Source organism: Ovis canadensis, chromosome 4, assembly GCF_042477335.2.
Source record: "Ovis canadensis isolate MfBH-ARS-UI-01 breed Bighorn chromosome 4, ARS-UI_OviCan_v2, whole genome shotgun sequence".
Classification (NCBI taxonomy): domain Eukaryota; kingdom Metazoa; phylum Chordata; class Mammalia; order Artiodactyla; family Bovidae; genus Ovis; species Ovis canadensis.
The window spans coordinates 4,247,600-4,387,587 of record NC_091248.1 but is presented as its reverse complement, the minus strand read 5'-3'; positions in this window follow the sequence as shown (position 1 = coordinate 4,387,587).

Below are 139,988 nucleotides of genomic sequence, written 5' to 3'. Positions count from 1 at the left end.
TTGGAAGTTCCAGTGGTTAGACGTGATTAGCCTCGAGAATCCTAAGCGGAAATGGGCCTCATCTCGCCTGGAGGGCAAAACCGCCTGGATTTTCTCGAGTTGCGGCAGGTGCTCTCGACTTACGACGGGGACCTCAGGGACCCGCTCTGGTGGCCTCAGGAAAGGCCAGTCCCCATGCGAGTTCCTCGGGGGCCTCTCGGGATTCCTCTCCCGTCGATGCCGGGGCCTAAGACCTTGTGTGGACTCGGGGCCGGAACCTGAGGATTCCTCTCCAGTGCTGACATGGATCTTGGGGTACTTCTGGAGTCTCCCCAGGGGAGTCAGTCCTCGTCTCGTATGCGGGCATGCACTTGTGCTTTCCTCCAGAGCGGTAGCAGCAGTGTCACGCAGTCCGCCGCGTGGATCAAAGGATCTATGATTTTCCCTCGAGTCTTTCCCACGAGGCTTTCCCACGAGGCTTTCCCACAGGGCTGTCCCACGTGCACACGTGGTGGGAGTCGATCCTCGGCTTGAACGTCAAGGCAGTTCAGGGAAAACAGGTTCCTCTGGAATGGACTGACACATCTGGGGGACTCTTGGAATAGTGGCATGACCCTGGAGTTCCTCTCGCCTTTCCTGTAGAGAGCGGCTCCTCTTGAGATGCGACGGGAACGCCGGGAATTCTTTCCCTACGAAACAGGGAAAGGATCCCTCATCTCGAGCTAGGAGGCGGAAACGGGGCTCCCCTGGATGTGTGCGGGACACCACGTGCTTCCTCTCGAGTGCAGACGTGTATGTCGGGGAAGTTCTTAAGTTGCAGCAAGGGTGTGAAGGACCCTTTGGAAGTTCCAGTGGTTAGATGTGATTGGCCTCGAGAAGCCTCAGCGGAAATGGGCCTCATCTCGCCTGGAGGGCAAAACCTCCTGGATTTTCTCGAGTTGCGGCAGGTGCTCTCGACTTACGACTGGGACCTCAGGGACCCGCTCTGGTGGCCTCAGGAAAGGCCAGTCCCCATGCGAGTTCTTCGGGGGCCTCTCGGGATTCCTCTCCCGTCGATGCCGGGGCCTAAGACCTTGTGTGGAGTCGGGGCCGGAACCTGAGGATTCCTCTCCATTGCTGACATGGATCTTGGGGTACTTCTGGAGTCTCCCCAGGGGAGTCAGTCCTCGTCTCGAATGCGGGCATGCACTTGCGCTTTCCTCCAGAGCGGTAGCAGCAGTGTCACGCAGTCCGCCGCGTGGATCAAAGGATCTATGGTTTTCCCTCGAGTCTTTCCCACGAGGCTTTCCCACGAGGCTTTCCCACAGGGCTGTCCCACGTGCACACGTGGTGGGAGTCGATCCTCGGCTTGAACGTCAAGGCAGTGCTGGGAAAACAGGTTCCTCTGGAATGGACTGACACATCTGGGGGACTCTTGGAATGGTGGCACGACCCTTCAGTTCCTCTCGCCTTTCCTGTGGAGAGCGCCTCCTCTTGAGTTGCGACGGGAACGCCGGGAATTCTTTCCCTAAGAAACAGGGAAAGGATCCCTCATCTCGAGCTAGGAGGCGGAAACGGGGCTCCCCTGAATGTGTGCGGGACCCACGTGCTTCCTCTCGAGTGGAGACGGGTATGTCGGGGAACTTCTTGAGTTGCAGCAAGGGTGTGAAGGACCCTTTGGAAGTTCCAGTGGTTAGACGTGATTAGCCTCGAGAAGCCTCAGCGGAAATGGGCCTCATCTCGCCTGGAGGGCAAAACCGCCTGGATTTTCTCGAGTTGCGGCAGGTGCTCTCGACTTACGACGGGGACCTCAGGGACCCGCTCTGGTGGCCTCAGGAAAGGCCAGTCCCCATGCGAGTTCTTCGGGGGCCTCTGGGGATTCCTCTCCCGTCGATGCCGGGGCCTAAGTCCTTGTGTGGAGTCGGGGTCGGAACCTGAGGATTCCTCTCCAGTGCTGACATGGATCTTGGGGTACTTCTGGAGTCTCCCCAGGGGAGTCAGTCTTCGTCTCGAATGCGGGCATGCACTTGCGCTTTCCTCCAGAGCGGTAGCAGCAGTGTCACGCAGTCCGCCGCGTGGATCAAAGGATCTATGGTTTTCCCTCGAGTCTTTTCCCCGAGGCTTTCCCACGAGGCTTTCCCACAGGGCTGTCCCACGTGCACACGTGGTGAGAGTCGATCCTTGGCTTGAACGTCAAGGCAGTGTAGGGGAAACAGGTTCCTCTGGAATGGACTGACACATCTGGGGGACTCTTGGAATGGTGGCACGACCCTTCAGTTCCTCTCGCCTTTCCTGTGGAGAGCGCCTCCTCTTGAGATGCGACGGGAACGCCGGGAATTCTTTCCCTACGAAACAGGGAAAGGATCCCTCATCTCGAGCTAGGAGTCGGAAACGGAGCTCCCCTGGATGTGGGCGGGACATCACGTGCTTCCTATCGAGTGGAGACGGGTATGTCGGGGAACTTCTTGAGTTGCAGCAATGGTGTGAAGGACCCTTTGGAAGTTCCAGTGGTTAGACGTGATTAGCCTCGAGAAGCCTCAGCGGAAATGGGCCTCATCTCGCCTGGAGGAAAAAACCTCCTGGATTTTCTCGAGTTGCGGCAGGTGCTCTCGACTTACGACGGGGACCTCAGGGACCCGCTCTGGTGGCCTCAGGAAAGGCCAGTCCCCATGCGAGTTCCTCGGGAGCGTCTCGGGATTCCTCTCCCTTCGATGCCGGGGCCTAAGACCTTGTGTGGAGTCGGGGCCGGAACCTGAGGATTCCTCTCCAGTGCTGACATGGATCTTGGGGTACTTCTGGAGTCTCCCCAGGGGAGTCAGTCGTTGTCTCGAATGCGGGCATGCACTTGCGCTTTCCTCCAGAGCGGTAGCAGCAGTGTCACGCAGTCCGCCGCGTGGATCAAAGGATCTTTGGTTTTCCCTCGAGTCTTTCCCACGAGGCTTTCCCACGAGGCTTTCCCACAGGGCTGTCCCACGTGCACACGTGGTGGGAGTGGATCCTCGGCTTGAACGTCAAGGCAGTGCAGGGAAAACAGGTTCCTCTGGAATGGACTGACACATCTGGGGGACTCTTGGAATGGTGGCATGACCCTGGAGTTCCTCTCGCCTTTCCTGTGGAGAGCGCCTCCTCTTGAGATGCGACGGGAACGCCGGGAATTCTTTCCCTACGAAACAGGGAAAGGATCCCTCATCTCGAGCTAGGAGGCGGAAACGGGGCTCCCCTGGATGTGTGCGGGACACCACGTGCTTCCTCTCGAGTGCAGACGGGTATGTCGGGGAAGTTCTTAAGTTGCAGCAAGGGTGTGAAGGACCCTTTGGATGTTCCAGTGGTTAGATGTCATTGGCCTCGAGAAGCCTCAGCGGAAATTGGCCTCATCTCGCCTGGAGGGCAAAACCTCCTGGATTTTCTCGAGTTGTGGCAGGTGCTCTCGACTTACGACGGGGACCTCAGGGACCCGCTCTGGTGGCCTCAGGAAAGGCCATTCCCCATGTGAGTTCCTCGGGGGCCACTCGGGATTCCTCTCCCGTCGATGCCGGGGCCTAAGACCTTGTGTGGAGTCGGGGCCGGAACCTGAGGATTCCTCTCCAGTGCTGACATGGATCTTGGGGTACTTCTGGAGTCTCCCCAGGGGAGTCAGTCCTCGTCTCGAATGCGGGCATGCACTTGCGCTTTCCTCCAGAGCGGTAGCAGCAGTGTCACGCAGTCCGCCGCGTGGATCAAAGGATCTATGGTTTTCCCTCGAGTCTTTCCCATGACGCTTTCCCACGAGGCTTTCCCACAGGGCTGTCCCACGTGCACACGTGGTGGGAGTCGATCCTCGGCTTGAACGTCAAGGCAGTGCAGGGAAAACAGGTTCCTCTGGAATGGACTGACACATCTGGGGGACTCTTGGAATGGTGTCACGACCCTGGAGTTTCTCTCGCCTTTCCTGTGGAGAGCGGCTCCTCTTGAGATGCGACGGGAACGCCGGGAATTCTTTCCCTACGAAACAGGGAAAGGATCCCTCATCTCGAGCTAGGAGGCGGAAACGGGGCTCCCCTGGATGTGTGCGGGACCCACGTTCTTCCTCTCGAGTGAAGACGAGAATGTCGGGGAACCTCTTGAGTTGCAGCAAGGGTGTGAAAGACCCTTTGGAAGTTCCAGTGGTTAGACGTGATTAGCCTCGAGAAGCCTCAGCGGAAATGGGCCTCATCTCGCCTGGAGGGCAAAACCTCCTGGATTTTCTCGAGTTGCGGCAGGTGCTCTCGACTTACGACGGGGACCTCAGGGACCCGCTCTGGTGGCGTCAGGAAAGGCCAGTCCCCATGCGAGTTCCTCGGGGGCCTCTGGGGATTCATCTCCCGTCGATGCCGGGGCCTAAGTCCTTGTGTGGAGTCGGGGTCGGAACCTGAGGATTCCTCTCCAGTGCTGACATGGATCTTGGGGTACTTCTGGAGTCTCCCCAGGGGAGTCAGTCTTCGTCTCGAATGCGGGCCTGCACTTGCGCTTTCCTCCAGAGCGGTAGCAGCAGTGTCACGCAGTCCGCCGCGTGGACCAAAGGATCTATGGTTTTCCCTCGAGTCTTTTCCCCGAGGCTTTCCCACGAGGCTTTCCCACAGGGCTGTCCCACGTGCACACGTGGTGGGAGTCGATCCTTGGCTTGAAAGTCAAGGCAGTGCAGGGAAACAGGTTCCTCTGGAATGGACTGACACATCTGGGGGACTCTTGGAATGGTGGCACGACCCTGGAGTTCCTCTCGCCTTTCCTGTGGAGAGCGCCTCCTCTTGAGATGCGACGGGAACGCCGGGAATTCGTTCCCTACGAAACAGGGAAAGGATCCCTCATCTCGAGCTAGGAGACGGAAACGGAGCTCCCCTGGATGTGGGCGGGACACCACGTGCTTCCTCTCGAGTGGAGACGGGTATGTCGGGGAACTTCTTAAGTTGCAGCAATGGTGTGTAGGACCCTTTGGAAGTTCCAGTGTTTAGACGTAATTAGCCTCGAGAAACCTCAGCAGAGATGGGCCTCATCTCGCCTGGAGGGCAAAACCTCCTGGATTTTCTCGAGTTGCGGCAGGTGCTCTCGACTTACGACGGGGATCTCAGGAACCCGCTCTGATGGCCTCAGGAAAGGCCAGTCCCCATGCGAGTTCCTCGGGGGCCTCTCGGGATTCCTCTCCCTTCGATACCAGGGCCTAAGACCTTGTGTGGAGTCGGGGCCGGAACCTGAGGATTCCTCTCCAGTGCTGACATGGATCTTGGGGTACTTCTGGAGTCTCCCCAGGGGAGTCAGTCCTCGTCTCGAATGCGGGCATGCACTTGCGCTTTCCTCCAGAGCGGTAGCAGCAGTGTCACGCAGTCCGCCGCGTGTATCAAAGGATCTATGGTTTTCCCTCGAGTATTTCCCACGAGGCTTTCCCACGAGGCTTTCCCACAGGGCTGTCCCACGTGCACACGTGGTGGGAGTCGATCCTCGGCTTGAACGTCAAGGCAGTGCAGGGAAAACAGGTTCCTCTGGAATGGACTGACACATCTGGGGGACTCTTGGAATGGTGGCACGACCCTTCAGTTCCTCTCGCCTTTCCTGTGGAGAGCGCCTCCTCTTGAGATGCGACGGGAACGCCGGGAATTCTTTCCCTACGAAACAGGGAAAGGATCCCTCATCTCGAGCTAGGAGGCGGAAACGGGGCTCCCCTGGATGTGTGCGGGACCCACGTGCTTCCTCTCGAGTGGAGACGGGTATGTCGGGGAACTTCTTAAGTTGCAGCAATGGTGTGTAGGACCCTTTGGAAGTTCCAGTGTTTAGACGTAATTAGCCTCGAGAAACCTCAGCAGAGATGGGCCTCATCTCGCCTGGAGGGCAAAACCTCCTGGATTTTCTCGAGTTGCGGCAGGTGCTCTCGACTTACGACGGGGATCTCAGGAACCCGCTCTGGTGGCCTCAGGAAAGGCCAGTCCCCATGCGAGTTCCTCGGGGGCCTCTCGGGATTCCTCTCCCTTCGATACCAGGGCCTAAGACCTTGTGTGGAGTCGGGGCCGGAACCTGAGGATTCCTCTCCAGTGCTGACATGGATCTTGGGGTACTTCTGGAGTCTCCCCAGGGGAGTCAGTCCTCGTCTCGAATGCGGGCATGCACTTGCGCTTTCCTCCAGAGCGGTAGCAGCAGTGTCACGCAGTCCGCCGCGTGTATCAAAGGATCTATGGTTTTCCCTCGAGTATTTCCCACGAGGCTTTCCCACGAGGCTTTCCCACAGGGCTGTCCCACGTGCACACGTGGTGGGAGTCGATCCTCGGCTTGAACGTCAAGGCAGTGCAGGGAAAACAGGTTCCTCTGGAATGAACTGACACATCTGGGGGACTCTTGGAATGGTGGCACGACCCTTCAGTTCCTCTCGCCTTTCCTGTGGAGAGCGCCTCCTCTTGAGATGCGACGGGAACGCCGGGAATTCTTTCCCTACGAAACAGGGAAAGGATCCCTCATCTCGAGCTAGGAGGCGGAAACGGGGCTCCCCTGGATGTGTGCGGGACCCACGTGCTTCCTCTCGAGTGGAGACGGGTATGTCGGGGAACTTCTTGAGTTGCAGCAAGGGTGTGAAGGACCCTTTGGAAGTTCCAGTGGTTAGACGTGATTAGCCTCGAGAAGCCTCAGCGGAAATGGGCCTCATCTCGCCTGGAGGGCAAAACCGCCTGGATTTTCTCGAGTTGCGGCAGGTGCTCTCGACTTACGACGGGAACCTCAGGGACCCGCTCTGGTGGCCTCAGGAAAGGCCATTCCCCATGCGAGTTCCTCGGGGGCCTCTCGGGATTCCTCTCCCGTCGATGCCGGGTCCTAAGACCTTGTGTGGAGTCGGGGCCGGAACCTGAGGATTCCTCTCCAGTGCTGACATGGATATTGGGGTACTTCTGGAGTCTCCCCAGGGGAGTCAGTCCTCGTCTCGAATGCGGGCATGCACTTGCGCTTTCCTCCAGAGCGGTAGCAGCAGTGTCACGCAGTCCGCCGCGTGGATCAAAGGATCTATGGTTTTCCCTCGAGTCTTTCCCACGAGGCTTTCCCACGAGGCTTTCCCACAGGGCTGTCCCACGTGCACACGTGGTGGGAGTCGATCCTCGGCTTGAACGTCAAGGCAGTGCAGGGAAAACAGGTTCCTCTGGAATGGACTGACACATCTGGGGGACTCATGGAATGGTGGCATGACCCTGGAGTTCCTCTCGCCTTTCCTGTGGAGAGCGCCTCCTCTTGAGATGCGACGGGAACGCCGGGAATTCTTTCCCTACGAAACAGGGAAAGGATCCATCATCTCGAGCTAGGAGGCGGAAACGGGGCTCCCCTGGATGTGTGCGGGACACCACGTGCTTCCTCTCGAGTGGAGACGGGTATGTCGGGGAACTTCTTGAGTTGCAGCAAGGGTGTGAAGGACCCTTTGGAAGTTAGAGTGGTTAGATGTGATTGGCCTCGAGAAGCCTCAGCGGAAATGGGCCTCATCTCGCCTGGAGGGCAAAACCTCCTGGATTTTCTCGAGTTGCGGCAGGTGCTCTCGATTTACGACGGGGACCTCAGGGACCCGATCTGGTGGCCTCAGGAAAGGCCAGTCCCCATGCGAGTTCCTCGGGGGCCTCTCGGGATTCCTCTCCCGTCGATGCCGGGGCCTAAGACCTTGTGTGGAGTCGGGGCCAGAACCTGAGGATTCCTCTCCAGTGCTGACATGGATCTTGGGGTACTTCTGGAGTCTCCCCAGGGGAGTCAGTCCTCGTCGCGAATGCGGGCATGCACTTGTGCTTTCCTCCAGAGCGGTAGCAGCAGTGTCACGCAGTCCGCCGCGTGGATCAAAGGATCTATAGTTTTCCCTCGAGTCTTTCCCACGAGGCTTTCCCACGAGGCTTTCCCACAGTGCTGTCCCACGTGCACACGTGGTGGGAGTAGATCCTCGGCTTGAACGTCAAGGCAGTGCAGGGAAAACAGGTTCCTCTGGAATGGACTGACACATCTGGGGGACTCTTGGAATGGTGTCACGACCCTGGAGTTCCTCTCGCCTTTCCTGTGGAGAGCGCCTCCTCTTGAGATGCGACTGGAACGCCGGGAATTCTTTCCCTACGAAAAAGGGAAGGATCCCTCATCTCGAGCTATTAGGCTGAAACGGGGCTCCCCTGGATGTGTGAGGGACCCCACGTGCTTCCTCTCGAGTGGAGACGGGTATGTCGGGGACCTTCTTGAGTTGCAGCAAGGGTGTGAAGGACCCTTTGGAAGTTCCAGTGGTTAGACGTGATTAGCCTCGAGAAGCCTCAGCGGAAATGGGCCTCATCTCGCCTGGAGGGCAAAACCGCCTGGATTTTCTCGAGTTGCGGCAGATGCTCTCGACTTACGACGGGGACCTCAGGGACCCGCTCTGGTGGCCTCAGGAAAGGCCAGTTCCCATGCGAGTTCCTCGGGGGCGTCTCGGGATTCCTCTCCCGTCGATGCCGGGGCCTAAGACCTTGTGTGGAGTCGGGGCCGGAACCTGAGGATTCCTCTCCAGTGCTGACATGGATCTTGGGGTACTTCTGGAGTCTCCCCAGGGGAGTCAGTCCTCGTCTCGAATGCGGGCATGCACTTTCGCTTTCCTCCAGAGCGGTAGCAGCAATGTCACGCAGTCCGCCGCGTGGATCAAAGGATCTATGGTTTTCCCTCGAGTCTTTCCCAAGATGCTTTCCCACGAGGCTTTCCCACAGGGCTGTCCCACGTGCACACGTGGTGGCAGTCGATCCTCGGCTTGAACGTCAAGGTAGTGCAGGGAAAACAGGTTCCTCTGGAATGGACTGACACATCTGGGGGACTCTTGGAATGGTGTCTCGACCCTGGAGTTCCTCTCGCCTTTCCTGTGGAGAGCGCCTCCTCTTGAGATGCGACGGGAACGCCGGGAATTCTTTCCCTACGAAACAGGGAAAGGATCCCTCATCTCGAGCTAGGAGGCGGAAAAGGGGCTCCCCTGGATGTGTGTGGGACCCCACGTGCTTCCTCTCGAGTGGAGACGGGTATGTCGGGGAACTTCTTGAGTTGCAGCAAGGGTGTGAAGGACCCTTTGGTAGTTCCAGTGCTTAGATGTGATTGGCCTCGAGAAGCCTCAGCGGAAATGGGCCTCATCTCGCCTGGAGGGCAAAGCCGCCTGGATTTTCTCGAGTTGCGGCAGGTGCTCTCGACTTACGACGAGAACCTCAGGGACCCGCTCTGTTGGCCTCAGGAAAGGCCAGTCCCCATGCGAGTTCCTCGGGGGCCTCTCGGGATTCCTCTCCCGTCGATGCCGGGGCCTAAGTCCTTGTTTGAAGTCGGGGCCGGAACCTGAGGATTCCTCTCCAGTGCTGACATGGATCTTGGGGTAATTCTGGAGTCTCCCCAGGGGAGTCAGTCTTCGTCTCGAATGCGGGCATGCACTTGCGCTTTCCTTCAGAGCGGTAGCAGCAGTGTCACGCAGTCCGCCTCGTGGATCAAAGGATCTATGGTTTTCCCTCGAGTCTTTCCCACGAGGCTTTCCCACGAGGCTTTCCCACAGGGCTGTCCCACGTGCACACGTGGTGGGAGTCGATCCTCGGCTTGAACGTCAAGGCAGTGCAGGGAAAACAGGTTCCTCTGGAATGGACTGACACATCTGGGGGACTCTTGGAATGGTGGCACGACCCTGGAGTTCCTCTCGCCTTTCCTGTGGAGAGCGCCTCCTCTTGAGATGCAATGGGAACGCCGGGAATTCATTCCCTACCAAACAGGGAAAGGATCCCTCATCTCGAGCTAGGAGGCGGAAACGGTGCTCCCCTGGATGTGTGCGGGACCCCACGTGCTTCCTCTGGAGTGGAGACGGGTATGTTGGGGAACTTCTTTAGTCGCAGCATGGGTGTGAAGGACCCGTTGGAAGTTCCAGTATTTAGACGTGATTAGCCTCGAGAAGCCTCAGCGGAAATGGGCCTCATCTCGCCTGGAGGGCAAAACCTCCTGGATTTTCTCGAGTTGCGGCAGGTGCTCTCGACTTACGACGGGGACCTCAGGGACCCGCTCTGGTGGCCTCAGGAAAGGCCAGTCCCCATGCGAGTTCCTCGGGGGCTTCTCGGGATTCCTCTCCCATCGATGTCGGTGCCTAAGACCTTGAGTGGAGTCGGGGCCGGAACCTGAGGATTCCTCTCCAGTGCTGACATGGATCTTGGGGTACTTCTGGAGTCTCCCCAGGGGAGTCAGTCCTCGTCTCGAATGCGGGCATGCACTTGCGCTTTCCTCCAGAGCGGTAGCAGCAGTGTCACGCAGTCTACCGCGTGGATCAAAGGATCTATGGTTTTCCCTCGAGTCTTTCCCACGAGGCTTTCCCACGAGGCTTTCCCACAGGGCTGTCCCACGTTCACACGTGGTGGGAGTCGATCCTCGCCTTGAACGTCAAGGCAGTGCAGGGAAAACAGGTTCCTCTGGAATGGACTGACACATCTGGGGGACTATTGGAATGGTGTCACGACCCTGGAGTTCCTCTCGCCTCTCCTGTGGAGAGCGCCTCCTCTTGAGATGCGACGGGAACGCTGGGAATTCTTTCCCTACGAAACAGGGAAAGGATCCCTCATCTCGAGCTAGTAGGCGGAAACGGGGCTCCCCTGGATGTGTGCGGGACCCCACGTGCTTCCTCTCGAGTGGAGACGGGTATGTCGGGGAACAACTGGAGTTGCAGCAAGGGTGTGAAGGACCCTTTGGAAGTTCCAGTGGTTAGACGTGATTAGCCTCGAGAAGCCTCAGCAGAAATGGGCCTCATCTGGCCTGGAGGGCAAAACCTCCTGGATTTTCTCGAGTTGCGGCAGGTGCTCTCGACTTACGACGGGGACCTCAGGGACCCGCTCTGGTGGCCTCAGGAAAGGCCAGTCCCCATGCGAGTTCCTCGGGGGCCTCTCGGGATTCCTCTCCCGTCGATGCCGGGGCCTAAGACCTTGAGTGGAGTCGGGGCCGGAACCTGAGGATTCCTCTCCAGTGCTGACATGGATCTTGGGGTACTTCTGGAGTCTCCCCAGGGGAGTCAGTCCTCGTCTCGAATGCGGGCATGCACTTGCGCTTTCCTAAAGAGCGGTAGCAGAAGTGTCACGCAGTCCGCCGCGTGGATCAAATGATCTATGATTTTCCCTCGAGTCTTTTCCACGAGGCTTTCCCACGAGGCTTTCTCACAGGGCTGTCCCACGTGCACACGTGGTGGGAGTCGATCCTCGGCTTGAACGTTAAGGCAGTGCAGGGAAAACATCTTCCTCTGTTGGACTGACATATCTGGGGCCTCTTGGAATGGTGGCACGACCCTGGAGTTCCTCTCGCCTTTCCTGTGGAGAGCGCCTCCTCTTGAGATGCGACGGAAACGCCGGGAATACTTTCCCTAAGAAACAGGGAAAGGATCACTCATCTCGAGCTAGGAGGCGGAAACGGGGCTCCCCTGGATGTGTGCGGGACCCTCGTGCTTCCTCTAGAGTGGAGACGGGTATGTCGGGGAACTTCTTGAGTTGCAGCAATGGTGAGAAGGACCCTTTGGATGTTCCAGTGGTTAGATGTGTTTAGCCTCGAGAAGCCTCAGCGGAAATGGGCCTCATCTCGCCTGGAGGGCAAAACCTCCTGGATTTTCTCGAGTTGCGGCAGGTGCTCTCGACTTACGACAGGGACCTCAGGGACCCGCTCTGGTGGCCTCAGGAAAGGCCAGTCCCCATGCGAGTTCCTCGGGGGGCTCTCGGGATTCCTTTCCCGTCGATGCCGGGGCCTAAGACCTTGTGTGGAGTTGGGGCCGGAACCTGAGGATTCCTCTCCAGTGCTGACATGGATCTTGGGGTACTTCTGGAGTCTCCCCAGGGGAGTCAGTCCTCGTCTCGAATGCGGGCATGCACTTGCGCTTTCCTCCAGAACGGTAGCAGCAGTGTCACGCAATCCGCCGCGTGGATCAAAGGATCTATGGTTTTCCCTCGAGTCTTTCCCACGAGGCTTTCCCACGAGGCTTTCCCACAGGGCTGTCCCACGTGCACACGTGGTGGGAGTCGATCCTCTGCTTGAACGTCAAGGCAGTGCAGGGAAAACAGGTTCGTCTGGAATGGACTGACACATCTGGGGGACTCTTGGAATGGTGGCACGACCCTGGAGTTCCTCTCGCCTTTCCTGTGGAGAGCGCCTCCTCTTGAGATGCGACGGGAACGCCGGGAATTCTTTCCCTACGAAACAGGGAAAGGATCCCTCATCTCGAGCTAGGAGGCGGAAACGGGGCTCCCCTGGATGTGTGCGGGACCCACGTGCTTCCTCTCGAGTGGAGACGGGTATGTCGGGGAACTTCTTGAGTTGCAGCAAGGGTGTGAAGGACCCTTTGGAAGTTCCAGTGGTTAGACGTGATTAGCCTCGAGAAGCCTCAGCGGAAATGGGCCTCATCTCGCCTGGAGGGCAAAACCGCCTGGATTTTCTCGAGTTGCGGCAGGTGCTCTCGACTTACGACGGGAACCTCAGGGACCCGCTCTGGTGGCCTCAGGAAAGGCCATTCCCCATGCGAGTTCCTCGGGGGCCTCTCGGGATTCCTCTCCCGTCGATGCCGGGTCCTAAGACCTTGTGTGGAGTCGGGGCCGGAACCTGAGGATTCCTCTCCAGTGCTGACATGGATATTGGGGTACTTCTGGAGTCTCCCCAGGGGAGTCAGTCCTCGTCTCGAATGCGGGCATGCACTTGCGCTTTCCTCCAGAGCGGTAGCAGCAGTGTCACGCAGTCCGCCGCGTGGATCAAAGGATCTATGGTTTTCCCTCGAGTCTTTCCCACGAGGCTTTCCCACGAGGCTTTCCCACAGGGCTGTCCCACGTGCACACGTGGTGGGAGTCGATCCTCGGCTTGAACGTCAAGGCAGTGCAGGGAAAACAGGTTCCTCTGGAATGGACTGACACATCTGGGGGACTCATGGAATGGTGGCATGACCCTGGAGTTCCTCTCGCCTTTCCTGTGGAGAGCGCCTCCTCTTGAGATGCGACGGGAACGCCGGGAATTCTTTCCCTACGAAACAGGGAAAGGATCCATCATCTCGAGCTAGGAGGCGGAAACGGGGCTCCCCTGGATGTGTGCGGGACACCACGTGCTTCCTCTCGAGTGGAGACGGGTATGTCGGGGAACTTCTTGAGTTGCAGCAAGGGTGTGAAGGACCCTTTGGAAGTTAGAGTGGTTAGATGTGATTGGCCTCGAGAAGCCTCAGCGGAAATGGGCCTCATCTCGCCTGGAGGGCAAAACCTCCTGGATTTTCTCGAGTTGCGGCAGGTGCTCTCGATTTACGACGGGGACCTCAGGGACCCGATCTGGTGGCCTCAGGAAAGGCCAGTCCCCATGCGAGTTCCTCGGGGGCCTCTCGGGATTCCTCTCCCGTCGATGCCGGGGCCTAAGACCTTGTGTGGAGTCGGGGCCAGAACCTGAGGATTCCTCTCCAGTGCTGACATGGATCTTGGGGTACTTCTGGAGTCTCCCCAGGGGAGTCAGTCCTCGTCGCGAATGCGGGCATGCACTTGTGCTTTCCTCCAGAGCGGTAGCAGCAGTGTCACGCAGTCCGCCGCGTGGATCAAAGGATCTATAGTTTTCCCTCGAGTCTTTCCCACGAGGCTTTCCCACGAGGCTTTCCCACAGTGCTGTCCCACGTGCACACGTGGTGGGAGTAGATCCTCGGCTTGAACGTCAAGGCAGTGCAGGGAAAACAGGTTCCTCTGGAATGGACTGACACATCTGGGGGACTCTTGGAATGGTGTCACGACCCTGGAGTTCCTCTCGCCTTTCCTGTGGAGAGCGCCTCCTCTTGAGATGCGACTGGAACGCCGGGAATTCTTTCCCTACGAAAAAGGGAAGGATCCCTCATCTCGAGCTATTAGGCTGAAACGGGGCTCCCCTGGATGTGTGAGGGACCCCACGTGCTTCCTCTCGAGTGGAGACGGGTATGTCGGGGACCTTCTTGAGTTGCAGCAAGGGTGTGAAGGACCCTTTGGAAGTTCCAGTGGTTAGACGTGATTAGCCTCGAGAAGCCTCAGCGGAAATGGGCCTCATCTCGCCTGGAGGGCAAAACCGCCTGGATTTTCTCGAGTTGCGGCAGATGCTCTCGACTTACGACGGGGACCTCAGGGACCCGCTCTGGTGGCCTCAGGAAAGGCCAGTTCCCATGCGAGTTCCTCGGGGGCGTCTCGGGATTCCTCTCCCGTCGATGCCGGGGCCTAAGACCTTGTGTGGAGTCGGGGCCGGAACCTGAGGATTCCTCTCCAGTGCTGACATGGATCTTGGGGTACTTCTGGAGTCTCCCCAGGGGAGTCAGTCCTCGTCTCGAATGCGGGCATGCACTTTCGCTTTCCTCCAGAGCGGTAGCAGCAATGTCACGCAGTCCGCCGCGTGGATCAAAGGATCTATGGTTTTCCCTCGAGTCTTTCCCAAGATGCTTTCCCACGAGGCTTTCCCACAGGGCTGTCCCACGTGCACACGTGGTGGCAGTCGATCCTCGGCTTGAACGTCAAGGTAGTGCAGGGAAAACAGGTTCCTCTGGAATGGACTGACACATCTGGGGGACTCTTGGAATGGTGTCTCGACCCTGGAGTTCCTCTCGCCTTTCCTGTGGAGAGCGCCTCCTCTTGAGATGCGACGGGAACGCCGGGAATTCTTTCCCTACGAAACAGGGAAAGGATCCCTCATCTCGAGCTAGGAGGCGGAAAAGGGGCTCCCCTGGATGTGTGTGGGACCCCACGTGCTTCCTCTCGAGTGGAGACGGGTATGTCGGGGAACTTCTTGAGTTGCAGCAAGGGTGTGAAGGACCCTTTGGTAGTTCCAGTGCTTAGATGTGATTGGCCTCGAGAAGCCTCAGCGGAAATGGGCCTCATCTCGCCTGGAGGGCAAAACCTCCTGGATTTTCTCGAGTTGCGGCAGGTGCTCTCGACTTACGACGAGAACCTCAGGGACCCGCTCTGTTGGCCTCAGGAAAGGCCAGTCCCCATGCGAGTTCCTCGGGGGCCTCTCGGGATTCCTCTCCCGTCGATGCCGGGGCCTAAGTCCTTGTTTGAAGTCGGGGCCGGAACCTGAGGATTCCTCTCCAGTGCTGACATGGATCTTGGGGTAATTCTGGAGTCTCCCCAGGGGAGTCAGTCTTCGTCTCGAATGCGGGCATGCACTTGCGCTTTCCTCCAGAGCGGTAGCAGCAGTGTCACGCAGTCCGCCTCGTGGATCAAAGGATCTATGGTTTTCCCTCGAGTCTTTCCCACGAGGCTTTCCCACGAGGCTTTCCCACAGGGCTGTCCCACGTGCACACGTGGTGGGAGTCGATCCTCGGCTTGAACGTCAAGGCAGTGCAGGGAAAACAGGTTCCTCTGGAATGGACTGACACATCTGGGGGACTCTTGGAATGGTGGCACGACCCTGGAGTTCCTCTCGCCTTTCCTGTGGAGAGCGCCTCCTCTTGAGATGCAATGGGAACGCCGGGAATTCATTCCCTACCAAACAGGGAAAGGATCCCTCATCTCGAGCTAGGAGGCGGAAACGGTGCTCCCCTGGATGTGTGCGGGACCCCACGTGCTTCCTCTGGAGTGGAGACGGGTATGTTGGGGAACTTCTTTAGTCGCAGCATGGGTGTGAAGGACCCGTTGGAAGTTCCAGTATTTAGACGTGATTAGCCTCGAGAAGCCTCAGCGGAAATGGGCCTCATCTCGCCTGGAGGGCAAAACCTCCTGGATTTTCTCGAGTTGCGGCAGGTGCTCTCGACTTACGACGGGGACCTCAGGGACCCGCTCTTGTGGCCTCAGGAAAGGCCAGTCCCCATGCGAGTTCCTCGGGGGCTTCTCGGGATTCCTCTCCCATCGATGCCGGTGCCTAAGACCTTGAGTGGAGTCGGGGCCGGAACCTGAGGATTCCTCTCCAGTGCTGACATGGATCTTGGGGTACTTCTGGAGTCTCCCCAGGGGAGTCAGTCCTCGTCTCGAATGCGGGCATGCACGTGCGCTTTCCTCCAGAGCGGTAGCAGCAGTGTCACGCAGTCTACCGCGTGGATCAAAGGATCTATGGTTTTCCCTCGAGTCTTTCCCACGAGGCTTTCCCACGAGGCTTTCCCACAGGGCTGTCCCACGTTCACACGTGGTGGGAGTCGATCCTCGCCTTGAACGTCAAGGCAGTGCAGGGAAAACAGGTTCCTCTGGAATGGACTGACACATCTGGGGGACTATTGGAATGGTGTCACGACCCTGGAGTTCCTCTCGCCTCTCCTGTGGAGAGCGCCTCCTCTTGAGATGCGACGGGAACGCTGGGAATTCTTTCCCTACGAAACAGGGAAAGGATCCCTCATCTCGAGCTAGTAGGCGGAAACGGGGCTCCCCTGGATGTGTGCGGGACCCCACGTGCTTCCTCTCGAGTGGAGACGGGTATGTCGGGGAACAACTGGAGTTGCAGCAAGGGTGTGAAGGACCCTTTGGAAGTTCCAGTGGTTAGACGTGATTAGCCTCGAGAAGCCTCAGCAGAAATGGGCCTCATCTGGCCTGGAGGGCAAAACCTCCTGGATTTTCTCGAGTTGCGGCAGGTGCTCTCGACTTACGACGGGGACCTCAGGGACCCGCTCTGGTGGCCTCAGGAAAGGCCAGTCCCCATGCGAGTTCCTCGGGGGCCTCTCGGGATTCCTCTCCCGTCGATGCCGGGGCCTAAGACCTTGTGTGGAGTCGGGGCCGGAACCTGAGGATTCCTCTCCAGTGCTGACATGGATCTTGGGGTACTTCTGGAGTCTCCCCAGGGGAGTCAGTCCTCGTCTCGAATGCGGGCATGCACTTGCGCTTTCCTCCAGAGCGGTAGCAGCAGTGTCACGCAGTCCGCCGCGTGGATCAAATGATCTATGATTTTCCCTCGAGTCTTTTCCACGAGGCTTTCCCACGAGGCTTTCTCACAGGGCTGTCCAACGTGCACACGTGGTGGGAGTCGATCCTCGGCTTGAACGTTAAGGCAGTGCAGGGAAAACATCTTCCTCTGTTGGACTGACATATCTGGGGCCTCTTGGAATGGTGGCACGACCCTGGAGTTCCTCTCGCCTTTCCTGTGGAGAGCGCCTCCTCTTGAGATGCGACGGAAACGCCGGGAATACTTTCCCTAAGAAACAGGGAAAGGATCACTCATCTCGAGCTAGGAGGCGGAAACGGGGCTCCCCTGGATGTGTGCGGGACCCTCGTGCTTCCTCTAGAGTGGAGACGGGTATGTCGGGGAACTTCTTGAGTTGCAGCAATGGTGAGAAGGACCCTTTGGATGTTCCAGTGGTTAGATGTGTTTAGCCTCGAGAAGCCTCAGCGGAAATGGGCCTCATCTCGCCTGGAGGGCAAAACCTCCTGGATTTTCTCGAGTTGCGGCAGGTGCTCTCGACTTACGACAGGGACCTCAGGGACCCGCTCTGGTGGCCTCAGGAAAGGCCAGTCCCCATGCGAGTTCCTCGGGGGGCTCTCGGGATTCCTTTCCCGTCGATGCCGGGGCCTAAGACCTTGTGTGGAGTCGGGGCCGGAACCTGAGGATTCCTCTCCAGTGCTGACATGGATCTTGGGGTACTTCTGGAGTCTCCCCAGGGGAGTCAGTCCTCGTCTCGAATGCGGGCATGCACTTGCGCTTTCCTCCAGAACGGTAGCAGCAGTGTCACGCAATCCGCCGCGTGGATCAAAGGATCTATGGTTTTCCCTCGAGTCTTTCCCACGAGGCTTTCCCACGAGGCTTTCCCACAGGGCTGTCCCACGTGCACACGTGGTGGGAGTCGATCCTCTGCTTGAACGTCAAGGCAGTGCAGGGAAAACAGGTTCGTCTGGAATGGACTGACACATCTGGGGGACTCTTGGAATGGTGGCACGACCCTGGAGTTCCTCTCGCCTTTCCTGTGGAGAGCGCCTCCTCTTGAGATGCGACGGGAACGCCGGGAATTCTTTCCCTACGAAACAGGGAAAGGATCCCTCATCTCGAGCTAGCAGGCGGAAACGGGGCTCCCCTGGATGTGTGCGGGACCCCACGTGCTTCCTCTCGAGTGGAGACGGGTATGTCGGGGAACTTCTTGAGTTGCAGCAAGGGTGTGAAGGACCCTTTGGAAGTTCCAGTGGTTAGACGTGATTAGCCTCGAGAAGCCTCAGCGGAAATGGGCCTCATCTCGCCTGGAGGGCAAAACCTCCTGGATTTTCTCGAGTTGCGGCAGGTGCTCTCTACTTACGACGGGGACCTCAGGGACCCGCTCTGGTGGCCTCAGGAAAGGCCAGTCCGCATGCGAGTTCCTGGGGGCCTCTCGGGATTCCTCTCCCGTCGATGCCGGGGCCTAAGACCTTGTGTGGAGTCGGGGCCGGAACCTGAGGATTCCTCTCCAGTGCTGACATGGATCTTGGGGTACTTCTGGAGTCTCCCCAGGGGAGTCAGTCCTCGTCTCGAATGCGGGCATGCACTTGCGCTTTCCTCCAGGGCGGTAGCAGCAGTGTCACGCAGTCCGCCGCGTGGATCAAAGGATCTATGGTTTTCCCTCGAGTGTTTCCCACGAGGCTTTCCCACGAGGCTTTCCCACAGGGCTGTCCCACGTGCACACGTGGTGGGAGTCGATCCTCGGCTTGAACGTCAAGGCAGTGCAGGGAAAACAGGTTCCTCTGGAATGGACTGACTCATCTGGGGGACTCTTGGAATGGTGGCACGACCCTGGAGTTCCTCTCGCCTTTCCTGTGGAGAGCGCCTCCTCTTGAGATGCGACGGGAACGCCGGGAATTCTTTCCCTACGAAACAGGGAAAGGATCCCTCATCTCGAGCTAGGAGGCGGAAACGGGGCTCTCCTGGATGTGTGCGGGACCCTCGTGCTTCCTCTCGAGTGGAGACGGGTATGTCGGGGAACTTCCTGAGTTGCAGCAAGGGTGAGAAGGACCCTTTGGATGTTCCAGTGGTTAGATGTGATTAGCCTCGAGAAGCCTCAGCGGAAATGGGCCTCATCTCGCCTGGAGGGCAAAACCTCCTGGATTTTCTCGAGTTGCGGCAGGTGCTCTCGACTTACGACGGGGACCTCAGGGACCCGCTCTGGTGGCCTCAGGAAAGGCCAGTCCCCATGCGAGTTCCTCGGGGGCCTCTCGGGATTCCTCTCCCGTCGATGCCAGGGCCTAAGACCTTGTGTGGAGTCGGGGCCGGAACCTGAGGATTGCTCTCCAGTGCTGACATAGATTTTGGGGTACTTCTGGAGTCTCCCCAGGGGAGTCAGTCCTCGTCTCGAATGCGGGCATGCACTTGCGCTTTCCTCCAGAGCGGTAGCAGCAGTGTCACGCAGTCCGCCGCGTGGATCAAAGGATCTATGGTTTTCCCTCGAGTCTTTCCCACGAGGCTTTCCCACGAGGCTTTCCCACAGGGCTGTCCCACGTGCACACGTGGTGGGAGTCGATCCTCGGCTTGAACGTCAAGGCAGTGCAGGGAAAACAGCTTCCTCTGTAATGAACTGACATATCTGGGGCCTCTTGGAATGGTGTCACGACCCTGGAGTTCCTCTCGCCTTTCCTGTGGAGATCGCCTCCTCTTGAGATGCGACGGGAACGCCGGGAATTCTTTCCCTAGGAAACAGGGAAAGGATCCCTCATCTCGAGCTAGGAGGCGGAAACGGGGCTCCCCTGGATGTGTGCGGGACCCTCGTGCTTCCTCTAGAGTGGAGACGGGTATGTCGGGGAACTTCTTGAGTTGCAGCAATGGTGAGAAGGACCCTTTGGATGTTCCAGTGGTTAGATGTGTTTAGCCTCGAGAAGCCTCAGCGGAAATGGGCCTCATCTCGCCTGGAGGGCAAACCTCCCGGATTTTCTCGAGTTGCGGCAGGTGCTCTCGACTTACGACGGGGACCTCAGGGACCCGCTCTGGTGGCCTCAGGAAAGGCCAGTCCCCATGCGAGTTCCTCGGAGGCCTCTCGGGATTCCTCTCCCGTCGATGCCGGGGCCTAAGACCTTGTGTGGAGTCGGGGCCGGAACCTGAGGATTCCTCTCCAGTGCTGACATGGATCTTGGGGTACTTCTGGAGTCTCCCCAGGGGAGTCAGTCCTCGTCTCGAATGCGGGCATGCACTTGCACTTTCCTCCAGAGCGGTAGCAGCAGTGTCACGCAGTCCGCCGCGTGGATCAAAGGATCTATGGTTTTCCCTCGAGTCTTTCCCACGAGGCTTTCCCACGAGGCTTTCCCACAGGGCTGTCCCACGTGCACACGTGGTGGGAGTCGATCCTCGGCTTGAACGTCAAGGCAGTGCAGGGAAAACAGCTTCCTCTGTAATGGACTGACACATCTGGGGGTCTCTTGGAATGGTGGCTCGACCCTTGAGTTCCTCTCGCCTTTCCTGTGGAGAGCACCTCCTCTTGAGATGCGACGGGAACGCCGGGAATTCTTTCCCTACGAAACAGGGAAAGGATCCCTCATCTCGAGCTAGGAGGCGGAAACGGGGCTCCCCTGGATGTGTGCGGGACCCCACGTGCTTCCTCTCGAGTTCAGACGGGTATGTCGGGGAACTTCTTGAGTTGCAGCAAGGGTGTGAAGGACCCTTTGGAAGTTCCAGTGGTTAGATGTGATTAGCCTCGAGAAGCCTCAGCGGAAATGGGCCTCATCTCTCCTGGAGGGCAAAACCTCCAGGATTTTCACGGTTTGCGGCAGGTGCTCTCGACTTACGACGGGGACCTCAGGGACCCGCTCTGGTGGCCTCAGGAAAGGCCAGTCCCCATGCGAGTTCCTCGGGGGCCTCTCGGGATTCCTCTCCCGTCGATGCCGGGGCCTAAGACCTTGTGTGGAGTCGGGGCCGGAACCTAAGGATTTCTCTCCAGTGCTGACATGGATCTTGGGGTACTTCTGGAGTCTCCCCAGGGGAGTCAGTCCTCGTCTCGAATGCGGGCATGCACTTGCGCTTTCCTCCAGAGCGGTAGCAGCAGTGTCACGCAATCTGCCCCGTGGATCAAGGGATCTATGGTTTTCCCTCGAGTCTTTCCCACGAGGCTTTCCCACGAGGCTTTCCCACAGGGCTGTCCCACGTGCACACGTGGTTGGAGTCGATCCTCAGCTTGAACGTCAAGGCAGTGCAGGGAAAACAGGTTCCTCTGGAATGGACTGACACATCTGGGGGACTCTTGGAATGGTGGCACGAACCTGGAGTTCCTCTCGCCTTTCCTGTGGAGAGCGCCTCCTCTTGAGATGCGACGGGAACGCCGGGAAATCTTTCCCTACGAAACAGGGAAAGGATCCCTCATCTCGAGCTAGGAGGCGGAAACGGGGCTCCCCTGGATGTGTGCCGGACCCTCGTGCTTCCTCTCGAGTGGAGACGGGTATGTCGGGGAACTTCTTGAGTTGCAGCAAGGGTGAGAAGGACCCTTTGGATGTTCCAGTGGTTAGATGTGATTAGCCTCGAGAAGCCTCAGCAGAAATGGGCCTCATGTCGCCTGGAGGGCAAAACCTCCTGGATTTTCTCAAGTTGCGGCAGGTGCTCTCGACTTACGACGGGGACCTCAGGGACCCGCTCTGGTGGCCTCAGGAAAGGCCAGTCCCCATGCGAGTTCCTCGGGGGCCTCTCGGGATTCCTCTCCCGTCGATGCCGGGGCCTAAGACCTTGTGTGGAATCGGGGCCGGAACCTGAGGATTCCTCTCCAGTGCTGACATGGATCTTGGGGTACTTCTGGAGTCTCCACAGGGGAGTCAGTCCTCGTCTCGAATGCGGGCATGCACTTGCGCTTTCCCCCAGGGCGGTAGCAGCAGTGTCACGCAGTCCGCCGCGTGGATCAAAGGATCTATGGTTTTCCCTCGAGTCTTTCCCACGAGGCTTTCCCACGAGGCTTTCCCACAGGGCTGTCCCACGTGCACACGTGGTGGGAGTCGATCCTCGGCTTGAACGTCAAGGCAGTGCAGGGAAAACAGGTTCCTCTGGAATGGACTGACACATCTGGGGGACTCTTGGAGTGGTGGCACGACCCTGGAGTTCCTCTCGCCTTTCCTGTGGAGAGCGCCTCCTCTTGAGATGCGACGGGAACGCCGGGAATTCTTTCCCTACGAAACAGGGAAAGGATCCCTCATCTCGAGCTAGGAGGCGGAAACGGGGCTCCCCTGGATGTGGGCGGGACCCCACGTGCTTCCTCTCGAGTGGAGACGGGTATGTCGGGGAAATTCTTGAGTTGCAGCAAGGGTGTGAAGGACCCTTTGGAAGTTCCAGTGGTTAGACGTGATTAGCCTCGAGAAGCCTCAGCGGAAATGTGCCTCATCTCGCCTGGAGGGCAAAACCTCCTGGATTTTCTCGAGTTGCGGCAGGTGCTCTCGACTTACGACGGGGACCTCAGGGACCCGCTCTGGTGGCCTCAGGAAAGGCCAGTCCCCATGCGAGTTCCTCGGGGGCCTCTCGGGATTCCTCTCCAGTCGATGCCGGGGCCTAAGACCTTGTGTGGAGTCGGGGCCGGAACCTGAGGATTCCTCTCCAGTGCTGACATGGATCTTGGGGTACTTCTGGAGTCTCCCCAGGGGAATCAGTCCTCGTCTCGAATGAGGGCATGCACTTGCGCTTTCCTCCAGAGCAGTAGCAGCAGTGTCACGCAGTCCGCCGCGTGGATCAATGGATCTATGGTTTTCCCTCGAGTCTTTCCCACGAGGCTTTCCCACGAGGCTTTCCCACAGGGCTGTCCCACGTGCACACGTGGTGGGAGTCGATCCTCGGCTTGAACGTCAAGGCAGTGCAGGGAAAACAGGTTCCTCTGGAATGGACTGACACATCTGTGGGACTCTTGGAATGGTGGCACGACCCTGGAGCTCCTCTCTCCTTTCCTGTGGAGAGCGCCTCCTCTTGAGATGCGACGGGAACGCCGGGAATTCTTTCCCTACGAAACAGGGAAAGGATCCCTCATCTCGAGCTAGGAGGCGGAAACGGGGCTCCCCTGGATGTGTGCGGGACCCACGTGCTTCCTTTCGAGTGGAGACGGGTATGTCGGGGAACTTCTTGAGTTGCAGCAAGTGTGTGAAGGACCCTTTGGAAGTTCCAGTGGTTAGACGTGATTAGCCTCGAGAAGCCTCAGCGGAAATGGGCCTCCTCTCGCCTGGAGGGCAAAACCTCCTGGATTTTCTCGAGTTGCGGCAGGTGCTCTCGACTTACGACGGGGACCTCAGGGACCCGCTCTGGTGGCCTCAGGAAAGGCCAGTCCCCATGCGAGTTCCTCGGGGGCCTCTCGGGATTCCTCTCCCGTCGATGCCGGGGCCTAAGACCTTGTGTGGAGTCGGGGCCGGAACCTGAGGATTCCTCGCCAGTGTTGACATGGATCTTGGGGTACTTCTGGAGTCTCCCCAGGGGAGTCAGTCCTAGTCTCGAATGCGGGCCTGCACTTGCGCTTTCCTCCAGAGCGGTAGCAGCAGTGTCACGCAGTCCGCCGCGTGGATCAAATGATCTATGTTTTTCCCTCGAGTCTTTCCCACGAGGCTTTCCCACGAGGCTTTCCCACAGGGCTGTCCCACGTGCACACGTGGTGGGAGTCGATCCTCGGCTTGAACGTCAAGGCAGTGCAGGGAAAACAGGTTCCTCTGGAATGGACTGACACATCTGGTGGACTCTTGGAATGGTGGCATGACCCTGGAGTTCCTCTCTCCTTTCCTGTGGAGAGCGCCTCCTCTTGAGATGCGACGGGAACGCCGGGAATTCTTTCCCTACGAAACAGGGAAAGGATCCCTCATCTCGAGCTAGGAGGCGGAAACGGGGCTCCCCTGGATGTGTGCGGGACACCACGTGCTTCCTCTCGAGTGCAGACGGGTATGTCGGGGAACTTCTTGAGTTGCAGCAAGGGTGTGAAGGACCCTTTGGAAGTTCCAGTGGTTAGATGTGATTGGCCTCGAGAAGCCTCAGCGGAAATGGGCCTCTTCTCGCCTGGATGGCAAAACCTCCTGGATTTTCTCGAGTTGCGGCTGGTGCTCTCGACTTACGACGGGGACCTCAGGGACCCGCTCTGGTGGCCTCAGGAAAGGCCAGTCCCCATGCGAGTTCCTCGGGGGCCTCTCGGGATTCCTCTCCCGTGGATGCCGGGGCCTAAGACCTTGTGTGGAGTCGGGGCCGGAACCTGAGGATTCCTCTCCAGTGCTGACATGGATCTTGGGGTACTTCTGGAGTCTCCCCAGGGGAGTCAGTCCTCGTCTCGAATGCGGGCATGCATTTCGCTTTCCTCCAGAGCGGTAGCAGCAGTGTCACGCAGTCCGCCGCGTGGATCAAAGGATCTTTGGTTTTCCCTCGAGTCTTTCCCACGAGGCTTTCCCACGAGGCTTTCCCACAGGGCTGTCCCACGTGCACACATGGTGGGAGTCGATCCTCGGCTTGATCGTCAAGGCAGTGCAGGGAAAACAGGTTCCTCTGGAATGGACTGACACATCTGGGGGACTCTTGGAATGGTGTCACGACCCTGGAGTTTCTCTCGCCTTTCCTGTGGAGAGCGCCTCCTCTTGAGATGCGACGGGAATGCCGGGAATTCTTTCCCTACGAAACAGGGAAAGGATCCCTCATCTCGAGCTAGGAGGCGGAAACGGGGCTCCCCTGGATGTGTGCGGGACCCACGTTCTTCCTCTCGAGTGAAGACGGGAATGTCGGGGAACCTCTTGTGTTGCAGCAAGGGTGTGAAAGACCCTTTGGAAGTTCCAGTGGTTAGACGTGATTAGCCTCGAGAAGCCTCAGCGGAAATGGGCCTCATCTCGCCTGGAGGGCAAAACCTCCTGGATTTTCTCGAGTTGCGGCAGGTGCTCTCGACTTACGACGGGGACCTCAGGGACCCGCTCTGGTGGCGTCAGGAAAGGCCAGTCCCCATGCGAGTTCCTCGGGGGCCTCTGGGGATTCCTCTCCCGTCGATGCCGGGGCCTAAGTCCTTGTGTGGAGTCGGGGTCGGAACCTGAGGATTCCTCTCCAGTGCTGACATGGATCTTGGGGTACTTCTGGAGTCTCCCCAGGGGAGTCAGTCTTCGTCTCGAATGCGGGCAAGCACTTGTGCTTTCCTCCAGAGCGGTAGCAGCAGTGTCACGCAGTCCGCCGCGTGGATCAAAGGATCTATGGTTTTCCCTCGAGTCTTTTCCCCGAGGCTTTCCCACGAGGCTTTCCCACAGGGCTGTCCCACGTGCACACGTGGTGGGAGTCGATCCTTGGCTTGAAAGTCAAGGCGGTGCAGGGAAAAAGGTTCCTCTGGAATGGACTGACACATCTGGGGGACTCTTGGAATGGTGGCACGACCCTGGAGTTCCTCTCGCCTTTCCTGTGGAGAGCGCCTCCTCTTGAGATGGGACGGGAACGCCGGGAATTCGTTCCCTACGAAACAGGGAAAGGATCCCTCATCTCGAGCTAGGAGACGGAAACGGAGCTCCCCTGGATGTGGGCGGGACACCACGTGCTTCCTCTCGAGTGGAGACGGGTATGTCGGGGAACTTCTTAAGTTGCAGCAATGGTGTGTAGGACCCTTTGGATGTTCCAGTGTTTAGACGTAATTAGCCTCGAGAAGCCTCAGCAGAGATGGGCCTCATCTCGCCTGGAGGGCAAAACCTCCTGGATTTTCTCGAGTTGCGGCAGGTGCTCTCGACTTACGACGGGGATCTCAGGAACCCGCTCTGGTGGCCTCAGGAAAGGCCAGTCCCCATGCGAGTTCCTCGGGGGCCTCTCGGGATTCCTCTCCCTTCAATACCAGGGCCTAAGACCTTGTGTTGAGTCGGGGCCGGAACCTGAGGATTCCTCTCCAGTGCTGACATGGATCTTGGGGTACTTCTGGAGTCTCCCCAGGGGAGTCAGTCCTCGTCTCGAATGCGGGCATGCACTTGCGCTTTCCTCCAGGGCGGTAGCAGCAGTGTCACGCAGTCCGCCGCGTGGATCAAAGGATCTATGGTTTTCCCTCGAGTATTTCCCACGAGGTTTTCCCACGAGGCTTTCCCACAGGGCTGTCCCACGTGCATACGTGGTGGGAGTCGATCCTCGGCTTGAACGTCAAGGCAGTGCAGGGAAAACAGGTTCCTCTGGAATGGACTGACACATCTGGGGGACTCTTGGAATGGTGGCACGACCCTTCAGTTCCTCTCGCCTTTCCTGTGGAGAGCGCCTCCTCTTGAGATGCGAGGGGAACGCCGGGAATTCTTTCCCTACGAAACAGGGAAAGGATCCCTCATCTCGAGCTAGGAGGCGGAAACGGGGCTCCACTGGATGTGTGCGGGACCCACGTGCTTACTCTCGAGTGGAGACGGGTATGTCGGGGAACTTCTTGAGTTGCAGCAAGGGTGTGAAGGACCCTTTGGAAGTTCCAGTGGTTAGACGTGATTAGCCTCGAGAAGCCTCAGCGGAAATGGGCCTCATCTCGCCTGGAGGGCAAAACCTCCTGGATTTTCTCGAGTTGCGGCAGGTGCTCTCGACTTACGACGGGGACCTCAGGGACCCGCTCTGGTGGCCTCAGGAAAGGCCAGTCCCCATGCGAGTTCCTCGGGGGCCTCTCGGGATTCCTCTCCCGTCGATGCCGGGGCCTAAGACCTTGTGTGGAGTCAGGGCCGGAACCTGAGGATTCCTCTCCAGTGCTGACATGGATCTTGGGGTACTTCTGGAGTCTCCCCAGGGGAGTCAGTCCTCGTCTCGAATGCGGGCATGCACTTGCGCTTTCCTCCAGAGCGGTAGCAGCAGTGCCACGCAGTCCGCCGCGTGGATCAAAGGATCTATGGTTTTCCCTCGAGTCTTTCCCACGAGGCTTTCCCACGAGGCTTTCCCACAGGGCTGTCCCACGTGCACACGTGGTGGGAGTCGATCCTCGGCTTGAACGTCAAGGCAGTGCAGGGAAAACAGGTTCCTCTGGAATGGACTGACACATCTGGGGGACTCTTGGAATGGTGTCACGACCCTGGAGTTACTCTCGCCTTTCCTGTGGAGAGCGCCTCCTCTTGAGATGCGACTGGAACGCCGGGAATTCTTTCCCTACGAAAAAGGGAAGGATCCCTCATCTCGAGCTATTAGGCTGAAACGGGGCTCCCCTGTATGTGTGAGGGACCCCACGTGCTTCCTCTCGAGTGGAGACGGGTATGTCGGGGATCTTCTTGAGTTTCAGCAATGGTGTGAAAGACCCTTTGGAAGTTCCAGTGGTTAGATGTGATTGACCTCGAGAAGCCTCAGCGGAAATGGGCCTCATCTCGCCTGGAGGGCAAAACCTCCTGGATTTTCTCGAGTTGCGGCAGGTGCTCTCGACTTACGACGGGGACCTCAGCGAACCGCTCTGGTGGCCTCAGGAAAGGCTAGTCCCCATGCGAGTTCCTCGCGGGCCTCTAGGGATTCCTCTCCCGTCGATGCCGGGGCCTAAGACCTTGTGTGGAGTCGGGGCCGGAACCTGAGGATTCCTCTCCAGTGCTGACATGGATCTTGGGGTACTTCTGGAGTCTCCCCAGGGGAGTCAGTCCTCGTCTCGAATGCGGGCATGCAATTGCGCTTTCCTCCAGAGCGGTAGCAGCAGTGTCACGCAGTCCGCCGCGTGGATCAACGGATCTATGGTTTTCCCTCGAGTCTTTCCCACGAGGCTTTCCCACGAGGCTTTCCCACAGGGCTGTCCCACGTGCACACGTGGTGGGAGTCGATCCTCGGCTTGAACGTCAAGGCAGTGCAGGGAAAACAGGTTCCTCTGGAATGGACTGACACATCTGGGGGACTCTTGGAATGGTGTCACGACCCTGGAGTTCCTCTAGCCTTTCCTGTGGAGAGCGCCTCCTCTTGAGATGCGACGGGAACGCCGGGAATTCTTTCCCTACGAAACAGGGAAAGGATCCCTCATCTCGAGCTAGGAGGCGGAAACGGGGCTCCCCTGGATGTGTGCGGGACCCCACGTGCTTCCTCTCGAGTGGAGACGGGTATGTCGGGGACCTTCTTGAGTTGCAGCAAGGGTGTGAAGGACCCTTTGGAAGTTCCAGTGGTTAGACGTGAGTAGCCTCGAGAAGCCTCAGCGGAAATGGGCCTCATCTCGCCTGGAGGGCAAAACCTCCTGGATTTTCTCGAGTTGCGGCAGGTGCTCTCGACTTACGACGGGAACCTCAGGGACCCGCTCTGGTTGCCTCAGGAAAGGCCAGTTCCCATGCGATTTCCTCGGGGGCGTCTCGGGATTCCTCTCCCGTCGATGCCGGGGCCTAAGACCTTGTGTGGAGTCGGGGCCGGAACCTGAGGATTCCTCTCCAGTGCTGACATGGATCTTGGGGTACTTCTGGAGTCTCCCCAGGGGAGTCAGTCCTCGTCTCGAATGCGGGCATGCACTTGCGCTTTCCTCCAGAGCGGTAGCAGCAATGTCACGCAGTCCGCCGCGTGGATAAAAGGATCTATGGTTTTCCCTCGAGTCTTTCCCACGATGCTTTCCCACGAGGCTTTCCCACAGGGCTGTCCCACGTGCACACGTGGTGGGAGTCGATCCTCGGCTTGAACGTCAAGGTAGTGCAGGGAAAAAAGGTTCCTCTGGAATGGACTGACACATCTGGGGGACTCTTGGAATGGTGTCTCGACCCTGGAGTTCCTCTCGCCTTTCCTGTGGAGAGAGCCTCCTCTTGAGATGCGACGGGAACGCCGGGAATTCTTTCCCTACGAAACAGGGAAAGGATCCCTCATCTCGAGCTAGGAGGCGGAAACGGGGCTCCCCTGGATGTGTGCGGGACCCCACGTGCTTCCTCTCGAGTGGAGATGGGTATGTCGGGGAACTTCTTGAGTTGCAGCAAGGGTGTGAAGGACCCTTTGGAAGTTCCAATGGTTAGATGTGATTGGCCTCGAGAAGCCTCAGCGGAAATGGGCCTCATCTCGCCTGGAGGGCAAAACCGCCTGGATTTTCTAGAGTTGCGGCAGGTGCTCTCGACTTACGACGAGGACCTCAGGGACCCGCTCTGGTGGCCTCAGGAAAGGCCAGTCCCCATGCGAGTTCCTCTGGCGATTCCTCTCCCGTCGATGCCGGGGCTTAAGACCTTGTGTGGAGTCGGGGCCGGAACCTGAGGATTCCTCTCCAGTGCTGACATGGATCTTGGGGTACTTCTGGAGTCTCCCCAGGGGAGTCAGTCCTCGTCTCGAATGCGGACATGCACTTGCGCTTTCCTAAAGAGCGGTAGCAGCAGTGTCACGCAGTCCGCCGCGTGGATCAAATGATCTATGATTTTCCCTCGAGTCTTTTCCACGAGGCTTTCCCACGAGGCTTTCTCACAGGGCTGTCCCACGTGCACACGTGGTGGGAGTCGATCCTCGGCTTGAACGTTAAGGCAGTGCAGGGAAAACAGCTTCCTCTGTAATGGACTGACATATCTGGGGCCTCTTGGAATGGTGGCACGACCCTGGAGTTCCTCTCGCCTTTCCTGTGGAGAGCGCCTCCTCTTGAGATGCGACGGAAACGCCGGGAATACTTTCCCTAAGAAACAGGGAAAGGATCCCTCATCTCGAGCTAGGAGGCGGAAACGGGGCTCCCCTGGATGTGTGCGGAACCCTCGTGCTTCCTCTCGAGTGGAGACGGGTATGTCGGGGAACTTCTTGAGTTGCAGCAAGGGTGAGAAGGACCCTTTGGATGTTCCAGTGGTTAGATGTGATTAGCCTCGAGAAGCCTCAGCGGAAATGGGCCTCATCTCGCCTGGAGGGCAAAACCTCCTGGATTTTCTCGAGTTGCGGCAGGTGCTCTCGACTTACGACGGGGACCTCAGGGACCCGCTCTGGTGGCCTCAGGAAAGGCCAGTCCCCATGCGAGTTCCTCGGGGGCCTCTCGGGATTCCTTTCCCGTCGATGCCGGGGCCTAAGACCTTGTGTGGAGTCGGGGCCGGAACCTGAGGATTCCTCTCCAGTGCTGACATGGATCTTGGGGTACTTCTGGAGTCTCCCCAGGGGAGTCAGTCCTCGTCTCGAATGCGGGCATGCACTTGCGCTTTCCTCCAGGGCGGTAGCAGCAGTGTCACGCAGTCCGCCGCGTGGATCAAAGGATCTATGGCTTTCCCTCGAGTCTTTCCCACGAGGCTTTCCCACGAGGCTTTCCCACAGGGCTGTCCCACGTGCACACGTGGTGGGAGTCGATCCTCGGCTTGAACGTCAAGGCAGTGCAGGGAAAACAGGTTCCTCTGGAATGGACTGACACATCTGGGGGACTCTTGGAATGGTGGCACGACCCTGGAGTTCCTCTCGCCTTTCCTGTGGAGAGCGCCTCCACTTGAGATGCGACGGGAACGCCGGGAATTCTTTCCCTACGAAACAGGGAAAGGATCCCTCATCTCGAGCTAGGAGGCGGAAACGGGGCTCCCCTGGATGTGTGCGGGACTCTCTTGCTTCCTCTCGAGTGGAGACGGGTATGTCGGGGAACTTCTTGAGTTGCAGCAAGGGTGTGAAGGACACTTTGGAAGTTCCAGTGGTTAGATTTGATTAGCCTCGAGAAGCCTCAGCGGAAATGGGCCTCATCTCGCCTGGAGGGCAAAACCTCCTGGATTTTCTCGAGTTGCGGCAGGTGCTCTCGACTTACGACGGGGACCTCAGGGACCCGCTCTGGTGGCCTTAGGAAAGGCCAGTCCCCATGCGAGTTCCACGGGGGCCTCTCGGGATTCCTCTCCCGTCGATGCCGGGGCCTAAGACCTTGTGTGGAGTCGGGGCCGGAACCTGAGGATTTCTCTCCAGTGCTGACATGGATCTTGGGGTACTTCTGGAGTCTCCCCAGGGGAGTCAGTCCTCGTCTCGAATGCGGGCATGCACTTGCGCTTTCCTCCAGAACGGTAGCAGCAGTGTCACGCAATCCGCCGCGTGGATCAAAGGATCTATGGTTTTCCCTCGAGTCTTTCCCACGAGGCTTTCCCACGAGGCTTTCCCACAGGGCTGTCCCACGTGCACACGTGGTGGGAGTCGATCCTCTGCTTGAACGTCAAGGCAGTGCAGGGAAAACAGTTTCGTCTGGAATGGACTGACACATCTGGGGGACTCTTGGAATGGTGGCACGACCCTGGAGTTCCTCTCGCCTTTCCTGTGGAGAGCGCCTCCTCTTGAGATGCGACGGGAACGCCGGGAATTCTTTCCCTACGAAACAGGGAAAGGATCCCTCATCTCGAGCTAGGAGGCGGAAACGGGGCTCCCCTGGATGTGTGCCGGACCCTCGTGCTTCCTCTCGAGTGGAGACGGGTATGTCGGGGAACTTCTTGAGTTGCAGCAAGGGTGAGAAGGACCCTTTGGATGTTCCAGTGGTTAGATGTGATTAGCCTCGAGAAGCCTCAGCAGAAATGGGCCTCATGTCGCCTGGAGGGCAAAACCTCCTGGATTTTCTCAAGTTGCGGCAGGTGCTCTCGACTTACGACGGGGACCTCAGGGACCCGCTCTGGTGGCCTCAGGAAAGGCCAGTCCCCATGCGAGTTCCTCGGGGGCCTCTCGGGATTCCTCTCCCGTCGATGCCGGGGCCTAAGACCTTGTGTGGAATCGGGGCCGGAACCTGAGGATTCCTCTCCAGTGCTGACATGGATCTTGGGGTACTTCTGGAGTCTCCCCAGGGGAGTCAGTCCTCGTCTCGAATGCGGGCATGCACTTGCGCTTTCCCCCAGGGCGGTAGCAGCAGTGTCACGCAGTCCGCCGCGTGGATCAAAGGATCTATGGTTTTCCCTCGAGTCTTTATCACGAGGCTTTCCCACGAGGCTTTCCCACAGGGCTGTCCCACGTGCACACGTGGTGGGAGTCGATCCTCGGCTTGAACGTCAAGGCAGTGCAGGGAAAACAGGTTCCTCTGGAATGGACTGACACATCTGGGGGTCTCTTGGAATGGTGGCACGACCCTGGAGTTCCTCTCGCCTTTCCTGTGGAGAGCGCCTCCTCTTGAGATGCGACGGGAACGCCGGGAATTCTTTCCCTACGAAACAGGGAAAGGATCCCTCATCTCGAGCTAGGAGGCGGAAACGGGGCTCCCCTGGATGTGGGCGGGACCCCACGTGCTTCCTCTCGAGTGGAGACGGGTATGTCGGGGAAATTCTTGTGTTGCAGCAAGGGTGTGAAGGACCCTTTGGAAGTTCCAGTGGTTAGACGTGATTAGCCTCGAGAAGCCTCAGCGGAAATGTGCCTCATCTCGCCTGGAGGGCAAAACCTCCTGGATTTTCTCGAGTTGCGGCAGGTGCTCTCGACTTACGACGGGGACCTCAGGGACCCGCTCTGGTGGCCTCAGGAAAGGCCAGTCCCCATGCGAGTTCCTCGGGGGCCTCTCGGGATTCCTCTCCAGTCGATGCCGGGGCCTAAGACCTTGTGTGGAGTCGGGGCCGGAACCTGAGGATTCCTCTCCAGTGCTGACATGGATCTTGGGGTACTTCTGGAGTCTCCCCAGGGGAGTCAGTCCTCGTCTCGAATGAGGGCATGCACTTGCGCTTTCCTCCAGAGCGGTAGCAGCAGTGTCACGCAGTCCGCCGCGTGGATCAAAGGATCTATGGTTTTCCCTCGAGTCTTTCCCACGAGGCTTTCCCACGAGGCTTTCCCACAGGGCTGTCCCACGTGCACACGTGGTGGGAGTCGATCCTCGGCTTGAACGTCAAGGCAGTGCAGGGAAAACAGGTTCCTCTGGAATGGACTGACACATCTGTGGGACTCTTGGAATGGTGGCACGACCCTGGAGTTCCTCTCTCCTTTCCTGTGGAGAGCGCCTCCTCTTGAGATGCGACGGGAACGCCGGGAATTCTTTCCCTACGAAACAGGGAAAGGATCCCTCATCTCGAGCTAGGAGGCGGAAACGGGGCTCCCCTGGATGTGTGCGGGACCCACGTGCTTCCTCTCGAGTGGAGACGGGTATGTCGGGGAACTTCTTGAGTTGCAGCAAGGGTGTGAAGGACCCTTTGGAAGTTCCAGTGGTTAGACGTGATTAGCCTCGAGAAGCCTCAGCGGAAATGGGCCTCATCTCGCCTGGAGGGCAAAACCTCCTGGATTTTCTCGAGTTGCGGCAGGTGCTCTCGACTTACGACGGGGACCTCAGGGACCCGCTCTGGTGGCCTCAGGAAAGGCCAGTCCCCATGCGAGTTCCTCGGGGGCCTCTCGGGATTCCTCTCCCGTCGATGCCGGGGCCTAAGACCTTGTGTGGAGTCGGGGCCGGAACCTGAGGATTCCTCTCCAGTGCTGACATGGATCTTGGGGTACTTCTGGAGTCTCCCCAGGGGAGTCAGTCCTCGTCTCGAATGCGGGCATGCATTTCGCTTTCCTCCAGAGCGGTAGCAGCAGTGTCACGCAGTCCGCCGCGTGGATCAAAGGATCTATGGTTTTCCCTCGAGTCTTTCCCTCCAGGCTTTCCCACGAGTCTTTCCCACAGGGCTGTCCCACGTGCACACGTGGTGGGAGTCGATCCTCGGCTTGAACGTCAAGGCAGTGCAGGGAAAACAGGTTCCTCTGGAATGGACTGACACATCTTAAGGACTCTTGGAATGGTGGCACGACCCTGGAGTTCCTCTCGCCTTTCCTGTGGAGAGCGCCTCCTCTTGAGATGCGACGGGAACGCCGGGAATTCTTTCCCTACGAAACAGGGAAAGGATCCCTCATCTCGAGCAAGGAGGCGGAAACGGGGCTCCCTTGGATGTGTGCGGGACACCACGTGCTTCCTCTCGAGTGGAGAAGGGTATGTCGGGGAACTTCTTGAGTTGCAGCAAGGGTGTGAAGGACCCCTTGGAAGTTCCAGTGGTTAGATGTGATTGACCTCGAGAAGCCTCAGCGGAAATGGGCCTCATCTCGCCTGGAGGGCAAAACCTCCTGGATTTTCTCGAGTTGCGGCAGGTGCTCTCGACTTACGACGAGGACCTCAGGGACCCGCTCTGGTGGCCTCAGGAAAGGAGAGTCCCCATGCGAGATCCTCGGGGGCCTCTCGGGATTCCTCTCACGTCGATGCCAGGGCCTAAGATCTTGTGTGGAGTCGGGGCCGGAACCTGAGGATTCCTCTCCAGTGCTGACATGGATCTTCGGGTACTTCTGGAGTCTCCCCAGGGGAGTCAGTCCTCGTCTCGAATGCGGGCATGCACTTGCGCTTTCCTCCAGAGCGGTAGCAGCAGTGTCACGCAGTCCGCCGCGTGGATCAAAGGATCTATGGTTTTCCCTCGAGTCTTTCCCACGAGGCTTTCCCACGAGGCTTTCCCACAGGGCTGTCCCACGTGCACACGTCGTGGGAGTCGATCCTCGGCTTGAACGTCAAGGCAGTGCAGGGAAATCAGGTTCCTCTGGAATGGACTGACACATCTGGGGGACTCTTGGAATGGTGTCACGACCCTGGAGTTCCTCTCGCCTTTCCTGTTTAGAGCGCCTCCTCTTGAGATGCGACTGGAACGCCGGGAATTCTTTCCCTACGAAAAAGGGAAGTATCCCTCACCTCGAGCTAGGAGGCAGAAACGGGGCTCCCCTGGATGTGTGCGGGACCCCACGTGCTTCCTCTCGAGTGGAGAAGGGTATGTCGGGGAACTTCTTGAGGTGCAGCAATAATGTGAAGGACCCTTTGGAAGTTCCAGTGGTTAGACGTGATTAGCCTCGAGAAGCCTCAGCGGAAATGGGCCTCATCTCGCCTGGAGGGCAAAACCACCTGGATTTTCTCGAGTTGCGGAAGGTTCTCTCGACTTACGACGGGGACCTCAGGGACCCGCTCTGGTGGCCTCAGGAAAGGCCAGTCCCCATGCGAGTTCCTCGTGGGCCTCTCGGGATTCCTCTCCCGTCGATGCCAGGGCCTAAGATCTTGTGTGGAGTCGGGGCCGGAACCTGAGGATTCCTCTCCAGTGCTGACATGGATCTTGGGGTACTTCTGGAGTCTCCCCAGGGGAGTCAGTCCTCGTCTCGAATGCGGGCATGCACTTGCGCTTTCCTCCAGAGCGGTAGCAGCAGTGTCACGCAGTCCGCCGCGTGGATCAAAGGATCTATGATTTTCCCTCGAGTCTTTCCCACGAGGCTTTCCCACGAGGCTTTCCCACAGGGCTGTCCCACGTGCACACGTGGTGGGAGTCGATCCTCGGCTTGAACGTCAAGGCAGTGCAGGGAAAACAGGTTCCTCTGGAATGGACTGACACATCTGGGGGACTCTTGGAATGGTGGCACGACCCTGGAGTTCCTCTCGCCTTTCCTGTGGAGAGCGCCTCCTCTTGAGATGCGACGGGAACGCCGGGATTTCTTTCCCTACGAAACAGGGAAAGGATCCCTCATCTCGAGCTAGGAGTCGGAAACGGAGTTCCCCTGGATGTGGGCGGGACACCACGTGCTTCCTCTCGAGTGGAGACGGGTATGTCGGGGAACTTCTTGAGTTGCAGCAAGGGTGTGAAGGACCGTTTGGAAGTTCCAGTGGTTAGACGTGATTAGCCTTGAGAAGCCTCAGCGGAAATGGGCCTCATCTCGCCTGGAGGGCAAAACCTCCTGGATTTTCTCGAGTTGCGGCAGGTGCTCTCGACTTACGACGGGGACCTCAGGGACCCGCTCTGGTGGCCTCAGGAAAGGCCAGTCCCCATGCGAGTTCCTCGGGGGCCTCACGGGATTCCTCTCCCGTCGATGCCGGGGCCTAAGACCTTGTGTGGAGTCGGGGCGGGAACCTGAGGATTCCTCTCCAGTGGTGACATGGATCTTGGGGTACTTCTGGAGTCTCCCCAGGGGAGTCAGTCCTCGTCTCGAATGCGGGCATGCACTTGCGCTTTCCTCCAGAGCGCTAGCAGCAGTGTCACGCAGTCCGCCGCATGGATCAAAGGATCTATGGTTTTCCCTCGAGTCTTTCCCACGAGGCTTTCCCACGAGGCTTACCCATAGGGCTGTCCCACGTGCACACGTGGTGGGAGTCGATCCTTGGCTTGAACGTCAAGGCAGTGCAGGGAAAACAGGTTCCTCTGGAATGGACTGACACATCTTGGGGACTCTTGGAATGGTGGCACGACCCTGGAGTTCCTCTCGCCTTTCCTGTGGAGAGCGCCTCCTCTTGAGATGCGACGGGAACGCCGGGAATTCTTTCCCTACGAAACAGGGAAAGGATCCCTCATCTCGAGCTAGGAGGCGGAAACGGGGCTCCCCTGGATGTGTGCGGGAACCCACGTGCTTCCTCTCGAGTGGAGACGGGTATGTCGGGGAACTTCTTGAGTTGCAGCAAGGGTGTGAAGGACCCTTTGGAAGTTCCAGTGTTTAGACGTGATTAGCCTCGAGAAGCCTCAGCGGAAATGAGCCTCATCTCGCCTGGAGGGCAAAACCTCCTGGATTTTCTCGAGTTGCGGCAGGTGATCTCGACTAACGACGGGACCTCAGGGACCCGCTCTGGTGGCCTCAGGAAAAGCCAGTCCCCATGCGAGTTCCTCGGGGGCCTCTCGGGATCCCTCTCCCGTCGATGCCGGGGCCTAAGACTTTGTGTGGAGTCGGGGCCGGAACCTGAGGATTCCTCTCCAGTGCTGACATGGATCTTGGGGTACTTCTGGAGTCTCCCCAGGGGAGTCAGTCCTCGTCTCGAATGCGGGCATGCACTTGCGCTTTCCTCCAGAGCGGTAGCAGCAGTGTCACGCAGTCCGCCGCGTGGATCAAAGGATCTATGGTTTTCCCTCGAGTCTTTCCCACGAGGCTTTCCCACGAGGCTTTCCCACAGGGCTGCCCCACGTTCACACGTGGTGGGAGTCGATCTTCGGCTTGAACGTCAAGGCAGTGCAGGGAAAACAGGTTCCTCTGTAATGGACTGACACATCTGGGGGTCTCTTGGAATGGTGTCACGACCCTGGAGTTCCTCTCGACTTTCCTGTGGAGAGCGCCTCCTCTTGAGATGCGACTGGAACGCCGGGAATTCTTTCCCTACGAAACAGGGAAAGGATCCCTCATCTCGAGCTAGGAGGCGGAAACGGGGCTCCCCTGGATGTGTGCGGGACACCACGTGCTTCCTCTCGAGTGGAGACGGGTGTGTCGGGGAACTTCTTGAGTTGCAGCAAGGGTGTGAAGGACCCTTTGGAAGTTCCAGTGGTTAGATGTGATTGGCCTCGAGAAGCCTCAGCGGAAATGGGCCTCATCTCGCCTGGAGTGCAAAACCACCTGGATTTTCTCGAGTTGCGGAAGGTTCTCTCGACTTACGACGGGGACCTCAGGGACCCGCTCTGGTGGCCTCAGGAAAGGCCAGTCCCCATGCGAGTTCCTCGTGGGCCTCTCGGGATTCCTCTCCCGTCGATGCCAGGGCCTAAGATCTTGTGTGGAGTCGGGGCCGGAACCTGAGGATTCCTCTCCAGTGCTGACATGGATCTTGGGGTACTTCTGGAGTCTCCCCAGGGGAGTCAGTCCTCGTCTCGAATGCGGGCATGCACTTGCGCTTTCCTCCAGAGCGGTAGCAGCAGTGTCACGCAGTCCGCCGCGTGGATCAAAGGATCTATGATTTTCCCTCGAGTCTTTCCCACGAGGCTTTCCCACGAGGCTTTCCCACAGGGCTGTCCCACGTGCACACGTGGTGGGAGTCGATCCTCGGCTTGAACGTCAAGGCAGTGCAGGGAAAACAGGTTCCTCTGGAATGGACTGACACATCTGGGGGACTCTTGGAATGGTGGCACGACCCTGGAGTTCCTCTCGCCTTTCCTGTGGAGAGCGCCTCCTCTTGAGATGCGACGGGAACGCCGGGATTTCTTTCCCTACGAAACAGGGAAAGGATCCCTCATCTCGAGCTAGGAGTCGGAAACGGAGTTCCCCTGGATGTGGGCGGGACACCACGTGCTTCCTCTCGAGTGGAGACGGGTATGTCGGGGAACTTCTTGAGTTGCAGCAAGGGTGTGAAGGACCGTTTGGAAGTTCCAGTGGTTAGACGTGATTAGCCTTGAGAAGCCTCAGCGGAAATGGGCCTCATCTCGCCTGGAGGGCAAAACCTCCTGGATTTTCTCGAGTTGCGGCAGGTGCTCTCGACTTACGACGGGGACCTCAGGGACCCGCTCTGGTGGCCTCAGGAAAGGCCAGTCCCCATGCGAGTTCCTCGGGGGCCTCACGGGATTCCTCTCCCGTCGATGCCGGGGCCTAAGACCTTGTGTGGAGTCGGGGCGGGAACCTGAGGATTCCTCTCCAGTGCTGACATGGATCTTGGGGTACTTCTGGAGTCTCCCCAGGGGAGTCAGTCCTCGTCTCGAATGCGGGCATGCACTTGCGCTTTCCTCCAGAGCGCTAGCAGCAGTGTCACGCAGTCCGCCGCATGGATCAAAGGATCTATGGTTTTCCCTCGAGTCTTTCCCACGAGGCTTTCCCACGAGGCTTACCCATAGGGCTGTCCCACGTGCACACGTGGTGGGAGTCGATCCTTGGCTTGAACGTCAAGGCAGTGCAGGGAAAACAGGTTCCTCTGGAATGGACTGACACATCTTGGGGACTCTTGGAATGGTGGCACGACCCTGGAGTTCCTCTCGCCTTTCCTGTGGAGAGCGCCTCCTCTTGAGATGCGACGGGAACGCCGGGAATTCTTTCCCTACGAAACAGGGAAAGGATCCCTCATCTCGAGCTAGGAGGCGGAAACGGGGCTCCCCTGGATGTGTGCGGGAACCCACGTGCTTCCTCTCGAGTGGAGACGGGTATGTCGGGGAACTTCTTGAGTTGCAGCAAGGGTGTGAAGGACCCTTTGGAAGTTCCAGTGTTTGACGTGATTAGCCTCGAGAAGCCTCAGCGGAAATGAGCCTCATCTCGCCTGGAGGGCAAAACCTCCTGGATTTTCTCGAGTTGCGGCAGGTGATCTCGACTAACGACGGGACCTCAGGGACCCGCTCTGGTGGCCTCAGGAAAAGCCAGTCCCCATGCGAGTTCCTCGGGGGCCTCTCGGGATCCCTCTCCCGTCGATGCCGGGGCCTAAGACTTTGTGTGGAGTCGGGGCCGGAACCTGAGGATTCCTCTCCAGTGCTGACATGGATCTTGGGGTACTTCTGGAGTCTCCCCAGGGGAGTCAGTCCTCGTCTCGAATGCGGGCATGCACTTGCGCTTTCCTCCAGAGCGGTAGCAGCAGTGTCACGCAGTCCGCCGCGTGGATCAAAGGATCTATGGTTTTCCCTCGAGTCTTTCCCACGAGGCTTTCCCACGAGGCTTTCCCACAGGGCTGCCCCACGTTCACACGTGGTGGGAGTCGATCTTCGGCTTGAACGTCAAGGCAGTGCAGGGAAAACAGGTTCCTCTGTAATGGACTGACACATCTGGGGGTCTCTTGGAATGGTGTCACGACCCTGGAGTTCCTCTCCACTTTCCTGTCGAGAGCGCCTCCTCTTGAGATGCGACTGGAACGCCGGGAATTCTTTCCCTACGAAACAGGGAAAGGATCCCTCATCTCGAGCTAGGAGGCGGAAACGGGGCTCCCCTGGATGTGTGCGGGACACCACGTGCTTCCTCTCGAGTGGAGACGGGTGTGTCGGGGAACTTCTTGAGTTGCAGCAAGGGTGTGAAGGACCCTTTGGAAGTTCCAGTGGTTAGATGTGATTGGCCTCGAGAAGCCTCAGCGGAAATGGGCCTCATCTCGCCTGGAGTGCAAAACCTCCTGGATTTTCTCGAGTTGCGGCAGGTGCTCTCGACTTACGACGGGGACCTCAGGGACCCGCTCTGGTGGCCTCAGGAAAGGCCAGTCCCCATGCGAGTTCCTCGGGGGCCTCTCGGGATTCTTCTCCCGTCGATGCCGGGGCCTAAGACCTTGTGAGGAGTCGGGGCCGGAACCTGAGGATTCCTCTCCATTGCTGACATGGACCTTGGGGTACTTCTGGAGTCTCCCCAGGGGAGTCAGTCCTCGTCTCGAATAAGGGCATGCACTTGCGCTTTCCTCCAGAGCGGTAGCAGCAGTGTCACGCAGTCCGCCGCGTGGATCAAAGGATCTATGGTTTTCCCTCGAATCTTTCCCACGAGGCTTTCCAACGAGGCTTTCCCACAGGGCTGTCCCACGTGCACACGTGGTGGGAGTCGATCCTCGGCTTGAACGTCAAGGCAGTGCAGGGAAAACAGGTTCCTCTGGAATGGACTGACACATCTGGGGGACTCTTGGAATGGTGGCACGACCCTGGAGTTCCTTTCGTCTTTCCTGTGGAGAGCGCCACCTCTTGAGATGCGACGGGAACGCCGGGAATTCTTTCCCTAGGAAACAGGGAAAGGATCCCTCATCTCGAGCTAGGAGGCGGAAACGGGGCTCCCCTGGATGTGTGCGGGACCCCACGTGCTTCCTCTCGAGTGGAGACGTGTATGTCGGGGAACAACTGGAGTTGCAGCAAGGGTGTGAAGGACCCTTTGGAAGTTCCAGTGGTTAGACGTGATTAGCCTCGAGAAGCCTCAGCAGAAATGGGCCTCATCTCGCCTGGAGGGCAAAACCTCCTGGATTTTCTCGAGTTGCGGCAGGTGCTCTCGACTTACGACGGGGACCTCAGGGACCCGCTCTGGTGGCCTCAGGAAAGGCCAGTCCCCATGCGAGTTCCTCGGGGGCCTCTCGGGATTCCTCTCCCGTCGATGCCGGGGCCTAAGACCTTGTGTGGAGTCGGGGCCGGAACCTGAGGATTCCTCTCCAGTGCTGACATGGATCTTGGGGTACTTCTGGAGTCTCCCCAGGGGAGTCAGTCCTCGTCTCGAATGCGGGCATGCACTTGCGCTTTCCTCCAGAACGGTAGCAGCAGTGTCACGCAATCCGCCGCGTGGATCAAAGGATCTATGGTTTTCCCTCGAGTCTTTCCCACGAGGCTTTCCCACGAGGCTTTCCCACAGGGCTGTCCCACGTGCACACGTGGTGGGAGTCGATCCTCAGCTTGAACGTCAAGGCAGTGCAGGGAAAACAGGTTCGTCTGGAATGGACTGACACATCTGGGGGACTCTTGGAATGGTGGCACGACCCTGGAGTTCCTCTCGCCTTTCCTGTGGAGAGCGCCTCCTCTTGAGATGCGACGGGAACGCCGGGAATTCTTTCCCTACGAAACAGGGAAAGGATCCCTCATCTCGAGCTAGGAGGCGGAAACGGGGCTCCCCTGGATGTGTGCGGTACCCTCGTGCTTTCTCTCGAGTGGAGACGGGTATGTCGGGGAACTTCTTGAGTTGCAGCAAGGGTGAGAAGGACCCTTTGGAAGTTCCAGTGGTTAGACGTGATTAGCCTCGAGAAGCCTCAGCGGAAATGGGCCTCATCTCGCCTGGAGGGCAAAACCTCCTGGATTTTCTCGAGTTGCGGCAGGTGCTCTCGACTTACGACAGGGACCTCAGGGACCCGCTCTGGTGGCCTCAGAAAAGGCCAGTCCTCATGCGAGTTCCTCGGGGGCCTCTCGGGATTCCTCTCCCGTCGATGCCGGGGCCTAAGACCTTGTGTGGAGTCGGGGCGGGAACCTGAGGATTCCTCTCCAGTGCTGACATGGATCTTGGGGTACTTCTGGAGTCTCCCCAGGGGAGTCAGTCCTCGTCTCGAATGCGGGCATGCACATGCGCTTTCCTCCAGGGCGGTAGCAGCAGTGTCACGCAGTCCGCCGCGTGGATCAAAGGATCTATGGTTTTCCCTCGAGTGTTTCCCACGAGGCTTTCCCACGAGGATTTCCCACAGGGCTGTCCCACGTGCACACGTGGTGGGAGTCGATCCTCGGCTTGAACGTCAAGGCAGTGCAGGGAAAACAGGTTCCTCTGGAATGGACTGACACATCTGGGGGACTCTTGGAATGGTGGCACGACCCTGGAGTTCCTCTCGCCTTTCCTGTGGAGAGCGCCTCCTCTTGAGATGCGACGGGAACGCCGGGAATTCTTTCCCTACGAAACAGGGAAAGGATCCCTCATCTCGAGCTAGCAGGCGGAAACGGGGCTCCCCTGGATGTGTGCGGGACCCCACGTGCTTCCTCTCGAGTGGAGACGGGTATGTCGGGGAACTTCTTGAGTTGCAGCAAGGGTGTGAAGGACCCTTTGGAAGTTCCAGTGGTTAGACGTGATTAGCCTCGAGAAGCCTCAGCGGAAATGGGCCTCATCTCGCCTGGAGGGCAAAACCTCCTGGATTTTCTCGAGTTGCGGCAGGTGCTCTCGACTTACGACGGGGACCTCAGGGACCCGCTCTGGTGGCCTCAGGAAAGGCCAGTCCCCATGCGAGTTCCTGGGGGCCTCTCGGGATTCCTCTCCCGTCGATGCCGGGGCCTAAGACCTTGTGTGGAGTCGGGGCCGGAACCTGAGGATTCCTCTCCAGTGCTGACATGGAATTTGGGGTACTTCTGGAGTCTCCCCAGGGGAGTCAGTCCTCGTCTCGAATGCGGGCATGCACTTGCGCTTTCCTCCAGAGCGGTAGCAGCAGTGTCACGCAGTCCGCCGCGTGGATCAAAGGATCTATGGTTTTCCCTCGAGTCTTTCCCACGAGGCTTTCCCACAGGGCTGTCCCACGTGCACACGTGGTGGGAGTCGATCCTCGGCTTGAACGTCAAGGCAGTGCAGGGAAAACAGGTTCCTCTGGAATGGACTGACACATCTGGGGGACTCTTGGAATGGTGGCACGACCCTGGAGTTCCTCTCGCCTTTCCTGTGGAGAGCGCCTCCTCTTGAGATGCGACGGGAACGCCGGGAATTCTTTCCCTACGAAACAGGGAAAGGATCCCTCATATCGAGCTAGGAGGGGGAAACGGGGCTCCCCTGGATGTGTGCGGGACACCACGTGCTTCCTCTCGAGTGCAGACGGGTATGTCGGGGAACTTCTTGAGTTGCAGCAAGGGTGTGAAGGACCCTTTGGAAGTTCCAGTGGTTAGATGTGATTGGCCTCGAGAAGCCTCAGCGGAAATGGGCCTCATCTCGCCTGGAGGGCAAAACCTCCTGGATTTTCTCGATTTGCGGCTGGTGCTCTCGACTTACGACGGGGACCTCAGGGACCCGCTCTGGTGGCCTCAGGAAAGGCCAGTCCCCATGCGAGTTCCTCGGGGGCCTCTCGGGATTCCTCTCCCGTCGATGCCGGGGCCTAAGACCTTGTGTGGAGTCGGGGCCGGAACCTGAGGATTCCTCTCCAGTGCTGACATGGATCTTGGGGTACTTCTGGAGTCTCCCCAGGGGAGTCAGTCCTCGTCTCGAATGCGGGCATGCACTTGCGCTTTCCTCCAGAGCGGTAGCAGCAGTGTCACGCAGTCCGCCGCGTGGATCAAAGGATCTATGGTTTTCCCTCGAGTCTTTCCCACGAGGCTTTCCCATGAGGCTTTCCCACAGGGCTGTCCCACGTGCACACGTGGTGAGAGTCGATCCTCGGCTTGAACGTCAAGGCAGTGCAGGGAAAACAGGTTCCTCTGGAATGGACTGACACATCTGGGGGACTCTTGGAATGGTGGCACGACCCTGGAGTTCCTCTCGACTTTCCTGTGGAGAGCGCCTCCTCTTGAGATGCGACGGGAACGCCGGGAATTCTTTCCCTACGAAACAGGGAAAGGATCCCTCATCTCGAGCTAGGAGTCGGAAACGGAGTTCCCCTGGATGTGAGCGGGACACCACGTGCTTCCTCTCGAGTGGAGACGGGTATGTCGGGGAACTTCTTGAGTTCCAGCAAGGGTGTGAAGGACCGTTTGGAAGTTCCAGTGGTTAGACGTGATTAGCCTCGAGAAGCCTCAGCGGAAATGGGCCTCATCTCGCCTGGAGGGCAAAACCTCCTGGATTTTCTCGAGTTGCGGCAGGTGCTCTCGACTTACGACGGGGACCTCAGGGACCCGATCTGGTGGCCTAAGGAAAGGCCAGTCCCCATGCAAGTTCCTCGGGGTCCTCTCGGGATTCCTTTCCCGTCGATGCCGGGAACTAAGACCTTGTGTGAAGTCGGGGCCGGAACCTGAGGATTCCTCTCCAGTGCTGACATGGATCTTGGGGTACTTCTGGAGTCTCCCCAGGGGAGTCAGTCTTCGTCTCGAATGCGGGCATGCACTTGCGCTTTCCTCCAGAGCGGTAGCAGCAGTGTCACGCAGTCCGCCGCGTGGATCAAAGGATCTATGGTTTTCCCTCGAGTCTTTTCCCCGAGGCTTTCCCACGAGGCTTTCCCACAGGGCTGTCCCACGTGCACACGTGGTGAGAGTCGATCCTCGGCTTGAACGTCAAGGCAGTGCAGGGAAAACAGGTTCCTCTGGAATGGACTGACACATCTGGGGGACTCTTGGAATGGTGGCACGACCCTGGAGTTCCTCTCGCCTTTCCTGTGGAGAGCGCCTCCTCTTGAGATGCGACGGGAACGCCGGGAATTCTTTCCCTACGAAACAGGGAAAGGATCCCTCATCTCGAGCTATGAGGCGGAAACGGGGCTCCCAAGGATGTGTGCGGGACCCACGTGCTTCCTCTCGAGTGGAGACGGGTGTGTCGGGGAACTTCTTGAGTTGCAGCAAGGGTGTGAAGGACCCTTTGGAAGTTCCAGTGGTTAGATGTGATTGGCCTCGAGAAGCCTCAGCGGAAATCGGCCTCATCTGGCCTGGAGGGCAAAACCTCCTGGATTTTCTCGAGTTGCGGCAGGTGCTCTCGACTTACGACCGGGACCTCAGGGACCCGCTCTGGTGGCCTCAGGAAAGGCCAGTCCCCATGCGAGTTCCTCGGGGGCGTCTCGGGATTCCTCTCCCGTCGATGCCGGGGCCTAAGACCTTGTGTGGAGTCGGGGCCGGAACCTGAGGATTCCTCTCCAGTGCTGACATGGATCTTGGGGTACTTCTGGAGTCTCCCCAGGGGAGTCAGTCCTCGTCTCGAATGCGGGCATGCACTTGCGCTTTCCTCCAGAGCGGTAGCAGCAGTGTCACGCAGTCCGGCGCGTGGATCAAAGGATCTATGGTTTTCCCTCGAGTCTTTCCCACCAGGCTTTCCCAGGAGGCTTTCCCACAGGGCTGTCCCACGTGCACACGTGGTGAGAGTCGATCCTCTGCTTGAACGTCAAGGCAGTGCAGGGAAAACAGGTTCCTCTGGAATGGACTGACACATCCGGGGGACTCTTGGAATGGTGGCATTTCCCTGGAGTTCCTCTCGCCTTTCCTGTGGAGAGCGCCTCCTCTTGAGATGCGACGGGAATGCCAGGAATTCTTTCCCTACGAAACAGGGAAAGGATCCCTCATCTCGAGCTAGGAGGCGGAAACGGGGCTCCCCTGGATGTGTGCGGGACCCACGTGCTTCCTCTCGTGTGGAGACGGGTATGTCGGGGAACTTCTTGAGTTGCAGCAAGGGTGTGAAGGACCCTTTGGAAGTTCCAGTGGTTAGACGTGATTAGCCTCGAGAAGCCTCAGCGGAAATGGGCCTCATCTCGCCTGGAGGGCAAAACCTCCTGGATTTTCTCGAGTTGCGGCAGGTGCTCACGACTTTCGACGGGGACCTCAGGGACCCCCTCTGGTGGCCTCAGGAAAGGCCAGTCCCCATGCGAGTTCCTCGGGGGCCTCTCGGGATTCCTCTCCCGTCGATGCCGGGGCCTAAGACCTTGTGTGGAGTCGGGGCCGGAACCTGAGGATTCCTCTCCAGTGCTGACATGGATCTTGGGGTACTTCTGGAGTCTCCCCAGGGGAGTCAGTCCTCGTCTCGAATGCGGGCATTCACTTGCGCTTTCCTCCAGAGCGGTAGCAGCAGTGTCACGCAGTCCGCCGCGTGGATAAAAGGATCTATGGTTTTCCCTCGAGTCTTTCCCACGAGGCTTTCCCACGAGGCTTTCCCACAGGGCTGTCCCACGTGCACACGTGGTGGGAGTCGTTCCTCGGCTTGAACGTCAAGGCAGTGCAGGGAAAACAGGTTCCTCTGGAATGGACTGACACATCTGGGGGACTCTTGGAATGGTGTCACGACCCTGGAGTTCCTCTCGCCTTTCCTGTGGAGAGCGCCTCCTCTTGAGATGCGACTGGAACGCCGGGAATTCTTTCCCTACGAAAAAGGGAAGGATCCCTCATCTCGAGCTAGGAGGCGGAAACGGGGCTCCCCTGGATGTGTGCGGGACCCACGTGCTTCCTCTCATGTGGAGACGGGTATGTCGGGGAACTTCTTGAGTTGCAGCAAGGGTGTGAAGGACCCTTTGGAAGTTCCAGTGGTTAGACGTGATTAGCCTCGAGAAGCCTCAGCGGAAATGGGCCTCATCTCGCCTGGAGGGCAAAACCTCCTGGATTTTCTCGAGTTGCGGCAGGTGCTCTCGACTTTCGACGGGGACCTCAGGGACCCGCTCTGGTGGCCTCAGGAAAGGCCAGTCCCCATGCGAGTTCCTCGGGGGCCTCTCGGGATTCCTCTCCCGTCGATGCCGGGGCCTAAGACCTTGTGTGGAGTCGGGGCCGGAACCTGAGGATTCCTCTCCAGTGCTGACATGGATCTTGGGGTACTTCTGGAGTCTCCCCAGGGGAGTCAGTCCTCGTCTCGAATGCGGGCATGCATTTCGCTTTCCTCCAGAGCGGTAGCAGCAGTGTCACGCAGTCCGCCGCGTGGATCAAAGGATCTACGGTTTTCCCTCGAGTCTTTCCCTCCAGGCTTTCCCACGAGTCTTTCCCACAGGGCTGTCCCACGTGCACACGTGGTGGGAGTCGATCCTCGGCTTGAACGTCAAGGCAGTGCAGGGAAAACAGGTTCCTCTGGAATGGACTGACACATCTGGGGGACTCTTGGAATGGTGGCACGACCCTGGAGTTCCTCTCGCCTTTCCTGTGGAGAGCGCCTCCTCTTGAGATGCGACGGGAACGCCGGGAATTCTTTCCCTACGAAACAGGGAAAGGATCCCTCATCTCGAGCTAGGAGGCGGAAACGGGGCTCCCCTGGATGTGTGCGGGACCCCACGTGCTTCCTATCGAGTGGAGACGGGTATGTCGGGGAACTTCTTGAGTTGCAGCAATGGTGTGAAGGACCCTTTGGAAGTTCCAGTGGTTAGATGTGATTGGCCTCGAGAAGCCTCAGCGGAAATGGGCCTCATCTGGCCTGGAGGGCAAAACCTCCTGGATTTTCTCGAGTTGCGGCAGGTGCTCTCGACTTACGACGGGGACCTCAGGGACCCGCTCTGGTGGCCTCAGGAAAGGCCAGTCCCCATGCGAGTTCCTCGGGGGCGTCTCGGGATTCCTCTCCCGTCGATGCCGGGGCCTAAGACCTTGTGTGGAGTCGGGGCCGGAACCTGAGGATTCCTCTCCAGTGCTGACATGGATCTTGGGGTACTTCTGGAGTCTCCCCAGGGGAGTCAGTCCTCGTCTCGAATGCGGGCATGCACTTGCGCTTTCCTCCAGAGCGGTAGCAGCAGTGTCACGCAGTCCGCCGCGTGGATCAAAGGATCTATGGTTTTCCCTCGCGTCTTTCCCACCAGGCTTTCCCACGAGGCTTTCCCACAGGGCTGTCCCACGTGCACACGTGGTGAGAGTCGATCCTCTGCTTGAACGTCAAGGCAGTGCAGGGAAAACAGGTTCCTCTGGAATGGACTGACACATCTGGGGGACTCTTGGAATGGTGGCACGACCCTTGAGTTCCTCTCGCCTTTCCTGTGGAGAGCGCCTCCTCTTGAGATGCGACGGGAATGCCGGGAATTCTTTCCCTACGAAACAGGGAAAGGATCCCTCATCTCGAGCTAGGAGGCGGAAACGGGGCTCCCCTGGATGTGTGCGGGACCCACGTGCTTCCTCTCGTGTGGAGACGGGTATGTCGGGGAACTTCTTGAGTTGCAGCAAGGGTGTGAAGGACCCTTTGGAAGTTCCAGTGGTTAGACGTGATTAGCCTCGAGAAGCCTCAGCGGAAATGGGCCTCATCTCGCCTGGAGGGCAAAACCTCCTGGATTTTCTCGAGTTGCGGCAGGTGCTCTCGACTTTCGACGGGGACCACAGGGACCCGCTCTGGTGGCCTCAGGAAAGGCCAGTCCCCATGCGAGTTCCTCGGGGGCCTCTCGGGATTCCTCTCCCGTCGATGCCGGGGCCTAAGACCTTGTGTGGAGTCGGGGCCGGAACCTGAGGATTCCTCTCCAGTGCTGACATGGATCTTGGGGTACTTCTGGAGTCTCCCCAGGGGAGTCAGTCCTCGTCTCGAATGCGGGCATGCACTTGCGCTTTCCTCCAGAGCGGTAGCAGCAGTGTCACGCAGTCTGCCGCGTGGATCAAAGGATCTATGGTTTTCCCTCGAGTCTTTCCCACGAGGCTTTCCCACGAGGCTTTCCCACAGGGCTGTCCCACGTGCACACGTGGTGGGAGTCGATCCTCGGCTTGAACGTCAAGGCAGTGCAGGGAAAACAGGTTCCTCTGGAATGGACTGACACATCTGGGGGACTCTTGGAATGGTGGCACGACCCTGGAGTTCCTCTCGCCTTTCCTGTGGAGAGCGCCTCCTCTTGAGATGCGACGGGAACGCCGGGAATTCTTTCCCTACGAAACAGGGAAAGGATCCCTCATCTCGAGCTAGCAGGCGGAAACGGGGCTCCCCTGGATGTGTGCGGGACCCCACGTGCTTCCTCTCGAGTGGAGACGGGTATGTCGGGGAACTTCTTGAGTTGCAGCAAGGGTGTGAAGGACCCTTTGGAAGTTCCAGTGGTTAGACGTGATTAGCCTTGAGAAGCCTCAGCGGAAATGGGCCTCATCTCGCCTGGAGGGCAAAACCTCCTGGATTTTCTCGAGTTGCGGCAGGTGCTCTCGACTTACGACGGGGACCTCAGGGACCCGCTCTGGTGGCCTCAGGAAAGGCCAGTCCCCATGCGAGTTCCTGGGGGCCTCTCGGGATTCCTCTCCCGTCGATGCCGGGGCCTAAGACCTTGTGTGGAGTCGGGGCCGGAACCTGAGGATTCCTCTCCAGTGCTGACATGGATCTTGGGGTACTTCTGGAGTCTCCCCAGGGGAGTCAGTCCTAGTCTCGAATGCGGGCATGCACTTGCGCTTTCCCCCAGGGCGGTAGCAGCAGTGTCACGCAGTCCGCCGCGTGGATCAAAGGATCTATGTTTTTCCCTCGAGTCTTTCCCACGAGGCTTTACCACGAGGCTTTCCCACAGGGCTGTCCCACGTGCAGACGTGGTGGGAGTCGATCCTCGGCTTGAACGTCAAGGCAGTGCAGGGAAAACAGGTTCCTCTGGAATGGACTGACACATCTGGGGGACTCTTGGAATGGTGGCACGACCCTGGAGTTCCTCTCGCCTTTCCTGTGGAGAGCGCCTCCTCTTGAGATGCGACGGGAACGCCGGGAATTCTTTCCCTACGAAACAGGGAAAGGATCCCTCATCTCGAGCTAGGAGGCGGAAACGGGGCTCCCCTGGATGTGTGCCGGACCCACGTGCTTCCTCTCGAGTGGAGACGGGTATGTCGGGGAACTTCTTGAGTTGCAGCAAGGGTGTGAAGGACCCTTTGGAAGTTCCAGTGGTTAGACGTGATTAGCCTCGAGAAGCCTCAGCGAAAATGGGCCTCATCTCGCCTGGAGGGCAAAAACTCCTGGATTTTCTCGAGTTGCGGCAGGTGCTCTCGACTTACGACGGGGACCTCAGGGACCCGCTCTGGTGGCCTCAGGAAAGGCCAGTCCCTATGCGAGTTCCTCGGGAGCCTCTCGGGATTCCTCTCCTGTAGATGCCGGGGCCTAAGACCTTGTGTGGAGTCGGGGCCGGAACCTGAGGATTCCTCTCCAGTGCTGACATGGATCTTGGGGTACTTCTGGAGTGTCCCCAAGGGCGTCAGTCCTCGTCTCGAATGCGGGCATGCACTTGCGCTTTCCTCCAGAGCGGTAGCAGCAGTGTCACGCAGTCCGCCGCGTGGATCAAAGGATCTATGATTTTCCCTCGAGTCTTTCCCACGAGGCTTTCCCACGAGGCTTTCCCACAGGGCTGTCCCACGTGCACACGTGGTGGGAGTGGATCCTCGGCTTGAACGTCAAGGCAGTGCAGGGAAAACAGGTTCCTCTGGAATGGACTGACACATCTGGGGGACTCTTGGAATGGTGGCACGACCCTGGAGTTCCTCTCGCCTTTCCTGTGGAGAGCGCCTCCTCTTGAGATGCGACGGGAACGCCGGGAATTCTTTCCCTACGAAACAGGGAAAGGATCCCTCATCTCGAGCAAGGAGGCGGAAACGGGGCTCCCTTGGATGTGTGCGGGACACCACGTGCTTCCTCTCGAGTGGAGACGGGTATGTCGGGGAACTTCTTGAGTTGCAGCAAGGGTGTGAAGGACCCCTTGGAAGTTCCAGTGGTTAGATGTGATTGGCCTCGAGAAGCCTCAGCGGAAATGGGCCTCATCTCGCCTGGAGGGCAAAACCTCCTGGATTTTCTCGAGTTGCGGCAGGTGCTGTCGACTTACGACGAGGACATCAGGGACCCGCTCTGGTGGCCTCAGGAAAGGAGAGTCCCCATGCGAGATCCTCGGGGGCCTCTCGGGATTCCTCTCCCGTCGATGCCAGGGCCTAAGATCTTGTGTGGAGTCGGGGCCGGAACCTGAGGATTCCTCTCCAGTGCTGACATGGATCTTCGGGTACTTCTGGAGTCTCCCCAGGGGAGTCAGTCCTCGTCTCGAATGCGGGCATGCACTTGCGCTTTCCTCCAGAGCGGTAGCAGCAGTGTCACGCAGTCCGCCGCGTGGATCAAAGGATCTATGGTTTTCCCTCGAGTCTTTCCCACGAGGCTTTCCCACGAGGCTTTCCCACAGGGCTGTCCCACGTGCACACGTGGTGGGAGTCGAACCTCGGCTTGAACGTCAAGGCAGTGCAGGGAAAACAGGTTCCTCTGGAATGGACTGATACATCTGGGGGACTCTTGGAATGGTGTCACGACCCTGGAGTTCCTCTCGCCTTTCCTGTTTAGAGCGCCTCCTCTTGAGATGCGACTGGAACGCCGGGAATTCTTTCCCTACGAAAAAGGGAAGTATCCCTCATCTCGAGCTAGGAGGCAGAAACGGGGCTCCCCTGGATGTGTGCGGGACCCCACGTGCTTCCTCTCGAGTGGAGACGGGTATGTCGGGGAACTTCTTGAGGTGCAGCAATAGTGTGAAGGACCCTTTGGAAGTTCCAGTGGTTAGACGTGATTAGCCTCGAGAAGCCTCAGCGGAAATGGGCCTCATCTCGCCTGGAGGGCAAAACCACCTGGATTTTCTCGAGTTGCGGCAGGTTCTCTCGACTTACGACGGGGACCTCAGGGACCCGCTCTGGTGGCCTCAGGAAAGGCCAGTCCCCATGCGAGTTCCTCGGGGGCCTCTCGGGATTCCTCTCCCGTCGATGCCAGGGCCTAAGATCTTGTGTGGAGTCGGGGCCGGAACCTGAGGATTCCTCTCCAGTGCTGACATGGATCTTGGGGTACTTCTGGAGTCTCCCCAGGGGAGTCAGTCCTCGTCTCGAATGCGGGCATGCACTTGCGCTTTCCTCCAGAGCGGTAGCAGCAGTGTCACGCAGTCCGCCGCGTGGATCAAAGGATCTATGGTTTTCCCTCGAGTCTTTCCCACGAGGCTTTCCCACGAGGCTTTCCCACAGGGCTGTCCCACGGGCACACGTGGTGGGAGTCGATCCTCGGCTTGAACGTCAAGGCAGTGCAGGGAAAACAGGTTCCTCTGGAATGGACTGACACATCTGGGGGACTCTTGGAATGGTGGCACGACCCTGGAGTTCCTCTCGCCTTTCCTGTGGAGAGCGCCTCCTCTTGAGATGCGACGGGAACGCCGGGAATTCTTTCCCTACGAAACAGGGAAAGGATCCCTCATCTCGAGCTAGGAGGCGGAAACGGAGTTCCCCTGGATGTGGGCGGGACACCACGTGCTTCCTCTCGAGTGGAGACGGGTATGTCGGGGAACTTCTTGAGTTGCAGCAAGGGTGTGAAGGACCGTTTGGAAGTTCCAGTGGTTAGACGTGATTAGCCTTGAGAAGCCTCAGCGGAAATGGGCCTCATCTCGCCTGGAGGGCAAAACCTCCTGGATTTTCTCGAGTTGCGGCAGGTGCTCTCGACTTACGACGGGGACCTCAGGGACCCGCTCTGGTGGCCTCAGGAAAGGCCAGTCCCCATGCGAGTTCCTCGGGGGCCTCTCGGGATTCCTCTCCCGTCGATGCCGGGGCCTAAGACCTTGTGTGGAGTCGGGGCCGGAACCTGAGGATTCCTCTCCAGTGCTGACATGGATCTTGGGGTACTTCTGGAGTCTCCCCAGGGGAGTCAGTCCTCGTCTCGAATGCGGGCATGCACTTGCGCTTTCCTCCAGAGCGGTAGCAGCAGTGTCACGCAGTCCGCCGCATGGATCAAAGGATCTATGGTTTTCCCTCGAGTCTTTCCCACGAGGCTTTCCCACGAGGCTTACCCATAGGGCTGTCCCACGTGCACACGTGGTGGGAGTCGATCCTTGGCTTGAACGTCAAGGCAGTGCAGGGAAAACAGGTTCCTCTGGAATGGACTGACACATCTTGGGGACTCTTGGAATGGTGGCACGACCCTGGAGTTCCTCTCGCCTTTCCTGTGGAGAGCGCCTCCTCTTGAGATGCGACGGGAACGCCGGGAATTCTTTCCCTACGAAACAGGGAAAGGATCCCTCATCTCGAGCTAGGAGGCGGAAACGGGGCTCCCCTGGATGTGTGCGGGAACCCACGTGCTTCCTCTCGAGTGGAGACGGGTATGTCGGGGAACTTCTTGAGTTGCAGCAAGGGTGTGAAGGACCGTTTGGAAGTTCCAGTGTTTAGACGTGATTAGCCTCGAGAAGCCTCAGCGGAAATGAGCCTCATCTCGCCTGGAGGGCAAAACCTCCTGGATTTTCTCGAGTTGCGGCAGGTGATCTCGACTGACGATGGGGACCTCAGGGACCCGCTCTGGTGGCCTCAGGAAAAGCCAGTCCCCATGCGAGTTCCTCGGGGGCCTCTCGGGATCCCTCTCCCGTCGATGCCGGGGCCTAAGACTTTGTGTGGAGTCGGGGCCGGAACCTGAGGATTCCTCTCCAGTGCTGACATGGATCTTGGGGTACTTCTGGAGTCTCCCCAGGGGAGTCAGTCCTCGTCTCGAATGCGGGCATGCACTTGCGCTTTCCTCCAGAGCGGTAGCAGCAGTGTCACGCAGTCCGCCGCGTGGATCAAAGGATCTATGGTTTTCCCTCGAGTCTTTCCCACGAGGCTTTCCCACGAGGCTTTCCCACAGGGCTGTCCCACGTTCACACGTGGTGGGAGTCGATCTTCGGCTTGAACGTCAAGGCAGTGCAGGGAAAACAGGTTCCTCTGTAATGGACTGACACATCTGGGGGTCTCTTGGAATGGTGTCACGACCCTGGAGTTCCTCTCGACTTTCCTGTGGAGAGCGCCTCCTCTTGAGATGCGACGGGAATGCCAGGAATTCTTTCCCTACGAAACAGGGAAAGGATCCCTCATCTCGAGCTAGGAGGCGGAAACGGGGCTCCCCTGGATGTGTGCGGGACACCACGTGCTTCCTCTCGAGTGGAGACGGGTATGTCGGGGAACTTCTTGAGTTGCAGCAAGGGTGTGAAGGACCCTTTGGAAGTTCCAGTGGTTAGATGTGATTGGCCTCGAGAAGCCTCAGCGGAAATGGGCCTCATCTCGCCTGGAGTGCAAAACCTCCTGGATTTTCTCGAGTTGCGGCAGGTGCTCTCGACTTACGACGGGGACCTCAGGGACCCGCTCTGGTGGCCTCAGGAAAGGCCAGTCCCCATGCGAGTTCCTCGGGGGCCTCTCGGGATTCTTCTCCCGTCGATGCCGGGGCCTAAGACCTTGTGTGGAGTCGGGGCCGGAACCTGAGGATTCCTCTCCATTGCTGACATGGACCTTGGGGTACTTCTGGAGTCTCCCCAGGGGAGTCAGTCCTCGTCTCGAATGCGGGCATGCACTTGCGCTTTCCTCCAGAGCGGTAGCAGCAGTGTCACGCAGTCCGCCGCGTGGATCAAAGGATCTATGGTTTTCCCTCGAATCTTTCCCACGAGGCTTTCCAACGAGGCTTTCCCACAGGGCTGTCCCACGTGCACACGTGGTGGGAGTCGATCCTCGGCTTGAACGTCAAGGCAGTGCAGGGAAAACAGGTTCCTCTGGAATGGACTGACACATCTGGGGGACTCTTGGAATGGTGGCACGACCCTGGAGTTCCTTTCGTCTTTCCTGTGGAGAGCGCCACCTCTTGAGATGCGACGGGAACGCCGGGAATTCTTTCCCTAGGAAACAGGGAAAGGATCCCTCATCTCGAGCTAGGAGGCGGAAACGGGGCTCCCCTGGATGTGTGCGGGACCCCACGTGCTTCCTCTCGAGTGGAGACGGGTATGTCGGGGAACAACTGGAGTTGCAGCAAGGGTGTGAAGGACCCTTTGGAAGTTCCAGTGGTTAGACGTGATTAGCCTCGAGAAGCCTCAGCAGAAATGGGCCTCATCTCGCCTGGAGGGCAAAACCTCCTGGATTTTCTCGAGTTGCGGCAGGTGCTCTCGACTTACGACGGGGACTTCAGGGACCCGCTCTGGTGGCCTCAGGAAAGGCCAGTCCCCATGCGAGTTCCTCGGGGGCCTCTCGGGATTCCTCTCCCGTCGATGCCGGGGCCTAAGACCTTGTGTGGAGTCGGGGCCGGAACCTGAGGATTCCTCTCCAGTGCTGACATGGATCTTGGGGTACTTCTGGAGTCTCCCCAGGGGAGTCAGTCCTCGTCTCGAATGCGGGCATGCACTTGCGCTTTCCTCCAGAACGGTAGCAGCAGTGTCACGCAATCCGCCGCGTGGATCAAAGGATCTATGGTTTTCCCTCGAGTCTTTCCCACGAGGCTTTCCCACGAGGCTTTCCCACAGGGCTGTCCCACGTGCACACGTGGTGGGAGTCGATCCTCAGCTTGAACGTCAAGGCAGTGCAGGGAAAACAGGTTCGTCTGGAATGGACTGACACATCTGGGGGACTCTTGGAATGGTGGCACGACCCTGGAGTTCCTCTCGGCTTTCCTGTGGAGAGCGCCTCCTCTTGAGATGCGACGGGAACGCCGGGAATTCTTTCCCTACGAAACAGGGAAAGGATCACTCATCTCGAGCTAGGAGGCGGAAACGGGGCTCCCCTGGATGTGTGCGGTACCCTCGTGCTTTCTCTCGAGTGGAGACGGGTATGTCGGGGAACTTCTTGAGTTGCAGCAAGGGTGAGAAGGACCCTTTGCAAGTTCCAGTGGTTAGACGTGATTAGCCTCGAGAAGCCTCAGCGGAAATGGGCCTCATCTCGCCTGGAGGGCAAAACCTCCTGGATTTTCTCGAGTTGCGGCAGGTGCTCTCGACTTACGACAGGGACCTCAGGGACCCGCTCTGGTGGCCTCAGGAAAGGCCAGTCCCCATGCGAGTTCCTGGGGGCCTCTCGGGATTCCTCTCCCGTCGATGCCGGGGCCTAAGACCTTGTGTGGAGTCGGGGCCGGAACCTGAGGATTCCTCTCCAGTGCTGACATGGATTTTGGGGTACTTCTGGAGTCTCCCCAGGGGAGTCAGTCCTCGTCTCGAATGCGGGCATGCACTTGCGCTTTCCTCCAGAGCGGTAGCAGCAGTGTCACGCAGTCCGCCGCGTGGATCAAAGGATCTATGCTTTTCCCTCGAGTCTTTCCCACGAGGCTTTCCCACAGGGCTGTCCCACGTGCACACGTGGTGGGAGTCGATCCTCGGCTTGAACGTCAAGGCAGTGCAGGGAAAACAGGTTCCTCTGGAATGGACTGACACATCTGGGGGACTCTTGGAATGGTGGCATGACCCTGGAGTTCCTCTCGCCTTTCCTGTGGAGAGCGCCTCCTCTTGAGATGCGACGGGAACGCCGGGAATTCTTTCCCTACGAAACAGGGAAAGGATCCCTCATCTCGAGCTAGGAGGGGGAAACGGGGCTCCCCTGGATGTGTGCGGGACACCACGTGCTTCCTCTCGAGTGCAGACGGGTATGTCGGGGAACTTCTTGAGTTGCAGCAAGGGTGTGAAGGACCCTTTGGAAGTTCCAGTGGTTAGATGTGATTGGCCTCGAGAAGCCTCAGCGGAAATGGGCCTCATCTCGCCTGGAGGGCAAAACCTCCTGGATTTTCTCGATTTGCGGCTGGTGCTCTCGACTTACGACGGGGACCTCAGGGACCCGCTCTGGTGGCCTCAGGAAAGGCCAGTCCCCATGCGAGTTCCTCGGGGGCCTCTCGGGATTCCTCTCCCGTCGATGCCGGGGCCTAAGACCTTGTGTGGAGTCGGGGCCGGAACCTGAGGATTCCTCTCCAGTGCTGACATGGATCTTGGGGTACTTCTGGAGTCTCCCCAGGGGAGTCAGTCCTCGTCTCGAATGCGGGCATGCACTTGCGCTTTCCTCCAGAGCGGTAGCAGCAGTGTCACGCAGTCCGCCGCGTGGATCAAAGGATCTATGGTTTTCCCTCGAGTCTTTCCCACGAGGCTTTCCCATGAGGCTTTCCCACAGGGCTGTCCCACGTGCACACGTGGTGGGAGTCGATCCTCGGCTTGAACGTCAAGGCAGTGCAGGGAAAACAGGTTCCTCTGGAATGGACTGACACATCTGGGGGACTCTTGGAATGGTGGCACGACCCTGGAGTTCCTCTCGACTTTCCTGTGGAGAGCGCCTCCTCTTGAGATGCGACGGGAACGCCGGGAATTCTTTCCCTACGAAACAGGGAAAGGATCCCTCATCTCGAGCTAGGAGTCGGAAACGGAGTTCCCCTGGATGTGAGCGGGACACCACGTGCTTCCTCTCGAGTGGAGACGGGTATGTCGGGGAACTTCTTGAGTTCCAGCAAGGGTGTGAAGGACCGTTTGGAAGTTCCAGTGGTTAGACGTGATTAGCCTCGAGAAGCCTCAGCGGAAATGGGCCTCATCTCGCCTGGAGGGCAAAACCTCCTGGATTTTCTCGAGTTGCGGCAGGTGCTCTCGACTTACGACGGGGACCTCAGGGACCCGATCTGGTGGCCTAAGGAAAGGCCAGTCCCCATGCAAGTTCCTCGGGGTCCTCCCGGGATTCCTTTCCCGTCGATGCCGGGAACTAAGACCTTGTGTGGAGTCGGGGCCGGAACCTGAGGATTCCTCTCCAGTGCTGACATGGATCTTGGGGTACGTCTGGAGTCTCCCCAGGGGAGTCAGTCCTCGTCTTGAATGCGGGCAGGCACTTGCGCTTTCCTCCAGAGCGGTAGCAGCAGTGTCACGCAGTCCGCCGCGTGGATCAAAGGATCTATGGTTTTCCCTCGAGTGTTTCCCACGAGGCTTTCCCACGAGGCTTTCCCAAAGGGCTGTCCCACGTGCACACGTGGTGGGAGTCGATCCTCGGCTTGAACGTCAAGGCAGTGCAGGGAAAACAGGTTCCTCTGGAATGGACTGACACATCTGGGGGACTCTTGGAATGGTGGCACGACCCTGGAGTTCCTCTCGCCTTTCCTGTGGAGAGCGCCTCCTCTTGAGATGCGACGGGAACGCCGGGAATTCTTTCCCTACGAAACAGGGAAAGGATCCCTCATCTCGAGCTATGAGGCGGAAACGGGGCTCCCAAGGATGTGTGCGGGACCCACGTGCTTCCTCTCGAGTGGAGACGGGTGTGTCGGGGAACTTCTTGAGTTGCAGCAAGGGTGTGAAGGACCCTTTGGAAGTTCCAGTGGTTAGATGTGATTGGCCTCGAGAAGCCTCAGCGGAAATGGGCCTCATCTGGCCTGGAGGGCAAAACCTCCTGGATTTTCTCGAGTTGCGGCAGGTGCTCTCGACTTACGACCGGGACCTCAGGGACCCGCTCTGGTGGCCTCAGGAAAGGCCAGTCCCCATGCGAGTTCCTCGGGGGCGTCTCGGGATTCCTCTCCCGTCGATGCCGGGGCCTAAGACCTTGTGTGGAGTCAGGGCCGGAACCTGAGGATTCCTCTCCAGTGCTGACATGGATCTTGGGGTACTTCTGGAGTCTCCCCAGGGGAGTCAGTCCTCGTCTCGAATGCGGGCATGCACTTGCGCTTTCCTCCAGAGCGGTAGCAGCAGTGTCACGCAGTCCGGCGCGTGGATCAAAGGATCTATGGTTTTCCCTCGAGTCTTTCCCACCAGGCTTTCCCACGAGGCTTTCCCACAGGGCTGTCCCACGTGCACACGTGGTGAGAGTCGATCCTCTGCTTGAACGTCAAGGCAGTGCAGGGAAAACAGGTTCCTCTGGAATGGACTGACACATCCGGGGGACTCTTGGAATGGTGGCATTTCCCTGGAGTTCCTCTCGCCTTTCCTGTGGAGAGCGCCTCCTCTTGAGATGCGACGGGAATGCCAGGAATTCTTTCCCTACGAAACAGGGAAAGGATCCCTCATCTCGAGCTAGGAGGCGGAAACGGGGCTCCCCTGGATGTGTGCGGGACCCACGTGCTTCCTCTCGTGTGGAGACGGGTATGTCGGGGAACTTCTTGAGTTGCAGCAAGGGTGTGAAGGACCCTTTGGAAGTTCCAGTGGTTAGACGTGATTAGCCTCGAGAAGCCTCAGCGGAAATGGGCCTCATCTCGCCTGGAGGGCAAAACCTCCTGGATTTTCTCGAGTTGCGGCTGGTGCTCTCGACTTACGACGGGGACCTCAGGGACCCGCTCTGGTGGCCTCAGGAAAGGCCAGTCCCCATGCGAGTTCCTCGGGGGCCTCTCGGGATTCCTCTCCCGTCGATGCCGGGGCCTAAGACCTTGTGAGGAGTCGGGGCCGGAACCTGAGGATTCCTCTCCAGTGCTGACATGGATCTTGGGGTACTTCTGGAGTCTCCCCAGGGGAGTCAGTCCTCGTCTCGAATGCGGGCATGCATTTCGCTTTCCTCCAGAGCGGTAGCAGCAGTGTCACGCAGTCCGCCGCGTGGATCAAAGGATCTATGGTTTTCCCTCGAGTCTTTCCCTCCAGGCTTTCCCACGAGTCTTTCCCACAGGGCTGTCCCACGTGCACACGTGGTGGGAGTCGATCCTCGGCTTGAACGTCAAGGCAGTGCAGGGAAAACAGGTTCCTCTGGAATGGACTGACACATCTGGGGGACTCTTGGAATGGTGGCACGACCCTGGAGTTCCTCTCGCCTTTCCTGTGGAGAGCGCCTCCTCTTGAGATGCGACGGGAACGCCGGGAATTCTTTCCCTACGAAACAGGGAAAGGATCCCTCATCTCGAGCTAGGAGGCGGAAACGGGGCTCCCCTGGATGTGTGCGGGACCCACGTGCTTCCTCTCGAGTGGAGACGGGTATGTCGGGGAACTTCTTGAGTTGCAGCAAGGGTGTGAAGGACCCTTTGGAAGTTCCAGTGGTTAGACGTGATTAGCCTCGAGAAGCCTCATCGAAAATGGGCCTCATCTCGCCTGGAGGGCAAAACCTCCTGGATTTTCTCGAGTTGCGGCAGGTGCTCTCGACTTACGACGGGGACCTCAGGGACCCGCTCTGGTGGCCTCAGGAAAGGCCAGTCCCGATGCGAGTTCCTCGGGAGCCTCTCGGGATTCCTCTCCTGTAGATGCCGGGGCCTAAGACCTTGTGTGGAGTCGGGGCCGGAACCTGAGGATTCCTCTCCAGTGCTGACATGGATCTTGGGGTACTTCTGGAGTCTCCCCAGGGGAGTCAGTCCTCGTCTCGAATGCGGGCATGCACTTGCGCTTTCCTCCAGAGCGGTAGCAGCAGTGTCACGCAGTCCGCCGCGTGGATCAAAGGATCTATGTTTTTCCCTCGAGTCTTTCCCACGAGGCTTTCCCTCGAGGCTTTCCCACAGGGCTGTCCCACGTGCACACGTGGTGGGAGTCGATCCTCGGCTTGAACGTCAAGGCAGTGCAGGGAAAACAGGTTCCTCTGGAATGGACTGACACATCTGGGGGACTCTTGGAATGGTGGCACGACCCTGGAGTTCCTCTCGCCTTTCCTGTGGAGAGCGCCTCCTCTTGAGATGCGACGGGAACGCCGGGAATTCTTTCCCTACGAAACAGGGAAAGGATCCCTCATCTCGAGCAAGGAGGCGGAAACGGGGCTCCCTTGGATGTGTGCGGGACACCACGTGCTTCCTCTCGAGTGGAGACGGGTATGTCGGGGAACTTCTTGAGTTGCAGCAAGGGTGTGAAGGACCCCTTGGAAGTTCCAGTGGTTAGATGTGATTGGCCTCGAGAAGCCTCAGCGGAAATGGGCCTCATCTCGCCTGGAGGGCAAAACCTCCTGGATTTTCTCGAGTTGCGGCAGGTGCTCTCGACTTACGACGGGGACCTCAGGGACCCGCTCTGGTGGCCTCAGGAAAGGCCAGTCCCCATGCGAGTTCCTCGGGGGCCTCTGGGGATTCCTCTCCCGTCGATGCCGGGGCCTAAGACCTTGTGTGGAGTCGGGGCCGGAACCTGAGGATTCCTCTCCAGTGCTGACATGGATCTTGGGGTACGTCTGGAGTCTCCCCAGGGGAGTCAGTCCTCGTCTCGAATGCGGGCATGCATTGCCCTTTCCTCCAGAGGGGTAGCAGCAGTGTCACGCAGTCCTCCGCGTGGATCAAAGGATCTATGGTTTTCCCTCGAGTCTTTCCCACGAGGCTTTCCCACGAGGCTTTCCCACAGGGCTGTTCCACGTGCACAGGTGGTGGGAGTCGATCCTCGGCTTGAACGTCAAGGCAGTGCAGGGAAAACAGGTTCCTCTGGAATGGACTGACACATCTGGGGGACTCTTGGAATGGTGGCACGACCCTGGAGTTCCTCTCGCCTTTCCTGTGCAGAGCGCCTCCTCTTGAGATGCGACGGGAACGCCGGGAATTCTTTCCCTACGAAACAGGGAAAGGATCCCTCATCTCGAGCTAGGAGGCGGAAACGGGGCTCCCCTGGATGTGTGCGGGACCCCACGTGCTTCCTCTCGAGTGGAGACGGGTATGTCGGGGATCTTCTTGAGTTGCAGCAAGGGTGTGAAGGACCCTTTGGAAGTTCCAGTGGTTAGATGTGATTGGCCTCGAGAAGCCTCAGCGGAAATGGGCCTCATCTCGCCTGGAGGGCAAAACCTCCTGGATTTTCTCGAGTTGCGGCAGGTGCTCTCGACTTACGACGGGGACCTCAGGGACCCGCTCTGGTGGCCTCAGGAAAGGCCAGTCCCCATGCGAGTTCCTCGGGGACCCCTCGGGATTCCTCTCCCGTCGATGCCGGGGCCTAAGACCTTGTGTGGAGTCGTTGCCGGAACCTGAGGATTCCTCTCCAGGGCTGACATGGATCTTGGGGTACTTGTGGAGTCTCCCCAGGGGAGTCAGTCCTCGTCTCGAATGCGGGCATGCACTTGCGCTTTCCTCCAGAGCGGTAGCAGCAGTGTCACGCAGTCCGCCCAATGGATCAAAGGATCTATGGTTTTCCCTCGAGTCTTTCCCACGAGGCTTTCCCACGAGGCTTTCCCATAGGGCTGTCCCACGTGCACACGTGGTGGGAGTCGATCCTCGGCTTGAACGTCAAGGCAGTGCAGGGAAAACAGGTTCCTCTGGAATGGACTGACACATCTGGGGGACTCTTGGAATGGTGGCACGACCCTGGAGTTCCTCTCGCCTTTCCTGTGGAGAGCGCCTCCTCTTGAGATGCGACGGGAACGCCGGGAATTCTTTCCCTACGAAACAGGGAAAGGATCCCTCATCTCGAGCTAGGAGGCGTAAACGGTGCTCCCCTGGATGTGTGCGGGACCCCACGTTCTTCCTCTCGAGTGAAGACGGGTATGTCGGGGAACTTCTTGAGTTGCAGCAAGGGTGTGAAGGACCCTTTGGAAGTTCCAGTGGTTAGACGTGATTAGCCTCGAGAAGCCTGAGCGGAAATGGGCCTCATCTCGCCTGGAGGGCAAAACCTCCTGGATTTTCTCGAGTTGCGGCTGGTGCTCTCGACTTACGACGGGGACCTCAGGGACACGCTCTGGTGGCCTCAGGAAAGGCCAGTCCCCATGCGAGTTCCTCGGGGGCGTCTCGGGATTCCTCTCCCGTCGATGCCGGGGCCTAAGACCTTGTGTGGAGTCGGGGCCGGAACCTGAGGATTTCTCTCCAGTGCTGACATGGATCTTGGGGTACGTCTGGAGTCTCCCCAGGAGAGTCAGTCCTCGTCTCGAATGCGGGCATGCACTTGCGCTTTCCTCCAGAGCGGTAGCAGCAGTGTCACGCAGTCCGTCGCGTGGATCAAAGGATCTATGGTTTTCCCTCGAGTCTTTCCCACCAGGCTGTCCCACGAGGCTTTCCCACAGGGCTGTCCCACGTGCACACGTGGTGAGAGTCGATCCTCTGCTTGAACGTCAAGGCAGTGCAGGGAAAACAGGTTCCTCTGGAATGGACTGACACATCCGGGGGACTCTTGGAATGGTGGCACGACCCTGGAGTACCTCTCGCCTTTCCTGTGGAGAGCGCCTCCTCTTGAGATGCGACGGGAATGCCGGGAATTCTTTCCCTACGAAACAGGGAAAGGATCCCTCATCTCGAGCTAGGAGGCGGAAACGGGGCTCCCCTGGATGTGTGCGGGACCCACGTGCTTCCTCTCGTGTGGAGACGGGTATGTCGGGGAACTTCTTGAGTTGCAGCAAGGGTGTGAAGGACCCTTTGGAAGTTCCAGTGGTTAGACGTGATTAGCCTCGAGAAGCCTCAGCGGAAATGGGCCTCATCTCGCCTGGAGGGCAAAACCTCCTGGATTTTCTCGAGTTGCGGCAGGTGCTCTCGACTTTCGACGGGGACCTCAGGGACCCGCTCTGGTGGCCTCAGGAAAGGCCAGTCCCCATGCGAGTTCCTCGGGGGCCTCTCGGGGTCCTCTCCCGTCGATGCCGGGGCCTAAGACCTTGTGTGGAGTCGGGGCCGGAACCTGAGGATTCCTCTCCAGTGCTGACATGGATCTTGGGGTACTTCTGGAGTCTCCCCAGGGGAGTCAGTCCTCGTCTCGAATGCGGGCATTCACTTGCGCTTTCCTCCAGAGCGGTAGCAGCAGTGTCACGCAATCCGCCGCGTGGATCAAAGGATGTATGGTTTTCCCTCGAGTCTTTCCCACGAGGCTTTCCCACGAGGCTTTCCCACAGGGCTGTCCCACGTGCACACGTGGTGGGAGTCGTTCCTCGGCTTGAACGTCAAGGCAGTGCAGGGAAAACAGGTTCCTCTGGAATGGACTGACACATCTGGGGGACTCTTGGAATGGTGTCACGACCCTGGAGTTCCTCTCGCCTTTCCTGTGGAGAGCGCCTCCTCTTGAGATGCGACGGGAATGCCAGGAATTCTTTCCCTACGAAACAGGGAAAGGATCCCTCATCTCGAGCTAGGAGGTGGAAACGGGGCTCCCCTGGATGTGTGCGGGACCCACGTGCTTCCTCTCGTGTGGAGACGGGTATGTCGGGGAACTTCTTGAGTTGCAGCAAGGGTGTGAAGGACCCTTTGGAAGTTCCAGTGGTTAGACGTGATTAGCCTCGAGAAGCCTCAGCGGAAATGGGCCTCATCTCGCCTGGAGGGCAAAACCTCCTGGATTTTCTCGAGTTGCGGCAGGTGCTCACGACTTTCGACGGGGACCTCAGGGACCCCCTCTGGTGGCCTCAGGAAAGGCCAGTCCCCATGCGAGTTCCTCGGGGGCCTCTCGGGATTCCTCTCCCGTCGATGCCGGGGCCTAAGACCTTGTGTGGAGTCGGGGCCGGAACCTGAGGATTCCTCTCCAGTGCTGACATGGATCTTGGGGTACTTCTGGAGTCTCCCCAGGGGAGTCAGTCCTCGTCTCGAATGCGGGCATGCATTTCGCTTTCCTCCAGAGCGGTAGCTGCAGTGTCACGCAGTCCGCCGCGTGGATCAAAGGATCTATGGTTTTCCCTCGAGTCTTTCCCTCCAGGCTTTCCCACGAGTCTTTCCCACAGGGCTGTCCCACGTGCACACGTGGTGGGAGTCGATCCTCGGCTTGAACGTCAAGGCAGTGCAGGGAAAACAGGTTCCTCTGGAATGGACTGACACATCTGGGGGACTCTTGGAATGGTGGCACGACCCTGGAGTTCCTCTCGCCTTTCCTGTGGAGAGCGCCTCCTCTTGAGATGCGACGGGAACGCCGGGAATTCTTTCCCTACGAAACAGGGAAAGGATCCCTCATCTCGAGCTAGGAGGCGGAAACGGGGCTCCCCTGGATGTGTGCGGGACCCACGTGCTTCCTCTCGAGTGGAGACGGGTATGTCGGGGAACTTCTTGAGTTGCAGCAAGGGTGTGAAGGACCCTTTGGAAGTTCCAGTGGTTAGACGTGATTAGCCTCGAGAAGCCTCAGCGAAAATGGGCCTCATCTCGCCTGGAGGGCAAAACCTCCTGGATTTTCTCAAGTTGCGGCAGGTGCTCTCGACTTACGACGGGGACCTCAGGGACCCGCTCTGGTGGCCTCAGGAAAGGCCAGTCCCGATGCGAGTTCCTCGGGAGCCTCTCGGGATTCCTCTCCTGTAGATGCCGGGGCCTAAGACCTTGTGTGGAGTCGGGGCCGGAACCTGAGGATTCCTCTCCAGTGCTGACATGGATCTTGGGGTACTTCTGGAGTCTCCCCAGGGGAGTCAGTCCTCGTCTCGAATGCGGGCATGCACTTGCGCTTTCCTCCAGAGCGGTAGCAGCAGTGTCACGCAGTCCGCCGCGTGGATCAAAGGATCTATGTTTTTCCCTCGAGTCTTTCCCAGGAGGCTTTCCCTCGAGGCTTTCCCACAGGGCTGTCCCACGTGCACACGTGGTGGGAGTCGATCTTCGGCTTGAACGTCAAGGCAGTGCAGAAAAAACAGGTTCCTCTGGAATGGACTGACACATCTGGGGGACTCTTGGAATGGTGGCACGACCCTGGAGTTCCTCTCGCCTTTCCTGTGGAGAGCGCCTCCTCTTGAGATGCGACGGGAACGCCGGGAATTCTTTCCCTACGAAACAGGGAAAGGATCCCTCATCTCGAGCAAGGAGGCGGAAACGGGGCTCCCTTGGATGTGTGCGGGACACCACGTGCTTCCTCTCGAGTGGAGACGGGTATGTCGGGGAACTTCTTGAGTTGCAGCAAGGGTGTGAAGGACCCCTTGGAAGTTCCAGTGGTTAGATGTGATTGGCCTCGAGAAGCCTCAGCGGAAATGGGCCTCATCTCGCCTGGAGGGCAAAACCTCCTGGATTTTCTCGAGTTGCGGCAGGTGCTCTCGACTTACGACGGGGACCTCAGGGAACCGCTCTGGTGGCCTCAGGAAAGGCCAGTCCCCATGCGAGTTCCTCGGGGGCCTCTGGGGATTCCTCTCCCGTCGATGCCGGGGCCTAAGACCTTGTGTGGAGTCGGGGCCGGAACCTGAGGATTCCTCTCCAGTGCTGACATGGATCTTGGGGTACGTCTGGAGTCTCCCCAGGGGAGTCAGTCCTCGTCTCGAATGCGGGCATGCATTGCCCTTTCCTCCAGAGGGGTAGCAGCAGTGTCACGCAGTCCGCCGCGTGGATCAAAGGATCTATGGTTTTCCCTCGAGTCTTTCCCACGAGGCTTTCCCACGAGGCTTTCCCACAGGGCTGTCCCACGTGCACAGGTTGTGGGAGTCGATCCTGGGCTTGAACGTCAAGGCAGTGCAGGGAAAACAGGTTCCTCTGGAATGGACTGACACATCTGGGGGACTCTTGGAATGGTGGCACGACCCTGGAGTTCCTCTCGCCTTTCCTGTGGAGAGCGCCTCCTCTTGATATGCGACGGGAACGCCGGGAATTCTTTCCCTACGAAACAGGGAAAGGATCCCTCATCTCGAGCTTGGAGGCGGAAACGGGGCTCCCCTGGATGTGTGCGGGACCCCACGTGCTTCCTATCGAGTGGAGACGGGTATGTCGGGGAACTTCTTGAGTTGCAGCAATGGTGTGAAGGACCCTTTGGAAGTTCCAGTGGTTAGATGTGATTGGCCTCGAGAAGCCTCAGCGGAAATGGGCCTCATCTGGCCTGGAGAGCAAAACCTCCTGGATTTTCTCGAGTTGCGGCAGGTGCTCTCGACTTACGACGGGGACCTCAGGGACCCGCTCTGGTGGCCTCAGGAAAGGCCAGTCCCCATGCGAGTTCCTCGGGGGCGTCTCGGGTTTCCTCTCCCGTCGATGCCGGGGCCTAAGACCTTGTGTGGAGTCGGGGCCGGAACCTGAGGATTCTTCTCCAGTGCTGACATGGATCTTGGGGTACTTCTGGAGTCTCCCCAGGGGAGTCAGTCCTCGTCTCGAATGCGGGCATGCACTTGCGCTTTCCTCCAGAGCGGTAGCAGCAGTGTCACGCAGTCCGCCGCGTGGATCAAAGGATCTATGGTTTTCCCTCGAGTCTTTCCCACCAGGCTTTCCCACGAGGCTTTCCCACAGGGCTGTCCCACGTGCACACGTGGTGAGAGTCGATCCTCTGCTTGAACGTCAAGGCAGTGCAGGGAAAACAGGTTCCTCTGGAATGGACTGACACATCTGGGGGACTCTTGGAATGGTGGCACGACCCTGGAGTTCCTCTCGCCTTTCCTGTGGAGAGCGCCTCCTCTTGAGATGCGACGGGAATGCCGGGAATTCTTTCCCTACGAAACAGGGAAAGGATCCCTCATCTCGAGCTAGGAGGCGGAAACGGGGCTCCCCTGGATGTGTGCGGGACCCACGTGCTTCCTCTCGTGTGGAGACGGGTATGTCGGGGAACTTCTTGAGTTGCAGCAAGGGTGTGAAGGACCCTTTGGAAGTTCCAGTGGTTAGACGTGATTAGCCTCGAGAAGCCTCAGCGGAAATGGGCCTCATCTCGCCTGGAGGGCAAAACCTCCTGGATTTTCTCGAGTTGCGGCAGGTGCTCTCGACTTTCGACGGGGACCTCAGGGACCCGCTCTGGTGGCCTCAGGAAAGGCCAGTCCCCATGCGAGTTCCTCGGGGGCCTCTCGGGATTCCTCTCCCGTCGATGCCGGGGCCTAAGACCTTGTGTGGAGTCGGGGCCGGAACCTGAGGATTCCTCTCCAGTGCTGACATGGATCTTGGGGTACTTCTGGAGTCTCCCCAGGGGAGTCAGTCCTCGTCTCGAATGCGGGCATGCACTTGCGCTTTCCTCCAGAGCGGTAGCAGCAGTGTCACGCAGTCTGCCGCGTGGATCAAAGGATCTATGGTTTTCCCTCGAGTCTTTCCCACGAGGCTTTCCCACGAGGCTTTCCCACAGGGCTGTCCCACGTGCACACGTGGTGGGAGTCGATCCTCGGCTTGAACGTCAAGGCAGTGCAGGGAAAACAGGTTCCTCTGGAATGGACTGACACATCTGGGGGACTCTTGGAATCGTGGCATGACCCTGGAGTTCCTCTCGCCTTTCCTGTGGAGAGCGCCTCCTCTTGAGATGCGACGGGAACGCCGGGAATTCTTTCCCTACGAAACAGGGAAAGGATCCCTCATCTCGAGCTAGGAGGCGGAAACGGTGCTCCCCTGAATGTGTGCGGGACACCACGTGCTTCCTCTCGAGTGCAGACGGGTATGTCGGGGAAGTTCTTAAGTTGCAGCAAGGGTGTGAAGGACCCTTTGGAAGTTCCAGTGGTTAGATGTGATTGGCCTCGAGAAGCCTCAGCGGAAATGGGCCTCATCTCGCCTGGAGGGCAAAACCTCCTTGATTTTCTCGAGTTGCGGCAGGTGCTCTCGACTTACGACGGGGACCTCAGGGACCCGCTCTGGTGGCCTCAGGAAAGGCCAGTCCCCATGCGAGTTCCTCGGGGGCCTCTGGGGATTCCTCTCCCGTCGATGCCGGGGCCTAAGACCTTGTGTGGAGTCGGGGCCGGAACCTGAGAATTCCTCTCCAGTGCTGACATGGATCTTGGGGTACTTCTGGAGTCTCCCCAGGGGAGTCAGTCCTCGTCTCGAATGCGGGCATGCACTTGCGCTTTCCTCCAGAGCGGTAGCAGCAGTGTCACGCAGTCCGCCGCGTGGATCAAAGGATCTATGGTTTTCCCTCGAGTCTTTCCCACGAGGCTTTCCCACGAGGCTTTCCCACAGGGCTGTCCCACGTGCACACGTGGTGGGAGTCGATCCTCGGCTTGAACGTCAAGGCAGTGCAGGGAAAACAGGTTCCTCTGGAATGGACTGACACATCTGGGGGACTCTTGGAATGGTGTCACGACCCTGGAGTTCCTCTCACCTTTCCTGTTGAGAGCGCCTCCTCTTGAGATGCGACGGGAACGCCGGGAATTCTTTCCCTACGAAACAGGGAAATGATCCCTCATCTCGAGCTAGGAGGCGGAAACGGGGCTCCCCTGGATGTGTGCGGGACCCCACGTGCTTCCTATCGAGTGGAGACGGGTATGTCGGGGAACTTCTTGAGTTGCAGCAATGGTGTGAAGGACCCTTTGGAAGTTCCAGTGGTTAGATGTGATTGGCCTCGAGAAGCCTCAGCGGAAATGGGCCTCATCTCGCCTGGAGGGCAAAACCTCCTGGATTTTCTCGAGTTGCGGCAGGTGCTCTCGACTTACGACGGGGACCTCAGGGACCCGCTCTGGTGGCCTCAGGAAAGGCCAGTCCCCATGCGAGTTCCTCGGGGGCGTCTCGGGATTCCTCTCCCGTCGATGCCGGGGCCTAAGACCTCGTGTGGAGTCGGGGCCGGAACCTGAGGATTCCTCTCCAGTGCTGACATGGATCTTGGGGTACTTCTGGAGTCTCCCCAGGGGAGTCAGTCCTCGTCTCGAATGCGGGCATGCACTTGCGCTTTCCTCCAGAGCGGTAGCAGCAGTGTCACGCAGTCCGCCGCGTGGATCAAAGGATCTATGGTTTTCCCTCGAGTCTTTCCCACCAGGCTTTCCCACGAGGCTTTCCCACAGGGCTGTCCCACGTGCACACGTGGTGAGAGTCGATCCTCTGCTTGAACGTCAAGGCAGTGCAGGGAAAACAGGTTCCTCTGGAATGGACTGACACATCTGGGGGACTCTTGGAATGGTGGCACGACCCTGGAGTTCCTCTCGCCTTTCCTGTGGAGAGCGCCTCCTCTTGAGATGCGACGGGAATTCCGGGAATTCTTTCCCTACGAAACAGGGAAAGGATCCCTCATCTCGAGCTAGGAGGCGGAAACGGGGCTCCCCTGGATGTGTGCGGGACCCACGTGCTTCCTCTCGTGTGGAGACGGGTATGTCGGGGAACTTCTTGAGTTGCAGCAAGGGTGTGAAGGACCCTTTGGAAGTTCCAGTGGTTAGATGTGATTAGCCTCGAGAAGCCTCAGCGGAAATGGGCCTCATCTCGCCTGGAGTGCAAAACCTCCTGGATTTTCTCGAGTTGCGGCAGGTGCTCTCGACTTTCGACGGGGACCTCAGGGACCCGCTCTGGTGGCCTCAGGAAAGGCCAGTCCCATGCGAGTTCCTCGGGGGCCTCTCGGGATTCCTCTCCCGTCGATGCCGGGGCCTAAGACCTTGTGTGGAGTCGGGGCCGGAACCTGAGGATTCCTCTCCAGTGCTGACATGGATCTTGGGGTACTTCTGGAGTCTCCCCAGGGGAGTCAGTCCTCGTCTCGAATGCGGGCATGCACTTGCCCTTTCCTCCAGAGCGGTAGCAGCAGTGTCACTCAGTCCGCCGCGTGGATCAAAGGATCTATGGTTTTCCCTCGAGTCTTTCCCACGAGGCTTTCCCACGAGGCTTTCCCACAGGGCTGTCCCACGTGCACACGTGGTGGGAGTCGATCCTCGGCTTGAACGTCAAGGCAGTTCAGGGAAAACAGGTTCCTCGGGAATGGACTGACACATCTGGGGGACTCTTGGAATGGTGTCACGACCCTTCAGTTCCTCTCGCCTTTCCTGTGGAGAGCGCCTCCTCTTGAGATGCGACGGGAACGCCGGGAATTCTTTTCCTACGAAACAGGGAAAGGATCCCGCATCTCGAGCTAGGAGGCGGAAACGGTGCTCCCCTGAATGTGTGCGGGACACCACGTGCATCCTCTCGAGTGCAGACGGGTATGTCGGGGAAGTTCTTAAGTTGCAGCAAGGGTGTGAAGGACCCTTTGGAAGTTCCAGTGGTTAGATGTGATTGGCCTCGAGAAGCCTCAGCGGAAATGGGCCTCATCTGGCCTGGAGGGCAAAACCTCCTGGATTTTCTCGAGTTGCGGCAGGTGCTCTCGACTTACGACGGGGACCTCAGGGACCCGCTCTGGTGGCCTCAGGAAAGGCCAGTCCCCATGCGAGTTCCTCGGGGGCATCTCGGGATTCCTCTCCCGTCGATGCCGGGGCCTAAGACCTTGTGTGGAGTCGGGGCCGGAACCTGAGGATTCCTCTCCAGTGCTGACATGGATCTTAGGGTACTTCTGGAGTCTCCCCAGGGGAGTCAGTCCTCGTCTCGAATGCGGGCATGCACTTGCGCTTTCCTCCAGAGCGGTAGCAGCAGTGTCACGCAGTCCGCCGCGTGGATCAAAGGATCTATGGTTTTCCCTCGAGTCTTTCCCACCAGGCTTTCCCACGAGGCTTTCACACAGGGCTGTCCCACGTGCACACGTGGTGAGAGTCGATCCTCTGCTTGAACGTCAAGGCAGTGCAGGGAAAACAGTTTCCTCTGGAATGGACTGACACATCTGGGGGACTCTTGGAATGGTGGCACGACCCTGGAGTTCCTCTCGCCTTTCCTGTGGAGAGCGCCTCCTCTTGAGATGCGACGGGAATGCCGGGAATTCTTTCCCTACGAAACAGGGAAAGGATCCCTCATCTCGAGCTAGGAGGCGGAAACGGGACTCCCCTGGATGTGTGCGGGACCCACGTGCTTCCTCTCGTGTGGAGACGGGTATGTCGGGGAACTTCTTGAGTTGCAGCAAGGGTGTGAAGGACCCTTTGGAAGTTCCAGTGGTTAGACGTGATTAGCCTCGAGAAGCCTCAGCGGAAATGGGCCTCATCTCGCCTGGAGGGCAAAACCTCCTGGATTTTCTCGAGTTGCGGCAGGTGCTCTCGACTTTCGACGGGGACCTCAGGGACCCGCTCTGGTGGCCTCAGGAAAGGCCAGTCCCCATGCGAGTTCCTCGGGGGCCTCTCGGGATTCCTCTCCCGTGGATGCCGGGGCCTAAGACCTTGTGTGGAGTCGGGGCCGGAACCTGAGGATTCCTCTCCAGTGCTGACATGGATCTTGGGGTACTTCTGGAGTCTCCCCAGGGGAGTCAGTCCTCGTCTCGAATGCGGGCATGCACTTGCGCTTTCCTCCAGAGCGGTAGCAGCAGTGTCACGCAGTCCGCCGCGTGGATCAAAGGATCTATGGTTTTCCCTCGAGTCTTTCCCACGAGGCTTTCCCACGAGGCTTTCCCACAGGGCTGTCCCAAGTGCACACGTGGTGGGAGTCGATCCTCGGCTTGAACGTCAAGGCAGTGCAGGGAAAACAGGTTCCTCTGGAATGGACTGACACATCTGGGGGACTCTTGGAATGGTGTCACGACCCTGGAGTTCCTCTCGCCTTTCCTGTGGAGAGCGCCTCCTCTTGAGATGCGACGGGAACGCCGGGAATTCTTTCCCTACGAAACAGGGAAAGAATCCCTCATCTCGAGCTTGGAGGCGGAAACGGGGCTCCCCTGGATGTGTGCGGGACCCCACGTGCTTCCATTCGAGTGGAGACGGGTATGTCGGGGAACTTCTTGAGTTGCAGCAAGGGTGTGAAGGACCCCTTGGAAGTTCCAGTGGTTAGATGTGATTGGCCTCGAGAAGCCTCAGCGGAAATGGGCCTCATCTCGCCTGGAGGGCAAAACCTCCTGGATTTTCTCGAGTTGCGGCAGGTGCTCTCGACTTACGACGGGGACCTCAAGGACCCGCTCTGGTGGCCTCAGGAAAGGCCAGTCCCCATGCGAGTTCCTCGGGGGCGTCTCGGGATTCCTCTCCCGTCGATGCCGGGGCCTAAGACCTTGTGTGGAGTCGGGGCCGGAACCTGAGGATTCCTCTCCAGTGCTGACATGGATCTTGGGGTACTTCTGGAGTCTCCCCAGGGGAGTCAGTCCTCGTCTCGAATGCGGGCATGCACTTGCGCTTTCCTCCAGAGCGGTAGCAGCAGTGTCACCCAGTCCGCCGGGTGGATCAAAGGATCTATGGTTTTCCCTCGAGTCTTTCCCACGAGGCTTTCCCACGAGGCTTTCCCACAGGGCTGTCCCACGTGCACACGTGGTGAGAGTCGATCCTCGGCTTGAACGTCAAGGAAGTGCAGGGAAAACAGGTTCCTCTGGAATGGACTGACACATCTGGGGGACTCTTGGAATGGTGGCACGACCCTGGAGTTCCTCTCGCCTTTCCTGTGGAGAGCGCCTCCTCTTGAGATGCGACGGGAACGCCGGGAATTCTTTCCCTACGAAACAGGGAAAGGATCCCTCATCTCGAGCTAGGAGGCGGAAACGGGGCTCCCCTGGATGTGTGCGGGACCCCACGTGCTTCCTCTCGAGTGGAGACGGGTATGTCGGGGAACTTCTTGAGTTGCAGCAATGGTGTGAAGGACCCTTTGGAAGTTCCAGTTGTTAGATGTGATTGGCCTCGAGAAGCCTCAGCGGAAATGGGCCTAATCTCGCCTGGAGGGCAAAACCTCCTGGATTTTCTCGAGTTGCGGCAGGTGCTCTCGACTTACGACGGGGACCTCAGGGACGCGCTCTGGTGGCCTCAGGAAAGGCCAGTCCCCATGCGAGTTCCTCGGGGGCGTCTCGGGATTCCTCTCCCGTCGATGCCGGGGCCTAAGACCTTGTGTGGAGTCGGTGCCGGAAACTGAGGATTCCTCTCCAGTGCTGACATGGATCTTGGGGTACTTCTGGAGTCTCCCCAGGGGAGTCAGTCCTCGTCTCGAATGCGGGCATGCACTTGCGCTTTCCTCCAGAGCGGTAGCAGCAGTGTCACGCAGTCCGCCGCGTGGATCAAAGGATCTATGGTTTTCCCTCGAGTCTTTCCCACGAGGCTTTCCCACGAGGCTTTCCCACAGGGCTGTCCCACGTGCACACGTGGTGGGAGTCGATCCTCGGCTTGAACGTCAAGGCAGTGCAGGGAAAACAGGTTCCTCTGGAATGGACTGACACATCCGGGGGACTCTTGGAATGGTGGCACGTCCCTGGAGTTCCTCTCGCCTTGCCTGTGGAGAGCGCCTCCTCTTGAGATGCGACGGGAACGCCGGGAATTCTTTTCCTACGAAACAGGGAAAGGATCCCACATCTCGAGCTAGGAGGCGGAAACGGGGCTCCCCTGGATGTGTGCGGGACCCACGTGCTTCCTCTCGAGTGGAGACGGGTATGTCGGGGAACTTCTTGAGTTGCAGCAAGGGTGTGAAGGACCCTTTGGAAGTTCCAGTGGTTAGACGTGATTAGCCTCGAGAAGCCTCAGCGGAAATGGGCCTCATCGCGCCTGGAGGGCAAAACCTCCTGGATTTTCTCGAGTTGCGGCAGGTGCTCTCGACTTACGACGGGGACCTCAGGGACCCGCTCTGGTGGCCTCAGGAAAGGCCAGTCCCCATGCGAGTTCCTCGGGGGCCTCTCGGGATTCCTCTCCCGTCGATGCCGGGGCCTAAGACCTTGTGTGGAGTCGGGGCCGGAACCTGAGGATTCCTCTCCATTGCTGACATGGATCTTGGGGTACTTCTGGAGTCTCCCCAGGGGAGTCAGTCCTCGTCTCGAATGCGGGCTAGCACTTGCGCTTTCCTCCAGAGCGGTAGCAGCAGTGTCACGCAGTCCGCCGCGTGGATCAAAGGATCTATGGTTTTCCCTCGAGTCTTTCCCACGAGGCTATCCCACGAGGCTTTCCCACAGGGCTGTCCCACGTGCACACGTGGTGGGAGTCGATCCTCGGCTTGAACGTCAAGGCAGTGCAGGGAAAACAGGTTCCTCTGGAATGGACTGTCACATCTGGGGGACTCTTGGAATGGTGGCACGACCCTGGAGTTCCTCTCGCCTTTCCTGTGAAGAGCGCCTCCTCTTGAGATGCGACGGGAACGCCGGGAATTCTTTCCCTACGAAACAGGGAAAGGATCCCTCATCTCGAGCTAGGAGGCGGAAACGGGGCTCCCCTGGATGTGTGCGGGACCCCACGTGCTTCCTCTCGAGTGGAGACGGGTATGTCGGGGAACTTCTTGAGTTGCAGCAATGGTGTGAAGGACCCTTTGGAAGTTCCAGTGGTTAGATGTGATTGGCCTCGAGAAGCCTCAGCGGAAATGGGCCTCATCTCGCATGGAGGGCAAAACCTCCTGGATTTTCTCGAGTTGGGGCAGGTGCTCTCGACTTACGACGGGGACCTCAGGGACCCGCTCTGGTGGCCTCAGGAAAGGCCAGTCCCCTTGCGAGTTCCTCGGGTGCCTCTCGGGATTCCTCTCCCGTCGATGCTGGGGCCTAAGACCTTGTGTGGAGTCGGGGCCGAACCTGAGGATTCCTCTCCAGTGCTGACATGGATCTTGGGGTACTTCTGGAGTCTCCCCAGGGGAGTCAGTCCTCGTCTCTAATGCGGGCATGCACTTGCGCTTTCCTCCAGAGCGGTAGCAGCAGTGTCACGCAGTCCGCCGCGTGGATCAAAGGATCTATGGTTTTCCCTCGAGTCTTTCCCACCAGGCTTTCCCACGAGGCTTTCCCACAGGGCTGTCCCACGTGCACACGTGGTGAGAGTCGATCCTCTGCTTGAACGTCAAGGCAGTGCAGGGAAAACAGTTTCCTCTGGAATGGACTGACACATCTGGGGGACTCTTGGAATGGTGGCACGACCCTGGAGTTCCTCTCGCCTTTCCTGTGGAGAGCGCCTCCTCTTGAGATGCGACGGGAACGCCGGGAATTCTTTCCCTACCAAACAGGGAAAGGATCCCTCATCTCGAGCTGGGAGGCGGAAACGGGGCTCCCCTGGATGTGTGCGGGACCCACGTGCTTCCTCTCGAGTGGAGACGGGTATGTCGGGGAACTTCTTGAGTTGCAGCAAGGGTGTGAAGGACCCTTTGGAAGTTCCAGTGGTTAGAGGTGATTAGCCTCGAGAAGCCTCAGCGGAAATGGGCCTCATCTCGCCTGGAGGGCAAAACCTCCTGGATTTTCTCGAGTTGCGGCGGGTGCTCTCGACTTACGACGGGGACCTCAGGGACCCGCTCTGGTGACCTCAGGAAAGGCCAGTCCCCATGCGAGTTCCTCGGGGGCCTCTCGGGATTCCTCTCCCGTCGATGCCGGGGCCTAAGATCTTGTGTGGAGTCGGGACCGGAACCTGAGGATTCCTCTCCAGTGCTGACATGGATCTTGGGGTACTTCTGGAGTCTCCCCAGGCGAGTCAGTCCTCGTCTCTAATGCGGGCATGCACTTGCGCTTTCCTCCAGAGCGGTAGCAGCAGTGTCACCCAGTCCGCCGCGTGGATCAAAGGATCTATGGTTTTCCCTCGAGTCTTTCCCACGAGGCTTTCCCACGAGGCTTTCACACAGGGCTGTCCCACGTGCACACGTGGTGGGAGTCGATCCTCGGCTTGAACGTCAAGGCAGTGCAGGGAAAACAGGTTCCTCTGGAATGGACTGACACATCTGGGGGACTCTTGGAATGGTGGCACGACCCTGGAGTTCCTCTCGCCTTTCCTGTGGAGAGCGCCTCCTCTTGAGATGCGACGGGAACGCCGGGAATTCTTTCCCTACGAAACAGGGAAAGGATCCCTCATCTCGAGCTAGGAGGCGGAAACGGGGCTCCCCTGGATGTGTGCGGGACCCCACGTGCTTCCTCTCGAGTGGAGACGGGTATGTCGGGGAACTTCTTGAGTTGCAGCAATGGTGTGAAGGACCCTTTGGAAGTTCCAGTTGTTAGATGAGATTGGCCTCGAGAAGCCTCAGCGGAAATGGGCCTCATCTCGCCTGGAGGGCAAAACCTCCTGGATTTTCTCGAGTTGCGGCAGGTGCTCTCGACTTACGACGGGGACCTCAGGGACCCGCTCTGGTGGCCTCAGGAAAGGCCAGTCCCCATGCGAGTTCCTCGGGGGCGTCTCGGGATTCCTCTCCCGTCGATTCCGGGGCCTAAGACCTTGTGTGGAGTCGGTGCCGGAAACTGAGGATTCCTCTCCAGTGCTGACATGGATCTTGGGGTACTTCTGGAGTCTCCCCAGGGGAGTCAGTCCTCGTCTCGAATGCGGGCATGCACTTGCGCTTTCCTCCAGAGCGGTAGCAGCAGTGTCACGCAGTCCGCCGCGTGGATCAAAGGATCTATGGTTTTCCCTCGAGTCTTTCCCACGAGGCTTTCCCACGAGGCTTTCCCACAGGGCTGTCCCACGTGCACACGTGGTGGGAGTCGATCCTCGGCTTGAACGTCAAGGCAGTGCAGGGAAAACAGGTTCCTCTGGAATGGACTGACACATCTGGGGGACTCTTGAAATGGTGGCACGTCCCTGGAGTTCCTCTCGCCTTTCCTGTGGAGAGCGCCTCCTCTTGAGATGCGACGGGAACGCCGGGAATTCTTTCCCTACGAAACAGGGAAAGGATCCCGCATCTCGAGCTAGGAGGCGGAAACGGGGCTCCCCTGGATGTGTGCGGGACCCACGTGCTTCCTCTCGAGTGGAGACGGGTATGTCGGGGAACTTCTTGAGTTGCAGCAAGGGTGTGAAGGACCCTTTGGAAGTTCCAGTGGTTAGACGTGATTAGCCTCGAGAAGCCTCAGCAGAAATGGGCCTAATCGCGCCTGGAGGGCAAAACCTCCTGGATTTTCTCGAGTTGCGGCAGGTGCTCTCGACTTACGACGGGGACCTCAGGGACCCGCTCTGGTGGCCTCAGGAAAGGCCAGTCCATATGCGAGTTCCTCGGGGGCCTCTCGGGATTCCTCTCCCGTCGATGCCGGGGCCTAAGACCTTGTGTGGAGTCGGGGCCGGAACCGGAGGATTCCTCTCCAGTGCTGACATGGATCTTGGGGTACTTCTGGAGTCTCCCCAGGGGAGTCAGTCCTCGTCTCGAATGCGGGCATGCACTTGCGCTTTCCTCCAGAGCGGTAGCAGCAGTGTCACGCAGTCCGCCGCGTGGATCAAAGGATCTATGGTTTTCCCTCGAGTCTTTCACCCGAGGCTTTCCCACGAGGCTTTCCCACAGGGCTGTCCCACGTGCACACGTGGTGGGAGTCGATCCTCGGCTTGAACGTCAAGGCAGTGCAGGGAAAACAGGTTCCTCTGGAATGGACTGACACATCTGGGGGACTCTTGGAATGGTGGCACGACCCTGGAGTTCCTCTCGCCTTTCCTGTGGAGAGCGCCTCCTCTTGAGATGGGACGGGAACGCCGGGAATTCTTTCCCTACGAAACAGGGAAAGGATCCCTCATCTCGAGCTAGGAGGCGGAAACGGGGCTCCCCTGGATGTGTGCGGGACCCACGTGCTTCCTCTCGAGTGGAGACGGGTATGTCGGGGAACTTCTTGAGTTGCAGCAATGGTGTGAAGGACCCTTTGGAAGTTCCAGTGGTTAGATGTGATTGGCCTCGAGAAGCCTCAGCGGAAATGGGCCTCATCTCGCCTGGAGGGCAAAACCTCCCGGATTTTCTCGAGTTGCGGCAGGTGCTCTCGACTTACGACGGGGACCTCAGGGACCCGCTCTGGTGGCCTCAGGAAAGGCCAGTCCCCATGCGAGTTCCTCGGGGGCCTCTGGGGATTCATCTCCCGTCGATGCCGGGGCCTAAGTCCTTGTGTGGAGTCGGGGTCGGAACCTGAGGATTCCTCTCCAGTGCTGACATGGATCTTGGGGTACTTCTGGAGTCTCCCCAGGGAAGGCAGTCTTCGTCTCGAATGCGGGCATGCACTTGCGCTTTCCTCCAGAGCGGTAGCAGCAGTGTCACGCAGTCCGCCGCGTGGATCAATGGATCTATGGTTTTCCCTCGAGTCTTTTCCACGAGGCTTTCCCACGAGGCTTTCCCACAGGGCTGTCCCACGTGCACACGTGGTGGAAGTCGATCCTTGGCTTGAACGTCAAGGCAGTGCAGGGAAAACAGGTTCCTCTGGAATGGACTGACACATCTGGGGGACTCTTGGAATGGTGGCACGACCCTGGAGTTCCTCTCGCCTTTCCTGTGGAGAGCGCCTCCTCTTGAGATGCGACGGGAACGCCGGGAATTCATTCCCTACGAAACAGGGAAAGGATCCCTCATCTCGAGCTAGGAGGCGGAAACGGAGCTCCCCTGGATGTGGGCGGGACACCACGTGCCTCCTCTCGAGTGGAGACTGGTATGTAGGGGAACTTCTTGAGTTGCAGCAAGGGTGTGAAGGACCCTTTGGAAGTTCCAGTTTTTAGACTTGATTAGCCTCGAGAAGCCTCAGCGGAAATGGGCCTCATCTCGCCTGGAGGAAAAAACCTCCTGGATTTTCTCGAGTTGCGGCAGGTGCTCTCGACTTACGACGGGGACCTCAGGCACCCGCTCTGGTGGCCTCAGGAAAGGCCAGTCCCCATGCGAGTTCCTCGGGAGCGTCTCGGGATTCCTCTCCCGTCGATGCCGGGGCCTAAGACCTTGTGTGGAGTCGGGGCCGGAACCTGAGGATTCCTCTCCAGTGCTGACGTGGATCTTGGGGTACGTCTGGAGTCTCCCCAGGCGAGTCAGTCCTCGTCTCGAATGCGGGCATGCACTTGCGCTTTCCTCCAGAGCGGTAGCAGCAGTGTCACGCAGTCCGCCGCGTGGATCAAAGGATCTATGGTTTTCCCTCGAGTATTTCCCACGAGGCTTTCCCACTAGGCTTTCCCACAGGGCTGTCCCACGTGCACACGTGGTGGGAGTCGATCCTCGGCTTGAACGTCAAGGCAGTGCAGGGAAAACAGGTTCCTCTGGAATGGACTGACACATCTGGGGGACTCTTGGAATGGTGGCACGACCCTGGAGTTCCTCTCGCCTTTCCTGTGGAGAGCGCCTCCTCTTGAGATGCGACGGGAACGCCGGGAATTCTTTCCCTACGAAACAGGGAAAGGATCCCTCATCTCGAGCTAGGAGGCGGAAACGGGGCTCCCCTGGATGTGTGCGGGACCCACGTGCTTCCTCTCGAGTGGAGACGGGTATGTCGGGGAACTTCTTGAGTTGCAGCAAGGGTGTGAAGGACCCTTTGGAAGTTCCAGTGGTTAGACGTGATTAGCCTCGAGAAGCCTCAGCGGAAATGGGCCTCATCTCGCCTGGAGGGCAAAACCGCCTGGATTTTCTCGAGTTGCGGCAGGTGCTCTCGACTTACGACGGGGACCTCAGGGACCCGCTCTGGTGGCCTCAGGAAAGGCCAGTCCCCATGCGAGTTCCTCGGGTGCCTCTCGGGATTCCTCTCCCGTCGATGCCGGGGCCTAAGACCTTGTGTGGAGTCGGGGCCGGAACCTGAGGATTCCTCTCCAGTGCTGACATGGATCTTGGGGTACTTCTGGAGTCTCCCCAGGGGAGTCAGTCCTCGTTTCGAATGCGGGCATGCACTTGCGCTTTCCTCCAGAGCGGTAGCAGCAGTGTCACGCAGTCCGCCGCGTGGATCAAAGGATCTATGGTTTTCCCTCGAGTCTTTCACCCGAGGCTTTCCCACGAGGCTTTCCCACAGGGCTGTCCCACGTGCACACGTGGTGGGAGTCGATCCTCGGCTTGAACGTCAAGGCAGTGCAGGGAAAACAGGTTCCTCTGGAATGGACTGACACATCTGGGGGACTCTTGGAATGGTGGCACGACCCTGGAGTTCCTCTCGCCTTTCCTGTGGAGAGCGCCTCCTCTTGAGATGGGACGGGAACGCCGGGAATTCTTTCCCTACGAAACAGGGAAAGGATCCCTCATCTCGAGCTAGGAGGCGGAAACGGGGCTCCCCTGGATGTGTGCGGGACCCCACGTGCTTCCTCTCGAGTGGAGACGGGTATGTCGGGGAACTTCTTGAGTTGCAGCAATGGTGTGAAGGACCCTTTGGAAGTTCCAGTGGTTAGATGTGATTGGCCTCGAGAAGCCTCAGCGGAAATGGGCCTCATCTCGCCTGGAGGGCAAAACCTCCCGGATTTTCTCGAGTTGCGGCAGGTGCTCTCGACTTACGACGGGGACCTCAGGGACCCGCTCTGGTGACCTCAGGAAAGGCCAGTCCCCATGCGAGTTCCTCGGGGGCCTCTCGGGATTCCTCTCCCGTCGATGCCGGGGCCTAAGACCTTGTGTGGAGTCGGGGCCGGAACCTGAGGATTCCTTTCCAGTGCTGACATGGATCTTGGGGTACTTCTGGAGTCTCCCCAGGGGAGTCAGTCCTCGTCTCGAATGCAGGCATGCACTTGCGCTTTCCTCCAGAGCGGTAGCAGCAGTGTCACGCAGTCCGCCGCCTGGATCAAAGGATCTATGGTTTTCCCTCGAGTCTTTCCCACGAGGCTTACCCACGAGGCTTTCCCATAGGGCTGTCCCACGTGCACACGTGGTGGGAGTCGATCCTCGGCTTGAACGTCAAGGCAGTGCAGGGAAAACAGGTTCCTCTGGAATGAACTGACACATCTAGGGGACTCTTGGAATGGTGTCACGACCCTGGAGTTCCTCTCGCCTTTCCTGTGGAGAGCGCCTCCTCTTGAGATGCGCCAGGAACGCCGGGAATTCTTTTCCTACGAAACAGGGAAAGGATCCCGCATCTCGAGCTAGGAGGCAGAAACGGGGCTCCCCTGGATGTGTGCGGGACCCACGTGCTTCCTCTCGAGTGGAGACGGGTATGTCGGGGAACTTCTGGAGTTGCAGCAAGGGTGTGAAGGACCCTTTGGAAGTTCCAGTGGTTAGACGTGATTAGCCTCGAGAAGCCTCAGCGGAAATGGGCCTCATCTCGCCTGGAGGGCAAAAACTCCTGATTTTCTCGAGTTGCGGCAGGTGCTCTCGACCTACGACGGGGACCTCAGGGACCCGCTCTGGTGGCCTCAGGAAAGGCCAGTCCCCATGCGAGTTCCTCGGGGGCCTCTGGGGATTCATCTCCCGTCGATGCCGGGGCCTAAGTCCTTGTGTGGATTCGGGGTCGGAACCTGAGGATTCCTCTCCAGTGCTGACATGGATCTTGGGGTACTTCTGGAGTCTCCCCAGGGAAGGCAGTCTTCGTCTCGAATGCGGGCATGCACTTGCGCTTTCCTCCAGAGCGGTAGCAGCAGTGTCACGCAGTCCGCCGCGTGGATCAATGGATCTATGGTTTTCCCTCGAGTCTTTTCCACGAGGCTTTGCCACGAGGCTTTCCCACAGGGCTGTCCCACGTGCACACGTGGTGGAAGTCGATCCTTGGCTTGAACGTCAAGGCAGTGCAGGGAAAACAGGTTCCTCTGGAATGGACTGACACATCTGGGGGACTCTTGGAATGGTGGCACGACCCTGGAGTTCCTCTCGCCTTTCCTGTGGAGAGCGCCTCCTCTTGAGATGCGTCGGGAACGCCGGGAATTCATTCCCTACGAAACAGGGAAAGGATCCCTCATCTCGAGCTAGGAGGCGGAAACGGAGCTCCCCTGGATGTGGGCGGGACACCACGTGCCTCCTCTCGAGTGGAGACTGGTATGTAGGGGAACTTCTTGAGTTGCAGCAAGGGTGTGAAGGACCCTTTGGAAGTTCCAGTTGTTAGACTTGATTAGCCTCGAGAAGCCTCAGCGGAAATGGGCCTCATCTCGCCTGGAGGAAAAAACCTCCTGGATTTTCTCGAGTTGCGGCAGGTGCTCTCGACTTACGACGGGGACCTCAGGCACCCGCTCTGGTGGCCTCAGGAAAGGCCAGTCCCCATGCGAGTTCCTCGGGAGCGTCTCGGGATTCCTCTCCCGTCGATGCCGGGGCCTAAGACCTTGTGTGGAGTCGGGGCCGGAACCTGAGGATTCCTCTCCAGTGCTGACGTGGATCTTGGGGTACGTCTGGAGTCTCCCCAGGGGAGTCAGTCCTCGTCTCGAATGCGGGCATGCACTTGCGCTTTCCTCCAGAGCGGTAGCAGCAGTGTCACGCAGTCCGCCGCGTGGATCAAAGGATCTATGGGTTTCCCTCGAGTATTTCCCACGAGGCTTTCCCACGAGGCTTTCCCACAGGGCTGTCCCACGTGCACACGTGGTGGGAGTCGATCCTCGGCTTGAACGTCAAGGCAGTGCAGGGAAAACAGGTTCCTCTGGAATGGACTGACACATCTGGGGGACTCTTGGAATGGTGGCACGACCCTGGAGTTCCTCTCGCCTTTCCTGTGGAGAGCGCCTCCTCTTGAGATGCGACGGGAACGCCGGGAATTCTTTCCCTACGAAACAGGGAAAGGATCCCTCATCTCGAGCTAGGAGGCGGAAACGGGGCTCCCCTGGATGTGTGCGGGACCCACGTGCTTCCTCTCGAGTGGAGACGGGTATGTCGGGGAACTTCTTGAGTTGCAGCAAGGGTGTGAAGGACCCTTTGGAAGTTCCAGTGGTTAGACGTGATTAGCCTCGAGAAGCCTCAGCGGAAATGGGCCTCATCTCGCCTGGAGGGCAAAACCGCCTGGATTTTCTCGAGTTGCGGCAGGTGCTCTCGACTTACGACGGGGACCTCAGGGACCCGCTCTGGTGGCCTCAGGAAAGGCCAGTCCCCATGCGAGTTCCTCGGGTGCCTCTCGGGATTCCTCTCCCGTCGATGCTGGGGCCTAAGTCCTTGTGTGGAGTCGGGGCCGGAACCTGAGGATTCCTCTCCAGTGCTGACATGGATCTTGGGGTACTTCTGGAGTCTCCCCAGGGGAGTCAGTCCTCGTCTCTAATGCGGGCATGCACTTGCGCTTTCCTCCAGAACGGTAGCAGCAGTGTCACGCAGTCCGCCCAATGGATCAAAGTATCTATGGTTTTCCCTCGAGTCTTTTCCACGAGGCTTTCCCACGAGGCTTTCCCACAGGGCTGTCCCACGTGCACACGTGGTGGGAGTCGATCCTCGGCTTGAACGTCAAGGCAGTGCAGGGAAAACAGGTTCCTCTGGAATGGACTGACACATCTGGGGGACTCTTGGAATGGTGGCACGACCCTGGAGTTCCTCTCGCCTTTCCTGTGGAGAGCGCCTCCTCTTGAGATGCGACGGGAACGCCGGGAATTCTTTCCCTACCAAACAGGGAAAGGATCCCTCATCTCGAGCTGGGAGGCGGAAACGGGGCTCCCCTGGATGTGTGCGGGACCCACGTGCTTCCTCTCGAGTGGAGACGGGTATGTCGGGGAACTTCTTGAGTTGCAGCAAGGGTGTGAAGGACCCTTTGGAAGTTCCAGTGGTTAGACGTTATTAGCCTCGAGAAGCCTCAGCGGAAATGGGCCTCATCTCGCCTGGAGGGCAAAACCTCCTGGATTTTCTCGAGTTGCGGCGGGTGCTCTCGACTTACGACGGGGACCTCAGGGACCCGCTCTGGTGACCTCAGGAAAGGCCAGTCCCCATGCGAGTTCCTCGGGGGCCTCTCGGGATTCCTCTCCCGTCGATGCCGGGGCCTAAGATCTTGTGTGGAGTCGGGACCGGAACCTGAGGATTCCTCTCCAGTGCTGACATGGATCTTGGGGTACTTCTGGAGTCTCCCCAGGGGAGTCAGTCCTCGTCTCGAATGCGGGCATGCACTTGCGCTTTCCTCCAGAGCGGTAGCAGCAGTGTCACCCAGTCCGCCGCGTGGATCAAAGGATCTATGGTTTTCCCTCGAGTCTTTCCCACGAGGCTTTCCCACGAGGCTTTCACACAGGGCTGTCCCACGTGCACACGTGGTGGGAGTCGATCCTCGGCTTGAACGTCAAGGCAGTGCAGGGAAAACAGGTTCCTCTGGAATGGACTGACACATCTGGGGGACTCTTGGAATGGTGGCACGACCCTGGAGTTCCTCTCGCCTTTCCTGTGGAGAGCGCCTCCTCTTGAGATGCGACGGGAACGCCGGGAATTCTTTCCCTACGAAACAGGGAAAGGATCCCTCATCTCGAGCTAGGAGGCGGAAACGGGGCTCCCCTGGATGTGTGCGGGACCCCACGTGCTTCCTCTCGAGTGGAGACGGGTATGTCGGGGAACTTCTTGAGTTGCAGCAATGGTGTGAAGGACCCTTTGGAAGTTCCAGTTGTTAGATGAGATTGGCCTCGAGAAGCCTCAGCGGAAATGGGCCTCATCTCGCCTGGAGGGCAAAACCTCCTGGATTTTCTCGAGTTGCGGCAGGTGCTCTCGACTTACGACGGGGACCTCAGGGACCCGCTCTGGTGGCCTCAGGAAAGGCCAGTCCCCATGCGAGTTCCTCGGGGACCTCTGGGGATTCCTCTCCCGTCGATGCCAGGGCCTAAGTCCTTGTGTGGAGTCGGGGCCGGAACCTGAGGATCCCTCTCCAGTGCTGACATGGATCTTGGGTTACTTCTGTAGTCTCCCCAGGGGAGTCAGTCCTCGTCTCGAATGCGGGCATGCACTTGCGCTTTCCTCCAGAGCGGTAGCAGCAGTGTCACGCAGTCCGCCGCATGGATCAAAGGATCTATGGTTTTCCCTCGAGTCTTTCCCACGAGGCTTTCCCACGAGGCTTTCCCACAGGGCTGTCCCACGTGCACACGTGGTGGGAGTCGATCCTCGGCTTGAACGTCAAGGCAGTGCAGGGAAAACAGGTTCCTCTGTAATGGACTGACACATCTGGGGGTCTCTTGGAATGGTGGCACGACCCTGGAGTTCCTCTCCCCTTTCCTGTGGAGAGCGCCTCCTCTTGAGATGCGACGGGAACGCCGGGAATTCTTTCCCTACGAAACAGGGAAAGGATCCCTCATCTCGGGCTAGGAGGCGGAAACGGGGCTCCCCTGGATGTGTGCGGGACCCCACGTGCTTCCTCTCGAGTGGAGACGGGTATGTCGGGGAAGTTCTTGAGTTGCAGCAAGGGTGTGAAGGACCCTTTGGAAGTTCCAGTGGTTAGACGTGATTAGCCTCGAGAAGCCTCAGCGGAAATGGGCCTCATCTCGCCTGGAGGGCAAAACCTCCTGGATTTTCTCGAGTTGCAGCAGGTGCTCTCGACTTATGACGGGGACCTCAGGGACCAGCTCTGGTGGCCTCAGGAAAGGCCAGTCCCCATGCGAGTTCCTCGGGGGCCTCTGGGGATTCCTCTCCCGTCGATGCCGGGGCCTAAGTCCTTGTGTGGAGTCGGGGCCGGAACCTGAGGATTCCTCTCCAGTGCTGACATGGATCTTGGGGTAATTCTGGAGTCTCCCCAGGGGAGTCAGTCTTCGTCTCGAATGCGGGCATGCACTTGCGCTTTCCTCCAGAGCGGTAGCAGCAGTGTCACGTAGTCCGCCTCGTGGATCAAAGGATCTATGGTTTTCCCTCGAGTCTTTCCCACGAGGCTTTCCCACGAGGCTTTCCCACAGGGATGTCCCACGTGCACACGTGGTGGGAGTCGATCCTCGGCTTGAACGTCAAGGCAGTGAAGGGAAAATAGGTTCCTCTGAAATGGACTGACACATCTGGGGGACTCTTGGAATGGTGTCACGACCCTGGAGTTCCTCTCGCCTTTCCTGTTGAGAGCGCCTCCTCTTGAGATGCGACGGGAACGCCGGGAATTCTTTCCCTACGAAACAGGGAAAGGATCCCTCATCTCGAGCTAGGTGTCGGAAATGGAGCTCCCCTGGATGTGGGCGGGACCCCACGTGCTTCCTCTCAAGTGGAGACGGGTATGTCGGGGAACTTCTTGAGTTGCAGCAAGGGTGTGAAGGACCCTTTGGAAGTTCCAGTGGTTAGACGTGATTAGCCTCGAGAAGCCTCAGCGGAAATGGGCCTCATCTCGCCTGGAGGGCAAAACCTCCTGGATTTTCTCGAGTTGCGGCAGGTGCTCTCGACTTACGACGGGGACCTCAGGGACCCGCTCTGGTGGCCTCAGGAAAGGCCAGTATCCATGCGAGTTCCTCGGGGGCCTCTGGGGATTCCTCTCCCGTCGATGCCGGGGCCTAAGACCTTGTGTGGAGTCGGGGCCGGAACCTGAGGATTCCTCTCCAGTGCTGACATGGATCTTGGGGTACTTCTGGAGTCTCCCCAGGGGAGTCAGTCCTCGTCTCGAATGCGGGCATGCACTTGCGCTTTCCTCCAGAGCGGTAGCAGCAGTGTCACGCAGTCCGCCGCGTGGATCAAAGGATCTATGTTTTTCCCTCGAGTCTTTCCCACGAGGCTTTCCCACGAGGCTTTCCCACAGGGCTGTCCCACGTGCACACGTGGTGGGAGTCGATCCTCGGCTTGAACGTCAAGGCAGTGCAGGGAAAACAGGATCCTCTGGAATGGACTGACACATCTGGGGGACTCTTGGAATGGTGGCACGACCCTGGAGTTCCTCTCGCCTTTCCTGTGGAGAGCGCCTCCTCTTGAGATGCGACGGGAACGCCGGGAATTCTTTCCCTACGAAACAGGGAAAGGATCCCTCATCTCGAGCTAGGAGGCGGAAACGGGGCTCCCCTGGATGTGTGCGGGACACCACGTGCTTCCTCTCGAGTGGAGACGGGTATGTCGGGGAACTTCTTGAGTTGCAGCAAGGGTGTGAAGGACCCTTTGGAAGTTCCAGTGGTTACATGTGATTGGCCTCGAGAAGCCTCAGCGGAAATGGGCCTCATCTCGCCTGGAGGGCAAAACCTCCTGGATTTTCTCGAGTTGCGGCAGGTGCTCTCGACTTACGACGGGGACCTCAGGGACCCGCTCTGGTGGCCTCAGGAAAGGCCAGTCCCCATGCGAGTTCCTCGGGGGCCTCTCGGGATTCCTCTCCCGTCGATGCCAGGGCCTAAGTCCTTGTGTGGAGTCGGGGCCGGAACCTGAGGATTCCTCTCCAGTGCTGACATGGATCTTGGGGTACTTCTGGAGTCTCCCCAGGGGAGTCAGTCCTCGTCTCGAATGCGGGCATGCACTTGCGCTTTCCTCCAGAGCGGTAGCAGCAGTGTCACGGAGTCCGCCGCATGGATCAAAGGATCTATGGTTTTCCCTCGAGTCTTTCCCACGAGGCTTTCCCACGAGGCTTTCCCACAGGGCTGTCCCACGTGCACACGTGGTGGGAGTCGATCCTCGGCTTGAACGTCAAGGCAGTGCAGGGAAAACAGGTTCCTCTGGAATGGACTGACACATCTGGGGGACTCTTGGAATGGTGGCACGACCCTGGTGTTCCTCTCGCCTTTGCTGTGGAGAGCGCTTCCTCTTGAGATGCGACGGGAACGCCGGGAATTCTTTCCCTACGAAACAGGGAAAGGATCCCTCATCTCGAGCTAGGAGGCGGAAATGGGGCTCCCCTGGATGTTTGCGGGACCCACGTGCTTCCTCTCGAGTGGAGACGGGTATGTCGGGGAACTTCTTGAGTTACAGCAAGGGTGTGAAGGTCCCTTTGGAAGTTCCAGTGTTTAGACGTGATTAGCCTCTAGAAGCCTCAGCGGAAATGGGCCTCATCTCGCCTGGAGGGCAAAACCTCCTGGATTTTCTCGAGTTGTGGCAGGTGCTCTCGACTTACGACGGGGACCTCAGGGACCCGCTCTGGTGGCCTCAGGAAAGGCCAGTCCCCATGCGAGTTCAACGGGGGCCTCTCGGGATTCGTCTCCCGTCGATGCCGGGGCCTAAGACCTTGTGTGGAGTCGGGGCCGGAACCTGAGGATTCCTCTCCAGTGCTGACATGGATCTTGGGGTACTTCTGGAGTCTCCCCAGGGGAGTCAGTCCTCGTCTCGAATGCGGGCATGCACTTGCGCTTTCCTCCAGAGCGGTAGCAGCAGTGTCACGCAGTCCGCCGCGTGGATCAAAGGATCTATGGTTTTCCCTCGAGTCTTTCCCACGAGGCTTTCCCACGAGGCTTTCCTACAGGGCTGTCCCACGTGCACACGTGGTGGGAGTCGATCCTCGGCTTGAACGTCAAGGCAGTGCAGGGAAAACAGGTTCCTCTGGAATGGACTGACACATCTGGGGGACTCTTGGAATGGTGGCACGACCCTGGAGTTCCTCTCGCCTTTCCTGTGGAGAGCGCCTCCTCTTGAGATGCGACGGGAACGCCGGGAATTCTTTCCCTACGAAACAGGGAAAGGATCCCTCATCTCGAGCTAGGAGGTGGAAACGGGGCTCCCCTGGATGTGTGCGGGAACCCACGTGCTTCCTCTCGAGTGGAGACGGGTATGTCGGGGATCTTCTTGAGTTGCAGCAAGGGTGTGAAGGACCCTTTGGAAGTTCCAGTGGTTAGATGTGATTGGCCTCGAGAAGCCTCAGCGGAAATGGGCCTCATCTCGCCTGGAGGGCAAAACCTCCTGGATTTTCTCGAGTTGCGGCAGGTGCTCTCGACTTACGACAAGGACCTCAGGGACCCGCTCTGGTGGCCACAGGAAAGGCCAGTCCCCATGCGAGTTCCTCTGGGGATTCCTCTCCCGTCGATGCCGGGGCCTAAGACCTTGTGTGGAGTCGGGGCCGGAACCTGAGGATTCCTCTCCAGTGCTGACATGGATCTTGGGGTACTTCTGGAGTCTCCCCAGGGGAGTCAGTCCTCGTCTCGAATGCGGGCATGCACTTGCGCTTTCCTCCAGAGCGGTAGCAGCAGTGTCACGCAGTCCGCCGCGTGGATCAAAGGATCTATGGTTTTCCCTCGAGTCTTTCCCACGAGGCTTTCCCACGAGGCTTTCCCACAGGGCTGTCCCACGTGCACACGTGGTGGGAGTCGATCCTCGGCTTGAACGTCAAGGCAGTGCAGGGAAAACAGGTTCCTCTGGAATGGACTGACACATCTGGGGGACTCTTGGAATGGTGGCACGACACTGGAGTTCCTCTCGCCTTTCCTGTGGAGAGCGCCTCCTCTTGAGATGCGACGGGAACGCCGGGAATTCTTTCCCTAAGAAACAGGGAAAGGATCCCTCATCTCGAGCTAGGAGGCGGAAACGGGGCTCCCCTGGATGTGTGCGGGACCCCACGTGCTTCCTCTCAACTGCAGACGGGTATGTCGGGGAACTTCTTGAGTTGCAGCAAGGGTGTGAAGGACCCTTTGGAAGTTCCAGTGGTTAGACGTGATTAGCCTCGAGAAGCCTCAGCGGAAATGAGCCTCATCTCGCCTGGAGGGCAAAACCTCCTGGATTTTCTCGAGTTGCGGCAGGTGATCTCGACTGACGATGGGGACCTCAGGGACCCGCTCTGGTGGCCTCAGGAAAAGCCAGTCCCCATGCGAGTTCCTCGGGGGCCTCTCGGGATCCCTATCCCGTCGATGCCGGGGACTAAGACCTTGTGTGGAGTCGGGGCCGGAACCTGAGGATTCCTCTCCAGTGCTGACATGGATCTTGGGGTACTTCTGGAGTCTCCCCAGGGGAGTCAGTCCTCGTCTCGTATGCGGGCATGCACTTGCGCTTTCCTCCAGAGCGGTAGCAGCAGTGTCACGCAGTCCGCCGCGTGGATCAAAGGATCTATGGTTTTCCCTCGAGTCTTTCCCACGAGGCTTTCCCACGAGGCTTTCCCACAGGGTTGTCCCACGTGCACACGTGGTGGGAGTCGATCCTCGGCTTGAACGTCAAGGCAGTGCAGGGAAAACAGGTTCCTCTGGAATGGACTGACACATCTGGGGTCTCTTGGAATGGTGGCACGACCCTGGAGTTCCTCTCGCCTTTTCTGTGGAGAGCGCCTCCTCTTGAGATGCGACGGGAATGCCGGGAAATCTTTCCGTACGAAACAGGGAAAGGATCCCTCATCTCGAGCTAGGAGGCGGAAACGGGGCTCCCCTGGATGTGTGAGGGACCCCACGTGCTTCCTCTCGAGTGGAGACGGGTACGTCGGGGAACTTCTTGAGTTGCAGCAATGGTGTGAAGGACCCTTTGGAAGTTCCAGTGGTTAGATGTGATTGGCCTCGAGAAGCCTCAGCGAAATGGGCCTCATCTCGCCTGAAGGGCAAAACCTCCTGGATTTTCTCGAGTTGCGGCAGGTGCTCTCGACTTACGAAGGGGACCTCAGGAACCGCTCTGGTGGCCTCAGGAAAGGCCAGTCCCCATGCGAGTTCCTCGGGGGCCTCTCGGGATTCCTCTCCCGTCGATGCCAGGGCCTAAGACCTTGTGTGGAGTCGAGGCCGGATCCTGGGGATTCCTCTCCAGTGCTGACATGGATCTAGGGGTACTTCTGGAGTCTCCCCAGGGGAGTCAGTCCTCGTCTCGAATGCGGGCATGCACTTGCGCTTTCCTCCAGAGCGGTAGCAGCAGTGTCACGCAGTCCGCCGCGTGGATCAAAGCATCTATGGTTTTCCCTCGAGTCTTTCCCACGAGGCTTTCCCACGAGGCTTTCCCACAGGGCTGTCCCACGTGCACACGTGGTGGGAGTCGATCCTCGGCTTGAACGTCAAGGCAGTGCAGGGAAAACAGGTTCCTCTGGAATGGACTGACACATCTGGGGGACTCTTGCAATGGTGGCATGACCCTGGAGTTCCTCTCGCCTTTCCTGTGGAGAGCGCCTCCTCTTGAGATGCGACGGGAACGCCGGGAATTCTTTCCCTACGAAACAGGGAAAGGATCCCTCATCTCGAGCTAGGAGGCAGAAACGGGGCTCCCCTGGTTGTGTGCGGGACACCACGTGCTTCCTCTCGAGTGCAGACGGGTATGTCGGGGAACTTCTTGAGTTGCAGCAAGGGTGTGAAGGACCCTTTGGAAGTTCCAGTGGTTAGATGTGATTGGCCTCGAGAAGCCTCAGCGGAAATGGGCCTCATCTGGCCTGGAGGGCAAAACCTCCTGGATTTTCTCGAGTTGCGGCAGGTGCTCTCGACTTACGACGGGGACCTCAGGGACCCGCTCTGGTGGCCTCAGGAAAGGCCAGTCCCCATGCGAGTTCCTCGGGGGCCTCTCGGGATTCCTCTCCCGTCGATGCCGGGGCCTAAGACCTTGTGTGGAGTCGGGGCCGGAACCTGAGGATTCCTCTCCAGTGCTGACATGGATCTTGGGGTACTTCTGGAGTCTCCCCAGGGGAGTCAGTCCTCGTCTCGAATGCGGGCATGCACTTGCGCTTTCCTCCAGAGCGGTAGCAGCAGTGTCACGCAGTCCGCCGCATGGATCAAAGGATCTATGGTTTTCCCTCGAGTCTTTCCCACGAGGCTTTCCAACGAGGCTTTCCCACAGGGCTGTCCCACGTGCACACGTGGTGGGAGTCGATCCTCGGCTTGAACGTCAAGGCAGTGCAGGGAAAACAGGTTCCTCTGGAATGGACTGACTCATCTGGGAGACTCTTGGAATGGTGGCACGACCCTGGAGGACCTCTCGCCTTTCCTGTGGAGAGTGCCTCCTCTTGAGATGCGACGGGAACGCCGGGAATTCTTTCCCTACGAAACAGGGAAAGGATCCCTCATCTCGAGATAGGAGGCGGAAACGGCGCTCCCCTGGATGTGTGCGGGACCCCACGTGCTTCCTCTCGAGTGCAGACGGGTATGTCGGGGAACTTCTTGAGTTGCAGCAAGGGTGTGAAGGAACCTTTGGAAGTTCCAGTGGTTAGATATGATTGGCCTCGAGAAGCCTCAGCGGAAATGGGCCTCATCTCGCCTGGAGGGCAAAACCTCCTGGATTTTCTCGAGTTGCGGCAGGTGCTCTCGACTTACGACGGGGACCTCAGGGACCCGCTCTGGTGGCCTCAGGAAAGGCCAGTCCCCATGCGAGTTCCTCGGGGGCCTCTAGGGATTCCTCTCCCGTCGATGCCGGGGCCTAAGACCTTGTGTGGAGTCGGGGCCGGAACCTGAGGATTCCTCTCCAGTGCTGACATGGATCTTGGGGTACTTCTGGAGTCTCCCCAGGGGAGTCAGTCCTCGTCTCGAATGCGGGCATGCACTTGCGCTTTCCTCCAGAACGGTAGCAGCAGTGTCACGCAGTCCTCCGCGTGGATCAAAGGATCTATGGTTTTCCCTCGAGTCTTTCCCACGAGGCTTTCCCACGAGGCTTTCCCACAGGGCTGTCCCACGTGCACACGTGGTGGGAGTCGATCCTCGGCTTGAACGTCAAGGCAGTGCAGGGAAAACAGGTTCCTCTGGAATGGACTGACACATCTGGGGGACTCTTGGAATGGTGGCATGACCCTGGAGTTCCTCTCGCCTTTCCTGTGGAGAGCGCCTCCTCTTGAGATGCGACGGGAACGCCGGGAATTCTTTCCCTACGAAACAGGGAAAGGATCCCTCATCTCGAGCTAGGAGGCGGAAACGGGGCTCCCCTGGATGTGTGCGGGACCCCACGTGCTTCCTCTCGAGTGGAGACGGGTATGTCGGGGAACTTCTTGAGTTGCAGCAATGGTGTGAAGGACCCTTTGGAAGTTGCAGCGGTTAGATGTTATTGGCCTCGAGAAGCCTCAGGGGAAATGGGCCTCATCTCGCCAAGAGGGCAAAACCTCCTGGATTTTCTCGAGTTGCGGCAGGTGCTCTCGACTTACGACGGGGACCTCAGGGACCCGCTCTGGTGGCCTCAGGAAAGGCCAGTCCCCATGCGAGTTCCTCGGGGGCGTCTCGGGATTCCTCTCCCGTCGATGCCGGGGCCTAAGACCTTGTGTGGAGTCGGGGCCGGAACCTGAGGATTCCTCTCCAGTGCTGACATGGATCTTGGGGTACTTCTGGAGTCTCCCCAGGGGAGTCAGTCCTCGTCTCGAATGCGGGCATGCACTTGCGCTTTCCTCCAGAGCGGTAGCAGCAGTGTCACGCAGTCCGCTGCGTGGATCAAAGGATCTATGGTTTTCCCTCGAGTCTTTCCCACGAGGCTTTCCCACGAGGCTTTCCCACAGGGCTGTCCCACGTGCACACGTGGTGGGAGTCGATCCTCGGCTTGAACGTCAAGGCAGTGCAGGGAAAACAGGTTCATCTGGAATGGACTGACACATCTGGGGGACTCTTGGAATGGTGGCACGACCCTCGAGTTCCTCTCGCCTTTCCTGTGGAGAGCGCCTCCTCTTGAGATGCGACGGGAACGCCGGGAGTTCTTTCCATACGAAACAGGGAAAGGATCCCTCATCTCGAGCTAGGAGGCGGAAACGGGGCTCCCTTGGATGTGTGCGGGACACCACGTGCTTCCTCTCGAGTGGAGACGGGTATGTCGGGGAACTTCGTGAGTTGCAGCAAGGGTGTGAAGGACCCTTTGGAAGTTCCAGTGGTTAGACGTGATTGGCCTCGAGAAGCCGCAGCGGAAATGGGCCTCATCTCTCCTGGAGGGCAAAACCTCCTGGATTTCTTCGAGTTGTGGCAGGTGCTCTCGACTTACGACGGGGACCTCAGGGAACCGCTCTGGTGGCCTCAGGAAAGGCCAGTCCCCATGCGAGTTCCTCGGGGGCCTCTCGGGATTCCTCTCCCGAGGATGCCGGGGCCTAAGACCTTGTGTGGAGTCGGGGCCGGAACCTGAGGATTCCGCTCCAGTGCTGACATGGATCTTGGGGTACTTCTGGAGTCTCCCCAAGGGAGTCAGTCCTCGTCTCGAATGCGGGCATGCACTTGCGCTTTCCTCCAGAGCGGTAGCAGCAGTGTCACGCTACCGCCGCGTGGATCAAAGGATCTATGGTTTTCCCTCGAGTCTTTCCCAGGAGGCTTTCCCACGAGGGTTTCCCACAGGGCTGTCCCACGTGCACACGAGGTGGGAGTCGATCCTCGGCTTGAACGTCAAGGCAGTGCAGGGAAAACAGGTTCCTCTGGAATGGACTGACACATCTGGGGAACTCTTGGAATGGTGGCACGACCCTGGAGTTCCTCTCGCCTTTCCTGTGGAGAGCGCCTCCTCTTGAGATGCGACGGAAACGCCGGGAATTCTTTCCCTACGAAACAGGGAAAGGATCCCTCATCTCGAGCTAGGAGGCGGAAACGGGGCTCCCCTGGATGTGTGCGGGACACCACGTGCTTCCTCTCGAGTGGAGACGGGTATGTCGGGGAACTTCTTGAGTTGCAGCAAGGGTGTGAAGGACCCTTTGGAAGTTCCAGTGGTTAGACGTGATTGGCCTCGAGAAGCCTCAGCGGAAATGGGCCTCATCTCGCCTGGAGGGCAAAACCTCCTGGATTTTCTCGAGTTGCGGCAGGTGCTCTCGACTTACGACGGGGACCTCAGGGACCCGCTCTGGTGGCCTCAGGAAAGGCCAGTCCCCATGCGAGTTCCTCGGGGGCCTCTCGGGATTCCTCTCCCGTCGATGCCGGGGCCTAAGACCTTGTGTGGAGTCGGGGCCGGAACCTGAGGATTCCTCTCCAGTGCTGACATGGATCTTGGGGTACTTCTGGAGTCTCCCCAGGGGAGTCAGTCCTCGTCTCGAATGCGGGCATGCACTTGCGCTTTCCTCCAGAGCGGTAGCAGCAGTGTCACGCAGTCCGCCGCGTGGATCAAAGGATCTATGGTTTTCCCTCGAGTCTTTCCCACGAGGCTTTCCCACGAGGCTTTCCCACAGGGCTGTCCCACGTGCACACGTGGTGGGAGTCGATCCTCGGCTTGAACGTCAAGGCAGTGCAGGGAAACAGGTTCCTCCTGAATGGACTGACACATCTGGGGGACTCTTGGAATGGTGGCACGACCCTGGAGTTCCTCTCGCCTTTCCTGTGGAGAGCGCCTCCTCTTGAGATGCGATGGGAACGCCGGGAATTCTTTCCCTACGAAACAGGGAAAGGATCCCTCATCTCGAGCTAGGAGGCGGAAACGGGGCTCCCCTGGATGTGTGCGGGACCCCACGTGCTTCCTCTCGAGTGGAGACGGGTATGTCGGGGAACTTCTTGAGTTGCAGCAAGGATGTGAAGGAACCTTTGGAAGTTCCAGTGGTTAGACGTGATTAGCCTCGAGAAGCCTCAGCGGAAATGGGCCTCATCTCGCCTGGAGGGCAAAACCTCCTGGATTTTCTCGAGTTGCGGCAGGTGCTCTCGACTTACGACGGGGACCTCAGGGACCCGCTCTGGTGGCCTCAGGAAAGGCCAGTCCCCATGCGAGTTCCTCGGGGGCCTCTCGGGATTCCTCTCCCGTCGATGCCGGTGCCTAAGACCTTGTGTGGAGTCGGGGCCGGAACCTGAGGATTCCTCTCCAGTGCTGACATGGATCTTGGGGTACTTCTGGAGTCTCCCCAGGGGAGTCAGTCCTCGTCTCAAATGCGGGCATGCACTTGCGCTTTCCTCCAGAGCGGTAGCAGCAGTGTCACGCAGTCCGACGCGTGGATCAAAGGATCTATGGTTTTGCCTCGAGTCTTTCCCACGAGGCTTTCCCACGAGGCTTTCCCACACGGCTATCCCACGTGCACACGTGGTGGGAATCGATCCTCGGCTTGAACGTCAAGGCAGTGCAGGGAAAAAAGGTTCCTCTGGAATGGAATGACACATCTGGGGGACTCTTGGAATGGTGGCATGACCCTGGAGTTCCTCTCGCCTTTCCTGTTGAGAGCGCCACCTCTTGAGATGCGACGGGAACGCCGGGAATTCTTTCCCTACGAAGCAGGGAAAGGATCCCTCATCTCGAACTAGGAGGCGGAAACGGGGCTCCCCTGGATGTGTGCGGGACACCACGTGCTTCCTCTCGAGTGCAGACGGGTATGTCGGGGAACTTCTGGACTTGCAGCAAGGGTGTGAAGGACCCTTTGGAAGTTCCAGTGGTTAGATGTGATTGGCCTCGAGAAGCCTCAGCGGAAATGGGCCTCATCTCGCCTGGAGGGCAAAACCTCCTGGATTTTCTCGAGTTGCGGCAGGTGCTCTAGACTTACGACGGGGACCACAGGGACCCGCTCTGGTGGCCTCAGGAAAGGCCAGTCCCCATGCGAGTTCCTCGGGGGCCTCTCGGGATTCCTCTCCCGTCGATGCCGGGGCCTAAGACCTTGTGTGGAGTCGGGGCCGGAACCTGAGGATTCCTCTCCAGTGCTGACATGGATCTTGGGGTACTTCTGGAGTCTCCCCAGGGGAGTCAGTCCTCGTCTCGAATGCGGGCATGCACTTGTGCTTTCCTCCAGAGCGGTAGCAGCAGTGTCACGCAGTCCGCCGCGTGGATCAAAGGATCTATGGTTTTTCCTCGAGTCTTTCCCACTTAGCTTTCCCACGAGGCTTTCCCACAGGGCTGTCCCACGTGCACACGTGGTGGGAGTCGATCCTCGGCTTGAACGTCAAGGCAGTGCAGGGAAAACAGGTTCCTCTGGAATGGACTGACACATCTGGGGGACTCTTGGAATGGTGGCACGACCCTGGAGTTCCTCTCGCCTTTCCTGTGGAGAGCGCCTCCTCTTGAGATGCGACGGGAACGCCGGGAATTCTTTCCCTACGAAACAGGGAAAGGATGCCTCATCTCGAGCTAGGAGGCGGAAACGGGGCTCCCCTGGATGTGTGCGGGACCCCACGTGCTTCGTCTCGAGTGGAGACGGGTATGTCGAGGAACTTCTTGAGTTGCAGCAAGGGTGTGAAGGACCCTTTGGAAGTTCCAGTGTTTAGACGTGATTAGCCTCGAGAAGCCTCAGCGGAAATGAGCCTCATCTCGCCTGGAGGGCAAAACCTCCTGGATTTTCTCCAGTTGCGGCAGGTGATCTCGACTTACGACGGGGACCTCAGGGACCCGCTCTGGTGGCCTCAGGAAAAGCCAGGCCCCATGCGAGTTCCTCGGGGGCCTCTCGGATTCCCTCTCCCGTTGATGCCGGGGCCTAAGACCTTGTGTGGAGTCGGGGCCGGAACCTGAGGATTCCTCTCCAGTGCTGACATGGATCTTGGTGTACTTCTGGAGTCTCCCCAGGGGAGTCAGTCCTCGTCTCGAATGCGGGCATGCACTTGCGATTTCCTCCAGAGCGGTAGCAGCAGTGTCACGCAGTCCGCCGCGTGGATCAAAGGATCTATGGTTTTCCCTCGAGTCTTTCCCACGAGTCTTTCCCACGAGGCTTTCCCACAGGGCTGTCCCACGTGCACACGTGGTGGTAGTCGATCCTCGGCTTGAACGTCAAGGCAGTGCAGGGAAAATAGGTTCCTCTGTAATGGACTGACACATCTGGGGGTCTCTTGGAATGGTGGCACGACCCTGGAGTTCCTCTCGCTTTTCCTGTGGAGAGCGCCTCCTCTGGAAATGCGACGGGAACGCCAGGAATTCTTTCCCTACGAAACAGGGAAAGGATCCCTCATCTCGAGCTAGGAGGCGGAAACGGGGCTCCCCTGGATGTGTGCGGGACCCCACGTGCTTCCTCTCGAGTGCAGACGGGTATGTCGGGGATCTTCTGGACTTGCAGCAATGGTGTGAAGGACCCTTTGGAAGTTCCAGTGGTTAGACGTGATTAGCCTCGAGAAGCCTCAGCGGAAATGGGCCTCATCTCGCCTGGAGGGCAAAACCTCCTGGATTTTCTCGAGTTGCGGCAGGTGCTCTCGACTTACGACGGGGACCACAGGGACCCGCTCTGGTGGCCTCAGGAAAGGCCAGTCCCCATGCGAGTTCCTCGGGGGCCTCTCGGGATTCCTCTCCCGTCGATGCCGGGGCCTAAGACCTTGTGTGGAGTCGGGGCCGGAACCTGAGGATTCCTCTCCAGTGCTGACATGGATCTTGGGGTACTTCTGGAGTCTCCCCAGGGGAGTCAGTCCTCGTCTCGAATGCGGGCATGCACTTGCGCTTTCCTCCAGAGGGGTAGCAGCAGTGTCACGCAGTCCGCCGCGTGGATCAAAGGATCTATGGTTTTTCCTCGAGTCTTTCCCACTTAGCTTTCCCACGAGGCTTTCCCACAGGGCTGTCCCACGTGCACACGTGGTGGGAGTCGATCCTCGGCTTGAACGTCAAGGCAGTGCAGGGAAAACAGGTTCCTCTGGAATGGACTGACACATCTGGGGGACTCTTGGAATGGTGGCACGACCCTGGAGTTCCTCTCGCCTTTCCTGTGGAGAGCGCCTCCTCTTGAGATGCGACGGGAACGCCGGGAATTCTTTCCCTACGAAACAGGGAAAGGATGCCTCATCTCGAGCTAGGAGGCGGAAACGGGGCTCCCCTGGATGTGTGCGGGACCCCACGTGCTTCGTCTCGAGTGGAGACGGGTATGTCGAGGAACTTCTTGAGTTGCAGCAAGGGTGTGAAGGACCCTTTGGAAGTTCCAGTGTTTAGACGTGATTAGCCTCGAGAAGCCTCAGCGGAAATGAGCCTCATCTCGCCTGGAGGGCAAAACCTCCTGGATTTTCTCCAGTTGCGGCAGGTGATCTCGACTTACGACGGGGACCTCAGGGACCCGCTCTGGTGGCCTCAGGAAAAGCCAGGCCCCATGCGAGTTCCTCGGGGGCCTCTCGGATTCCCTCTCCCGTTGATGCCGGGGCCTAAGACCTTGTGTGGAGTCGGGGCCGGAACCTGAGGATTCCTCTCCAGTGCTGACATGGATCTTGGTGTACTTCTGGAGTCTCCCCAGGGGAGTCAGTCCTCGTCTCGAATGCGGGCATGCACTTGCGATTTCCTCCAGAGCGGTAGCAGCAGTGTCACGCAGTCCGCCGCGTGGATCAAAGGATCTATGGTTTTCCCTCGAGTCTTTCCCACGAGTCTTTCCCACGAGGCTTTCCCACAGGGCTGTCCCACGTGCACACGTGGTGGTAGTCGATCCTCGGCTTGAACGTCAAGGCAGTGCAGGGAAAACAGGTTCCTCTGTAATGGACTGACACATCTGGGGGTCTCTTGGAATGGTGGCACGACCCTGGAGTTCCTCTCGCCTTTCCTGTGGAGAGCGCCTCCTCTGGAAATGCGACGGGAACGCCAGGAATTCTTTCCCTACGAAACAGGGAAAGGATCCCTCATCTCGAGCTAGGAGGCGGAAACGTGGCTCCCCTGGATGTGTGCGGGACCCCACGTGCTTCCTCTCGAGTGCAGACGGGTATGTCGGGGAACTTCTGGACTTGCAGCAAGGGTGTGAAGGACCCTTTGGAAGTTCCAGTGGTTAGACGTGATTAGCCTCGAGAAGCCTCAGCGGAAATGGGCCTCATCTCGCCTGGAGGGCAAAACCTCCTGGATTTTCTCGAGTTGCGGCAGGTGCTCTCGACTTACGACGGGGACCTCAGGGAACCGCTCTGGTGGCCTCAGGAAAGGCCAGTCCCCATGCGAGTTCCTCGGGGGCCTCTCGGGATTCCTCTCCCGTCGATGCCGGAGCCTAAGTCCTTGTGTGGAGTCGGGGCCGGAACCTGAGGATTCCTCTCCAGTGCTGACATGGATCTTGGGGTACTTCTGGAGTCTCCCCAGGGGAGTCAGTCCTCGTCTCGAATGCGGGCATGCACTTGCGCTTTCCTCCAGAGCGGTAGCAGCAGTGCCACGCAGTCCGCCGCATGGATCAAAGGATCTATGGTTTTCCCTCGAGTCTTTCCCACGAGGCTTTCCCACGAGGCTTTCCCACAGGGCTGTGCCACGTGCACACGTGGTGGGAGTCGATCCTCGGCTTGAACGTCAAGGCAGTGCAGGGAAAACAGAATCCTCTGGAATGGACTGACACATCTGGGGGACTCTTGGAATGGTGTCACGACCCTGGAGTTCCTCTCGCATTTCCTGTGGAGAGCGCCTCCTCTTGAGATGCGACGGGAACGCCGGGAATTCTTTCCCTACGAAACAGGGAAAGGATCCCTCATCTCGAGCTAGGAGGCGGAAACGGGGCTCCCCTGGATGTGTGCGGGACCCCACGTGCTTCCTCTCGAGTGGAGACGGGTATGTCGGGGAACTTCTTGAGTTGCAGCAATGGTGTGAAGGACCCTTTGGAAGTTCCAGTGGTTAGATGTGATTGGCCTCGAGAAGCCTCAGCGGAAATGGGCCTCATCTGGCCTGGAGGGCAAAACCTCCTGGATTTTCTCGAGTTGCGGCAGGTGCTCTAGACTTACGACGGGGACCTCAGGGAACCGCTCTTGTGGCCTCAGGAAAGGCCAGTCCCCATGCGAGTTCCTCGGGGGCGTCTCGGGATTCTTCTCCCTACGATGCCGGGGCCTAAGACCTTGTGTGGAGTCGGGGCCGGAACCTGAGGATTCCTCTCCAGTGCTGACATGGATCTTGGGGTACTTCTGGAGTCTCCCCAGGGGAGTCAGTCCTCATCTCGAATGCGGGCATGCACTTGCGCTTTCCTCCAGAGCGGTAGCAGTAGTGTCACGCAGTCTGCCGCGTGGATAAAAGGATCTATGGTTTTCCCTCGAGTCTTTCCCACGAGGCTTTCCCACGAGGGTTTCCCACAGGGCTGTCCCACGTGCACACGTGGTGGGAGTCGATCCTCGGCTTGAACGTCAAGGCAGTGCAGGGAAAAAAGGTTCCTCTGGAATGGACTGATACATCTGTGGGACTCTTGGAATGGTGGCACGACCCTGGAGTTCCTCTCGCCTTTCCTGTGGAGAGCGCCTCCTCTTGAGATGCGATGGGAACGCCGGGAATTCTTTCCCTACGAAACAGGGAAAGGATCCCTCATCTCGAGCTAGGAGGCGGAATCGGTGCTCCCCTGGATGTGTGCGGGACCAACGTGCTTCCTCTCGAGTGGAGACGGGTATGTCGGGGAACTTCTTGAGTTGCAGCAAGGGTGTGAAGGACCCTTTGGAAGTTCCAGTGGTTAGATGTGATTGGCCTCGAGAAGCCTCAGCGGAAATAGGCCTCATCTCGCCTGGAGGGCAAAACCTCCTGGATTATCTCGAGTTGCGGCAGGTGCTCTCGACTTACGACGGGGTCCTCAGGGACCCGCTCTGGTGGCCTCAGGAAAGGCCAGTCCCCATGCGAGTTCCTCGGGGGCCTCTGGGGATTCCTCTCCCGTCGATGCCGGGGCCTAAGACCTTGTGTGGAGTCGGGGCCGGAACCTGAGGATTCCTCTCCAGTGCTGACATGGATCTTGGGGTACTTCTGGAGTCTCCCCAGGGGAGTCAGTCCTCGTCTCGAATGCGGGCATGCACTTGCGCTTTCCTCCAGAGCGGTAGCAGCAGTGTAACGCAGTCCGCCCCGTTGATCAAAGGATCTATGGTTTTCCCTCGAGTCTTTCCCACGAGGCTTTCCCACGAGGCTTTCCCACAGGGCTGTCCCACGTGCACACGTGGTGGGAGTCGATCCTCGGCTTGAAAGTCAAGGCAGTGCAGGGAAAACAGGTTCCTCTGGAATGTACTGACACATCTGGGGGACTCTTGGAATGGTGTCTCGACCCTGGAGTTCCTCTCGCCTTTCCTGTGGAGAGCGCCTCCTCTTGAGATTCGACGGGAACGCCGGGAATTCTTTCCCTACGAAACAGGGAAAGGATCCCTCATCTCGAGCTAGGAGGCGGAAACGGGGCTCCCCTGGATGTGTGCGGGACCCACGTGCTTCCTCTCGAGTGGAGACGGGTATGTCGGGGAAGTTCTTGAGTTGCAGCAAGGGTGTGAAGGACCCTTTGGAAGTTCCAGTGGTTAGACGTGATTAGCCTCGAGAAGCCTCAGCGGAAATGGGCCTCATCTCGCCTGGAGGGCAAAACCTCCTGGATTTTCTCGAGTTGCGGCAGGTGCTCTCGACTTACGACGGGGACCTCAGGGACCCGCTCTGGTGGCCTCAGGAAAGGCCAGTCCCCATGCGAGTTCCTCGGGGGCGTCTCGGGATTCCTCTCCCGTCGATGCCGGGGCCTAAGACCTTGTGTGGAGTCGGGGCCGGAACCTGAGTTTTCCTCTCCAGTGCTGACATGGATCTTGGGGTACTTCTGGAGTCTCCCCAGGGAAGTCAGTCCTCGTCTCGAATGCGGGCATGCACTTGCGCTTTCCTCCAGAGCGGTAGCAGCAGTGTCACGCAGTCCGCCGCGTGGATCAAAGGATCTATGGTTTTCCCTCGAGTCTTTCTCACGAGGCTTTCCCACGAGGCTTTCCCACAGGGCTGTCCCACGTGCACACGTGGTGGGAGTCGATCCTCGGCTTGAACGTCAAGGCAGTGCAGGGAAAACAGGTTCCTCGGGAATGGACTGACACATCTGGGGGACTCGTGGAATGGTGGCACGACCCTAGAGTTCCTCTCGCCTTTCCTGTGGAGAGCGCCTCCTCTTGAGACGCGACGGGAACGCCGGGAAATCTTTCCCTAAGAAACAGGGAAAGGATCCCTCATCTCGAGCTAGGAGGCGGAAACGGGGCTCCCCTGGATGTGTGCGGGACCCACGTGCTTCCTCTTGAGTGGAGACGGGTATGTCGGGGAACTTCTTGAGTTGCAGCAAGGGTGTGAAGGACCCTTTGGAAGTTCCAGTGGTTAGATGTGATTGGCCTCGAGAAGCCTCAGCGGAAATGGGCCTCATCTCGCCTGGAGGGCAAAACCTCCTGGATTTTCTCGAGTTGCGGCAGGTGCTCTCGACTTACGACGGGGACCTCAGGGACCCGCTCTGGTGGCCTCAGGAAAGGCCAGTCCCCATGCGAGTTCCTCGGGGGCGTCTCGGGATTCCTCTCCCGTCGATGCCGGGGCCTAAGACCTTGTGTGGAGTCGGGGCCGGAACCTGAGGATTCCTCTCCAGTGCTGACATGGATCTTGGGGTACTTCTGGAGTCTCCCCAGGGGAGTCAGTCCTCGTCTCGAATGCGGGCATGCACTTGCGCTTTCCTCCAGAGCGGTAGCAGCAGTGTCACGCAGTCCGCCGCGTGGATCAAAGGATCTATGGTTTTCCCTCGAGTCTTTCCCACGAGGCTTTCCCACGAGGCTTTCCCACAGGGCTGTCCCACGTGCACACGTGGTGGGAGTCGATCCTCGGCTTGAACGTCAAGGCAGTGCAGGGAAAACAGGTTCCTCTGGAATGGACTGACACATCTGGGGGTCTCTTGGAATGGTGGCACGATCCTGGAGTTCCTCTCCCCTTTCCTGTGGAGAGCGCCTCCTCTTGAGATGCGACGGGAACGCCGGGAATTCTTTCCCTACGAAACAGGGAAAGGATCCCTCATCTCGATCTAGGAGGCGGAAACGGGGCTCCCCTGGATGTGTGCGGGACCCCACGTGCTTCCTCTCGAGTGGAGACGGGTATGTCGGGGAACTTCTTGAGTTGCAGCAAGGGTGTGAAGGACCCTTTGGATGTTCCAGTGGTTAGACGTGATTAGCCTCGAGAAGCCTCAGCGGAAATGGGCCTCATCTCGCCTGGAGGGCAAAACCTCCTGGATTTTCTCGAGTTGCGGCAGGTGCTCACGACTTACGACGGGGACCTCAGGGACCCGCTCTGGTGGCCTCAGGAAAGGCCAGACCCCATGCGAGTTCCTCGGGGGCCTCTGGGGATTCCTCTCCCGTCGATGCCGGGGCTTAAGTCCTTGTGTGGAGTCGGGGCCGGAACCTGAGGATTCCTCTCCAGTGCTGACATGGATCTTGGGGTACTTCTGGAGTCTCCCCAAGGGAGTCAGTCTTCGTCTCAAATGCGGGCATGCACTTGCGCTTTCCTCCAGAGCGGTAGCAGCAGTGTCACCCAGTCCGCCTCGTGGATCAAAGGATCGATGGTTTTCCCTCGAGTCTTTTCCACGAGGCTTTCCCACGAGGCTTTCCCACAGGGCTGTCCCACGTGCACACGTGGTGGGAGTCGATCCTTGGCTTGAACGTCAAGGCAGTGCAGGGAAAACAGGTTCCTCTGGAATGGACTGACACATCTGGGGGACTCTTGGAATGGTGTCACGACCCTGGAGTTCCTCTCGCCTTTCCTGTGGAGAGCGCCTCCTCTTGAGATGCGACGGGAACGCCGGGAATTCTTTCCCTACGAAACAGGGAAAGGATCCCTAATCTCGAGCTAGGAGGCTGAAACGGGGCTCCCCTGGTTGTGTGCGGGACCCCACGTGCTTCCATTCGAGTGGAGACGGGTATGTCGGGGAACTTCTTGAGTTGCAGCAAGGGTGTGAAGGACCCTTTGGAAGTTCCAGTGGTTAGACGTGATTAGCCTCGAGAAGCCTCAGCGGAAATGAGCCTCATCTCGCCTGGAGGGCAAAACCTCCTGGATTTTCTCGAGTTGCGGCAGGTGATCTCGACTTACGACGGGGACCTCAGGGACCCGCTCTGGTGGCCTCAGGAAAAGCCAGTCCCCATGCGAGTTCCTCGGGGGCCTCTCGGGATCCCTCTCCCGTCGATGCCAGGGCCTAAGTCCTTCTGTGGAGTCGGGGCCGGAAACTGAGGATTCCTCTCCAGTGCTGACATGGATCTTGGGGTACTTCTGGAGTCTCCCCAGGGGAGTCAGTCCTCGTCTCGAATGCGGGCATGCACTTGCGCTTTCCTCCAGAGCGGTAGCAGCAGTGTCACGCAGTCCGCCGCGTGGATCAAAGGATCTATGGTTTTCCCTCGAGTCTTTCCCACGAGGCTTTCCCACAGGGCTGTCCCACGTGCACACGTGGTGGGAGTCGATCCTTGGCTTGAACGTCAAGGCAGTGCAGGGAAAACAGGTTCCTCTGGAATGGACTGACACATCTGGGGGACTCTTGGAATGGTGGCACGACCCTTGAGTTCCTCTCGCCTTTCCTGTGGAGAGCGCCTCCTCTTGAGATGCGACGGGAACGCCGGGAATTCTTTCCCTACGAAACAGGGAAAGGATCCCTCATCTCGAGCTAGGAGGCGCAAACGGGGCTCCCCTGGATGTGTGCGGGACCCCACGTGCTTCCTCTCGAGTGGAGACGGGTATGTTGGGGAAGTTCTTGAGTTGCAGCAAGGGTGTGAAAGACCCTTTGGAAGTTCCAGTGGTTAGACGTGATTAGCCTCGAGAAGCCTCAGCGGAAATGGGCCTCATCTCGCCTGGAGGGCAAAACCTCCTGGATTTTCTCGAGTTGCGGCAGGTGCTCTCGACTTACGACGGGGACCTCAGGGACCCGCTCTGGTGGCCTCAGGAAAGGCCAGTCCCCATGCGACTTCCTCGGGGACCTCTGGGGATTCCTCTCCCGTCGATGCCAGGGCCTAAGTCCTTGTGTGGAGTCGGGGCCGGAACCTGAGGATTCCTCTCCAGTGCTGACATGGATCTTGGGGTACTTCTGGAGTCTCCCCAGGGGAGTCAGTCCTCGTCTCGAATGCGGGCATGCACTTGCGCTTTCCTCCAGAGCGGTAGCAGCAGTGTCACGCAGTCCGCCGCATGGATCAAAGGATCTATGGTTTTCCCTCGAGTCTTTCCCACGAGGCTTTCCCACGAGGCTTTCCCACAGGGCTGTCCCACGTGCACACGTGGTGGGAGTCGATCCTCGGCTTGAACGTCAAGGCAGTGCAGGGAAAACAGGTTCCTCTGTAATGGACTGACACATCTGGGGGTCTCTTGGAATGGTGGCACGACCCTGGAGTTCCTCTCCCCTTTCCTGTGGAGAGCGCCTCCTCTTGAGATGCGACGGGAACGCCGGGAATTCTTTCCCTACGAAACAGGGAAAGGATCCCTCATCTCGAGCTAGGAGGCGGAAACGGGGCTCCCCTGGATGTGTGCGGGACCCCACGTGCTTCCTCTCGAGTGGAGACGGGTATGTCGGGGAAGTTCTTGAGTTGCAGCAAGGGTGTGAAGGACCCTTTGGAAGTTCCAGTGGTTAGACGTGATTAGCCTCGAGAAGCCTCAGCGGAAATGGGCCTCATCTCGCCTGGAGGGCAAAACCTCCTGGATTTTCTCGAGTTGCAGCAGGTGCTCTCGACTTATGACGGGGACCTCAGGGACCCGCTCTGGTGGCCTCAGGAAAGGCCAGTCCCCATGCGAGTTCCTCGGGGGCCTCTGGGGATTCCTCTCCCGTCGATGCCGGGGCCTAAGTCCTTGTGTGGAGTCGGGGCCGGAACCTGAGGATTCCTCTCCAGTGCTGACATGGATCTTGGGGTAATTCTGGAGTCTCCCCAGGGGAGTCAGTCTTCGTCTCGAATGCGGGCATGCACTTGCGCTTTCCTCCAGAGCGGTAGCAGCAGTGTCACGCAGTCCGCCTCGTGGATCAAAGGATCTATGGTTTTCCCTCGAGTCTTTCCCACGAGGCTTTCCCACGAGGCTTTCCCACAGGGATGTCCCACGTGCACACGTGGTGGGAGTCGATCCTCGGCTTGAACGTCAAGGCAGTGAAGGGAAAATAGGTTCCTCTGAAATGGACTGACACATCTGGGGGACTCTTGGAATGGTGTCACGACCCTGGAGTTCCTCTCGCCTTTCCTGTGGAGAGCGCCTCCTCTTGAGATGCGACGGGAACGCCGGGAATTCTTTCCCTACGAAACAGGGAAAGGATCCCTCATCTCGAGCTAGGTGTCGGAAATGGAGCTCCCCTGGATGTGGGCGGGACACCACGTGCTTCCTCTCAATTGGAGACGGGTATGTCGGGGAACTTCTTGAGTTGCAGCAAGGGTGTGAAGGACCCTTTGGAAGTTCCAGTGGTTAGACGTGATTAGCCTCGAGAAGCCTCAGCGGAAATGGGCCTCATCTCGCCTGGAGGGCAAAACCTCCTGGATTTTCTCGAGTTGCGGCAGGTGCTCTCGACTTACGACGGGGACCACAGGGACCCGCTCTGGTGGCCTCAGGAAAGGCCAGTCCCCATGCGAGTTCCTCGGGGGCCTCTCGGGATTCCTCTCCCGTCGATGCCGGGGCCTAAGACCTTGTGTGGAGTCGGGGCCGGAACCTGAGGATTCCTCTCCAGTGCTGACATGGATCTTGGGGTACTTCTGGAGTCTCCCCAGGGGAGTCAGTCCTCGTCTCGAATGCGGGCATGCACTTGCGCTTTCCTCCAGAGCGGTAGCAGCAGTGTCACGCAGTCCGCCGCGTGGATCAAAGGATCTATGGTTTTCCCTCGAGTCTTTCCCACGAGGCTTTCCCACGAGGCTTTCCCACAGGGCTGTCCCACGTGCACACGTGGTGGGAGTCGATCCTCGGCTTGAACGTCAAGGCAGTGCAGGGAAAACAGGTTCCTCTGGAATGGACTGACACATCTGGGGGACTCTTGGAATGGTGGCACGACCCTGGAGTTCCTCTCGCCTTTCCTGTGGAGAGCGCCTCCTCTTGAGATGCGACGGGAACGCCGGGAATTCTTTCCCTACGAAACAGGGAAAGGATGCCTCATCTCGAGCTAGGAGGCGGAAACGGGGCTCCCCTGGATGTGTGCGGGACCCCACGTGCTTCGTATCGAGTGGAGACGGGTATGTCGAGGAACTTCTTGAGTTGCAGCAAGGGTGTGAAGGACCCTTTGGAAGTTCCAGTGTTTAGACGTGATTAGCCTCGAGAAGCCTCAGCGGAAATGAGCCTCATCTCGCCTGGAGGGCAAAACCTCCTGGATTTTCTCGAGTTGCGGCAGGTGCTCTCGACTTACGACGGGGACCTCAGGGACCCGCTCTGGTGGCCTCAGGAAAGGCCAGTCCCCATGCGAGTTCCTCGGGGGCCTCTCGGGATTCCTCTCCCGTCGATGCCGGGGCCTAAGACCTTGTGTGGAGTCGGGGCCGGAACCTGAGGATTCCTCTCCAGTGCTGACATGGATCTTGGGGTACTTCTGGAGTCTCCCCAGGGGAGTCAGTCCTCGTCTCGAATGCGGGCATGCACTTGCGCTTTCCTCCAGAGCGGTAGCAGCAGTGTCACGCAGTCCGCCGCGTGGATCAAAGGATCTATGGTTTTCCCTCGAGTCTTTCCCACGAGGCTTTCCCACGAGGCTTTCCCACAGGGCTGTCCCACGTGCACACGTGGTGGGAGTCGATCCTCGGCTTGAACATCAAGGCAGTGCAGGGAAACAGGTTCCTCCTGAATGGACTGACACATCTGGGGGACTCTTGGAATGGTGGCACGACCCTGGAGTTCCTCTCGCCTTTCCTGTGGAGAGCGCCTCCTCTTGAGATGCGACGGGAACGCCGGGAATTCTTTCCCTACGAAACAGGGAAAGGATCCCTCATCTCGAACTAGGAGGCGGAAACGGGGCTCCCCTGGATGTGTGCGGGACACCACGTGCTTCCTCTCGAGTGGAGACGGGTATGTCGGGGAACTTCTTGAGTTGCAGCAAGGTTGTGAAGGACCCTTTGGAAGTTCCAGTTGTTAGACGTGATTGGCCTCGAGAAGCCTCAGCGGAAATGGGCCTCATCTCGCCTGGAGGGCAAAACCTCCTGGATTTTCTCGAGTTGTGGCAGGTGCTCTCGACTTACGACGGGGACCTCAGGGACCCGCTCTGGTGGCCTCAGGAAAGGCCAGTCCCCATGCGAGTTCCTCGTGGTCCTCTCGGGATTCCTCTCCCGTCGATGCCGGGGCCTAAGACCTTGTGTGGAGTCGGGGCCGGAACCTGAGGATTCCTCTCCAGTGCTGACATGGATCTTGGGGTACTTCTGGAGTCTCCCCAGGGGAGTCAGTCCTCGTCTCAAATGCGGGCATGCACTTGCGCTTTCCTCCAGAGCGGTAGCAGCAGTGTCACGCAGTCCGACGCGTGGATCAAAGGATCTATGGTTTTGCCTCGAGTCTTTCCCACGAGGCTTTCCCACGAGGCTTTCCCGCAGGGCTGTCCCACGTGCACACGTGGTGGGAATCGATCCTCGGCTTGAACGTCAAGGCAGTGCAGGGAAAAAAGGTTCCTCTGGAATGGACTGACACATCTGGGGGACTCTTGGAATGGTGGCATGACCCTGGAGTTCCTCTCGCCTTTCCTGTTGAGAGCGCCACCTCTTGAGATGCGACGGGAACGCCGGGAATTCTTTCCCTACGAAGCAGGGAAAGGATCCCTCATCTCGAACTAGGAGGCGGAAACGGGGCTCCCCTGGATGTGTGCGGGACACCACGTGCTTCCTCTCGAGTGCAGACGGGTATGTCGGGGAACTTCTGGACTTGCAGCAAGGGTGTGAAGGACCCTTTGGAAGTTCCAGTGGTTAGATGTGATTGGCCTCGAGAAGCCTCAGCGGAAATGGGCCTCATCTCGCCTGGAGGGCAAAACCTCCTGGATTTTCTCGAGTTGCGGCAGGTGCTCTCGACTTACGACGGGGACCACAGGGACCCGCTCTGGTGGCCTCAGGAAAGGCCAGTCCCCATGCGAGTTCCTCGGGGGCCTCTCGGGATTCCTCTCCCGTCGATGCCGGGGCCTAAGACCTTGTGTGGAGTCGGGGCCGGAACCTGAGGATTCCTCTCCAGTGCTGACATGGATCTTGGGGTACTTCTGGAGTCTCCCCAGGGGAGTCAGTCCTCGTCTCGAATGCGGGCATGCACTTGCGCTTTCCTCCAGAGCGGTAGCAGCAGTGTCACGCAGTCCGCCGCGTGGATCAAAGGATCTATGGTTTTCCCTCGAGTCTTTCCCACGAGGCTTTCCCACGAGGCTTTCCCACAGGGCTGTCCCACGTGCACACGTGGTGGGAGTCGATCCTCGGCTTGAACGTCAAGGCAGTGCAGGGAAAACAGGTTCCTCTTGAATGTACTGACACATCTGGGGGACTCTTGGAATGGTGTCTCGACCCTGGAGTTCCTCTCGCCTTTCCTGTGGAGAGCGCCTCCTCTTGAGATTCGACGGGAACGCCGGGAATTCTTTCCCTACGAAACAGGGAAAGGATCCCTCATCTCGAGCTAGGAGGCGGAAACGGGGCTCCCCTGGATGTGTGCGGGACCCACGTGCTTCCTCTCGAGTGGAGACGGGTATGTCGGGGAAGTTCTTGAGTTGCAGCAAGGGTGTGAAGGACCCTTTGGAAGTTCCAGTGGTTAGACGTTATTAGCCTCGAGAAGCCTCAGCGGAAATGGGCCTCATCTCGCCTGGAGGGCAAAACCTCCTGGATTTTCTCGAGTTGCGGCAGGTGCTCTCGACTTACGACGGGGACCTCAGGGACCCGCTCTGGTGGCCTCAGGAAAGGCCAGTCCCCATGCGAGTTCCTCGGGGGCCTCTCGGGATTCCTCTCCCGTCGATGCCGGGGCCTAAGACCTTGTGTGGAGTAGGGGCCGGAACCTGAGGATTCCTCTCCAGTGCTGACATGGATCTTGGGGTACTTCTGGAGTCTCCCCAGGGGAGTCAGTCCTCGTCTCGAATGCGGGCATGCACTTGCGCTTTCCTCCAGAGCGGTAGCAGCTGTGTCACGCAGTCCACCGCGTGGATCAAAGGATCTATGGTTTTCCCTCGAGTATTTCCCACGAGGCTTTCCCACGAGGCTTTCCCACAGGGCTGTCCCACGTGCACACGAGGTGGGAGTCGATCCTCGGCTTGAACGTCAAGGCAGTGCAGGGAAAACAGGTTCCTCTGGAATGGACTGACACATCTGGGGAACTCTTGGAATGGTGGCACGACCCTGGAGTTCCTCTCGCCTTTCCTGTGGAGAGCGCCTCCTCTTGAGATGCGACGGAAACGCCGGGAATTCTTTCCCTACGAAACAGGGAAAGGATCCCTCATCTCGAGCTAGGAGGCTGAAACGGGGCTCCCCTGGATGTGTGCGGGACACCACGTGCTTCCTCTCGAGTGGAGACGGGTATGTCGGGGAACTTCTTGAGTTGCAGCAAGGTTGTGAAGGACCCTTTGGAAGTTCCAGTGGTTAGACGTGATTGGCCTCGAGAAGCCTCAGCGGAAATGGGCCTCATCTCGCCTGGAGGGCAAAACCTCCTGGATTTTCTCGAGTTGCGGCAGGTGCTCTCGACTTACGACGGGGACCACAGGGACCCGCTCTGGTGGCTTCAGGAAAGGCCAGTCCCCATGCGAGTTCCTCGGGGGCCTCTCGGGATTCCTCTCCCGTCGATGCCGGGGCCTAAGACCTTGTGTGGAGTCGGGGCCGGAACCTGAGGATTCCTCTCCAGTGCTGACATGGATCTTGGGGTACTTCTGGAGTCTCCCCAGGGGAGTCAGTCCTCGTCTCAAATGCGGGCATGCACTTGCGCTTTCCTCCAGAGCGGTAGCAGCAGTGTCACGCAGTCCGACGCGTGGATCAAAGGATCTATGGTTTTGCCTCGAGTCTTTCCCACGAGGCTTTCCCACGAGGCTTTCCCACAGGGCTATCCCACGTGCACACGTGGTGGGAATCGATCCTCGGCTTGAACGTCAAGGCAGTGCAGGGAAAAAAGGTTCCTCTGGAATGGACTGACACATCTGGGGGACTCTTGGAATGGTGGCATGACCCTTGAGTTCCTCTCGCCTTTCCTGTTGAGAGCGCCACCTCTTGAGATGCGACGGGAACGCCGGGAATTCTTTCCCTACGAAGCAGGGAAAGGATCCCTCATCTCGAACTAGGAGGCGGAAACGGGGCTCCCCTGGATGTGTGCGGGACACCACGTGCTTCCTCTCGAGTGCAGACGGGTATGTCGGGGAACTTCTGGACTTGCAGCAAGGGTGTGAAGGACCCTTTGGAAGTTCCAGTGGTTAGATGTGATTGGCCTCGAGAAGCCTCAGCGGAAATGGGCCTCATCTCGCCTGGAGGGCAAAACCTCCTGGATTTTCTCGAGTTGCGGCAGGTGCTCTCGACTTACGACGGGGACCACAGGGACCCGCTCTGGTGGCCTCAGGAAAGGCCAGTCCCCATGCGAGTTCCTCGGGGGTCTCTCGGGATTCCTCTCCCGTCGATGCCGGGGCCTAAGACCTTGTGTGGAGTCGGGGCCGGAACCTGAGGATTCCTCTCCAGTGCTGACATGGATCTTGGGGTACTTCTGGAGTCTCCCCAGGGGAGTCAGTCCTCGTCTCGAATGCGGGCATGCACTTGCGCTTTCCTCCAGAGCGGTAGCAGCAGTGTCACGCAGTCCGCCGCGTGGATCAAAGGATCTATGGTTTTCCCTCGAGTCTTTCCCACGAGGCTTTCCCACGAGGCTTTCCCACAGGGCTGTCCCACGTGCACACGTGGTGGGAGTCGATCCTCGGCTTGAACGTCCAGGCAGTGCAGGGAAAACAGGTTCCTCTTGAATGTACTGACACATCTGGGGGACTCTTGGAATGGTGTCTCGACCCTGGAGTTCCTCTCGCCTTTCCTGTGGAGAGCGCCTCCTCTTGAGATTCGACGGGAACGCCGGGAATTCTTTCCCTACGAAACAGGGAAAGGATCCCTCATCTCGAGCTAGGAGGCGGAAACGGGGCTCCCCTGGATGTGTGCGGGACCCACGTGCTTCCTCTCGAGTGGAGACGGGTATGTCGGGGAAGTTCTTGAGTTGCAGCAAGGGTGTGAAGGACCCTTTGGAAGTTCCAGTGGTTAGACGTTATTAGCCTCGAGAAGCCTCAGCGGAAATGGGCCTCATCTCGCCTGGAGGGCAAAACCTCCTGGATTTTCTCGAGTTGCGGCAGGTGCTCTCGACTTACGACGGGGACCTCAGGGACCCGCTCTGGTGGACTCAGGAAAGGCCAGTCCCCATGCGAGTTCCTCGGGGGCCTCTCGGGATCCCTCTCCCGTCGATGCCGGGGCCTAAGACCTTGTGTGGAGTCGGGGCCGGAACCTGAGGATTCCTCTCCAGTGCTGACATGGATCTTGGGGTACTTCTGGAGTCTCCCCAGGGGAGTCAGTCCTCGTCTCGAATGCGGGCATGCACTTGCGCTTTCCTCCAGAGCGGTAGCAGCAGTGTCACGCAGTCCGCCGCGTGGATCAAAGGATCTATGGTTTTCCCTCGAGTCTTTCCCACGAGGCTTTCCCACGAGGCTTTCCCACAGGGCTGTCCCACGTGCACACGTGGTGGGAGTCGATCCTCGGCTTGAACGTCAAGGCAGTGCAGGGAAAACAGGTTCCTCTGGAATGGACTGACACATCTGGGGGACTCTTGGAATGGTGGCATGACCCTGGAGTTCCTCTCGGCTTTCCTGTGGAGAGCGCCTCCTCTTGAGATGCGACGGGAACGCCGGGAATTCTTTCCCTACGAAACAGGGAAAGGATCCCTCATCTCGAGCTAGGAGGCGGAAACGGGGCTCCCCTGGATGTGTGCGGGACCCCACGTGCTTCCTCTCGAGTGGAGACGGGTATGTCGGGGAACTTCTTGAGTTGCAGCAAGGGTGTGAAGGACCCTTTGGAAGTTCCAGTGGTTAGATGTGATTAGCCTCGAGAAGCCTCAGCGGAAATGGGCCTCATCTCGCCTGGAGGACAAAACCTCCTGGATTTTCTCGAGTTGCAGCAGGTGCTCTCGACTTACGACGGGGACTTCAGGGACCCGCTCTGGTGGCCTCAGGAAAGGCCAGTCCCCATGCGAGTTCATCGGGGGCCTCTCGGGATTCCTCTCCCGTCGATGCCGGGGCCTAAGACCTTGTGTGGAGTCGGGGCCGGAACCTGAGGATTCCTCTCCAGTGCTGACATGGATCTTGGGGTACTTCTGGAGTCTCCCCAGGGGAGTCAGTCCTCGTCTCGAATGCGGGCATGCACTTGCGCTTTCCTCCAGAGCGGTAGCAGCAGTGTCACTCAGTCCGCCGCGTGGATCAAAGGATCTATGGTTTTCCCTCGAGTCTTTCCCACGAGGCTTTCCCACGAGGCTTTCCCACAGGGCTGTCCTACGTGCACACGTGGTGGGAGTCGATCCTCGGCTTGAACGTCAAGGCAGTGCAGGGAAAACAGGTTCCTCTGGAATGGACTGACACATCTGGGGGACTCTTGGAATGGTGTCACGACCCTGGAGTTCCTCTCGCCTTTCCTGTGGAGAGCGCCTCCTCTTGAGATGCGACGGGAACGCCGGGAATTCTTTCCCTACGAAACAGGGAAAGGATCCCACATCTCGAGCTAGGAGGCGGAAACGGGGCTCCCCTGGATGTGTGCGGGAACCCACGTGCTTCCTCTCGAGTGGAGACGGGTATGTCGGGGAACTTCTTGAGTTGCAGCAAGGGTGTGAAGGACCCTTTGGAAGTTCCAGCGGTTAGATGTGATTAGCCTCGAGAAGCCTCAGCGGAAATGGGCCTCATCTCGCCTGGTGGGCAAAACCTCCTGGATTTTCTCGAGTTGCGGCAGGTGCTCTCGACTTACGATGGGGACCTCAGGGACCCGCTCTGGTGGCCTCAGGAAAGGCCAGTCCCCATTCGAGTTCCTCGGGGGCCTCTCGGCATTCCTCTCCCGTCGATGCCGGGGCCTAAGACCTTGTGTGGAGTCGGGGCCGGAACCTGAGGATTCCTCTCCAGTGCTGACATGGATCTTGGGGTACTTCTGGAGTCTCCCCAGGGGAGTCAGTCCTCGTCTCGAATGCGGGCATGCACTTGCGCTTTCCTCCAGAGCGGTAGCAGCAGTGTCAAGCAGTCCGCCGCGTGGATCAAAGGATCTATGGTTTTCCCTCGAGTTTTCCCACGAGGCTTTCCCACGAGGCTTTCCCACAGGGCTGTCCCACGTGCACACGTGGTGGGAGTCGATCCTCGGCTTGAACGTCAAGGCAGTGCAGGGAAAACAGGTTCCTCTGGAATGGACTGACACATCTGGGGGACTCTTGGAATGGTGGCATGACCCTGGAGTTCTTCTCGGCTTTCCTGTGGAGAGCGCCTCCTCTTGAGATGCGACGGGAACGCCGGGAATTCTTTCCCTACGAAACAGGGAAAGGATCCCTCATCTCGAGCTAGGAGGCGGAAACGGGGCTCCCCTGGATGTGTGCGGGACCCCACGTGCTTCCTCTCGAGTGGAGACGGGTATGTCGGGGAACTTCTTGAGTTGCAGCAAGGGTGTGAAGGACCCTTTGGAAGTTCCAGTGGTTAGACGTGATTAGCCTCGAGAAGCCTCAGCGGAAATGGGCCTCATCTCGCCTGGAGGGCAAAACCTCCTGGATTTTCTCGAGTTGCGGCAGGTGCTCTCGACTTACGACGGGGACCTCAGGGACCCGCTCTGGTGGCCTCAGGAAAGGCCAGTCCCCATGCGAGTTCCTCGGGGGCCTCTCGGCATTCCTCTCCCGTCGATGTCGGTGCCTAACACCTTGTGTGGAGTCGGGGCCGGAACCTGAGGATTCCTCTCCAGTGCTGACATGGATCTTGGGGTACTTCTGGAGTCTCCCCAGGGGAGTCAGTCCTCGTCTCGAATGCGGGCATGCACTTGCGCTTTCCTCCAGAGCGGTAGCAGCAGTGTCACGCAGTCCGCCGCGTGGATCAAAGGATCTATGGTTTTCCCTCGAGTTTTCCCACGAGGCTTTCCCACGAGGCTTTCCCACAGGGCTGTCCCACGTGCACACGTGGTGGGAGTCGATCCTCGGCTTGAAAGTCAAGGCAGTGCAGGGAAAACAGGTTCCTCTGGAATGGACTGACACATCTGGGGGACTCTTGGAATGGTGGCATGACCCGGGAGTTCCTCTCGGCTTTCCTGTGGAGAGCGCCTCCTCTTGAGATGCGACGGGAACGCCGGGAATTCTTTCCCTACGAAACAGGGAAAGGATCCCTCATCTCGAGCTAGGAGGCGGAAACGGGGCTCCCCTGGATGTGTGCGGGACCCCACGTGCTTCCTCTCGAGTGGAGACGGGTATGTCGGGGAACTTCTTGAGTTGCAGCAATGCTGTGAAGGACCCTTTGGAAGTTCCAGTGGTTAGACGTGATTAGCCTCGAGAAGCCTCAGCGGAAATGGGCCTCATCTCGCCTGGAGGGCAAAACCTCCTGGATTTTCTCGAGTTGCGGCAGGTGCTCTCGACTTACGACGGGGACCTCAGGGACCCGCTCTGGTGGCCTCAGGAAAGGCCAGTCCCCATGCGAGTTCCTCGGGGGCCTCTCGGGATCCCTCTCCCGTCGATGCCGGGGCCTAAGACCTTGTGTGGAGTCGGGGCCGGAACCTGAGGATTCCTCTCCAGTGCTGACATGGATCTTGGGGTACTTCTGGAGTCTCCCCACGGGAGTCAGTCCTCGTCTCGAATGCGGGCATGTACTTGCGCTTTCCTCCAGAGCGGTAGCAACAGTGTCACGCAGTCCGCCGCGTGGATCAAAGGATCTATGGTTTTCCCTCGAGTCTTTCCCACGAGGCTTTCCCACGAGGCTTTCCCACAGGGCTGTCCCACGTGCACACGTGGTGGGAGTCGATCCTCGGCTTGAACGTCAAGGCAGTGCAGGGAAAACAGGTTCCTCTGGAATGGACTGACACATCTGGGGGACTCTTGGAATGGTGGCATGACCCTGGAGTTCCTCTCGCCTTTCCTGTGGAGAGCGCCTCCTCTTGAGATGCGACGGGAACGCCGGGAATTCTTTCCCTACGAAACAGGGAAAGGATCCCTCATCTCGAGCTAAGAGGCGGAAACGGGGCTCCCCTGGATGTGTGCGGGACCCCACGTGCTTCCTCTCGAGTGGAGACGGGTATGTCGGGGAACTTCTTGAGTTGCAGCAAGGGTGTGAAGGACCCTTTGGAAGTTCCAGTGGTTAGACGTGATTAGCCTCGAGAAGCCTCAGCGGAAATGGGCCTCATCTCGCCTGGAGGGCAAAACCTCCTGGATTTTCTCGAGTTGCGGCAGGTGCTCTCGACTTACGACGGGGACCTCAGGGACCCGCTCTGGTGGCCTCAGGAAAGGCCAGTCCCCATGCGAGTTCCTCGGGGGCCTCTCGGCATTCCTCTCCCGTCGATGCCGGGGCCTAAGACCTTGTGTGGAGTCGGGGCCGGAACCTGAGGATTCCTCTCCAGTGCTGACATGGATCTTGGGGTACTTCTGGAGTCTCCCCAGGGGAGTCAGTCCTCGTCTCGAATGCGGGCATGCACTTGCGCTTTCCTCCAGAGCGGTAGCAGCAGTGTCACGCAGTCCGCCGCGTGGATCAAAGGATCTATGGTTTTCCCTCGAGTCTTTCCCACGAGGCTTTCCCACGAGGCTTTCCCACAGGGCTGTCCCACGTGCACACGTGGTGGGAGTGGATCCTCGGCTTGAACGTCAAGGCAGTGCAGGGAAAACAGGTTCCTCTGGAATGGACTGACACATCTGGGGGACTCTTGGAATGGTGGCACGACCCTGGAGTTCCTCTCGCCTTTCCTGTGGAGAGCGCCTCCTCTTGAGATGCGACGGGAACGCCGGGAATTCTTTCCCTACGAAACAGGGAAAGGATCCCTCATCTCGAGCTAGGAGGCGGAAACGGGGCTCCCCTGGATGTGTGCGGGACCCCACGTGCTTCCTCTCGAGTGGAGACGGGTATGTCGGGGAACTTCTTGAGTTGCAGCAAGGGTGTGAAGGACCCTTTGGAAGTTCCAGTTGTTAGACCTGATTAGCCTCGAGAAGCCTCAGCAGAAATGGGCCTCATCTCGCCTGGAGGGCAAAACCTCCTGGATTTTCTCGAGTTACGGCAGGTGCTCTCGACTTACGACGGGGACCTCAGCGACCCGCTCTGGTGGCCTCAGGAAAGGCCAGTCCCCATGCTAATTCCTCGGGGGCCTCTCGGGATTACTCTCCCGTCGATGCCGGGGCCTAAGACCTTGTGTGGAGTCGGGGCCGGAACCTGAGGATTCCTCTCCAGTGCTGACATGGATCTTGGGGTACTTCTGGAGTCTCCCCAGGGGAGTCAGTCCTCGTCTCGAATGCGGGCATGCACTTGCGCTTTCCTCCAGAGCGGTAGCAGCAGTGTCACGCAGTCCGCCGCGTGGATCAAAGGATCTATGGTTTTCCCTCGAGTTTTCCCACGAGGCTTTCCCACGAGGCTTTCCCACAGGGCTGTCCCACGTGCACACGTGGTGGGAGTCGATCCTCGGCTTGAACGTCAAGGCAGTGCAGGGAAAACAGGTTCCTCTGGAATGGACTGACACATCTGGGGGACTCTTGGAATGGTGGCATGACCCTGGAGTTCCTCTCGGCTTTCCTGTGGAGAGCGCCTCCTCTTGAGATGCGACGGGAACGCCGGGAATTCTTTCCCTACGAAACAGGGAAAGGATCCCTCATCTCGAGCTAGGAGGCGGAAACGGGGCTCCCCTGGATGTGTGCGGGACCCCACGTGCTTCCTCTCGAGTGGAGACGGGTATGTCGGGGAACTTCTTGAGTTGCACCAATGCTGTGAAGGACCCTTTGGAAGTTCCAGTGGTTAGACGTGATTAGCCTCGAGAAGCCTCAGCGGAAATGGGCCTCATCTCGCCTGGAGGGCAAAACCTCCTGGATTTTCTCGAGTTGCGGCAGGTGCTCTCGACTTACGACGGGGACCTCAGGGACCCGCTCTGGTGGACTCAGGAAAGGCCAGTCCCCATGCGAGTTCCTCGGGGGCCTCTCGGGATCCCTCTCCCGTCGATGCCGGGGCCTAAGACCTTGTGTGGAGTCGGGGCCGGAACCTGAGGATTCCTCTCCAGTGCTGACATGGATCTTGGGGTACTTCTGGAGTCTCCCCAGGGGAGTCAGTCCTCGTCTCGAATGCGGGCATGCACTTGCGCTTTCCTCCAGAGCGGTAGCAGCAGTGTCACGCAGTCCGCCGCGTGGATCAAAGGATCTATGGTTTTCCCTCGAGTCTTTCCCACGAGGCTTTCCCACGAGGCTTTCCCACAGGGCTGTCCCACGTGCACACGTGGTGGGAGTCGATCCTCGGCTTGAACGTCAAGGCAGTGCAGGGAAAACAGGTTCCTCTGGAATGGACTGACACATCTGGGGGACTCTTGGAATGGTGGCATGACCCTGGAGTTCCTCTCGCCTTTCCTGTGGAGAGCGCCTCCTCTTGAGATGCGACGGGAACGCCGGGAATTCTTTCCCTACGAAACAGGGAAAGGATCCCTCATCTCGAGCTAGGAGGCGGAAACGGGGCTCCCCTGGATGTGTGCGGGACCCCACGTGCTTCCTCTCGAGTGGAGACGGGTATGTCGGGGAACTTCTTGAGTTGCACCAATGCTGTGAAGGACCCTTTGGAAGTTCCAGTGGTTAGACGTGATTAGCCTCGAGAAGCCTCAGCGGAAATGGGCCTCATCTCGCCTGGAGGGCAAAACCTCCTGGATTTTCTCGAGTTGCGGCAGGTGCTCTCGACTTACGACGGGGACCTCAGGGACCCGCTCTGGTGGCCTCAGAAAAGGCCAGTCCCCATGCGAGTTCCTCGGGGGCCTCTCGGGATTCCTCTCCCGTCGATGCCGGGGCCTAAGACCTTGTGTGGAGTCGGGGCCGGAACCTGAGGATTCCTCTCCAGTGCTGACATGGATCTTGGGGTACTTCTGGAGTCTCCCCAGGGGAGTCAGTCCTCGTCTCGAATGCGGGCAGGCACTTGCGCTTTCCTCCAGAGCGGTAGCAGCAGTGTCACGCAGTCCGCCGCGTGGATCAAAGGATCTATGGTTTTCCCTCGAGTCTTTCCCACGAGGCTTTCCCACGAGGCTTTCCCACAGGGCTGTCCCACGTGCACACGTGGAGGGAGTCGATCCTCGGCTTGAACGTCAAGGCAGTGCAGGGAAAACAGGTTCCTCTGGAATGGACTGACACATCTGGGGGACTCTTGGAATGGTGGCACGACCCTGGAGTTCCTCTCGCCTTTCCTGTGGAGAGCGCCTCCTCTTGAGATGCGACGGGAACGCCGGGAATTCTTTCCCTACGAAACAGGGAAAGGATCCCTCATCTCGAGCTAGGAGGCGGAAACGGGGCTGCCCTGGATGTGTGCGGGACCCCACGTGCTTACTCTCGAGTGGAGACGGGTATGTCGGGGAACTTCTTGAGTTGCAGCAAGGTTGTGAAGGACCCTTTGGAAGTTCCAGTGGTTAGACGTGATTAGCCTCGAGAAGCCTCAGCGGAAATGGGCCTCATCTCGGCTGGAGGGCAAAACCTCCTGGATTTTCTCGAGTTGCGGCAGGTGCTCTCGACTTACGACGGGGACCTCAGGGACCCGCTCTGGTGGCCTCAGGAAAGGCCAGTCCCCATGCGAGTTCCTCGGGGGCCTCTCGGCATTCCTCTCCCGTCGATGCCGGGGCCTAAGACCTTGTGTGGAGTCGGGGCCGGAACCTGAGGATTCCTCTCCAGTGCTGACATGGATCTTGGGGTACTTCTGGAGTCTCCCCAGGGGAGTCAGTCCTCGTCTCGAATGCGGACATGAACTTGCGCTTTCCTCCAGAGCGGTAGCAGCAGTGTCACGCAGTCCGCCGCGTGGATCAAAGGATCTATGGTTTTCCCTCGAGTCTTTCCCACGAGGCTTTCCCACGAGGCTTTCCCACAGGGCTGTCCCACGTGCACACGTGGTGGGAGTGGATCCTCGGCTTGAACGTCAAGGCAGTGCAGGGAAAACAGGTTCCTCTGGAATGGACTGACACATCTGGGGGACTCTTGGAATGGTGGCACGACCCTGGAGTTCCTCTCGCCTTTCCTGTGGAGAGCGCCTCCTCTTGAGATGCGACGGGAACGCCGGGAATTCTTTCCCTACGAAACAGGGAAAGGATCCCTCATCTCGAGCTAGGAGGCGGAAACGGGGCTCCCCTGGATGTGTGCGGGACCCCACGTGCTTCCTCTCGAGTGGAGACGGGTATGTCGGGGAACTTCTTGAGTTGCAGCAATGGTGTGAAGGACCCTTTGGAAGTTCCAGTGGTTAGACGTGATTAGCCTCGAGAAGCCTCAGCGGAAATGGGCCTCATCTCGCCTGGAGGGCAAAACCTCCTGGATTTTCTCGAGTTGCGGCAGGTGCTCTCGACTTACGACGGGGACCTCAGGGACCCGCTCTGGTGGACTCAGGAAAGGCCAGTCCCCATGCGAGTTCCTCGGGGGCCTCTCGGGATTACTCTCCCGTCGATGCCGGGGCCTAAGACCTTGTGTGGAGTCGGGGCCGGAACCTGAGGATTCCTCTCCAGTGCTGACATGGATCTTGGGGTACTTCTGGAGTCTCCCCAGGGGAGTCAGTCCTCGTCTCGAATGCGGGCATGCACTTGCGCTTTCCTCCAGAGCGGTAGCAGCGGTGTCACGCAGTCCGCCGCGTGGATCAAAGGATCTATGGTTTTCCCTCGAGTCTTTCCCACGAGGCTTTCCCACGAGGCTTTCCCACAGGGCTGTCCCACGTGCACACGTGGTGGGAGTCGATCCTCGGCTTGAACGTCAAGGCAGTGCAGGGAAAACAGGTTCCTCTGGAATGGACTGACACATCTGGGGGACTCTTGGAATGGTGGCATGACCCTGGAGTTCCTCTCGCCTTTCCTGTGGAGAGCGCCTCCTCTTGAGATGCGACGGGAACGCCGGGAATTCTTTCCCTACGAAACAGGGAAAGGATCCCTCATCTCGAGCTAGGAGGCGGAAACGGGGCTCCCCTGGATGTGTGCGGGACCCCACGTGCTTCCTCTCGAGTGGAGACGGGTATGTCGGGGAACTTTTTGAGTTGCAGCAAGGGTGTGAAGGACCCTTTGGAAGTTCCAGTGGTTAGACGTGATTAGCCTCGAGAAGCCTCAGCGGAAATGGGCCTCATCTCGCCTGGAGGGCAAAACCTCCTGGATTTTCTCGAGTTGCGGCAGGTGCTCTCGACTTACGACGGGGACCTCAGGGAACCGCTCTGGTGGCCTCAGGAAAGGCCAGTCCCCATGCGAGTTCCTCGGGGGCCTCTCGGCATTCCTCTCCCGTCGATGCCGGGGCCTAAGACCTTGTGTGGAGTCGGGGCCGGAACCTGAGGATTACTCTCCAGTGCTGACATGGATCTTGGGGTACTTCTGGAGTCTCCCCAGGGGAGTCAGTCCTCGTCTCGAATGCGGGCATGCACTTGCGCTTTCCTCCAGAGCGGTAGCAGCAGTGTCACGCAGTCCGCCGCGTGGATCAAAGGATCTATGGTTTTCCCTCGTGTCTTTCCCACGAGGCTTTCCCACGAGGCTTTCCCACAGGGCTGTCCCACGTGCACACGTGGTGGCAGTGGATCCTCGGCTTGAACGTCAAGGCAGTGCAGGGAAAACAGGTTCCTCTGGAATGGACTGACACATCTGGGGGACTCTTGGAATGGTGGCACGACCCTGGAGTTCCTGTCGCCTTTCCTGTGGAGAGCGCCTCCTCTTGAGATGCGACGGGAACGCCGGGAATTCTTTCCCTACGAAACAGGGAAAGGATCCCTAATCTCGAGCTAGGAGGCGGAAACGGGGCTCCCCTGGATGTGTGCGGGACCCCACGTGCTTCCTCTCGAGTGGAGACGGGTATGTCGGGGAACTTCTTGAGTTGCAGCAAGGGTGTGAAGGACCCTTTGGAAGTTCCAGTTGTTAGACCTGATTAGCCTCGAGAAGCCTCAGCGGAAATGGGCCTCATCTCGCCTGGAGGGCAAAACCTCCTGGATTTTCTCGAGTTACGGCAGGTGCTCTCGACTTACGACCGGGACCTCAGGGACCCGCTCTGGTGGCCTCAGGAAAGGCCAGTCCCCATGCGAATTCCTCGGGGGCCTCTCGGGATTACTCTCCCGTCGATGCCGGGGCCTAAGACCTTGTGTGGAGTCGGGGCCGGAAACTGAGGATTCCTCTCCAGTGCTGACATGGATCTTGGGGTACTTCTGGAGTCTCCCCAGGGGAGTCAGTCCTCGTCTCGAATGCCGGCATGCACTTGCGCTTTCCTCCAGAGCGGTAGCAGCAGTGTCACGCAGTCCGCCACGTGGATCAAAGGATCTATGGTTTTCCCTCGAGTTTTCCCACGAGGCTTTCCCACGAGGCTTTCCCACAGGGCTGTCCCACGTGCACACGTGGTGGGAGTGGATCCTCGGCTTGAACGTCAAGGCAGTGCAGGGAAAACAGGTTCCTCTGGAATGGACTGACACATCTGGCGGACTCTTGGAATGGTGGCATGACCCTGGAGTTCCTCTCGGCTTTCCTGTGGAGAACGCCTCCTCTTGAGATGCGACGGGAACGCCGGGAATTCTTTCCCTACGAAACAGGGAAAGGATCCCTCATCTCGAGCTAGGAGGCGGAAACGGGGCTCCCCTGGATGTGTGCGGGACCCCACGTGCTTCCTCTCGAGTGGAGACGGGTATGTCGGGGAACTTCTTGAGTTGCAGCAAGGGTGTGAAGGACCCTTTGGAAGTTCCAGTGGTTAGACGTGATTAGCCTCGAGAAGCCTCAGCGGAAATGGGCCTCATCTCGCCTGGAGGGCAAAACCTCCTGGATTTTCTCGAGTTGCGGCAGGTGCTCTCGACTTACGACGGGGACCTCAGGGACCCGCTCTGGTGGCCTCAGGAAAGGCCAGTCCCCATGCGAGTTCCTCGGGGGCCTCTCGGCATTCCTCTCCCGTCGATGCCGGGGCCTAAGACCTTGTGTGGAGTCGGGGCCGGAACCTGAGGATTCCTCTCCAGTGCTGACATGGATCTTGGGGTACTTCTGGAGTCTCCCCAGGGGAGTCAGTCCTCGTCTCGAATGCGGGCATGCACTTGCGCTTTCCTCCAGAGCGGTAGCAGCAGTGTCACGCAGTCCGCCGCGTGGATCAAAGGATCTATGGTTTTCCCTCGAGTCTTTCCCACGAGGCTTTCCCACGAGGCTTTCCCACAGGGCTGTCCCACGTGCACACGTGGTGGGAGTGGATCCTCGGCTTGAACGTCAAGGCAGTGCAGGGAAAACAGGTTCCTCTGGAATGGACTGACACATCTGGGGGACTCTTGGAATGGTGGCACGACCCTGGAGTTCCTCTCGCCTTTCCTGTGGAGAGCGCCTCCTCTTGAGATGCGACGGGAACGCCGGGAATTCTTTCCCTACGAAACAGGGAAAGGATCCCTCATCTCGAGCTAGGAGGCGGAAACGGGGCTCCCCTGGATGTGTGCGGGACCCCACGTGCTTCCTCTCGAGTGGAGACGGGTATGTCGGGGAACTTCTTGAGTTGCAGCAAGGGTGTGAAGGACCCTTTGGAAGTTCCAGTGGTTAGACGTGATTAGCCTCGAGAAGCCTCAGCGGAAATGGGCCTCATCTCGCCTGGAGGGCAAAACCTCCTGGATTTTCTCGAGTTGCGGCAGGTGCTCTCGACTTACGACGGGGACCTCAGGGACCCGCTCTGGTGGACTCAGGAAAGGCCAGTCCCCATGCGAGTTCCTCGGGGGCCTCTCGGGATTCCTCTCCCGTCGATGCCGGGGCCTAAGACCTTGTGTGGAGTCGGGGCCGGAACCTGAGGATTCCTCTCCAGTGCTGACATGGATCTTGGGGTACTTCTGGAGTCTCCCCAAGGGAGTCAGTCCTCTTCTTGAATGCGGGCATGCACTTGCGCTTTCCTCCAGAGCGGTAGCAGCAGTGTCACGCAGTCCGCCGCGTGGATCAAAGGATCTATTGTTTTCCCTCGTGTCTTTCCCACGAGGCTTTCCCACGAGGCTTTCCCACAGGGCTGTCCCACGTGCACACGTGGTGGCAGTGGATCCTCGGCTTGAACGTCAAGGCAGTGCAGGGAAAACATGTTCCTCTGGAATGGACTGACACATCTGGGGGACTCTTGGAATGGTGGCACGACCCTGGAGTTCCTCTCGCCTTTCCTGTGGAGAGCGCCTCCTCTTGAGATGCGACGGGAACGCCGGGAATTCTTTCCCTACGAAACAGGGAAAGGATCCCTAATCTCGAGCTAGGAGGCGGAAACGGGGCTCCCCTGGATGTGTGCGGGACCCCACGTGCTTCCTCTCGAGTGGAGACGGGTATGTCGGGGAACTTCTTGAGTTGCAGCAAGGGTGTGAAGGACCCTTTGGAAGTTCCAGTTGTTAGACCTGATTAGCCTCGAGAAGCCTCAGCGGAAATGGGCCTCATCTCGCCTGGAGGGCAAAACCTCCTGAATTTTCTCGAGTTGCGGCAGGTGCTCTCGACTTACGACGGGGACCTCAGGGACCCGCTCTGGTGGCCTCAGGAAAGGCCAGTCCCCATGCGAATTCCTCGGGGGCCTCTCGGGATTACTCTCCCGTCGATGCCGGGGCCTAAGACCTTGTGTGGAGTCGGGGCCGGAACCTGAGGATTCCTCTCCAGTGCTGACATGGATCTTGGGGTACTTCTGGAGTCTCCCCAGGGGAGTCAGTCCTCGTCTCGAATGCGGGCATGCACTTGCGCTTTCCTCCAGAGCGGTAGCAGCAGTGTCACGCAGTCCGCCGCGTGGATCAAAGGATCTATGGTTTTCCCTCGAGTTTTCCAACGAGGCTTTCCCACGAGGCTTTCCCACAGGGCTGTCCCACATGCACACGTGGTGGGAGTGGATCCTCGGCTTGAACGTCAAGGCAGTGCAGGGAAAACAGGTTCCTCTGGAATGGACTGACACATCTGGGGGACTCTTGGAATGGTGGCATGACCCTGGAGTTCCTCTCGGCTTTCCTGTGGAGAGCGCCTCCTCTTGAGATGCGACGGGAACGCCGGGAATTCTTTCCCTACGAAACAGGGAAAGGATCCCTCATCTCGAGCTAGGAGGCGGAAACGGGGCTCCCCTGGATGTGTGCGGGACCCCACGTGCTTCCTCTCGAGTGGAGACGGGTATGTCGGGGAACTTCTTGAGTTGCACCAATGCTGTGAAGGACCCTTTGGAAGTTCCAGTGGTTAGACGTGATTAGCCTCGAGAAGCCTCAGCGGAAATGGGCCTCATCTCGCCTGGAGGGCAAAACCTCCTGGATTTTCTCGAGTTGCGGCAGGTGCTCTCGACTTACGACGGGGACCTCAGGGACCCGCTCTGGTGGCCTCAGGAAAGGCCAGTCCCCATGCGAGTTCCTCGGGGGCCTCTCGGCATTCCTCTCCCGTCGATGCCGGGGCCTAAGACCTTGTGTGGAGTCGGGGTCGGAACCTGAGGATTCCTCTCCAGTGCTGACATGGATCTTGGGGTACTTCTGGAGTCTCCCCAGGGGAGTCAGTCCTCGTCTCGAATGCGGGCATGCACTTGCGCTTTCCTCCAGAGCGGTAGCAGCAGTGTCACGCAGTCCGCCGCGTGGATCAAAGGATCTATGGTTTTCCCTCGAGTCTTTCCCACGAGGCTTTCCCACGAGGCTTTCCCACAGGGCTGTCCCACGTGCACACGTGGTGGGAGTGGATCCTCGGCTTGAACGTCAAGGCAGTGCAGGGAAAACAGGTTCCTCTGGAATGGACTGACACATCTGGGGGACTCTTGGAATGGTGGCACGACCCTGGAGTTCCTCTCGCCTTTCCTGTGGAGAGCGCCTCCTCTTGAGATGCGACGGGAACGCCGGGAATTCTTTCCCTACGAAACAGGGAAAGGATCCCTCATCTCGAGCTAGGAGGCGGAAACGGGGCTCCCCTGGATGTGTGCGGGACCCCACGTGCTTCCTCTCGAGTGGAGACGGGTATGTCGGGGAACTTGTTGAGTTGCAGCAAGGGTGTGAAGGACCCTTTGGAAGTTCCAGTGGTTAGACGTGATTAGCCTCGAGAAGCCTCAGCGGAAATGGGCCTCATCTCGCCTGGAGGGCAAAACCTCCTGGATTTTCTCGAGTTGCGGCAGGTGCTCTCGACTTACGACGGGGACCTCAGGGACCCGCTCTGGTGGACTCAGGAAAGGCCAGTCCCCATGCAAGTTCCTCGGGGGCCTCTCGGGATTCCTCTCCCGTCAATGCCGGGGCCTAAGACCTTGTGTGGAGTCGGGGCCGGAACCTGAGGATTCCTCTCCAGTGCTGACATGGATCTTGGGGTACTTCTGGAGTCTCCCCAGGGGAGTCAGTCCTCTTCTCGAATGCGGGCATGCACTTGCGCTTTCCTCCAGAGCGGTAGCAGCAGTGTCACGCAGTCCGCCGCGTGGATCAAAGGATCTATTGTTTTCCCTCGTGTCTTTCCCACGAGGCTTTCCCACGAGGCTTTCCCACAGGGCTGTCCCACGTGCACACGTGGTGGCAGTGGATCCTCGGCTTGAACGTCAAGGCAGTGCAGGGAAAACATGTTCCTCTGGAATGGACTGACACATCTGGGGGACTCTTGGAATGGTGGCACGACCCTTCAGTTCCTCTCGCCTTTCCTGTGGAGAGCGCCTCCTCTTGAGATGCGACGGGAACGCCGGGAATTCTTTCCCTACAAAACAGGGAAAGGATCCCTAATCTCGAGCTAGGAGGCGGAAACGGGGCTCCCCTGGATGTGTGCGGGACCCCACGTGCTTCCTCTCGAGTGGAGACGGGTATGTCGGGGAACTTCTTGAGTTGCAGCAAGGGTGTGAAGGACCCTTTGGAAGTTCCAGTTGTTAGACCTGATTAGCCTCGAGAAGCCTCAGCGGAAATGGGCCTCATCTCGCCTGGAGGGCAAAACCTCCTGGATTTTCTCGAGTTGCGGCAGGTGCTCTCGACTTACGACGGGGACCTCAGGGACCCGCTCTGGTGGCCTCAGGAAAGGCCAGTCCCCATGCGAATTCCTCGGGGGCCTCTCGGGATTACTCTCCCGTCGATGCCGGGGCCTAAGACCTTGTGTGGAGTCGGGGCCGGAACCTGAGGATTCCTCTCCAGTGCTGACATGGATCTTGGGGTACTTCTGTAGTCTCCCCAGGGGAGTCAGTCCTCGTCTCGAATGCGGGCATGCACTTGCGCTTTCCTCCAGAGCGGTAGCAGCAGTGTCACGCAGTCCGCCGCGTGGATCAAAGGATCTATGGTTTTCCCTCGAGTTTTCCAACGAGGCTTTCCCACGAGGCTTTCCCACAGGGCTGTCCCACGTGCACACGTGGTGGGAGTGGATCCTCGGCTTGAACGTCAAGGCAGTGCAGGGAAAACAGGTTCCTCTGGAATGGACTGACACATCTGGGGGACTCTTGGAATGGTGGCATGACCCTGGAGTTCCTCTCGCCTTTCCTGTGGAGAGCGCCTCCTCTTGAGATGCGACGGGAACGCCGGGAATTCTTTCCCTACGAAACAGGGAAAGGATCCCTCATCTCGAGCTAGGAGGCGGAAACGGGGCTCCCCTGGATGTGTGCGGGACCCCACGTGCTTCCTCTCGAGTGGAGACGGGTATGTCGGGGAACTTCTTGAGTTGCAGCAAGGGTGTGAAGGACCCTTTGGAAGTTCCAGTGGTTAGACGTGATTAGCCTCGAGAAGCCTCAGCGGAAATGGGCCTCATCTCGCCTGGAGGGCAAAACCTCCTGGATTTTCTCGAGTTGCGGCAGGTGCTCTCGACTTATGACGGGGACCTCAGGGACCCGCTCTGGTGGCCTCAGGAAAGGCCAGTACCCATGCGAGTTCCTCGGGGGCCTCTCGGGATCCCTCTCCCGTCGATGCCGGGGCCTAAGGCCTTGTGTGGAGTCGGGGCCGGAACCTGAGGATTCCTCTCCAGTGCTGACATGGATCTTGGGGTACTTCTGGAGTCTCCCCAGGGGAGTCAGTCCTCTTCTCGAATGCGGGCATGCACTTGCGCTTTCCTCCAGAGCGGTAGCAGCAGTGTCACGCAGTCCGCCGCGTGGATCAAAGGATCTATTGTTTTCCCTCGTGTCTTTCCCACGAGGCTTTCCCACGAGGCTTTCCCACAGGGCTGTCCCACGTGCACACGTGGTGGCAGTGGATCCTCGGCTTGAACGTCAAGGCAGTGCAGGGAAAACATGTTCCTCTGGAATGGACTGACACATCTGGGGGACTCTTGGAATGGTGGCACGACCCTGGAGTTCCTCTCGCCTTTCCTGTGGAGAGCGCCTCCTCTTGAGATGCGACGGGAACGCCGGGAATTCTTTCCCTACAAAACAGGGAAAGGATCCCTAATCTCGAGCTAGGAGGCGGAAACGGGGCTCCCCTGGATGTGTGCGGGACCCCACGTGCTTCCTCTCGAGTGGAGACGGGTATGTCGGGGAACTTCTTGAGTTGCAGCAAGGGTGTGAAGGACCCTTTGGAAGTTCCAGTTGTTAGACCTGATTAGCCTCGAGAAGCCTCAGCGGAAATGGGCCTCATCTCGCCTGGAGGGCAAAACCTCCTGGATTTTCTCGAGTTACGGCAGGTGCTCTCGACTTACGACGGGGACCTCAGGGACCCGCTCTGGTGGCCTCAGGAAAGGCCAGTCCCCATGCGAATTCCTCGGGGGCCTCTCGGGATTACTCTCCCTTCGATGCCGGGGCCTAAGACCTTGTGTGGAGTCGGGGCCGGAAACTGAGGATTCCTCTCCAGTGCTGACATGGATCTTGGGGTACTTCTGGAGTCTCCCCAGGGGAGTCAGTCCTCGTCTCGAATGCGGGCATGCACTTGCGCTTTCCTCCAGAGCGATAGCAGCAGTGTCACGCAGTCCGCCGCGTGGATCAAAGGATCTATGGTTTTCCCTCGAGTCTTTCCCACGAGGCTTTCCCACGAGGCTTTCCCACAGGGCTGTCCCACGTGCACACGTGGTGGGAGTGGATCCTCGGCTTGAACGTCAAGGCAGTGCAGGGAAAACAGGTTCCTCTGGAATGGACTGACACATCTGGGGGACTCTTGGAATGGTGGCACGACCCTGGAGTTCCTCTCGCCTTTCCTGTGGAGAGCGCCTCCTCTTGAGATGCGACGGGAACGCCGGGAATTCTTTCCCTACGAAACAGGGAAAGGATCCCTCATCTCGAGCTAGGAGGCGGAAACGGGGCTCCCCTGGATGTGTGCGGGACCCCACGTGCTTCCTCTCGAGTGGAGACGGGTATGTCGGGGAACTTCTTGAGTTGCAGCAAGGGTGTGAAGCACCCTTTGGAAGTTCCAGTGGTTAGATGTGATTAGCCTCGAGAAGCCTCAGCGGAAATGGGCCTCATCTCGCCTGGAGGGCAAAACCTCCTGGATTTTCTCGAGTTGCGGCAGGTGCTCTCGACTTACGACGGGGACCTCAGGGACCTGCTCTGGTGGCCTCAGGAAAGGCCAGTCCCCATGCGAGTTCCTCGGGGGCCTCTCGGGATTCCTCTCCCGTCGATGCCGGGGCCTAAGACCTTGTGTGGATTCGGGGCCGGAACCTGAGGATTCCTCTCCAGTGCTGACATGGATCTTGGGGTACTTCTGGAGTCTCCCCAGGGGAGTCAGTCCTCGTCTCGAATGCGGGCATGCACTTGCGCTTTCCTCCAGAGCGGTAGCAGCAGTGTCACGCAGTCCGCCGCGTGGATCAAAGGATCTATGGTTTTCCCTCGAGTCTTTCCCACGAGGCTTTCCCACGAGGCTTTCCCACAGGGCTGTCCCACGTGCACACGTGGTGGGAGTGGATCCTCGGCTTGAACGTCAAGGCAGTGCAGGGAAAACAGGTTCCTCTGGAATGGACTGACACATCTGGGGGACTCTTGGAATGGTGGCACGACCCTGGAGTTCCTCTCGCCTTTCCTGTGGAGAGCGCCTCCTCTTGAGATGCGACGGGAACGCCGGGAATTCTTTCCCTACGAAACAGGGAAAGGATCCCTCATCTCGAGCTAGGAGGCGGAAACGGGGCTCCCCTGGATGTGTGCGGGACCCCACGTGCTTCCTCTCGAGTGGAGACGGGTATGTCGGGGAACTTCTTGAGTTGCAGCAAGGGTGTGAAGGACCCTTTGGAAGTTCCAGTGGTTAGATGTGATTAGCCTCGAGAAGCCTCAGCGGAAATGGGCCTCATCTCGCCTGGAGGGCAAAACCTCCTGGATTTTCTCGAGTTGCGGCAGGTGCTCTCGACTTACGACGGGGACCTCAGGGACCCGCTCTGCTGGCCTCAGGAAAGGCCAGTCCCCATGCGAGTTCCTCGGGGGCCTCTCGGCATTCCTCTCCCGTCGATGCCGGGGCCTAAGACCTTGTGTGGAGTCGGGGCCGGAACCTGAGGATTCCTCTCCAGTGCTGACATGGATCTTGGGGTACTTCTGGAGTCTCCCCAGGGGAGTCAGTCCTCGTCTCGAATGCGGGCATGCACTTGCGCTTTCCTCCAGAGCGGTAGCAACAGTGTCACGCAGTCCGCCGCGTGGATCAAAGGATCTATGGTTTTCCCTCGAGTCTTTCCCACGAGGCTTTCCCAAGAGGCTTTCCCACAGGACTGTCCCACGTGCACACGGGGTGGGGGTGGATCCTCGGCTTGAACGTCAAGGCAGTGCAGGGAAAACAGGTTCCTCTGGAATGGACTGACACATCTGGGGGACTCTTGGAATGGTGGCATGACCCTGGAGTTCCTCTCGCCTTTCCTGTGGAGAGCGCCTCCTCTTGAGATGCGACGGGAACGCCGGGAATTCTTTCCCTACGAAACAGGGAAAGGATCCCTAATCTCGAGCTAGGAGGCGGAAACGGGGCTCCCCTGGATGTGTGCGGGACCCCACGTGCTTCCTCTCGAGTGGAGACGGGTATGTCGGGGAACTTCTTGAGTTGCAGCAAGGGTGTGAAGGACCCTTTGGAAGTTCCAGTGGTTAGACGTGATTAGCCTCGAGAAGCCTTAGCGGAAATGGGCCTCATCTCGCCTGGAGGGCAAAACCTCCTGGATTTTCTCGAGTTGCGGCAGGTGCTCTCGACTTACGACGGGGACCTCAGGGACCCGCTCTGGTGGCCTCAGGAAAGGCCAGTCCCCATGCGAGTTCCTCGGGGGCCTCTCGGGATCCCTCTCCCGTCGATGCCGGGGCCTAAGACCTTGTGTGGAGTCGGGGCCGGTTCCTGAGGATTCCTCTCCAGTGCTGACATGGATCTTGGGGTACTTCTGGAGTCTCCCCAGGGGAGTCAGTCCTCGTCTCGAATGCGGGCATGCACTTGCGCTTTCCTCCAGAGCGGTAGCAGCAGTGTCACGCAGTCCGCCGCGTGGATCAAAGGATCTATGGGTTTCCCTCGAGTCTTTCCCACGAGGCTTTCCCACGAGGCTTTCCCACAGGGCTGTCCCACGTGCACACGTGGTAGGAGTGGATCCTCGGCTTGAACGTCAAGGCAGTGCAGGGAAAACAGGTTCCTCTGGAATGGACTGACACATCTGGGGGACTCTTGGAATGGTGGCACGACCCTGGAGTTCCTCTCGCCTTTCCTGTGGAGAGCGCCTCCTCTTGAGATGCGACGGGAACGCCGGGAATTCTTTCCCTACGAAACAGGGAAAGGATCCCTCATCTCGAGCTAGGAGGCGGAAACGGGGCTCCCCTGGATGTGTGCGGGACCCCAAGTGCTTCCTCTCGAGTGGAGACGGGTATGTCGGGGAACTTCTTGAGTTGCAGCAAGGGTGTGAAGGACCCTTTGGAAGTTCCAGTGGTTAGACGTGATTAGCCTCGAGAAGCCTCAGCGGAAATGGGCCTCATCTCGCCTGGAGGGCAAAACCTCCTGGATTTTCTCGAGTTGCGGCAGGTGCTCTCGACTTACGACGGGGACCTCAGGGACCCGCTCTGGTGGCCTCAGGAAAGGCCAGTCCCCATGCGAGTTCCACGGGGGCCTCTCGGGATTCCTCTCCCGTCGATGCTGGGGCCTAAGACCTTGTGTGGAGTCGGGGCCGGAACCTGAGGATTCCTCTCCAGTGCTGACATGGATCTTGGGGTACTTCTGGAGTCTCCCCAGGGGAGTCAGTCCTCGTCTCGAATGCGGGCATGCACTTGCGCTTTCCTCCAGAGCGGTAGCAGCAGTGTCACGCAGTCCGCCGCGTGGATCAAAGGATCTATTGTTTTCCCTCGTGTCTTTCCCACGAGGCTTTCCCACGAGGCTTTCCCACAGGGCTATCCCACGTGCACACGTGGTGGGAGTGGATCCTCGGCTTGAACGTCAAGGCAGTGCAGGGAAAACAGGTTCCTCTGGAATGGACTGACACATCTGGCGGACTCTTGGAATGGTGGCACGACCCTGGAGTTCCTCTCGCCTTTCCTGTGGAGAGCGCCTCCTCTTGAGATGCGACGGGAACGCCGGGAATTCTTTCCCTACGAAACAGGGAAAGGATCCCTCATCTCGAGCTAGGAGGCGGAAACGGGGCTCCCCTGGATGTGTGCGGGACCCCACGTGCTTCCTCTCGAGTGGAGACGGGTATGTCGGGGAACTTCTTGAGTTGCAGCAAGGGTGTGAAGGACCCTTTGGAAGTTCCAGTTGTTAGACGTGATTAGCCTCGAGAAGCCTCAGCGGAAATGGGCCTCATCTCGCCTGGAGGGCAAAACCTCCTGGATTTTCTCGAGTTGCGGCAGGTGCTCTCGACTTACGACGGGGACCTCAGGGACCCGCTCTGGTGGCCTCAGGAAAGGCCAGTCCCCATGCTAATTCCTCGGGGGCCTCTCGGGACTACTCTCCCGTCGATGCCGGGGCCTAAGACCTTGTGTGGAGTCGGGGCCGGAAACTGAGGATTCCTCTCCAGTGCTGACATGGATCTTGGGGTACTTCTGGAGTCTCCCCAGGGGAGTCATTCCTCGTCTCGAATGCGGGCATGCACTTGCGCTTTCCTCCAGAGCGGTAGCAGCAGTGTCACGCAGTCCGCCGCGTGGATCAAAGGATCTATGGTTTTCCCTCGAGTCTTTCCCACGAGGCTTTCCCACGAGGCTTTCCCACAGGGCTGTCCCACGTGCACACGTGGTGGGAGTGGATCCTCGGCTTGAACGTCAAGGCAGTGCAGGGAAACAGGTTCCTCTGGAATGGACTGACACATCTGGGGGACTCTTGGAATGGTGGCACGACCCTGGAGTTCCTCTCGCCTTTCCTGTGGAGAGCGCCTCCTCTTGAGATGCGACGGGAACGCCGGGAATTCTTTCCCTACGAAACAGGGAAAGGATCCCTCATCTCGAGCTAGGAGGCGGAAACGTGGCTCCCCTGGATGTGTGCGGGACCCCACGTGCTTCCTCTCGAGTGGAGACGGGTATGTCGGGGAACTTCTTGAGTTGCAGCAAGGGTGTGAAGGACCCTTTGGAAGTTCCAGTGGTTAGACGTGATTAGCCTCGAGAAGCCTCAGCGGAAATGGGCCTCATCTCGCCTGGAGGGCAAAACCTCCTGGATTTTCTCGAGTTGCGGCAGGTGCTCTCGACTTACGACGGGGACCTCAGGGACCCGCTCTGGTGGACTCAGGAAAGGCCAGTCCCCATGCGAGTTCCTCGGGGGCCTCTCGGGATCCCTCTCCCGTCGATGCCGGGGCCTAAGACCTTGTGTGGAGTCGGGGCCGGAACCTGAGGATTCCTCTCCAGTGCTGACATGGATCTTGGGGTACTTCTGGAGTCTCCCCAGGGGAGTCAGTCCTCGTCTCGAATGCGGGCATGCACTTGCGCTTTCCTCCAGAGCGGTAGCCGCAGTGTCACGCAGTCCTCCGCGTGGATCAAAGGATCTATGGTTTTCCCTCGAGTCTTTCCCACGAGGCTTTCCCACGAGGCTTTCCCACAGGGCTGTCCCACGTGCACACGTGGTGGGAGTGGATCCTCGGCTTGAACGTCAAGGCAGTGCAGGGAAAACAGGTTCCTCTGGAATGGACTGACACATCTGGGGGACTCTTGGAATGGTGGCACGACCCTGGAGTTCCTCTCGCCTTTCCTGTGGAGAGCGCCTCCTCTTGAGATGCGACGGGAACGCCGGGAATTCTTTCCCTACGAAACAGGGAAAGGATCCCTCATCTCGAGCTAGGAGGCGGAAACAGGGCTCCCCTGGATGTGTGCGGGACCCCACGTGCTTCCTCTCGAGTGGAGACGGGTATGTCGGGGAACTTCTTGAGTTGCAGCAAGGGTGTGAAGGACCCTTTGGAAGTTCCAGTGGTTAGACGTGATTAGCCTCGAGAAGCCTCAGCGGAAATGGGCCTCATCTCGCCTGGAGGGCAAAACCTCCTGGATTTTCTCGAGTTGCGGCAGGTGCTCTCGACTTACGACGGGGACCTCAGGGACCCGCTCTGGTGGCCTCAGGAAAGGCCAGTCCCCATGCGAGTTCCTCGGGGGCCTCTCGGGATTCCTCTCCCGTCGATGCCGGGGCCTAAGACCTTGTGTGGAGTCGGGGCCGGAACCTGAGGATTCCTCTCCAGTGCTGACATGGATCTTGGGGTACTTCTGGAGTCTACCCAGGGGAGTCAGTCCTCGTCTCGAATGCGGGCATGCACTTGCGCTTTCCTCCAGAGCGGTAGCAGCAGTGTCACGCAGTCCGCCGCGTGGATCAAAGGATCTATGATTTTCCCTCGAGTCTTTCCCACGAGGCTTTCCCACGAGGCTTTCCCACAGGGCTGTCCCACGTGCACACGTGGTGGGAGTGGATCCTCGGCTTGAACGTCAAGGCAGTGCAGGGAAAACAGGTTCCTCTGGAATGGACTGACACATCTGGGGTACTCTTGGAATGGTGGCACGACCCTGGAGTTCCTCTCGGCTTTCCTGTGGAGAGCGCCTCCTCTTGAGATGCGACGGGAACGCCGGGAATTCTTTCCCTACGAAACAGGGAAAGGATCCCTCATCTCGAGCTAGGAGGCAGAAACGGGGCTCCCCTGGATGTGTGCGGGACCCCACGTGCTTCCTCTCGAGTGGAGACGGGTATGTCGGGGAACTTCTTGAGTTGCAGCAATGCTGTGAAGGACCCTTTGGAAGTTCCAGTGGTTAGAGGTGATTAGCCTCGAGAAGCCTCAGCGGAAATGGGCCTCATCTCGCCTGGAGGGCAAAACCTCCTGGATTTTCTCGAGTTGCGGCAGGTGCTCTCGACTTACGACGGGGACCTCAGGGACCCGCTCTGGTGGACTCAGGAAAGGCCAGTCCCCATGCGAGTTCCTCGGGGGCCTCTCGGGATCCCTCTCCCGTCGATGCCGGGGCCTAAGACCTTGTGTGGAGTCGGGGCCGGAACCTGAGGATTCCTCTCCAGTGCTGACATGGATCTTGGGGTACTTCTGGAGTCTCCCCAGGGGAGTCAGTCCTCGTCTCGAATGCGGGCATGCACTTGCGCTTTCCTCCAGAGCGGTAGCAGCAGTGTCACGCAGTCTGCCGCGTGGATCAAAGGATCTATGGTTTTCCCCCGAGTCTTTCCCAGGAGGCTTTCCCACGAGGCTTTCACACAGGGCTGTACCACGTGCACACGTGGTGGGAGTCGATCCTCGGCTTGAACGTCAAGGCAGTGCAGGGAAAACAGGTTCCTCTGGAATGGACTGACACATCTGGGGGACTCTTGAAATGGTGGCATGACCCTGGAGTTCCTCTCGCCTTTCCTGTGGAGAGCGCCTCCTCTTGAGATGCGACGGGAACGCCGGGAATTCTTTCCCTACGAAACAGGGAAAGGATCCCTCATCTCGAGCTAGGAGGCGGAAACGGGGCTCCCCTGGATGTGTGCGGGACCCCACGTGCTTCCTCTCGAGTGGAGACGGGTATGTCGGGGAACTTCTTGAGTTGCAGCAAGGGTGTGAAGGACCCTTTGGAAGTTCCAGTGGTTAGACGTGATTAGCCTCGAGAAGCCTCAGCGGAAATGGGCCTCATCTCGCCTGGAGGGCAAAACCTCCTGGATTTTCTCGAGTTGCGGCAGGTGCTCTCGACTTACGACGGGGACCTCAGGGACCCGCTCTGGTGGACTCAGGAAAGGCCAGTCCCCATGCGAGTTCCTCGGGGGCCTCTCGGCATTCCTCTCCCGTCGATGCCGGGGCCTAAGACCTTGTGTGGAGTCGGGGCCGGAACCTGAGGATTCCTCTCCAGTGCTGACATGGATCTTGGGGTACTTCTGGAGTCTCCCCAGGGGAGTCAGTCCTCGTCTCGAATGCGGGCATGCACTTGCGCTTTCCTCCAGAGCGGTAGCAGCAGTGTCACGCAGTCCGCCGCGTGGATCAAAGGATCTATGGTTTTCCCTCGAGTCTTTCCCACGAGGCTTTCCCACAGGGCTGTCCCACGTGCACACGTGGTGGGAGTGGATCCTCGGCTTGAACGTCAAGGCAGTGCAGGGAAAACAGGTTCCTCTGGAATGGACTGACACATCTGGGGGACTCTTGGAATGGTGGCACGACCCTGGAGTTCCTCTCGCCTTTCCTGTGGAGAGCGCCTCCTCTTGAGATGCGACGGGAACGCCGGGAATTCTTTCCCTACGAAACAGGGAAAGGATCCCTAATCTCGAGCTAGGAGGCGGAAACGGGGCTCCCCTGGATGTGTGCGGGACCCCACGTGCTTCCTCTCGAGTGGAGACGGGTATGTCGGGGAACTTCTTGAGTTGCAGCAAGGGTGTGAAGGACCCTTTGGAAGTTCCAGTGGTTAGACGTGATTAGCCTCGAGAAGCCTCAGCGGAAATGGGCCTCATCTCGCCTAGAGGGCAAAACCTCCTGGATTTTCTCGAGTTGCGGCAGGTGCTCTCGACTTACGACGGGGACCTCAGGGACCCGCTCTGGTGGACTCAGGAAAGGCCAGTCCCCATGCGAGTTCCTCGGGGGCCTCTCGGGATTCCTCTCCCGTCGATGCCAGGGCCTAAGACCTTGTGTGGAGTCGGGGCCGGAACCTGAGGATTCCTCTCCAGTGCTGACATGGATCTTGGGGTACTTCTGGAGTCTCCCCAGGGGAGTCAGTCCTCTTCTCGAATGCGGGCATGCACTTGCGCTTTCCTCCAGAGCGGTAGCAGCAGTGTCACGCAGTCCGCCGCGTGGATCAAAGGATCTATGATTTTCCCTCGAGTCTTTCCCACGAGGCTTTCCCACGAGGCTTTCCCACAGGGCTGTCCCACGTGCACACGTGGTGGGAGTGGATCCTCGGCTTGAACGTCAAGGCAGTGCAGGGAAAACAGGTTCCTCTGGAATGGACTGACACATCTGGGGTACTCTTGGAATGGTGGCACGACCCTGGAGTTCCTCTCGGCTTTCCTGTGGAGAGCGCCTCCTCTTGAGATGCGACGGGAACGCCGGGAATTCTTTCCCTACGAAACAGGGAAAGGATCCCTCATCTCGAGCTAGGAGGCAGAAACGGGGCTCCCCTGGATGTGTGCGGGACCCCACGTGCTTCCTCTCGAGTGGAGACGGGTATGTCGGGGAACTTCTTGAGTTGCAGCAATGCTGTGAAGGACCCGTTGGAAGTTCCAGTGGTTAGAGGTGATTAGCCTCGAGAAGCCTCAGCGGAAATGGGCCTCATCTCGCCTGGAGGGCAAAACCTCCTGGATTTTCTCGAGTTGCGGCAGGTGCTCTCGACTTACGACGGGGACCTCAGGGACCCGCTCTGGTGGACTCAGGAAAGGCCAGTCCCCATGCGAGTTCCTCGGGGGCCTCTCGGGATCCCTCTCCCGTCGATGCCGGGACCTAAGACCTTGTGTGGAGTCGGGGCCGGAACCTGAGGATTCCTCTCCAGTGCTGACATGGATCTTGGGGTACTTCTGGAGTCTCCCCGGGGGAGTCAGTCCTCGTCTCGAATGCGGGCATGCACTTGCGCTTTCCTCCAGAGCGGTAGCAGCAGTGTCACGCAGTCTGCCGCGTGGATCAAAGGATCTATGGTTTTCCCCCGAGTCTTTCCCAGGAGGCTTTCTCACGAGGCTTTCCCACAGGGCTGTACCACGTGCACACGTGGTGGGAGTCGATCCTCGGCTTGAACGTCAAGGCAGTGCAGGGAAAACAGGTTCCTCTGGAATGGACTGACACATCTGGGGGACTCTTGGAATGGTGGCATGACCCTGGAGTTCCTCTCGCCTTTCCTGTGGAGAGCGCCTCCTCTTGAGATGCGACGGGAACGCCGGGAATTCTTTCCCTACGAAACAGGGAAAGGATCCCTCATCTCGAGCTAGGAGGCGGAAACGGGGCTCCCCTGGATGTGTGCGGGACCCCACGTGCTTCCTCTCGAGTGGAGACGGGTATGTCGGGGAACTTCTTGAGTTGCAGCAAGGGTGTGAAGGACCCTTTGGAAGTTCCAGTGGTTAGACGTGATTAGCCTCGAGAAGCCTCAGCGGAAATGGGCCTCATCTCGCCTGGAGGGCAAAACCTCCTGGATTTTCTCGAGTTGCGGCAGGTGCTCTCGACTTACGACGGGGACCTCAGGGACCCGCTCTGGTGGCCTCAGGAAAGGCCAGTCCCCATGCGAGTTCCTCGGGGGCCTCTCGGCATTCCTCTCCCGTCGATGCCGGGGCCTAAGACCTTGTGTGGAGTCGGGGCCGGAACCTGAGGATTCCTCTCCAGTGCTGACATGGATCTTGGGGTACTTCTGGAGTCTCCCCAGGGGAGTCAGTCCTCGTCTCGAATGCGGGCATGCACTTGCGCTTTCCTCCAGAGCGGTAGCAGCAGTGTCACGCAGTCCGCCGCGTGGATCAAAGGATCTATGGTTTTCCCTCGAGTCTTTCCCACGAGGCTTTCCCACAGGGCTGTCCCACGTGCACACGTGGTGGGAGTGGATCCTCGGCTTGAACGTCAAGGCAGTGCAGGGAAAACAGGTTCCTCTGGAATGGACTGACACATCTGGGGGACTCTTGGAATGGTGGCACGACCCTGGAGTTCCTCTCGCCTTTCCTGTGGAGAGCGCCTCCTCTTGAGATGCGACGGGAACGCCGGGAATTCTTTCCGTACGAAACAGGGAAAGGATCCCTAATCTCGAGCTAGGAGGCGGAAACGGGGCTCCCCTGGATGTGTGCGGGACCCCACGTGCTTCCTCTCGAGTGGAGACGGGTATGTCGGGGAACTTCTTGAGTTGCAGCAAGGGTGTGAAGGACCCTTTGGAAGTTCCAGTGGTTAGACGTGATTAGCCTCGAGAAGCCTCAGCGGAAATGGGCCTCATCTCGCCTAGAGGGCAAAACCTCCTGGATTTTCTCGAGTTGCGGCAGGTGCTCTCGACTTACGACGGGGACCTCAGGGACCCGCTCTGGTGGACTCAGGAAAGGCCAGTCCCCATGCGAGTTCCTCGGGGGCCTCTCGGGATTCCTCTCCCGTCGATGCCGGGGCCTAAGACCTTGTGTGGAGTCGGGGCCGGAACCTGAGGATTCCTCTCCAGTGCTGACATGGATCTTGGGGTACTTCTGGAGTCTCCCCAGGGGAGTCAGTCCTCTTCTCGAATGCGGGCATGCACTTGCGCTTTCCTCCAGAGCGGTAGCAGCAGTGTCACGCAGTCCGCCGCGTGGATCAAAGGATCTATGATTTTCCCTCGAGTCTTTCCCACGAGGCTTTCCCACGAGGCTTTCCCACAGGGCTGTCCCACGTGCACACGTGGTGGGAGTGGATCCTCGGCTTGAACGTCAAGGCAGTGCAGGGAAAACAGGTTCCTCTGGAATGGACTGACACATCTGGGGTACTCTTGGAATGGTGGCACGACCCTGGAGTTCCTCTCGGCTTTCCTGTGGAGAGCGCCTCCTCTTGAGATGCGACGGGAACGCCGGGAATTCTTTCCCTACGAAACAGGGAAAGGATCCCTCATCTCGAGCTAGGAGGCAGAAACGGGGCTCCCCTGGATGTGTGCGGGACCCCACGTGCTTCCTCTCGAGTGGAGACGGGTATGTCGGGGAACTTCTTGAGTTGCAGCAATGCTGTGAAGGACCCTTTGGAAGTTCCAGTGGTTAGAGGTGATTAGCCTCGAGAAGCCTCAGCGGAAATGGGCCTCATCTCGCCTGGAGGGCAAAACCTCCTGGATTTTCTCGAGTTGCGGCAGGTGCTCTCGACTTACGACGGGGACCTCAGGGACCCGCTCTGGTGGACTCAGGAAAGGCCAGTCCCCATGCGAGTTCCTCGGGGGCCTCTCGGGATCCCTCTTCCGTTGATGCCGGGGCCTAAGACCTTGTGTGGAGTCGGGGCCGGAACCTGAGGATTCCTCTCCAGTGCTGACATGGATCTTGGGGTACTTCTGGAGTCTCCCCAGGGGAGTCAGTCCTCGTCTCGAATGCGGGCATGCACTTGCGCTTTCCTCCAGAGCGGTAGCAGCAGTGTCACGCAGTCCGCCGCGTGGATCAAAGGATCTATTGTTTTCCCTCGTGTCTTTCCCACGAGGCTTTCCCACGAGGCTTTCCCACAGGGCTATCCCACGTGCACACGTGGTGGGAGTGGATCCTCGGCTTGAACGTCAAGGCAGTGCAGGGAAAACATGTTCCTCTGGAATGGACTGACACATCTGGCGGACTCTTGGAATGGTGGCACGACCCTGGAGTTCCTCTCGCCTTTCCTGTGGAGAGCGCCTCCTCTTGAGATGCGACGGGAACGCCGGGAATTCTTTCCCTACGAAACAGGGAAAGGATCCCTCATCTCGAGCTAGGAGGCGGAAACGGGGCTCCCCTGGATGTGTGCGGGACCCCACGTGCTTCCTCTCGAGTGGAGACGGGTATGTCGGGGAACTTCTTGAGTTGCAGCAAGGGTGTGAAGGACCCTTTGGAAGTTCCAGTTGTTAGACGTGATTAGCCTCGAGAAGCCTCAGCGGAAATGGGCCTCATCTCGCCTGGAGGGCAAAACCTCCTGGATTTTCTCGAGTTGCGGCAGGTGCTCTCGACTTACGACGGGGACCTCAGGGACCCGCTCTGGTGGCCTCAGGAAAGGCCAGTCCCCATGCTAATTCCTCGGGGGCCTCTCGGGACTACTCTCCCGTCGATGCCGGGGCCTAAGACCTTGTGTGGAGTCGGGGCCGGAAACTGAGGATTCCTCTCCAGTGCTGACATGGAT